Below are 144,179 nucleotides of genomic sequence, written 5' to 3'. Positions count from 1 at the left end.
AAATCAATTGCATTGGAAATGTTTGTAGCTGCAGTTGTTACGCACGATGTTAACCTCGGCTCATCAATTGGTACAGATTTAACGTACCTTAGCGCCTTATTGAGACTGTCGATTTTTATCTGAGCTTTGCCGTGCGACGATTTTAGTATCTCTTGTTTTTTTAAATACTCTTCGAAAAAGTCTTCATGCTTCTTTTCAGTTGAAATAGCGTCCTGTTTTGCGTTTCGTTTTGGTTTTTTGACAGTTTGACCGTCAGAATTAGCAATAGCTTTTCGTTTATTCGATGTCGTTGTACTAGTTGAACCTGTTGAGTCGTTGGAACATTGCTGTGATGGCTGAGCCATGAAATTAGCTGCTGCATCGTTTTCTCGCGAACGATATTCTGTTTTAATTTCTTCGTCAGTCATTGTGAGAAGTGAGTACAAAATTGGATGCTTTCGTATCATCTCACTGGGTGTTGAATGCAATGGATGAGTTTCATCATCTACACGAACACCAGCATTGGTAAGCTGTTTGGAGAGCGCCATGTCGCTTTGAAATCTCAAGGAAGAATGATTGTGTTGTGTCAAAAACTAGCTATTTATACCCGTGACCTTAATTTTCCTTTTTTAAGGCCAATATGAGCCTGAAGTCGTGTAAGCATAAAACATTCATTTCAAGCATGTAAAACAAAACACAGATTAGATGTTTAATATGATTTATTCATACTATGTATCAACCAATAATGCCATAGCGTGAGCCAACTTGATATGTGGCGTTTTCATCGTACTGATGTTTGCATTTCAAACAAATAAGTCGCCCAGAATTTTTGTTGTAGACGTATTCCAAATACTTCACTATGCACTTCATACAGCAAAACCCGTGTCCGCACGTCTTGCTTATAACTGTTGGTGGATTGTCTTCATTTTTGCATATTCGGCACGAGTCAACATCGCCACTGTTTTGTAGTTCACTTGAGATGCTTTCTATAGCAAGCGCAATGTTTGAAGATGCCTTTGACAGAAAAGAGCAAACCGTTGGCTCATCGCTTTCTTTGGATTGTACATATTGTAACGATTTTTCAATAAACGCGATCCTAGTACGAGCATCAGCGTGCAACGATTTTATTTCTTTTTGTTTCTTGAGATACTGCTCTACAAAGTCAGTCTGCTTATTGCCAGTTGAAATTGGGTCTTGTTTTGAAGTTCGCGAACCTTTAGGTTTTTTGACAGTCTGACAGTTATTATTGGCAATAGCTTTGCGTTTATTCGAATTCTTTTTACTAGTCGAACCTGACGAGTCGTTAGAATTGTTCTGTACAAGCTGCGTTAAAAAATCAACAGCTTCTTCGTCTTCTCGGGATTGAAACTGATTGCCAGCTTCTTCGTCTGTCATTTTGAGAAGAGAGTGCACATTTTGACAAGTTTGGTCGAGCTCACTTGGGGTGAGATATAATTGATGATCTACATCATCCAAACATAAACCAACATCGGCACGCTGTTTGGAGACCATTTTGCTTTGCTTACTCAAATGAGAATGATTGCGTTTGTCAAAAGACTGGATTTTTATAGTACAAGTTTGTGTTATATTATTTTTTTTTATTTCGCTGTACATTTCGAAACATGTTGATACTACTAGATGTTATATTACACAATGACTCATATTTAGCATTCGATCCATCGCAATTCGATACGACATTGTTCGTAAGCTCAACGTTATTCTACTAAACAATCAAACTATATCTAACCTGCTCGACTAACAACATACACATCATATGCATTTAAACATTTTATTTTACAACAAACATCAAACATATGAAAACAGTCAAAGCATTTAATCAGTGAAAAGCATTCGCACCCAGCCAGTAACGTCAGCTCGACACATAGCGCATTCTCCATCAAACATCATCAGGCAGCAGTTTTCACAAAAAGTGTGCCCACACCTTGTCAAGGTACTGTTTTTTTCCTCATCGTAGCATATGGTACACGTTTTCAATCCTCGAATAGCCTCATCTTTTTCTTCTTGAAGTTTTGTTCTAAGCGAATCCAAAGCCTGCTCTTTTTCAAATAGGAGCTGCGCTATTATCCTATCGGTTTCGAGTTCATGTTGCTCTTTTAGCGTGCGTTCGCGTTTAGACCACTCATCCTCGAAGAAACGCTCTTGATCATCAACCAAATGTTCGCTCGCTTCTCGCTGATAAGATGAAGCCTTTTGAATACACGATACCATTTTCTTGCAGACATCGCGACCTTCTTTAGACATAGCGAAGTCGCTGCTGTTAACGAACGCTGTAACCTGACTTCCAAGTCTGTTTAAATGATAGCCGAACGACTTTAGATCAATTGACGCCGATTGTTCTGGTCGAGTGTATGGCTTTGTAGCATGTCGCTTGCCCTTGCCAGTCGTTTCGCTACTACCACTAGCAGCGTCTGTGTCCTCGAACTTTGGCAGTCGGTTTGCGTATTTCGGCATGATTTCGAGTCAATGTTCTCTCTTGGAGTCTCAAATCAAGAATGATGACCATACCTGTCCGTGTCGCTTTATATACCCAACGGGCTGGTGCGTTTTCAGTATAAAGACAAAGCATAGCGCTTACATACCAAAGTCCTTGATAAAGATGAATAGCAAATTTCTTACGCGTGGCAGATGTAGACACTCGTACTTAAGAAAAACGCTGAACAAAGTTGCATGTCTGAGGGATTTTGATAAAACGTACGTTAGCGAGTTGGGTCAGTACCTCAGAAAGACATTTCCCACATTACGCGACGACTGTAAATTGTACATAAAGCACGAAGTAACAATTCAGAACAGGCGACCCGATTTCGTTATTCATATACCAAATGTTGCCCTAATACTACTCGAATACAAAACATCGAATGTTACAACAAAAGTACGCAGAGAATATTTAACTCAAGTACTCGATACGTTTCACAAGTTTCGACAAAGCTTATGCACTTGTGAAAATTCAAGCCTTATACGCTTAATGAGTATTTTGCTCATTCGCAATTCTTCATCTCGACAAAACAAAATTGTGTGTGTGAAAAATGAGTCAATACCTAACAGCTGTTATTTGATATGAACTTGTATGAATATTTTTGCGAAATGTACTATGATCAATTTTTAAACGCAACAGTGCAGTGGAGTATTTTTCAAATCACAATATCTCGCTAGTACAACTTTTTGCTGTAATAATTTCACAACGCTAAAATTTCCAATCCAATACTTCATCAAATATCTACCAGCATCGCACGAGAAATTACACCCAGTACAGCGAGGTCATCAAGTGCAAATAATATCGAACGTCATTTCACAGTAAAGTACACAGATAGATGAGTATTTGCGAGAAAGTTTAACTGTACATTTCTCAACAACCAATGCAGATATTGGGATCAAATTTTGACTATGATATTCAACTTAGAAAGCTCCACAATGATTGTTCCAGACGTTGTATTCTTTTGTTTATGCTTCTTGGACAAAATGCGAGTTTTTGATCGAAAATAAAGCCTTTAAAAGAAATCTTTTTTGCCTTTTCGTTTTGCGATACATTGTTCAAAATGTGTACCGTCAAATATGAAGTTTTTGTGAGGATTTAATAATCACACATTGAAACGCCGATTTATCAGCAGAAAACTGAACTCAACTCTGATATTGTTTTTCTACAACGCACTTAAACTCATGACGTGCAGTAGATCTACGTAATTTCGCTTCATGTAAACAACCTTGGTGCAATATCGTACAACGAGGTTTAAGTGCATTTTCTTTGAAACCACTCAAAATATCAATATGAAATTTTCAGTGCATGACACAGATGGCTATATGCTACAATTACGTACTGATTAGTTTGCCCTGAAATATATGTTTCTATGTTAAATATCTGTCCGAAATCTTGTGTATGAAGAAAACTTTTTTGCCTTTTCGTTTTCATAAACAAAATATGTACCGCTGAATAGGGAATTGTTTTCTGAAGAATTTGGTGTATATCACTTTGTATGTATGTGAAACATTTCGATTTAACACGTAGAAAGTTAAACGCAGCACTGATATTTTTCTTTACATCGGCTTCGAGTTAAAATTCATGACGTGCAGTAGATCTACGTAATTTCGCTTCATGTAAACAACCGAGGAAAGACTAAACATAATATCGGTTTAAGTTAAATATCTCCGGAACTGTTCAAGTCATCACTATCAAATTTAAAGTACAATGCCCAGCTTATTGATAGCTACAACTTTTCTATTGATATTTTTGTTCCAACATACATGCTTATGTGATAAAAATCACGTTGAAAACGTTCGCAACAAGAAAACTTTTTCATCCTATCGCTTTTTGAAACAAAACTGATATCATCTTATAGAAAATTTCATTCCGAATATTTTGATATGACATGCGTGTATGTTTATTGTATCGCTTGATCAAGACTAGCCGAAAACCATTTTGCCTATAATCACGAATTCACTTTTTAAAGCACGAAACATGTACTGTAGATCGAACGTCATTTCTATCCATGTAAACAACCTTGGCTTGGGTGCAATATCTTACAATGAGGTTTAAGTCAATTTTCTTTGAAACCACTCATAATATCCAGATGAAATGTTCACCACAATATTCTATCATATGATAGCTACAATTTTTGTCTCGCCTATATTGTTCTCACACGACTCATTGTGTCAGATATTCAATTTTGCAAAATTCGCTAAGAAGAAAACTTTTTCGTGTTAAGAGCATTTATCTTCATTTTGGTATGATTTTGTAGGAAATTCAATTCCACGCATTTTGATGTATTACACTTAAACGTCTGTCTAAACACACAAACAATACAGTGCAATAACGATTTCGTACTAAACGCATTTCTGTCTTTAACTTTAGATTTTTACAACGTCGTCTTTTATCCATGTAAACAAACGAAACAAGATGTTAAGTTACATCGGTTTAACTCAATTTGCTCGATAGCGTCTCTTGATATTTAGATGATTTTTTCACCACAGTATTGCATCATATGATAGCTACAATTTTTGTTTCGCCTATATTGTTCTCACACGACTCATTGTGTCAGATATTTTACTTTGCAAAACTCGCTAACAAGAAAACTTTTTTGCGTTAAGAGCATTCATCTTTAGTTTGGTATGATTCTGTTGGAAATTCAATTCCACGCATTTTGATGTATAACACTTAGCTATATATCATAACACAACAATAAAACAGTCCGATAACGATTTTGTCATAAACGCATTTCTGTCTTTAACTTTAGATTTTTTTTCAACGTCATTGCATTTCTATGCATGTAAACAAGCGGGGAAAGAGTTTAAGTTGCATCGGTTTAACTCAATTTGCTCGAAAACGTCTCTTGATATTTAGATGATTTTTTCACCACAGTATTGCATCATATGATAGCTACAATTTTTGTTTCGCCTATATTGTTCTCACACGACTTATTGTATCAGATATTCAACTTTGCAAAATTCGCTAACAAGAAAACTTTTTTGTGTAATGAGCATTTATCGTTATTTTGGTACTAGCTTGTAGGAAATTCGATTCCACGCATTTTTATATATAACACTTTACCGTATGTTTAGACACAACAAAAATACAGTGCGATAACGATTTCGTACAAAACGCATTTCTGTCTTTAACTTTAGATTTTTTACAACGTCATTGCATTTCTATGCATGTAAACAAGCGAGGGAAAAGTTTCTGTTACATCGGTTTAACTCAATTCTTTCGCAAACGTCTCATGATATTTAGATGATTTTTTAACCACAGTATTGTATCATATGATAGCTACAATTTTTGTCTCGCCTATATTGTTCTCACACGACTTATTGTATCAGATATTCAACTTTGCAAAATTCGCTAACAAGAAAACTTTTTTGTGTAATGAGCATTTATCGTTATTTTGGTACTAGCTTGTAGGAAATTCGATTCCACGCATTTTTATATATAACACTTTACCGTATGTTTAGACACAACAAAAATACAGTGCGATAACGATTTCGTACAAAACGCATTTCTGTCTTTAACTTTAGATTTTTTACAACGTCATTGCATTTCTATGCATGTAAACAAGCGAGGGAAAAGTTTCTGTTACATCGGTTTAACTCAATTCTTTCGCAAACGTCTCATGATATTTAGATGATTTTTTCACCACAGTATTGTATCATATGATAGCTACAATTTTTGTCTCGCCTATATTGTTCTCACACGACACATTGTGTCAGATATTCTACTTTGCAAAACTCGCTAACAAGAAAACTTTTTTGCGTTAAGAGCATTCATCTTTAGTTTGGTATGATTCTGTTGGAAATTCAATTCCACGCATTTTGATGTATAACACTTAGCTATATATCATAACACAACAATAAAACAGTCCGATAACGATTTTGTCATAAACGCATTTCTGTCTTTAACTTTAGATTTTTTTTCAACGTCATTGCATTTCTATGCATGTAAACAAGCGGGGAAAGAGTTTAAGTTGCATCGGTTTAACTCAATTTGCTCGAAAACGTCTCTTGATATTTAGATGATTTTTTCACCACAGTATTGCATCATATGATAGCTACAATTTTTGTTTCGCCTATATTGTTCTCACACGACTTATTGTATCAGATATTCAACTTTGCAAAATTCGCTAACAAGAAAACTTTTTTGTGTAATGAGCATTTATCGTTATTTTGGTACTAGCTTGTAGGAAATTCGATTCCACGCATTTTTATATATAACACTTTACCGTATGTTTAGACACAACAAAAATACAGTGCGATAACGATTTCGTACAAAACGCATTTCTGTCTTTAACTTTAGATTTTTTACAACGTCATTGCATTTCTATGCATGTAAACAAGCGAGGGAAAAGTTTCTGTTACATCGGTTTAACTCAATTCTTTCGCAAACGTCTCATGATATTTAGATGATTTTTTCACCACAGTATTGTATCATATGATAGCTACAATTTTTGTCTCGCCTATATTGTTCTCACACGACACATTGTGTCAGATATTCTACTTTGCAAAACTCGCTAACAAGAAAACTTTTTTGCGTTAAGAGCATTCATCTTAAGTTTGGTATGATTCTGTTGGAAATTCAATTCCACGCATTTTGATGTATAACACTTAACTACATATCATAACACAACAATAAAACAGTCCGATAACGATTTCGTACAAAACGCATTTCTGTCTTTAACTTTAGATTTTTTACAACGTCATTGCATTTCTATGCATGTAAACAAGCGAGGGAAAAGTTTCAGTTACATCGGTTTAACTCAATTCTTTCGCAAACGTCTCATGATATTTAGATGATTTTTTCACCACAGTATTGTATCATATGATAGCTACAATTTTTGTCTCGCCTATATTGTTCTCACACGACTCATTGTGTCAGATATTCAACTTGGCAAAATTCACTAACAAGAAAACTTTTTCGTGTTAAGAGCATTTATCGTTATTTTGGTATTAGCTTGTAGGACATTCGATTCCACGCATTTTTATATATTACACTTTACCGTATGTTTAGACACAACAATAAAACAGTCCGATAACGATTTTGTCATAAACGCATTTCTGTCTTTAACTTTAGATTTTTACAACGTCGTCTTTTATCCATGTAAACAAACGAAACAAGATGTTAAGTTACATCGGTTTAACTCAATTTGCTCGAAAACGTCTCATGATATCCTGATGAAATTTTCACCATAATATGTAATCCTATGATAGCTACAATTTTTGTCTCGCCTATATTGTTCTCACACGACTCATTGCATAAGATATTCAACATTAAAAAATTCGCTAACAAGAAAACTTTTTCGTGTTAAGAGAATTTATCTTCATTTTGGTATTAGCTTGTAGGACATTCGATTCCACGCATTTTGATGTATTCCACTTAATCGTATGTCTAAACAAACAAAAAATACAGTGCGATAACGATTTCGTACTAAACGCATTTCTGTCTTTAACTTTACATTTTGACTCAACGTCGAAAACTCTGCGAATAGAACAGTGATTTCGTACAAAGTTTAAAGCGGGGGATCTTCCACACCACTTGAGATAACAACATGGGATTTTTATCATTTTGTTCAGTGAAATATTGGCTATAAATTATACGCTGATAAATTTTCTCTAGCATTTATGCGTGTGTGTTAAAATCGCAGATGTTTGATTTGAAAACGAGTCGCTGAATAGAAAACTTTTTTGTACTCATTGATATTGGGGTGATTTGAACATCTGCTTGTACAGAATTTAATTCTGCACATTTTGATACCACATACTTGATAGTGTGTTGAAAATTGGCTTCAATATTGACCGAAAACCATTTTGCTTGAAACACGCCTTTGATAAATTCTTCATAACATACAACGTCATCTCATTGAATCTGTTAAAGTGTAGATCTACAGCGAAATGCACTATACGAAAAAGTTGAGGTCGTGTTTTCTCTTCAAATAGTTGACCGATCTACCAAAAATTTTCGCATTAATATAAAACGTGTTAATAGCAACAAGTTTTGTGGGGATCATTTTTTGCTAACATATTCGCATTAAGTAGAAATTCTTAGTTTTTCGCATGAAAATCACTTCACTGACAAGGAAAAAAATTCCCATTCAATACAAGTACATAACAATTGCTATCATTCTATAGGGAATTCTGTTCTGCACATTTTGATGTATGATACTCCACAATAGGTCTAATTACAAGAATACTGCTGAGAGAAAACGCATTCGTGCTTATAGAAATTTTGAACTTTAAAGTATCGAGTTAAACCGAACGTCGTTAGATAGCGAATAGTTGATAAAACTGTGTTTGTATCGAAGCGGTTTATTTTAACTGTCACAATAACGCGTGAACGCATTTCGATGAAATTTTCACTGCCATAACCAGCAATCAGAGAGGAACAATAAGAGTTTAAATATTTTGCAAGTAGATAAGTGGATATATGTCAAAATTTCTGTTTATTGGTAAAACTTGGGTTGATATGAAGAAAAGATTTTCATTTCGCAATATGATACAGTAATATTTGCATCATGCGATGGGGAATTTATTTCTGTGCATTTTGGTGTAACATACTTGATGTTTTTGTAAAACGCTGCAGTTATACGGGCAGAAAACCATATCACAACAAACACACATTTCATGAATCGTAATTTTGACCCTTCGATGTCAGTGCAAATCGACGACGTCATTTCAATAAATCTCATCCACAGTACAAGGGGAGTTTACATATTATCGACGATAGCAAACTGAGTTTCTTTGCAACTGATTTAACACGAATATCTGTGAAACCCGATGTCCAAATTCAATAAAATTTTCACCAGATTAACTGAAATTTCGATGCGCTCATACTGATACTATTTGTTCATACAAAATCGAATGCGCGAGTTATGATATTTTGATCTTAACGCAGATTTTATTGATATTTCAAATTTACGAGAACAATTGTACACATAACCATACTATTTGTATATGATTGTGTAGGCGCCAGTGTGCTGAACATTTTGATATATGTGGTTGGATATTTGTTTACTATATCTTCGTTGTATTGGCACTAAACTCACAAAACAGAGTTGAAAAAATCACAACGCGATAGTCGCTCCTCAATAGAAATCATATCGAGCTGCTTTCGTCAGTCGAACGTCATGAAAACATTTGAGTTCTCGGAATTGAAAATAAATATTGAATTGTTCAGGCTATGTAGAAAACTAAATGGGTATACGGGAATATTTTGTGCTGATGTTAAATGTTCAGTAATAAATATTTTGATGGATTACTCACATATTTGATATGATCTAGGATTATTTCAGAATGATAGGTTAGTAAATCTATGTTTGACTAGATTTTTTTATATACACGCCTTTTGTCGTTTTAACATTGACTATAAAAATCTGCGTTGAGTACGCCTCATAACAAGATTTGAGACCTAAAGACCATGGATTTGCTTTAACTCGAAGGAAATACTGGATGGATTGTACGGACTCATGCTTATCAATTTTTATGCCCATTCAAGCTGTGAGTGTGAATATTTCGGCTTGTATGGTCATGAAAAAATATCATCACAAAGTCAATATTTGTAGGATTTTTGCATGTTAAGTATGATTTTTTGATTTCTCATCAAATACACATTCAATCGTAACTCAAATCATGAAGAATAAACATTTTCAATGTGCTTTTCTGTCATTCTTCGTTTGGTCGTTGAAGGGTTCGGACGTGTTTTTCGAAGCTCTCGACGTCGTGACCTCATTATAATTTGAACTGCGCGCGTAAAGAACCCTCAGTTGCGACTTGGGCATTGACCAATACGGACGTGTTTTTAAAGCGCTCTGAAAAAAGTTTTGACTTTTTAATTTTTTTTACTATGACAGAATCTTAGTTGACTGATGGTCTTTGACAAAGACAGACTTGTTTTTGTGAGCTCTGAACAAAATTTGACTTTGAAATATTTTTACGATTAAAAAGTTTCAGTTGACTTTTGAACGTTGACGAAGACGGACGTACTTTCGTGAGCTCTGACTATTGATGAAAAGTTTTCGCGTTATAGAATAGCGACTTGGTACTCAGGTTGTTGAATGACTGGATGACTGTAGTGTTAGGTTATTGTTATGAGATAACAACTTGACTTTGACTTGAGTTGTGAAATGAAATCATACTCTTATGCGATGATAACTTTTGAACGTTTAGTACTGACTGACAACGAATTTTTGTGAGCGTTATAATATGAAATGTTTGACTTACATTAATTTTTTTGAACGACTTGACTTCACTTTAAGTTTTGACATCGGACTGATCGGACGTGTTTTTTTAAGCCCTGACTGTTGTGAATAATTAAATTTATGTTGTGGTGTCAAGCGATTGACTGTCAGTTGAGGTTCAGATGTCGAGCTGTGCGGACGTGTTCATCGAGCTGCTGTCTACAAAAAACGTGAGTACAAATTTTTTTCGTTTTACTGTTTACAAGTTGCGTGATGATGTATGATGGTTGTAATGTGTTGGGTAGAAATTACTCAGTGCTGTTGTAATGTGTTGGGTAGAAATTACTCAGTGCTGATACAGTGTCGATATGTTGTGATGAGCGATAATAGTGGATGATGGTGGAACAGAATATTCATTGAGCTATTTTGAGGAAGCGAACATATGATGGAAAAATGTTGCAAAAATATTAAATGACAATGTATTGAATCGCTTTTGTTGATATGTATGATATTGATTAAATTGTATTTGCATGCTGTAACATTTCTATTCCATTTCAGGGGGCTGTGGTGAGTATTGTAGTATAAATTTGTTTCAATAAATCATGATGAATGAAAACTGATTTCGATTCGTTTTGTACAGGTTTACTTGTATAGAAGTGTAATGCGTTGGGTAGAAATTAGAATCTACTCAGTACTGATATAGTGTCGATATGTTGTGATTAGCGATGATGGTGTATGATGGTGGAACAGAACATGAGCTACTTTGGGGAAACGAACATATGATTGAAAAATGATTGCAAACATAGTAGATGAATGATATGATATTGCTTAAATTGTATTTGCATGCTGTAACATTTCTATTCCATTTCAGTGCACTGTGGTGAGTATTGACTATTGTAGTATAAATTTGTTTCAATAAACGATGATGAATGAAAACTGATTTCGATTCGTTTTGTGTAATTTTAGGGATTTTCACTCTATAACAACTCTGTCGGTTGGTGTTCATGAGTGCGAGCTTAATACAGCAATGTTTGAGTAGTACAAAATTGTTTTCGCTTTTGTGGTCGCCAGCTGTCCGTGATCTGTAAAGTGAAAATACACAGAGCTATGAAGCATAAAAATGTTTCGAAATTTTATCAATGATTGTATACTATGCATGTTTTGATTTAGTTCGTTTCAGATTTGACATGAGATGAAAACCTGACATGATTTGAACAGAGCTGGGAAACGAAAAGGTAAGTTTGTTTCATTCCACTATGAACACTTGTATTTTGACAAAAGAAGAGATAAAGTGAGTTACTTTATCATCATGGTTTCATTTGGTGTATAACACATGAACAGAGGTAAACCTAGCTAGCTTTTCGTGTACTCTATTTTGGATGATGAGTATGTCAGTAACTTTAATTGTACGGCTAGTAAAGTATGAACATGAATGCTTTGTTCAGATTTTCAGATGTGTGCTGGCAGTTCAAGTCTGGCAGCTGGAGTGAACAGTCGTGTTTTCTGGAGCTCCAACAATATGCTAGAAGGTAAGTAACTATGTTTGTTTTGCATTGCATGTTTTATATGTTTCAGACTTTCAAGCAGAGATGTCATGCTGACTGGAGTTGAGCACAGGGCAGTGACAAAGTGAAAGGTAAGTACTTTTGACTGAATGTTTGTTCTATGCATGTTTTGTTTTAATACATTTCAGGAGTGCTTATCCAGTGATGATATGACAGTTGGAGTGAACAGTGGAGCCAAGCAGTCTTGTTTTTGGAGCTACTCAACAAGCCTTGAAGGTAAGTTTAGAATTTCTCAATGTTAGTGAATTGAAGTACTGTCACTTGCTTTTGGACAGTCGAACAGAACAGACGTGGTTGCGAGAGCTCTCATATCTGTTGTGTTAAACTGTTTTTATGATATGTTATGTTTGTTTGTTTGTTTGTGATGTACTATTTTTCAGATGCTGATGGCAGTGATGGGTTTTCAAGCTGACCTGAACAGAAAAGCACTCATATGGTAAGTACAAAATAGTTGTTATATGGGATGTTTTGTGCATGCTTTTATGTTTCAGGTGTACTTGCTGACAGCGACGAAGACGAATCAAGAAGAGGAACATTGTTGAGAAAGTGATTGGGACTTGCAAACAGGGTAAGTGTAACACTTGTGTTTGTTTAATTTGTAACATGCGTGCTTTGCTCTGTTTCAGATTTCACATGCAGAAATTAAACAGGATTTCAACTGCTGAGACACAATTCATCAAAAGTAAGGTAAGTTTTAATTCATTGATTTGAGTTGTACAATGTGTTCTTTACTTTATTTCAGATTCGAGTCACTGGTTTACACATGGAAGAAGATTTCCGCGTCTGTTACTCAACTCTACAGAAGCAAGGTAAGTCGATCAAATTTTTGTTTTCATTTGTACTGCTGTAATGTGATGGTAAACTTATGCTATTTTTCATGTGTGTCATGTACAGATGGATAATTCAAGTTTGATCTGTGTTGGTTTATGTTCAAAAACGTTTTACATGTATGTGTGTTTGAAGATGTTTTGTTTCAGTGGATGTCCAGATGGCAAGCAGTACAGACGTGTTTCTTGGAGCTGCCAAACAGTGAGTACAAACGTTTTATATTTTTCAGTTGTTTACTCATAGAAGTCTGTGAAAGATGATAACAAGGGTTGAATCTATCAGTACTTGTGTCTAAAAATGCTGATGTGTGACGGTTTACTGAAAAGGGTAAATGCTAGCCAGTACTAACACTTGAGCAACCGTGGGATGTCGAACTAACTGATGATGTACTATGATGGTGAACACTTACTATGTGTATCGAAATGCTTTTGTTGATATTTATTATAGATGATTTGATATTGGTTAACATTTGTTTGCATGCTGTTAACATTTCTATTTCATTTCAGGGAGCTGTGGTGAGTATTGTAGTATACATTTGTTTCAATAATGTTTGAGTAGTACAAAAATGTCTTTACTTTTGTGATCGCCAGTTGTCTGTGATATGTAACGTAAACAAAAAACACAGCTATGAAGCATACAATTGTTTCGAAATTTTATCAATGATTGTATACTATGCATGTTTTGATTTAGTTCGTTTCAGATATGACATGACATGAAGAGTTGACAGTCGAACAGAGCTGAGCAACGCAAAAAGGTAAGTGTGTTTCATTTTAGTATGAACACTTGTATTTTGTTTTTATATGGTATGTTTTGTACATGCTATGTTTCAGGTGTACTTGTAGTCAGCGACGAAGACGATTCAAGAAGAGGAACATTGCTGAGAAAGTGAATGGGACTTGCAAACAGGGTAAGTGTTACAATTGTTTGTTTGATTTTTACCATGCATACTTTGCTTTGCTCTGTTTCAGATTTCACATGCAGAAATGGTCTCATAGCAGTGCCAACAGTGAATAAGGATTTCAGCTGCTGTGAAACAACTCAACAGAAAGTAGGTAAGCATTGAATGAATGCACTTGAGTTGTACAATTTGATGTGATGCTTTTCTCTGTTTCAGATTCAAGTTCCTGGTGTAGACAGAGAAATGTGTTTGAAGAAGGAATTCTACTACTGTGATTCAACTCTACAGAAGCAAGGTAAGTAGAAACAAAATTTTGGTTTAATTTAACTCATGTGTTTTGCACTGCATGCTATTTTTCAGGTCTCTCATGCAGTGATGGAAAAAAAGAAGATTTCAAGAAAGAATCACTGCTGCAACTCAGGCCTATAACAAGGTAAGTGTTTACTATATTGTATACAAAATGTTTCTCTGTTTTACTCTGTTTCAGGTTTCAATTGCAGAGATGTTGCAGAGATGTTTTGACAGCTTGTGGCAGAAAAGAAATTCAGCATCTGTTTCTCGACTCTAGCCACGAGGTAAGTCAAAACAAATATACTGGTTTGTATGTAATGTTGTTATGCCCTTCTATGTTTCAGACTTACATTGCTGTGACTGTTCCACAGTGGGTCAAAAAAGAGACGAATACAGGTTTCAAGAAGAAAATTGGCTGTTAAAAACCTGCACAAAATATGAGGTAAGTAAACTACTCTTTTGGTTTGTTTTGTGCTTTGTTATGCTTAACTATTTTTCAGATTGGAATGGTGGGTCGTTACAGAGCAGACTTTCGGACTACTGAGAAGTTGAGAAACAGAGAATGATTCAAGATCAGCTAGGTAAGTCTTGATTATTATGCATTGCTAAATGTTTTTTTCATTCCAGTATGGCTGTGGTAAGTACACAAACTTTCTATAATTTAATATTGAACTGTTTTTATGACCTGTATTCTGCATTGTAAAATGTCTGTTTTTCATTTCAGTATCCTGTGGTAAGTACACTAACTTTGTATAATTTCATATTGAAATGTTTTGATGACTTGTATCCTGCTATGCAATGCTTAATATATTTTTCATTTCAGTGTGGCTGTGGTACGTACACTAACTTTCTTTTCTTTTTCATATTGAACTGTTTTGGTGACTTGTATTCTGCTATACAAAATGTGTTTTTTTCATTTCAGTTGCCTGTGGTAAGTACAATTGCCTTCTTTAATTTTCATATTGAACTGTTTTGATGACTTGTATACTGCATTGTAAAATGTGTTTCTTTTTCATTTCAGTATGGCTGTGGTAAGTACAATTGCCTTCTTTAATTTTCATATTGAACTGTTTTGATGACTTTTATTCTGCCATACAAAATGTGTTTTTTTTCATTTCAGTTGCCTGTTGGTAAGTACAATTTGCTTTCTTTAATTGCATATTGAAATATGTTTTATGACTTTTATTCTGCTATGCTTTTTTCATTTCAGTTTGGCAGATGTAAGTACACTTCATTTATGTAAAAACTGAATATGATTGTTGTGCTATACAAAATGTGCTTTTCTCAATTTCGGGTCAGCAATGGTAAGTAGATTGTGTTTCTTTATGTATAATTTTGTATACATATTGTTTTTTTCATCATAGCATGTTTTTCATATTTATGCTTTGTGTAAGTAAAATGTTCATAAATCATTCTTATCTTAAAACTAAAAATGTATTGTGCTATGCAAAATGTCTGTATGATTTCAGTTGCCAGAGGTGAGTACCATTACAGTTGAAAAGTTAGTTTTGTTTAGTTCAAGTTTTGGTTCACAGTTCTGTTTGTTATTTGGCAAAATTTACATGTATGCATTGAGTCTTGATTTCAGCTCGATTGTGGACTGAAGAAGATTGTCCGCAGAGGGATTGGATACAAAATACAAAGTAAGTACTGAGTTTCTTACTAAAAGTTTTGAGTTGTATTCATTGTGTGTTAATATGCTATGATTGCTATGAACATGACTTTTGTATTTCAGCGAAGACAACATAGGTAAGTAAAATTGTTATCTGTTTCATGTTTACTGTTACAGTTCAATATTGTGTTTATAAATTGTAAGTTGTACAAACACATTCAAAAGTTTCTGATCATGCTTTCGATTTCATTTCAGCTTTACTGCTGGACGAGTGTTCTCTACTACTAGACGTGTCAGGTTTACTACCAGGCGAGCAGTGACAACAAGGCGCCTTTGTGGAAACAGCAAAACAAACAAGTGAGTATTAGTTGAACAATTGTTTGAGATTGTTTTAATGTTATGTTATACTTAAATGCAAAATTGTGCACATAAATTGTAAGTTGTACAAACACAGTGAAAGTTTCTGATCATGCTTTTCATTTCATTTCAGCTCTACTGCAAGACGAGCAGTAACAGCAAGGCGCCTGAACATGCAACACAATACAAAAAAGTAAGTATCAGTCAAACAGTTGGTAGAGTTGTGTGTTTTTCTTTAGCAGTTTGTGTTTACTATTTTATTTGATCCATGGTATATTACACATGCATGTTTTTATCATTTCAGGCTGTTTACTTTCATCGTTTACTGTTTAACACAATTTGCTTTTCTATTTTCAGTGCCAATTTGCAAACCTTGATGTGGACACCGAGTAGTCAATACATACGTGTGGCGTATAGCTGCGACAAAACCGTGGGTCCATCGCACCGATAACTTGAACATTGGCCCGTGTATGGACATCAGTGCAACTTTGTGAATCCATGTAACTTTGTGAATCCATGTAACATTGCGAATGTGTGTCGATCGAAAAATGTGTACATTCTGCACTGAAACGAACTCGGTGTTGCAAGTGGCAAGTGTTGACAGTGTGTATGTTTATGTTTATGTTTTTACATGAAAAATAAAGGAGATTGTTGTTTTATTGTGCTGGCCAGCAATATTGATGTATTGATGTATGTGTTTGTGTTTAAACTATGCAATACCAAAATCAAACAAAAAATAAACATTAACAGTCATTAACTGTGTTTGGGCGGCCGAGGGGTTTAAGACTCCACAAGTGTGAAGCGCACTGATAGCACTTGGGGGTAAACACCTCGGTATTTCGGTGCTAAAATGTTTTCACGGTGCTTATTTTGACGCACTGTTAGAACTACCAACCAGTAAATGATTGCTTGATTTATAAAACAAATATTCAGTCTCTACTTTGGCACAAGAGACTCTAAGTATCAAATACCAACAATTTAGACGCAGACAATCACATGGTGGTACACCAGTCCGAATATACTCATTGCTCTAGCCAGGATTGCAAATTACTTGTGTTGACTAGCAAGGCTCCCTAGTAACGGAGCAGTGTTACTGGCGTTTTTTGGGTCGATAGTGCTTAGGTGAGGTTTTGCTCGAATCGGGAGCGGGTCACTCGCTTGGGCGAGTTAGTTTTCGCTCGTAGTTTCCAATCTGGCTAGATCAATGTAAGGTTGTCGTTGACTGCTATTTGGCAAGCAGAAAGACAACAGCGGTTAATTAACTGAGTATGGGCGACCGAGGTATGTAGGTGTCAATAGACCGACTCCACAAGTTGCGAAGCGAACCGATAGCACTTGAGGGGAAACGCCTCGGTTTTCGGTTCTAACATGTGTTATCCATGCTGTCGTTATACTCTGGCAAGGCTCCTCAATCTATCGCGAGGGACACTCATTATTGCCCGCAAGCTTTAGAACCTGACGTGGGTCGATGCGTATGCGAGTCCGAGGACGCGATGGCATTTGATAAGGCTACCAACCAGTTAATGATTGCATGATCTATAAAACCAAATTTTAAGTCTACTTGGGCACAAGAGATTCCAAGTACCAAAATACCAACAATTAACAAGCAGACGCTTTTCAAAACTATGACCGCTGAGATTGATAGTCAGATGGAGTCCTGCCCATTTAGCTGTGTAGCGGTCTAGGGCGGGGTTGCAAGTCAATACGAAATGAGGCGCTATAAAGCAACTCGTCCCCGTTATGACCGTCAATACTTTCGACACTATCTGGGAATCCTTTCAACACCACATTGTTGCGCTGTTGGAAGGGTGGTAGGCACGCATGGTGACATGCCTGTGCTTTGCTATGCGACACCATGGTATTTTCGTACGGTGACACGAAATATCTTAATCTGGCTCTCTCAGAAACGCAGGCACGCGTTGACCGAACCTGACCGATGACCGAGCAATAACATTTCTATTAAGTGCTTTAATGCACAAAGTCTGCTAGGGCTGGGGTGGGAAGGCGACTTCTCTTGTACTCAGACAAGAGGAACGGTCACAAGTCCGTGAAAACGCCGAGTGACACCACTAGCTTTCAATCGTACAAAGCAAAAAACTTTCAAACTTTAGTTTGAGGTGAAATGATAAAAAAACTATATAAACAACTAACCGTTATAAGATATTCGCCATATGGACACAAACTATGCTACTCAATGTTGCGTTGAACATTAATTGCGCCTTACGAACTACTCGTGTTGAAACTAATATTGAGTGACTCGTAAACTTAAAGCAGTTACTCGCTTTTGACTGCATACACATTTTGTACAACGGCTCGTTATTGGTATAACTTGTCTTTCAATGAGACACATTAACACAAACGTTCAACAGTATTTAGGCTTTATATTGCGCTTGTAGAATATACGAACAAAACACACTATATAAATGACGTTTAGGGATTATTTTGACTTTCCATTTGAGATGATATGATGAAAAAGTATATACATCAGTTTAAGCGACTTTCATGACATTCACCACATGGCCATAAACTTGCGTTATTCAATGAAATGTTAAAATTTCGCTAGCAAAATAAATAAAAACTATATACGCAGTTTCATAACTTTCGATGTATGATCATGAAGTTTGAAATTGTGCAAAGCAATTTTGCGTTAAAAGTTGCATGCAGTTTAAAACCTGAAACATTTCGCTACACTTCAACCGTATTCAACACTCAAGAACTCAATTGTTTGTACAGAACAATACGAATGTTCCCATTTTGAAACGACAGTCAAGTAACACAACCGCTTGAATGTTTTGAAAAGCAGTATCGCTTCATCGCTATGATTTGGTTGTGAGATGTAATATATAGTATAGTAGCATCAATGTTACAGACCCGTAAGCACATTCATACACCTGCTTTAATATTTCGGAAAGCAGTATTACTTCAATGATATGGTTTGGTTATAAGATACAATATATGATGTATTGATGTAACAGATCTGTATGCACATGTTAAACAACTACTTGGTTAGTTTGCAAAGCAGTGTCGCTTCAATGCTGCGTCAAAACATTTCTGCAAGATGTAAAAAATATCTATTTGAATGGGATTTCTGAGGTTTAGCCATCGCCGAAAGGCCAATGTTTCTTCGTTAATGCATGGCAAAAGTAAAGGCTATATTGTTTGCTAGTATGCTAGTCCGTATTGCATATCGCAAGGTGGTAAAGCGGCTCTTTTCATTTTGCTGTGAAAAGAACGGTCACAAGCCCGTACAAACGCTGAGTGACACCTCTTGATCATGTAGCTTGTATGAAACGTGTTTATACAACCACAGTAGTTCAAAGCAGAACGCTTTTCCTTCTTTGAGGGAGAAGAAATCTGGGTGCAAGTCCCGGCTTTGGTTATAACACGAATACTACTCGCTGCTCAATAGCAATATTCATACTCTTACACAGTCAATATAATCTCGGGACCAAATGCCACTAGGCTCGATTTCTAGTTGCTGCACTCTTGATTAAAATGAACCAACAAATTGCAATTGAGTACATGATTGAAATGTACCAGTAATTATTCGCTTATCGGTATGTAGCAAAACTATTTGACCAATCTACTTTATAACCAACACAGTTCAAATTGAACGCTTGAACATTCGCTGATAAAAGACACGCAAAAGCTATTAAATTCTGAAATGATTCACACTCCTACACAGGCAATTTTATCGCGGGACCAAATACCCATAGGCTCGATTTCGAGTTGCTTGTAAGTCAACCGGCCGCACTCGAAGTATCCGTACATATTTTAAATATTTATACACATGTACGCGCGTTCTTCGAACAAACCTGTTTTAGTGATGTGTCGCGCTTATGCTTAACAAATTGGTCAAAATGGTGAAATAATGCTTGTTTAATTAATCAAAAAAATATTTATCATGGTATTGTTAAAAACACATTAAGAATCTATGACTGACCTACTGTAGTTATATAGCCGAATATCTTCATTTAACATATTTCTGGTCTAAATACAATTCCAGTTCACATAGATAACGCGAACGCGCCTATATTATATAAAGATCCGTGTACTGGCCGCATACTGACCATGATACCTTGCGGCTTGGAATGCAATGCATTATTTTAAAGTGAGATCACGATTCCACTGCTGAAACGACGGCTTGTTTAAAACTTTTTAATTTTACATGTATAATGTTCAATTTCGAAAATAATTTAAAATGGTTAGGCCAAAACAAATATCAGGATATGGAAAAAACGATACTTTTATGAACTAACATATACAAGTACACAGGCATCAATATGGTAGTAATTACTCAATATTAGACCATTGAATCAGCCAATGGAATAAATGAAGTGTATTCATTCGTATCTAGCCGCGGGAAATTTTATTTGAATTTTATTGGATACTTACAAAGGTCATGTAAGGTGAAAAGCTGGCTTAGACAGCTATGCCGAAAAAAGAAACAACTAAAATGTAGATACGTGCATTTTAACTTTGGTAAATATCCAATATAAAATCCCAATAACCGTCTACCTCAGTCGATAGAGCCCTGGATATCGGCTCACGGGATTGGATAGCGGGATCGATCTCCGGCCCTGCCTGCGACACTACATATGAGGGGATAGGTAATGTAATCCTTTCTACGGCCATTCCTCCTCTTCCACTGATAATGGTAGGGCTGTGGTAAGTTTCTGGCAAATTAAGGAAGTACTGATAAACCAGCTGACCAAACGAAAGAGTCGAAGCAAAAATGCGCTTTGGCGGTATTGTTCTTGTCCATAAATGTGGTGTTGTTTTTTTACCAAAGTGGTGAAAAACTACTCCTGCCAATGTCAATACAATTTCTTAACTTTTAGTATTCTTCTTCAGTGGCTTGATGTTCATCTCATTTAAGTTATATCAATTTGTGTGTATCGGACTTATATTAACATACATATATTGAATACAACTCTATATACAAGTTATCAATACAATTAATTGTTGACAGTTCTTGACATCCTGATACAGAACCGATGTAGTTCTAGATATCCGAACGGAGTAAAGGAAAAACGAAACAAATCGACAGTGAGTCACAATAGCGCATGATTTGGCAATATAGCATGCGTTACTGCCTTTGTCGAAACGTTAATTGTCCGCGTGTCAACAAACGTATTGTTGACATCAACTCAAAATTCGTTGGAAATAATTTTTTAAGCACTCGTTAAGTAATGACAGAATTTCTCATATGTTTGGGAAAAGTGCGATCATGTTATCTTCAGTAAATAACACTTTATAAAGTAGTCAATGTTTGTAAAACAAAATTAAAATATTACATACATTTTCAAAAGACGTATTCAGTTACCAACGCCATCATTTATTGGAAAGTTCTTTGGATTTTAGTAACTTATTCTGTTTAACGGAAAATACCGGGACTGGGTGTGGAATGTAAGGGTCGCAATATCTTGATTCCTTCTTTCATCGTAGCAAGTTTCTTGTTTGTATTTTCAAGTAAGCACATGCACAAAGATCATACCAAAAGCTGTCGTATGAGATGATGAATCTGGTATTTTCAACAAATACTGAATCAGTTTATATAAATCGAAACCAACCGCCATACAGACATTTCATCGCGGCCACAATACTTATCATCAGTGACTCACCTCAAATGAAGTCTCCAACATCTACTTACATACTGTCAGTTGAGCTGTGTGATATTTTAAATTCCTCTAAGAAGTACCTCATGCAACAAGTTGGTGATCCCGAAGCACGGAACCTTTCGAGCACAACCGATTGCATACGAATGCAAACTGTCCGATATTATGCATGATTGTGTATTGAGTATAGATGATAATATCAGCTGTATCAGTAAACAAGTTATAAGTGGGTAAGATTCATTAATTAAAATTATCACCACAGAGTAAGAATGATACCAATAGGTGAGCGCTATGTTTAACTGTATGTCTTTAAATTAAATACATTCAAAATATATAGACAAACATAAATGTGTACTTTGTTAAATCTAAATAATTATATAATGTTCAATTGATGACATATCTACATGAATGTCATGTTTACTTACCGTTCTAGGGCTGTGCTCTCAAGTGGAATCGTTTTTTATATGTAGAATTGAGCTAGCATATTTGGTATACGCAACTTGTCAATTATCTTAAATATGAGCCGCGTCATGCGAAAACGGATCTTATGCGATCTGCGACCATCTTTGAAGCATGACAACCTGTGGAATGCTGTCAGCTATAAAGTCACTTGTGGTTTCGTGGTCTCGTTAGCGGACAGGTTAGTTTCTAAACAGACTGCTGCATAATACACATGTTCGCATGAAGCGGCTCATAAAGAAGCAGATGGTTACCTGAGGATTGTAGGTTTCATTATTTGAATATTTGACTTTTTTCGTTTTCATAAACAATAAGATGCAATTTTTTTCATGCTTATTAGTAAGGGGAAATCATAGATCAATGTAACGATTATATAAATACTGCACTAATTGTACTTTTAAATTGAAAACAACATATATAAGCGTGCATTTATATATTATTTTTAAATGTTGCGATTTACATTCCTTTCAATTCAAAATCGATTAATTTGCATTTTCTATATTATCTATTTTTAGGAAGCTATGTACGGTTTGATTTTACACTTCAAATGAGTTCACATCGTAATTATATGTAGATAATTTGCACTGATCCGCATATTTTGTTTACAAGTATATGCTAATGCAATTGTATTTTGTATGAAAGTTTATTGCTCAAGAATGACTAATGCTCTTGTTAATATAAAAAGTGACCTATGGTGGTTAAAAGAGGCCAATATATCATATTTATATTCACTTCTAATCGTGATTGCAATGATGGAAAGACAAATTATCATTTGATAAGAGACATTGTTCAAGAGATAAGGCTTATTAAACTTGCAATGAAGTGTATTTGATTTAAGGATAACAATAATTATTTTGACTTATCTAAAAACTGTTTCAATTATTAATATTATCTATCATCTGATACCATTTGGTCTGCAAACAAAATGAAATTGAATATACTCAATGCAGATGTATGTTAGCATTAATGAATAATTAAATCGATGGTATATATAGAAAGTAAGTAGAACGTCCCTGTCCAGAAATACCAATACGAGTCCTCAGAACAAATTACTTCTATTACCGAACGGCCATTCCGGATCAAATAATGACCCTGTTTTTTTTTACTTAAGCCCTGCGCGTGTGATCAGAATTTTGAACGATTAATTTACATAAACATTCATCACTACTCCACCGTTTTGCGTACCAAGCGAAATACCCTTTTATCCGTGTAGTTAAATTATTACTCCTTAACAAACCAGTTGTATAGTTGGTTTATTTCTATCTCCGTATATCTTTTGTTCTCTTGTCCCTAGACTTTTGTGTTAACTTATTTGACTGGTAAGTGGCAAATAAAGGACTATTGGCGATTTGTCAATCTTGTAACATATCTTTTGAAATAAACATAATTAAATATGTTTTGTATCACACTGGACATAGACCTATCTGACATTTCAGTGGAAGCCACGAGGACGTTGTCGTGTGTGCGTTTAGCCACCGAGTTGGTACGGGTACTCACTACCATAAGCATTGTGGCCGGTATCCTATCATTTTCCTTACAAGCTGAATATATCTTCAGCATCGGCCTCTTGATTTCTGGATCCGCGGTGAGTTGGTGATTCCTATTATATATCGGAAATGTCTTAGTTCGAATAAAATATGCATGTTTATTTAAACGTCATTTACTTTCATGAATTCGACATTAAAGGTTAACTTATACGAATGCAGCTGGAAATTGTGCTTTAATAGTTTAAACCATTTCATGTTGAAAATCTATAAGTTTTGACAGTGAGCATCTTACAGCAAAAGTACTCGCTGTATCACTTTCTCGATCATTCCTATGGAAATAAACTCCATTAAAAAAATCGGGTATACGTTCAATGATGTGAACAATTTTTAAATCTAAATAAAGTCGTTTAAGTTTAACGCATAAGCAAGATGGTAAATATTTATGTACCTACAAACACAAATCTCACATTTCAGTGTTAAACAATAAAAGATTACAAAATGAGTACAACTTAATATTCGTTTGCAAATATCGATTGTGTGTTTTAAATGCAATTCTATGTTTAACGCATATTGTACAATACTATCTACATGTATTTACCAGGGGACCGTTTCTTAAAACCACGTACGTTCAAAAATCATGCGTAAGTGCAAAACGTTCAGTTTGTAGCGTTTCTATAAACTTCGTAAAGTTACGTTTACCGTATTTTTGCACGTAAAGTTACGTGTGCTCAAAGGCTCACGTAACTCAGTAATTAAGCGTAAATATGGCGGCGTATGCACCGATATTTCGGAGAACCGAACGTAGACTACGAAATCTACGAGCGCAACATCATTTTAGTTAATTTAAACCTTTACATATATAAAGAGCTTGGTAGGGCATGGAAAGATACTGTAACGGAAATCCTGCGTTGATTGTGCAGGATCTATTGTGTACGATTGTGGATTGGAGGTTTGTTTAAAGAGGAAATTTTACATGTTCAAATCGATTGTTGTTATGATTTGTTCGATTTTCCTTTTGACAATTCATTCAACTCTCGTTTTGAACAGGGCTTTATGGTAATAGTATACTAAATAACCGTTTCATGAAATTTGTACGATCTGGTGAGCCAGGATGTTCTCATCATTTAATGTCTGGATTAAGTGTTTTCTTGCACTGTATAAAAAAGTAATTTTTTTGATAGTCTTCGCTATAAATTTGGATAAAAAATCAAAAGGAAACATAGCAAATTACAATTAAAATAAAGTTTTTGTAATTGCTTTGTGTCCCTTTGAAAAACTTCATCCAAAAAAGAATACAGCGCATGGATCTGGAAAATCGGAGAAAGGCGTCGTGCTGAAATAAGGAATCTTGAACACATGGTGATAATTGCTAATTCAAAGGTAAGTGATCATTTTCTTTTTATTTGAGATGTGTACAGTGGCACTAAGGTGACATTAGCGCTCCAAAAAAATTAAGTCGGGGAAACACAAAATAAGTCTGTTTTCACGAGTAAGTCTGTTTTCACGAGTTATTTTTTTTTAGCTTTGATGTCACCTGGCTTAGTGCCACCATACATATGCAAATGAGTTAAATGTTAATTAATTCTATCTGTATGGGGTGATTCTGGGCTCTGTTATCCCAGCATCAGCCTTCATCTCTGCCATGATGCCGTACAGCTTGTTTATACCAATTGCTGACCTCCTGAACCAGCCAAGCTGTGTGAGGTTGCATGGTGTAAGGAAGAACAGACTGTCATCTCTCATTTCCACTGGCCGTTTGTCTGCATACAGCTTATACAGATGAACTGGGTCTCTGTTGGGCCCTTCGGGGACTGCATAAGCCCTTGGTGTGACTGACCTAACAAAATAAAATTTTATTTGTGTATAAAATATAGTAATACTGAATTCAAAAGTTTCCACTTAGTTGCTTTAAAACATATATTATAAAAACATGATGTCAATGGCTTTTGTTTGGCAATTAATCATTAAGTTCATTTATTAATCATTAATTTATTGATCTTCTGTTACTTATGAGTCGGCCATAATTTTGTAAATACATAAAAATTATTATATCATTAATAAATTAACCATTTTGTTGATTTAAAATAATTTATAAATATAAGCATGTTACATTTACATTAATTTTGTCATGTCAATTTTATAAGCCACTTATAATTATGACTATTAAATTAAATACTTGAATCAAAAGGCAATACATGATTTGATGAATTTAGTTCAATGTTTCAGACATAGAAATTTACCTGGTATTTCTTGGATTTTCCCCTGTTCTGGTCTTGGTCTGGCGCTCGGTATCGAGTGTGATGTACCCCTCGCATGACTCAAAATCAACACCAAGTGTAACGTCCCCCCAGCAGAGTTTATGTATTTCATTTCCCGTCCTCATGCCGAAATGGGTTGTGCAGATCATCCACAACGAATGAATCAAGGCTCTGGGACTAGAATCTCCTAGTGTCTGGGCTGAATACATTGCCTCGATGTGCTCTTTTGTTAGTGCCACAGCCTCTCTGGGTTTATTCCCATAGCCTTGTTTTTTCAATGCCTTTTGTTTACTTTTCATGACTTCCCAGACTTTGGCAAATTCTTTGTCATTCATGAGTGATATGTTACTGTTATTGTGTTTTAAATAGCGGTCAATTGAGCCGATGATGCCTCGCAGTGTTGTGGGCTCGTACTCACTTCCATCGTTGTTGGTGACACCAAACAAGAATTCACAAATCAGATTGTTCAACTCATGAGCAGGAATATTTTCAACATTTCTTGAGTCTTGTTTGTAAAGAAGACATTGGTTGAAGATTTTCATGTCACTTACTGTTTTCTTTTTGGTGTTTATATTTTCATTTTCATTCAGGAAATTGTCAATATTGACATCTCGAAACTGCCGTCATTGCTGTTGCTGTGGCCGTTATTGCTGCAGTGGCTGTTGATGACTGTATCCCAGCAGAAATTGTTTCTGAAGCCCTTCCATATGTTTGGTTTGTTTCTGTTATGGATAACAGTGTTGCTGATACTCTGTTGCTGCTGATACTGTTGCTGTTGTTTCTTCTGCTAAAATTGATGTCTCATTAAGATTTTCTGTATTTTCATTAAAATAATCTTCAAAATCAAAAATATCCGAGAACATTAAATTAGTTTCATCGTTTTCCATTTCATTCATTGTTAAGTTTCAGAGTAAAGGCTTAAAAAGCAGACGACAGTGTGTACATGTATGTTCAAGGGAAGTTACTCCGTAAGTTGATATAAATATTCATTGAAGAGTTCTCGCTCTTGGTGGAAGAATGCGTGGGGGTCACAATGGGGTAAAAAAATAGTTCCGGTAAAACAGTGAAAATTATCCATAATTTTCACTGATAATTTTCACTGTTTGAACAGTTTTAATTCACTGATATTTCTCTATAAACCACCGGAAAGCATAAAATAAAAGAAAGTAAAGTCTACATAATTATGAAGAAGCATTCGTTTCAATGAGATTTTGAGCATTTCTATCATTAAATGTACTATAAAACTGGAAAGAAACTTGAACATATTTAAAAAAGGTTCTCGATTAAAGCCGACGCTATCCTAATGTTTTGCAGATGTTAGTAGAAACAAACGACATATTTAGGCCTAATTAAGATTCGTTGACTTTTATAATTTAGTGAATTCAGCGATTTGAATAGGGGACACAACAAATCATTTAAAGCAGACGTAACATCTTTTAATTATTTCGTGATTAAGCTACTGTGTAAACACACTTGTAGAAACATAATATGAGACTGTTGAGAATTCAGTTATTTGATAAGTTCAATAATATATTTTTTTGGTTTTCATCGCACAATATGTTTTTAGGTGTTTTTTTAGAATGTGTATATATTCTGTATAGATTTCGGTTTAAGTAATTCCGTTGAAAAATAAAAAGAAATATTATAAAGGAACATTATCTATAAAATGTAAGTCATATATCGTGCATTAGCAAAACCTCATGTCCTTAGCGCCACCTTCTTGGCATTGGCTCCATCTCTTTTGGAAAAATGTAAAATTTTCTATTGGATTTGCAAGAGGCCAGTGTGTTTTTGCATCCAGCAACTTTATATGTTGAACGCAATTGTTTTATGTCGTTCGCAAATTAATCGGGTGGAAATGTACTCGTCACACAGGCAAAATTCATCGTTATACTTTCTACAACTCCACCATGAGACAACTTATAAAGGTCCTCATGTTCCCAAATGGGTTGTGATTGTATGTTTATGTAAATTTATGGATGAATTAATCTCCGCTGAATCGCAACACATTTCCCGATTTTTCAAACAATGCGAAATGTTGGACTACGATATAAAACTTATTCCCCCCCCCCCGAAAAATTATCCGTGAAATTTGAAACCATCCTGTCCTTAGCGCTTCCTCGGAAGTAGCATTAATTCATTTATTTATGCATCGCAAGACAGAGGTGGCGTCAGTGATTACATGCCGTGTGTTTGTATGCATATTTCATGTTTATAGTTACTTTCAAAGCTGCATGCTCCTTGCTTATTATTATCATTAACGTTATATTGATGCTGTTGATGATGATGATGATGATGATGATGATGATGATGATGATGATGATGATGATGATGATGATGATGCTGCTGATGCTGATGCTGATGCTGATGATGACGATGACGATGACGACGACGACGAGGATGACGATTACGATGACGATGATGATGATGAAACTTTGACTGAATTATTCGTATAAACTGAACGGTGTTCTGCCCCAATAGCATTATATTAAATCTAGGTGTCAATCTGTCCTTATATGCTGTAGATACGTCTTAACTTGACGTGGTTACTTCTTTATATTTTTGGGATACTTCATTATGTTATGTGGTCACTTATTAATATGGCACATACATATAAACATGTTTCTCTACATATATAGCTACTCCAACAGCATAACTATCTACTCAAAATAAGGTAACAATCTATGGCAGATACTAAATCCATGATGTATCGCACATACCTGTTCCTTATACAATGTCGTTTTTATATTTCATTATTATGGAAATATTGTCTCAATGCCACTTCTGAATCCTCAGGGACGCCGGAAGAGCGCGGTATCACCTCCTGGAAGGTGAGCGACGCCGCCGAAGACGCGGAAGTGGACATGTCTCTCTTCATTGGGGCTATGACGTGTACAGGCCGTTGATGCCCCAGTGCTTCCGGTTCTCTCGGCTGTTGAAGTATAGTCCTTTCTTGCCGTACCGCCGAGGCACAGTCGAGAAAGAGATGGGCAGGAATCCTCAGTGACCTTGATCAACTTTGGGATAAAACTTTTTTTTTTCCGAATAAGGAGAGACGAGATGTGTTATTTAAGCTGATTTGGTTTTTTTTTTATTTATTTAGTTTTAATTTTTGGATATGCATAAATTGAGTTTTGAATGTCTTTTATAACGCCATAATATGTGTTCCTACTCAATATGTGGTTTTACGACAATCCTCAAATGACATAAAGAACGTGCTCTTCCAGTTGAAGTTTGCATCTTGAATATTATTTACGGCTCGCGAGTTTTTAACAAATCGATTTTAAACATGTAAAATACATACATCGCATATGCTAAAATATGCATTTATATTTTGATGTTTTGTGGCATTTAAAGTGTATATTGAAACTTTTTTAACGTGTTTTCTGCTGTTCTTGCTATTTCAGGATGACCGACTGTGTAAATACAATTTACTTGACATTTCTTGACACTTTTGGACTGAAGTTTATGCATTTTTATTATTATATATTTTATTTCTATTTCATTCTAGTCCATGCTTTAATTACATGAACACAATATCATCTGTACACTATAAACACGACCATCGTTGTCTCTTTTTAAAATTGGACGTTCGCGAACAACTTTCATTAGTGAACGAAATTTGTGTAATACTGCGCATGCGTTCTGGTAGACTACCGATCTCTTAATTTAGGTATTAATGCACAAATTATTAGTCCTCAAATATTAAAAAAACTGTCGAAAACTTAACGCCATCTTTTTCGTCGATCGTGTTATTCGTCGCTGCATTGTATTTATATTAAATTGAAAATGTTCATGAGTTAAAAAAGAGATTTGCGAACTCAGAAAATCTATCAATATATAATTTATGCATATACATATATATGTGTATGTGCGAGCTGACGTCATATTCAGCATTGCGTTACCTATGTGGCGGCAAATTGAAAACAGAAACGAATACAGTATTGGGATTTATTATATAGTGTCATTAAGTACCAGTATCGAACAAGATGACCGGATTTATTTAATAATAATATTTCATAGAGTGTTTGAAAACAAAGTTTCCAAACAATATTCAGACAATATTCAAACAATTATTTTTTTAGAAAAAGTGTTAACATGGTAATACATTAATACAGAAATATAAAAAAAAACATGTTATTCTTGAAGAAATATTATTTTGATGTTATTATCTCTATCTTAAAAAAATGTTTTTTTGATTAAGGATTACCAATACAGAACATTTCACAGCGTACTTTTAATCGTTTTTAATGAAATGAAATTTACTGATGATGAATTATGTTCATTTTGCAACAAATGATTAAAACGTTTCTGGGAATGTCATATGTCTAAAGCAATAATTGACGAGATGTTGCCAGGACAATATGTTTTTGTTTTTCATCTGTTATTCCAAGTTATACTTACTTTTATTGAATATACATACTGGAAGATGTTTTCTCTTTTCTTTTTTTGTATTTCTCAAATTGTTTTTCAACACGTTATTGCATGCAACTGTATTGTACGTATAGTGGTTACCTGATTCAATGATGTAATAACTTTTTGTAGTCTAAAATCATTAAGCATTATTCTCACTGTATACTAAACATGTAAACCTTAATGTAATATGAATATGAAGATTTTTTTTACGTGTACTGCTATAATATGTTTTCACCAACAGAGATATATTATATCTTAAGTATAAAAATAATATTGTTGTTGATATAAATGAGTTACAAGCAGTATGTATTTTATATAGCCTTATAGCCTTTCTGACCTCTGTATAGTAAAGTTAGAGTCACTGTCTACGGCTCTGACCTCAATACCTTGTATGCTATTTAATTCAACTATATAGATAATTGTGTTTCACACGAGAATTAAAATTTATGTTGTTATTTTATATCTTTTGATTAGTTTTGATCGATTGTATATTTGTCTTTTCCTAATGTTTACATATTTCCGAACGTAGCATGGCGTTAATATACTGAACCGACATCTGCCACAGTAGGAAGGCGGTCGATAGCATTACGAAGACTGAACTGGTGCAAACTGGTGCAGTGCCGACATCTGCCACTTTGGGAAGGCGGTCGATAGCATTAAGAAGACTGAACTGGAGCAAACTGGTGCAGTGCCGACATCTGCCACATTGGGAAGGCGGTCTATAGCATTAAGAAGACTGAACTGGTGCAAACTGGTGCAGTGCCGACATCTGCCACATTGGGAAGGCGGTCGATAGCATTAAGAAGTCTGAACTGGTGCCAACTGGTGCAGTGCCGACATCTGCCACATTGGGAAGGCGGTCGATAGCATTAAGAAGACTGAACTGGTGCAAACTGGTGCAGTGCCGACATCTGCCACATTGTGAAGGCGGTCTATAGCATTAAGAAGACCGAACTGGTGCACACTGGTGCAGTGCCGACATCTGCCACATTGGGAAGGCGGTTTAAAGCATTAAGAAGACTGAACTGGTGCAAACTGGTGCAGTGCCGACATTTGCCACATCGGGAAGGCGGTCGATAACATTAAGACGACTGAACTGGTGCAAACTGGTGCAGTGCCGACATCTGCCACATTGGGAAGGCGGTCGATAGCATTAAGAAGACTGAACTGGTGCAAACTGGTGCAGTGCCGACATCTGCCACATTGGGAAGGTGGTATATAGCCTTTAGAAGACTGAACTGGTGCAAACTGGTGCAGTGCCGACATCTGCCACATTGTGAAGGCGGTCTATATCATTAAGACGACTGAACTGGTGAAAACTGGTGCAGTGCCGACATCTGCCACATTGGAAAGGCGGTCGATAGCATTTAGAAGACTGAACGGGTGCGAACTGGTGCAGTGCCGACGTCTGCCACTTTGGGATGGTGGTATATAGCCTTAAGAAGACTGAACTGGTGCAAACTGGTGCAGTGCTGACATCTGCCACATTGGGAAGGTGGTATATAGCATTAAGAAGACTGAACTGGTGCAAACTGGTGCAGTGCCGACATCTGCCACATTGTGAAGGCGATCTAAAGCATTAAGAAGACTGAACTGGTGCCAACTGGTGCAGTGCCGACATCTGCCACAGTGTGAATGCGGTCTATAGCATCAAGAAGACTAAACTGGTGCAAACTGGTGCAGTGCCGACATGTGCCACATTGTGGAGAAGGTCTATATAATCAAGAAGACGGAACTGGTGCAAACTGGTGTGCAATGCCGACATCTGCCACATTGTGAAGGCGGTCTATAGCATTAAGAAGACTGGACTGGTGAAAACTGGTGAAGTGCCGACATCTGCAACATTGGGAAGGCGGTATAGAGCATTACGAAGACTGAACTAGTGCTTACTGATGCAGTGCCGACATCTGCAACATTTGGAAGGCGGAATAGAGCATTAATAAGATTGAACTGGTGCAAATTGGTGCAAACTGGTGCAGTGCTGACATCTGCCACATTGGGGAGGTAATTGAACAGGAATCTTAAATTTATATTCACAGGAATCTTAAATCTATATTCACAAGCCGGAGATAGTAGGAATAACTGAAGTATTCCTCAAAACGGGCGCCAGGGTGGATCTTTCGAGTTACTTACTCATTTTACCTGAGGAATTCCAGCAATTTGTCAATCCTACATAAAGTGTTATTGGAGATTGAGGTGCACTTTTATTCATTAGAAATCGCATGGCTGAAGGTAGTATAAAAATCTGAACAACATTTACTATTTTTAAAAAAGCTGCCGGTGTGAAGTGTGAAATGGCAATGAAAAACGTATGATTGGTCTAGTGAACAGATAACCGAGTTCTGACCAATTTTTTTATATTAAATGAATTAATGAATGCAATCGACCAAGAAAAGCCTCTTTAGAAGATAATAATGGGTGATTTTAATTAAAGGGATATTAAGTGGGATCATTGAACGTCTTCGCTCTAGAGACCTGCAGTTGTCATGAAATTTTGAGGCAGCCAGGGACAGTTTTTTTGTACCATCGCGTGAACTTCTACATCAGATAATGAAACTCTCAATGACCTTGTGTTCTTGATTTGGTGTTCTCAACTGACGAGCCATTTATTAAGAACTTACAACACTATTTCCTGTAGGTAAAGTTACCATATGATTCATTATTTATTGTTAATACAGAGTAAAGTCATTTCAAAAGAAAACTTTTAATTTGATAAAGCAGATTCTGCAATCATCACAGAGTGGTCGAGTGTCAAATGTCAAATGAGTAGATTTTTTTGGTGTGCAAAATCTTAAAATGACAAATGAATTAATTTAAGGGACAAACTTAAATAAACATGAATTCCCCCATCCTAAGAAAGAGTTAAAATTGGAACATCTAAAAAGAATAACAAAGAATGCACATAAAGCTATCAAAAAGAAACATCGTTCTTGGCAAAAGTAAATAAAAAGAAAAGAACATACCCCATACTCACTAAGTCCATTTTTAAAATTAAAATGACAACTACAGGCTTTTATATTTTCATAAATAAAAAAAATGCCCGTTTTAATTAAGACTATCTAAATATCTAAATTAATATATTTTAAAACTTAAAAAAATATTAAAAAATGATTTTTGAAAAGTTGGAAAAATTGACTTATGCAGTTTTTGCAGAAACAATTAGTGCACCAATGAGTGTTCAGGATTTTCTCACGTGTTCATAACTAAGCCTTCCAATTGGATATGAAATCCAGTATTTTCGCAGAAAATGACCCGTGAACCCACCATTCTTATAAAAACAAATAACATTTTGCGCCAAATTTGACTTACGCGGTTTTCAAAGAACTGCGACGAAATATTCTTTCACAAAAAATATTCCAAACGCTTTTTTCATTATTGATGTTCGAATAGCAAATAAAAAAGAACTGACAATACATTAGCAGGACATGACTGTGGAAGTCTGAGATGTTAAACGCTTTTTGTAAGAGTGGGGTATGGAGGAAAGTGTTGTAAATTACTAATAACCGCAGTAATTGACACTCGATACATAAACATATAAAATCCTGTGAAATCATCAGTTCCGGATCAAGTTCATCCAACTGTACTTAGAGAGACTCAAACTAATTTAGTCATGCCTTTAGCAAGTAACAATCATATTTAGATAGTGAAGTTGTCGATGACTGGAAAAATGCCCGTGTGAAAGCTTAATTTAAGAAAAAAATGTCTCAAGAGAAGAGGCTTCTATTTACCGTCCTATTAGCTTTCCTTGTCTTTCGTGCAAAATGGTGAGAAACTTATCAGAGACCACATTATGAGCCATATGATCAATGATTTGTTTACGGACATTCAGTATACATTTCGATGTAGTAATGTTGTTTGCAATTGATTCATGTTATGGAGACTTTGCATAAATGTTTAGATGATGAATAAAACTTTAAATGCATTTATTTTGACTTTAGTAAATCATTTATACCGCACCTCATTACTAGACTGATCAAGAAGCTAATAGACAATCACTTAAACTTAAGAAACAGTCATTTAAGAAAGATTTCAGGAAACACTTCTTTAAACTGAGGCTAAGCACAACAAGGCATCGCTTACCATAGCAACAGTGACGTCATTTAATGTATTTAAGAACGGATTGGGCATTTTCATGGTAGGTATGTTATACCCAGTAATACAGGATAGAACCTAGATTCTTGACCATGAGGGGCAATAAGAGGCTGAAATAGCCTGCTGCCCTAACCGGATATGTATATGTATGCCCTGCTTCAGTAGATAATTGTTTTTGACGTTGAAATTTATTTTTAATGACTCTGTAAAAGAAGTATTAGTTGTCTAATATGAATATTCAGTTTGGAAAACACAATAACACTGATATCGTTTAACATTAAATATATATTATTTAACCTTTAGTTTACGCTCTGATAATAACCAATGTAATCTCGCTCACAAGGCAAATAAAAAAATCCCTTTTATATCAAATAAACAGCCAATGAGTTCTAAATTTTTACCTTGTGGCATTTTTAGTAAACATATAAAAGGGACCTTTTCACAGTTTGTCATTAAATGCTTAATATTCCATTTAATTGTATATAATGAGAATGCAATACTGCTCCAGCAGCTGGAGTTTCGCTTCTTTATATTAATATAGATAAATGTAAACATTAGATCTTAAACGCTCCATAAAAAAAAAACAAGAATAACATTAATGAAACAAAAAAGGTTACCCCAACTGAGCTTGAACCACTGACCCCTGGAATAAAAGTCTATCGTTTAGACCGATCGGTCATCCTTGCTCATACAATGAGAGATGTATTTTATACTTTATATGTATAAGCGATCATCGTAGTGTGAAAAATATAACGAAAACAACAGAACTATTAAATTGTTTTTTTTTCAATTTACCAAAACGTGAAAATGTCCCTTTAATTTCTTCAGACTTGCAAATTGAATGAATTCAATACACTTTCATATCTTACATCATGTATAACTTACAGGTTTACTGTTTGCCTGTTAGCCTGGGGCCGTTAGATTTAAGCCCAGGAAACTCAATTTCAAACGTTGGTTACAGTTGGGCGAAAAAGCAGGGCAACTAGATTTTTTCAAAGCTTGAACAACTCAATCCAATTAAACATAGAATACAAATTGGCGACTGTAGATCAATTAGGCCTAGAACATGATTCAATTCCGGCTCACAACAAGACATGATGCATTAAAAGTCTGCCATGTGGGCACAATTGTTGCTCAATAATGTAAAGAAAATAGATTAAGTATTAGATACACCTAACACAACATGTACATGATTCTAGGCTTGTTTTTCTTTAGCAAGGCAACCAAAATTCTTAAGATGGTTGCCAGTGCAGCAACCAATTGTGAAAAAAGAGACATAATGTTGTTATTTTGTCTTAAGTATCTCTATAACATAAATATAGGGATAAACAGTGCACACACATCTCGACTTGTGCTTTAAGACACACTCTTTATAAATTTGAATGGGTTGTGTGCATTTCAAACTTGCGATATAAAAAGCTATATCATAATTTTGAAAACTGAGATGCGTCGAAGATTATGCAATAGCGAACAACTTTAGTGCCTTCGGCGCTTTGATATAAAACATTTATGGTGTATGCATTGCACGCGCAATACATGTGTTATGCCTTATGTCATATGAAATGAACATATTTATGTGACCCGAGCTTACAATTATTCACGAAAACGACGAAAACAAGAACATGTCGCAGTCAGATAAAATCAGGACACAATGTACTTTCTAACAGTGCAAACTTGTGAACCGTATGAATTTTCTTCACATGAGTTGTTGTGAATTAATATTTGGTAAGTAAAGTTTACTTTTTGAGGATTCATCCAACATAATTTAATGTTAATTACGTATTTGAAAGGAATTTACTGCGTTTGTCAACAGCAATTTATCCTCAACAATTTACACGAAACCGTCTCGATTTAAACTTTAAACTTTTCGCAGTGCAACAATGGCACACGTAAATGGCGTGTTTGTAAATAACGAGGTAGAACATGATCGGAAAGAAGACTTGACGGATGTTTTTTGTACGGATACCGCTCGTAATGGCAATGCCATTGAACTTAAACCAAATGCGGAAGACACCGATCAGACAAGAGCGGAAAATACAGATGAGAAATTAGACGGACTGAATGATGTCAAGGTCTCGTCGGAAAACCTAACGGGAAAGCACCTGATTTACGGGGTCAACGACACGCCACCGCTGCACGTGACTTTCATTTGCGGATTGCAGGTGGGCACATTATATGCATACATTAAATTTGTATTCGTAAGCAGAAAAACAAGTGGGCAAGCGATCACGAAATTCGAATGTCACTTTTTAAGTATTGATTTGATACACAAATATCGACTGTTCTTCGTTAAACGTATTGCAAAGTTTATTTCATTTATACAAAAAACGTGAGATGAAAGTGCTTATATAATGTCTTGCCTGATACGCGTTAGTATTACGTTTTGTATGGGAGTAACGTATCTATTAAACGTGCTTAAAATTAAATGTTGAAGCATGTAGATACTTGATTTTAAAGGGGGGGGGAGGCAATACGATACGCAAGGGGATGAGAGATGTGATGAGAACAGGACAGAAACGGTGCTGGGTAGAGTTGAGAAAGGCATAGGTGTCAGAGACATTAATCGTCTTTTAAACGGTCAGATACTGAATATCGTCGCTGTTCTTCGAAAACCGCGTAAGTCAAATTTGGCGCAAATTGTTATTTGTTTTTATAAGAACGGCGGGTTCACGGGTCATCTTCTCCGAAAATTCTGGATTTCATATCCAATTGGAAGGCATAGTTATGAGCACGTGAGAAAATCCTGAACACTCATTGGTGCACTAATTGTTTTTGCAAAAACTGCGTAAGTCATTTTTTTTAACTTTTCAAAAAACATTTTTTAAATATTTTTGAAGTTTTAAAATATATTAATTTAGATAGTCTTAGTCAAAATGGGCATACTTATTATTTATGAAAATATAAAAACCTGTAGTTGTCATTTTAATTCTAAAAATGGACTTACGCAGTTTTCTCTTTAATATTTGGTTCTTTTCTTAGACTATCTAAATTATTATATTTTAAAAATGTTTTTTTTGCCTATGGAAAAGTTGTAAAAATTTACTTACGCGGTTTTCGAAGAACAGCGACGATATACCACACGCAGTACTGGTTAATTAATTACTACGATAACAATTCATAAATTGTTATTGACACTGAAAACCTGGATCCATCCATGTAAATCACATGTCACAATTGTACAAACAGATCATCTCTACACGTTTTCCTTGTACGTGAGCTAGCATGTTGTTAAACGTTACGTTTAAACTTTAAAACTTATGTGAAATCATGTTGCGCGGTACGGTACGTTAACTAACATGCGCGTAAATTGTCAACCCGTTGGCGACCCGTTGACATGGTGGTGTGATTATAAATAAGCATGTGGCCCAGAAAGCTTTTGTCCGTGCCATCTACTTTCGTGCTGTGGGAGCGTCGTCCCCGAAAACAGGTTGTTGACACGTCTCGCAACCGCATCAGCCTCAACGTAATGGACAATGTCATTTTCTTGACCAAATGAACACTTTTGTTGTGTAAATGTTCTGCATGAATGTTCGCTTATTTGTTTGAACTAAAGTTAATTTTAGTTGAAACAATAAAACCGAATGAAAAAAGAAATACAACATTTTTGTGAACAATACGACGCGTACGTAATATAAGCTGCAAAACCAAAAATATGTTATAGGCCTAACTGACATGTGAAAATGAACGTTGCGCGGTTCGTATAACTTTTAACTTGTCTGCTTTAACGCAGGAAAATATAATACAAAATAAAGCTATAATTTGCAACATTATTCAAATAAAATGTTACAATACGTATTTATAAAGAAACTGATATGTTTTTGGTTTAACGGTTTATGTTTTTTGTAACCTTCTGTATCCCTAGTTTAAAGGCTGAAATAACCGTGCATATTACTGTAATGTAAGGAAGTGATAGTAGAATACAAATAAAAGCTAAAATACTAATAAAAGCGTTAACTTTTTTTTATTATGATCTAAAATTTATTTCCGCTTATAACAAATTCTTCTTTCACGTTAAATAAAGATTATGCAAAATTGTTTCGTTTAAAGATGTTATCGTAGTTCAAGCTTGTATGTTATCGTTACCTCAGTATATGGTTGTTCGAGTGTGCTCGCATCAATTATTATGTAGTAGATACCATTAAGATTTCTTTGTAATATCTCAAGCGTGAAAGATAAAAGCGAATTCTCTGGCTACATGTTCGTTGGAAAAACAGTGTAATAAACGTCAAGTGGCGCCACATCAGTAAAGAGCTTTTATGATGCATAAAAAGGTTTATGAAATTAACATCTTTGCATTGCGTTTTAAGGTCAATACTCGTTCACACTCGTATGTAAATAAACTCTTCCAGAAAATGTGTATGATAAATCCAACAAAAACACATATTTTTTTCTTTCCTTTTTTATCAACGTTTCGGCTTACGCCTTCATCAGGATAATACAAATAATAACAGAAAGCGGATGTTACGTCATTGACTTAACGTACATTAAAATGCGGGGAAATGTACGTCAATAAAATGAACGTTAACTAAATTAAGCTTAACTTTCGGATTCAAGAATACACAATTTCCTATAAAATTATATATAAAAATACTAATAGGAAAAAACAAAAGTAAGCTTAATTAAATTGAAGGGCTAGTCTTTTATGTTAAAAAGAACTTTGTTATTCATACCATTAGGGTGTAATGTTTTTAGTCTATGTATATAGTAAGTTTCTTTACATAGACGATCTATGTTGTTGCTAACAACATCAATTGGCATAAAGGAAAAGTCATTTGCGCTGTGGTGATCTTCATTAAAATGTGATGCGACCAAAGTTGAAAATTCAGGGATAGAAAAGTTTCTTATGTCAAATCGATGACTGTTCATTCTTTTTGACACCGGTTGCATGGTTTGTCCAACGTACTGTTTCTTACACTGTTTACATGTAATGAGGTATATTACATCTTTAGATGCACAATTCATGTTCTTCTGTAAATTAAATTGCTCGCCTGTTACTGTACTTTTAAATTTGTCTCCAACGTGTATGGATTTACAATGGGAGCAACGTGTTCTTCCACAGGCACTGGACGCACGTGAACTGTTCAAACTGTTCGTTAACTGAGCACATGTAATGAAGTTTCCTATATTATTAGGCCTTTTAAACGCCAGTATGGGCTTATAAGTTTTATACACACTTCTCACTTCTTCTTTCTGTGACAGGTTAAGTAAGTCCCAATACTTGTTTATTGCGGCTCCTATGTTTGGCAATGACGGATTATATTCCACTGTAAATGGGATAACTTTTGTTTTTGCTTTATTGCAGGACTGTAATGCGTTTTCTTGAGATAGAGCAGAAACTTTTTCAAATGCACAATCGATATTTTTTCCGGATAATCTCGCTCTTTGAAATGATGCTTGAGGTCTTGAAGTGGCGATTTAAAACTGTTGTCATCCGATATAATACGTCTATATCGCTTCGCCTACTGTATGGTATTCCGTCCTTACACTGTTTAGGGTGGCATGACGTATAGTCAAGATATTGGTGGTTATTGGTCTCCTTTATGTGTATATCTGTTTGAAGTGTTAAGTCGTCATTAATAGAAACAGCCACATCGAGAAAAGACACGATTTTCTTAGAAGCTGAATACGTAAACTTCATGTTGGGGTGAAAACGGTTTAATGCTTCAATAAACAATTCAAGCTTCTCTAAAGAGTGGTCCCAAATCATAAATATATCGTCTAAAAAGCGAAACCACAGTGTCGGTTTATGTTGACATATTTCAATGAAGTCTTTTTCAAGTTTTCCCATAAATAGTGAGGCATATGCTGGCGCTATTGGACTACCCACAGCCGTACCCATTTTTTGTAAATAGAAATCATCATCAAATTAAAAATAGTTATTTTCAAGTACAAGTCGTAACAACTTAGAAACTATGTTGCTATTAATGTTGCCATTATGAAAAAATTCTGCACAAGCCTTGATTCCATCGTCGTGTGGGATGTTCGTGTAAAGCGATGATACGTCTTGAGTGACGAGATAGGTTTCTTTACTATTAACTGTCTTAGCTTTGAGCTTTTTTATGAAGTCCGTTGTATCTTTGATGAAAGACGGCAATTCAAACATGTATGGTTTGAGAATAGAGTCTATATATTTCGAAATATTCTCCGTAGGTGAATTACATGCTGACACCATTGGACGACCGGGGTATTTAAGCGGAAGATTTTCATTTGTTTCTTTGTGAATCTTTGGTAAAATGTAGAACAATGGAGACCTTATATCCAGTGGTAACGCATCAAATTCGTTTTCAATGCTGGCATGTGATTTTTGTATATCTGCAATGCAATTGATGATACATTTTTTTACATTTTCTGATGGGTCGCTGGGTAGTTTTTCATAATGAATTTCATTGTTTAGTTGACGTGAAACTTCATTTTTGTAATCTATTTTGTTCATAATCACAATAGTGTTAGATTTGTCGGCTTTCTTGATAACAATGCTATCATCTTGGGACAGTTTTCGAAGTGAAGCTAGTTCCTCCTTAGTAATATTACTATACTGTCGTTTTTTACTAGCGGACTGTAATATTTCTTCTGTGATAGCTGTGATATAAAAGTCAAGGTACATGTCTCTACCGGCGAATGGAGTAAACGTAGATTCGCGTTTATTGAAGAATGGCCGTTGAAAGTCTTCATCATTATTAATAATATTAGACTGGGTATCAGGGTTATTTAAGTCATTGAAAAATTCTTTAAGTCTTAAACGCCTACTGTATTTAAATGTTTCTTCGGCCAACTTAATTTTATCATGAGCACGTATCTTGGGACAAAATTTCAAACCTTTGCCGAGCAGAATATAATCATCATCAGTGAGACGCTTGGATGAAAGGTTTAAAACTGTTTTCTTTCCTTTCTGAATTTTGCGAAGCCGTTTTTTGTCTTCCTCCATGTTTTCCGGTCTGAAACACGGACAAAACGTCTCTGTCGTTTCCCCTTTGAACCGCTACTGCTACTAGTTGCGCAACGGTTTTTGTTAGGCTGTCCAACGATGTTTGAAGATTTTTTTAGAAAATGTGTAAGAAGCTGTCAACACAATCGTGTAACTAAACTACAGAGGCATATGATATGAAATAAAAATTGTTTCAAATATTTTTTATGATTCTTTTTTGCTTAAACCTATTTAACAAATGGAATGCCTGTCACTTTCAAACCAAGGTGATGAGTCCCGAAAAATCTAGTTTACGTTTTCTCTGAATACTCAAATTTTATTAGAGCCGTGTCGTGCTCAAATGAATCTTTTCGATCGACGCGAGTCATTTGTTAAAAAAATGAAAAACTAAATTCCCCCTTTTTTCATGATTTTTCAGTTCCCAGAAGTTGCGTCCTCTGTCGATACCTTAATGGGCGATTTAGATTTTTCCCAAACTTAAGCAGAAATACATCACATTATAAACATAAAAACATATTTTTCTAACTAAAATAAAGACTGCACGCTAAAGAAAATTCACAAAAAAGTTGTTTGGCAAAGTGCCTGTCTTATACTTAAAGGGACCTTTTCACAGATTTTGGCATATTTTGAAGTTTGTCATTAAATGCTTTATATTGATAAATGTAAACATGGGATCTTAAAAGCTCCAGTAAAAAATCAAGAATAAAATTCAAAAAAGGCAAAACAGTAGCCGGTACCAGGGCTCGAACCAGTGACCCCCGTAGTCCTGGAGTTAGTCTGAAGTAAAAACGCATTTGCCCTCTCGGCTATTCCGCCAAGAATACACAGTTTAAGTATTTTATACCTTATATAAGCAATCTTAGTAGTTTCTTAAATTTAAACGACAACAACAGAACTCTCCAAATTATTCAATCGTTTCGCGTTGCAACGCTTCATAAATTTTAGGTTTTCAAATCGTCAAAAGATACATATAATGGCTATATTAGACTATGGTAAATGTTCAGTAATTCTCTTTCCTCACAAATATCATAACTAAAACGAAAATTTGCGAATCTGAAACAACTTTTTTCAATTTTGTCAATTTACCAAACCGTGAAAAGATCCCTTTAAGCTATCTTACTTTCTTACCTCACACGACCTGCAATCGTTTTTATTTACCGCTTCATCATATAAATGGCTAATTAAACTGTCTGTGTTTGTATTTTGTTATTAAGTTTGTGGCTGCATAATAAAGTGTGTCTCTCTACTCATACCGTATTAACCTCAAGGCCTCACACAAGTTAAAATTTGCATAACGACTGACATTGAACTAATGTCGGTGTGAAGAGAAGCGCGTGTACTAAAGACGCTATCTGGACAGCCGAGTGTATTACTGTTATTAAAACGGGGCGTTCAACTCGACTGATAGTTTACCTCATAGCGATCTCTCGTTTGTGTTTGGGTTTAAAGCCATGTTCGATGAATAGACTCATTATATCTTTATACTTGTTATTTTCAGCAAGCTCTCCTGTCGCTGTCCGCTAATCTGATCGTGTCTCTGCTCGTGGCGGAGGCGGTGTGTGCCTCCCACAATGACGTGTTCAAGGCTAAGCTCCTCAGCTCCACTCTCTTCATGAGCGGTGTGACCACCGTCTGCCAGAACCTGTTGGGGATTCGGTAAGATATATAATAAAACATCGTCTCCATATCTTATATTACGTTCTATGAATTCACTGATATCAAAATGGTAAGTAATCAAACCGATTGAACATTTTTTCACTTCGAAGGAAGTTCTCAGATCGAAAACGCTTTACCGAGAAATGTTCAATGAGTACAAGTCATTCAGAGGCACGTAGATGTGCATTAAAACAGATTGAACCTTCAAATACAACACTATTATAAACGACGCCGATCTGAAACACCAGTATTATATTTGCTAATGCAATATGCTTATTTTATAATCGCGTTATCCACATACTTCAGACTCCCCCTGTTCCAAGGAGCCTCGCCAGTGTACGTGGTGCCGCTGCTTTTGGTGGCAAGTGCTGATGGCAATTTCTGTAGCAGTAGTAGCGAAGCATCAGGTCAGTAGGGGCGCAAAGACGCTCGCCAACACAAATATCAATCATTCTTAAATTACTATTGAATCGACTTAATGGCGCTCTTTCATTAAAAGTGGCTACAGGTAATCACTCGGTTTTGTTTTGATATGTAACAATTTCGATGTCATAGGCTATGTATCAGTCTCGGTTTACACAAACGTAAATCAATTATACCTTAACCATACAATTATCTAATTGAAACTTATTAACGTTGGGACATATATGACATTGGCATGGTTTATTGATGTCACTCAATTTTATGTTCAAACGAAATAACTTGACACTTTCTTGAATAGCTCCATACCAAAACCATCCATATATACTTTTCTCTATATAGAGAATAATATATAAGAGTGGGTGGGGTATGAGACTACTGATGCAAGCACCGTGGTCATAGCAACGACATAATTAGCCAATCACAATACGCGTTCTTTACAAATGTGTAAAAATGGCGAAAATGAGAAATGGGGTTTTGTTAATAGTTGTAAACTACAGCTATTATAATTACACAACGAGACATGTTAGCAACAATATTTGAGTTGCGTTTTATGTTTGTTTAACATTTTTTAAATGTCTTTTTTCTTTCAGAAACCAATATGACCAGTAACATTGCAGGATCAAACGCCAGCTTGTCAAATATCAATGACACTCTGGGCGCAGAAATAGGCATGGAAAGGATACTTAACAACGTCAGAATGGTAAGGTTTTAAGGCGAGTGTTCAAAATTAACTAGCGATACGTTTTTCTACTCACACTTCTTTAATAATGCTGTGACGTATGAAATGTTTAAATTGCAAACTGTATACAGCAATTAGTACATTATTGATAAACATAAATTTTTCAATTATAAATTGTGAAGCGTTCTGAGAAAACTGGGCATAATGCATGTGCGTAGTGTCCTCCCAGATTAGCCTGTGCAGTCCGCACAGGCTAGTCAGGGACTACACTTTCCGCTTTTATGGTAATTTTTCGTTTAAAGGAAGTCCCTTCTTACCAAAAGTTTTGTTTAGGCGGAAAGTGTCTTCCCTGATTAGCCCGTGCCGACTGCACAGGTTAATCTGGGACGACACTTTACGCACATGCATTAAGCCCAGTTTTCTCAGAACACTGCCCAATTTATCTATTTTCAGATTCAAGGGAGCTTAATCGTGGCCGGGTTTGTGCACGCGATGTTCGGGTTCACGGGCTGCTGCTGCGCTTCGTGGGACCTCTCACCATCGTGCCCACGATGATCCTCATATTCATCGCCCTCGTGGGACCAGTGCTAAAGTTCGCGGATGCAAACTGGGGCATTGCTATGTCGTATGTAGCGTTAGTTGTATTGATTAACGTTTCACGTAATGCTGATATGAGACGCGTTATGAGAAAACAGGGCTTAATGCATGTGCGTAAATGGTCATTCCAGATTAGCCTGTGCAAAGTTAAAATTCGTGGAAGCTAACTGGGGAATTGTCCTGTCGTATGTAGAATAAGTTGAATTGATTAACGTTTCATGCAATTCTGATATTTATAATGTGTATGTTGCGCTACGTTGTGGCGTATATAATCTAGTTCTCTGATTTATCGGACAATCGTCTAACGTCAAATTCGTGAGTAAAACATTAGCCGCGTTTTTGAAAACATGGATTTATGCATATGCGTAAAGTGTCGTCCGATATTAGCCAGTTCATGCCGCAAAGAATAATCAGAGACGACGCTTTCCGCATTTATGGTATGTTTCGTTCAAATAAATGCAATAACACTCTTAAGCGTTAATTACATACACTTATATATCTATATGTATGATACTTTACAGGTGTATAAATAGTTTTTCTATTATCTTTATGCATTTTCATTTTCATTCTCATACATATAACTCTGCCCACTTCACGGGATAACATGACAAGCATGTATTGTTTTGTAAAAATCCACCCCCGCGTGTATGCAGGACGATAGCGGTAGCGGTGGTGATGTTCCTTTACCTAGCCAAGTACAACATGCCTATCCCCGTATGGACCCCGTCGCTCGGGTTCTGTATTATACGATACCCCCTGCACCAAGTGTTTGCGGTGAGAGAAATCGTGAAAATTTGTTACCTGTTTGTGATGTTAAGTTTCTTTGGTGCTTAATACTGTCTATTATCAATTCATAATATACTACTAGTATGTAACAAAAGGTTTAACATTGAACTATGAAGCATTCTGCTCTGCCCGTTCCATCGCGTCTAAGTCGTATTTCCCATTTACCTAGATACTTAATGTATGTAATTTATATAAAATGTTTCCCCCGAGCATGTTGCCCATTACCTTCAACTACATGTGATGTTTATGTCTTCAATTTACATTGACATTTTATCATGGTTTGCAGCTCCTTTAAACCGGTTTAAACCCACAAACGTAGTATTGAGCGTTTCAAGGCGATGACCCCCATTTGATTCATTTCTGAGTTAAAGTTTGTGCTTTTGTGTGTTGTCTTGTACATTTGCGTTGTATATCACTATTTGACAATTGGTTTCATGCAATATATATAGAACCTAATGGTAAAATTATCATGCTAATGCAGCTGAATTTTCATTGTGTGAATAAATATACACTTATTTTATATTTTCTCCCTCACTCCTTTACCACACATGACTCATGTGTAATTATGTATCTCCAAGCTCATGGTATTTATTATTCCGAACTGTTTGTCACTTATATATACAATTTTTATTCCAATAATCCTTAATTTCATTATCCTCGACGACCAACAATATTAAAGGGACCTTTTCACGTTTTGGTAAATTGACAAAATTAAATAATATTGTTTTAGATTCGTAAAATTTTCGTTTAAGTAGTGATATTTGTAAGGAAACAGTAATACTGAACATTGACAATGCTCTAAAATATCCTTTATATGCATCTTTTGACGATTTACAAACATGAAACTTATAAAGCGTTGCAACTCGAAACGATTGAATAATTTGGAGAGGTCTGTTTTTTTTCGTTATATTTTGTGATACTATGAGGATTGCTTATATAAAGTTTCAAATACATCTTATGAGCACTTATGGCCGAGTTGTCTAAGAGAATTTTACTCCAGGTGTCAGTGGTTCGAGTCCGAGTTTCGGGAGCTTTTTAGATCCAATGTTTCTTTCCCAGATCCTTATAACCATTATCCTCAACTGGCTGCTATGCGGCGCGCTTACGTATGCAGGAGTGCTTACGGATGATAAAACTTCCGTTGGTTACAACACGCGCACGGACTCTAGAATTCAGGTCATCTATGACAACCCATGGTTTACATTTCCGTATCCAGGTATGACACTGTCTACATGTTCTATATTATTGATCGTCAAACGTTATTTTATGGCGGATGCATCTATAAGTACTAAAAGCTGGGACTTTTATGTTTGAAGGGGCGGACTTGTCTTGATAAAGAATTCATGCACTGGCAGAATGGGAGAATTTAAAAATGAGGAGGCTTGGTTATTTTAAAGAAAAACTAACTTAATTAAACAAAACAATCTACGAAGCTTTCAGTTTGACAAATGCTCGGTAGTGTAATACGTAGTATATTTCATTAAATAACCGTATTTATTTGTAATATTACCGCATTCTAGGTCATAAAAATACCAGTTATAAAGCAATCATTTGTTGTTGTTTTCCCAAAATCTCTAGGTCAATTCGGAGCATTTGGTTTCAACGCCGCAGCGTTTCTTTCCTGCATGATAGCAACTCTGATATCCGTCCTGGATTCTATCGGCGACTACTACGCATGCGCGAATGTGTGTCGCGTTCCGGCCCCGCCCAAACACGCGGTAAATCGCGGCATCATGATCGAGGGCCTGTGCAGCTTGATATCCGGTACCGTGGGATGCGGCCATGCCACGTCAACAGCCGGGGGCAACATTGGCGCTATTGGAGTAACGAAGGTACATGTACGCTGTTAATGGGATAAAATTTGGGTTTGACAGTATAAACTCGTTTTAATGCTTTAGTTAGAGAGAGAGAGAGGGGGGGGGGGTTAACACGAATATGATTTATCTGCCAATGTTTTTGGTATCATACTAGTATATAGTTTTTATTACATAAAGATACTGAAGAAGTGCTCAATGAGCCGCGTTACGTATGAACTGGACTTAATACAATGTGTTTTCAAAGATTATATTGTGTAGACCGTACAGGCTAATATGGGAAGCTTTGTTCCATGGAAATCATAAACGACACGTTACGCTCATGCATTAAGCCCCGTTTTTCCAGAGCGAGGCTCAATAATGACATATTTCAGAGGAAACCAATAGTGGAGCTTGCTTCTATTTTATGTTGATAAATTTATACCATGTACATAACAACGTGCTGTAATAATTGAAACTCTAATTAACTGAATGTTGATCATACTTGTCGTTGTTATTTTCCATAATTATCATGACACTATAGTCAAATTGTAATATGGACAAAACGATACGGAAATTTAGAGTTTGGCCGCGAGCATCGATGTACTTATTCAGGTGGCGAGCCGTCAAGTGTTTGTATGCACCGGAATCCTCTACATACTGTTCGGCATATTTGCCAAGTTCTCAGCGCTTTTCATCAGTATACCATATCCTGTCCTGGGCGGGGCCATTGTCGTCATGTACGGAATTTTCTTCGGCGTCATTATATCGAATTTAGAGGTATGAAGTGGTTCAATTTAGCGATTGAATGTCTCCTTTTCTGTCGTTTATCTGTATAGTATTTTAAAAATAAGTGTCATACTTTAATTCAAAACGTTAATTCTCCTTTGACCTCACCTTTTAAATACTATATTGCAAAGACAGATTGACTTGCGTTTTATTGACTTATATGATCGATTATAATTTGCACCTGCAATACCTGCACTACACATTTAGCGCATGAATATAATGCAACGTAATCAACTACTTCTAAATTAACCCATTTATGCCTAGTGGACTCGCTCATCCTTCTAAATTGGATCAATTTATTTCCAAAAATATTGATGTCTAGTATATTTATTTCTATATTTAAAATATTTCTTACAGAAATTCCTTTAAGCAAACAGCGTAGACCCAGATGAGACGCCGCATCGTGCGGCAACTCATCTGGATCTACGCTATTTGCCAAGTCCTTTTTGTAAACGCTGGGCATAAATGGGTTAATTCTAAAGACCAAGAAGTGCTACGATCCAGTAAACTCGAGATCGATTTTGACTTAGCGTATATTTAATAACTTTGTGTACGCTGTCGACTGGTCTAACAGATGGTAAACCAAATATAGTAAAATAATAAAACTATATCCTTCTATTGACCAACACAGAAGTATAATCATGTAAACGTCTGTATTCGTTTTAGGTGACTAACATGTCGTCTCCACGCAACATCGCTATACTGGGACTGTCCGTGTTCATCGGTCTTTGCGTGCCCGCGTGGGCAAAAAAGGTGAAAAATCCCGTGCAAACAGGTAATTCATGCGTTGGGAAGTCGCATAAATAGTAGTTTATCCTGCCTCTGTTGCAAACATTGACCTAATAAAGCAGGGTCGAATAAATTTTCCTATCTCCGGTCAACAGGAAGCAGTGTATCCCTACGCACACAGTGACGATTAACATGTTCTAATATTTGACTTTTGAAATTAATTGGGACACATCATAAATGTTATCGCTATATTATAGATTTATATCATCCTTTTGTTCTTCTTTAGAATATATTACCGAACCAGCTTTCCGTATTTATCATTTTCATTTACTTGATTACGAAATTTATGAAGTATCTAGTGGGACGTCATTTCTCGGACGAAACATACTATCTAGTATCTCTCAGAATTTTAGGGACAACGATTTTGACATGGTGGTTTTAACAGTATTTTGTTTAAATATTTTTAAAATCGAACGAATCATAAACGTATTTCGGATTGTGTGTTTGTCATTCAGTATTGTTAACTTCGATAGGAATAAATAGAGAGTACATGTTTGGTGCCAAGATGGAGAACGTTTATCCGGTGAGGCTTAGAACAAGAAAATAGGGCGAACTTTAGCGAGCCCTATTTTTCTTTTTTGGGCCGAACCGGATCATGCCGAACATCTCGGCACCAACCATGAATTCTCTATTTGTTTGTGTGTATGCATATTTAATGTATATAATTACTTTCACAGCCTCATGCTCCTTGCTTATTATTTTCATGATCGTAATATTGATGATGATGATGATGATGATGATGATGATGATGATGATGATGATGATGATGATGATGATGATGATGATGATGATGATAGTCATCATATAGTCGTTCTAAAGAGTGCCGGCATTTCAGGTCACTTGGTGTTTGACAAGATCATGTCCATGCTACTTGAAAATCCAAATTTGGTCGGAACGGTTATCGCATTCGTGCTGGACAACACCGTACCAGGTGAGAGACTTCTTCAATAGTTTGTGAAATTCAAAAAGATTGATGCGACTAGGGCACTGATCAATATTAGTGTTAAAATTACGCGTCTGGCTCACGTTGTTGCACATATCGTGTCGGTCTAAGTGTCTCTGGCTCATTTCGAAATTTGATCATGAAATCGATCACGATTTTCTTGCAAAATGCTGGTTAAGGCGTAACCATACGCGTATACGACTTTTGCGGCTGTGCTCATTTCGAAATTTGACCATGAAATCGACCAGTATTGTATTGGAAACTGCTGGTTAAGGCTTGACCATACGGCGTAGAAGGGGGTTGTATTGGGTGCGCGGCTGGCTCATTTTGAAATGTGACCATGAAATCGACCATGATTGTATTAGAAAATGCTGGTTAAGGCTTGACCATACGTGTACATACGACTGGGGCGCTGGCACCACCACGGGATGAGGCCAGCCGCGCATGCACACGCATATCTGACTAGCTTTCCAGGTAGACAGGACCCCTCTATGACAAGTCGATAAGACTTTGAGTGTCCACCCATGAATTAAACGGGTCGGGATAACCGAGCCACTTGACTAACGACTTGTCTCCGCGTTTACGAATAACTTTTTCGATTCTAAACACTTCTTGACTCGTCGTTTGTAGCTCTTGTTCATAAAACGTACCCTGTATTTTCTCGCCATGAAGATCAGTGATTTATACGTCGGTGGATCTGTATATTTAACTTGCGACACGGTAAACACCTCCTCAGTCCATCTAGGCGTATATCCTTTTTCAAATATTCCCTTTTTCTAAGTGATTCTCAACTTATCGCCGACTTAAAATAGTGGCTTACCGTACTGTTGAGGGCGTTTGGAGTACAGATTGAACCAGACAACGCTTTCGTTCTTTTTATCACTAGCATCAACGGGCGTCATTTTGATGGATGAATGCTTTGTGTTGTTATAAACATTGACCATTATCTAAGACGTTGACATATTTTCTGGTTGAGTTGGCTGAAAATTATTTGAACATTCTTTCCTCTATTGTTCTGTTCCACCGCTTTACCACGGAACTTTTCTCTTCGTTTTCTGTGGAATACAACTCGACTTCCAACGCCATCACGTTTTTATTGTAGAAATATTTTCCTTTATCGACCCACAACTTTTGGGGTCGCCTTTCCTTAAATGTGTTGTGAAATGCTTCAGCAACCTTAACTCCGGTTTTACTCTTTAATGGAACAATCCAGCCATATTTTGAAAATACACCAATAACTGTAAGCAAGTATTTTACACCGCTATTAAACTTGAAAAAAGCTTGCATGTCCACTAAATCAGCAGTCCATATTGTATCAATGCCATGGGCAACGACTATTCTTTTTCTAAAACGTTTTACAACGGGTTTATGCAGTTCGTCCGCGAGCTGATCAGTCCATTTAAGTTCTGTAGCCGCGACTTTTTTTCGCCTTATAACCTTACCCGAACTTCGCCTTCGTAGATAGGATTGGCTTTATGATATCGCGTTCAATTTTCCACGAATCGTTAGGTCTTAAATGGCGGCCATTTGTTCAAGCATTATTTTATCCGCCACGTTTCTATTCGCTGTATCTGGAAAGTGTTGGTAAGCTAAATCATGATGGTAAGCAGCATTGTCAACTCGATGGACTGGTTCGCTCCAGTCTTTGTAAGCGCCACTTGAAGTTAAAAGCTCGTTTAAATTTGTTCCAAGTCCTGCAAAGTTCATTCCTGGAATATGCATTTCACCGGGAAATTTAGCCAACGGAAGCTTGACTTTACTTGTCAACGAATTCAACGACGAAACCAAGTCTCCACCAGTTTTACTATGCATTTTTACAAACTGCGTTTTAACACAACCGCAAACGGCGCACTTTCCGCGAAGCATTGGTTTATTGTTTTTACTGACAACATTTTGCACACCCACTGTTTCAGTTTTGCTTCTACATTTGACGCAATACATTTTTTTAATATAAAGAAATATTTTCTTTAAATAAAATATGGAAGTTAAAGATCTTTCGTGGAATGATGTGAGTACAAAAAGATTCAACAGTAGGCTTTTACCGAGATCAAATACGAGGCCTTATTATTGATAAAAGCGGATGTGGAAAAACTATACTATTGTTAAACCTTTTACTACGACCAGGCTGGTTAGACTACAACAACCTGCAAGTGTTTGGGAAGTCGCTTTTTCAGCCTGAGTACAGAATTATCAAGAAAGCGTTTGAAGAAAAGCTTCCAAAAGAAGAGATTATAAAATTGTTTGACCAACAAGACTTCATAATGAAGAATGACGTTTCACCAGTTCTTCTAGTGGGAGAAATGGCTAAAAGTTTAACTAAACCGGCTGACATCGAATGTACATTTTTTGAAACGGCTGATGATGTACCAGATCCTAGAGACTTGAGCAGCTCTAAAAAAATCTTATGATTGTTAACGACCTTCAGTTGGGAAAACAAAACAAGTGTGAAACGTATTACATAAGAGGACGCCACAGCAATATTGACTGTTTTTATCTTGCACAAAACTACTTCAAACTTCCAAGGCAAACTATACGTGAAAATGCATACTATATTTGTTTGTTCCAGCAAGATACTAAAAATATGAATCACATCTACAACGACCACGTTTCAACGGATATGTCAAAAGACGAATTTAAGAAATTGTGTTAAGTAGCCTGGAACCGTCCTTATGGATTTGTCGTTAAAGATCTTACTAGCAATAAAACCAATGGTAACTATAGATCAGGACTTTACTACTTTTATATGACTTAAAGAAAATAAATACCAATATAAAAATGTAAACAAGAGTGTTAGAACAAATGTTAGAGGAATTAAAACAAATAAAAATTTATACGGGTCCGAAACATTCTTTTCACATTATATTGAAGGATAATAGCTCTAAAATAAGTACTTCTGTAAAACCACCAATTTAACTCGATAAGAGCAAAACATACGAAATGGCCTTAGTTAATTTGGAGACCTACTATTTATTTCCAAACATAGATTCTTCTAACAATAACTTTTGCTACAGTCCTGACGACGGAAAGACTTGGGTTGATATTGACCTTCCAGACGGTTCAAACGAAATTGATGATATGAACGATTACGTGCAAAGAATAATGAGGGAAAATGGGCATTACAACTCTGTCTCGAACAAGTACGCTATAACGCTAGAGCCAAACAACAACACATTCAAAACGGTACTCAATGTAGCACCGAATTATAAAATAGACTTTAGACTGGCAAACTCTATCAGAACGGTATTGGGGTTTAATGCACAAGTATACTCATCAGGATATAATGAGTCAGAAAGCATTGTAAATATATTAAGTATTAGCAGCTTAAGAGTTACTAGTGATATCATTGAGGCATCCTATGTGAATTATTCAACTAAAACGTTATCTATAGTTTTTTCCCATCGGTAGGATCTGGTTATAAAATCATTGAAGTACTTGTTAATTTGGTTTATTTACCTATTACTGTAAACCAAATTTGGTCCATGGAAACATGTCTTACCGACCAAAACGGGAAACTTGTTAATTTGCGCTGTGAAGATCTTTCGATAAGAATGCATATAAGAGAAAAGTAACACTATCATAAATCCTATATAAAATGACTTTACTCGTTTGTCTTACGAGGATTTATCTGGAGAACATGTGCTAGTCCTCACTCAAGCACAGATAAATAAAATAGAAAAGGCGTACCGAAGCGGTAAAGGAGTGACGATTAAAATGTCAAAAGCACAAAAGCACAACGCAAAAGTGGAAGGTGGATTTTTTGGAGCTATTTTACCGTTTTTGGCAACATCGGATAAGTTTCTCGCGTCGAGCATTTTACCTGCGCTCGCAACCGGCGCGATAACTGGCATAGGAGCTGCAGCCGGCAGTAAAATTGTGGATAAAATAAGTGGATCAGGTGTCATGTATTTAAAGAAAAACGGAATGGGGTGTAAAGTCACTAAAGTGGGTAAAGGATTGCACTTGTCTCCGTGGAAAGATGGTAGTTCGCTAAGAGAGGGGCTTTATCTCAAATCTGGGAAAGGAATGTACATGAAAAGAGGTAAAGGATTGCTACTCGGACCGAATTCACCATTTAGTAGTATTTCAATACTAGGAATGCTTTTGTAGATAACACTCATAAGTAAAATATGAACATTATAAAAACAAATGCAAAGACCAATTCACAAGTTTATTCACAAGTATAAACGACAACCGCAAGCGTCAGTGCAGTGGTTGCCTCACGAGAATCTTGCACATCATGCAGAACCACTGTATGGTAAGTTGACCATTTTTGCACAACAATCGCTCACTATTCAACCGAAAGCAGCACTTCCTATTACATTACGAATAGTTGTACGACTAAGAGACGGCGTTTGTTCTGTATTGCTCAGGCAAAGTTTGAAGGAAACGAGATGTAGTTTACAGGATGGGATTATTGCTGAATCTGTGGACGACATCATTGTTACGATTCAAAACCACTCTGACGTTGTAGGAATTGTTCAAGGTAATTCGCTTTGTTTTTTGTCTGCGTTCGTGCCGTAAGTAAGGTTGACGACTAGGATTGACTTGAGTGAACATGTTTGCGACAGCGATAGCGGATGGTGTCAAAGTGCAACGATACGTAATATGACTAGGATTGACTTGAGTGAGCATGTTAGCGACAGCGATAGCGGAGGGCGGCAAAGGTGCAACGACGCGTAACCTTAACATAAAATGACATATGTTCAACAGTCTATTTAAGAAAAAAACACTAGATATGTAAAATGGAGTTCAAAGAATCTAAACTATATCCATCTCTTCCCGCCGTCGTCCCGTCGGCTCCCGAACTGACTAGCGTTAAAAGGAAGAGCTCAGTCATACAGACTTCAAAAGATTAACGAAATTCAAACAGAAATGGCTGCAGAAAAAGACAAGCGCGTAAACTTGTCGAAAAAGTATCACAGAGCAGCGAGAGTTATAGCAGGAGTGGACAACGCTCTTGTTGTTTCTTCCATGGTGTTAGGTGATGCGGGAATAGGAGTATTGAGTATAATCACTGCGACACCAGCTGCAATAGCAATGAAAGTTGCTGCCCTAGGTATAGGACTATTGTCTATCGTTGGAGGTCAAACCAATAAAAAGCTATCAATGAAAGCTGAGAAACACGAAAAAATTAAAACACTTGCAGATGCAAAGTTGAATACAATGAGTGATATCGAAGCGGCAGACGATCAAATTTCTGATGAAGAATACTCACTGATTCTAAGTGAACTAAACAAATTCAATGAAATGAAAGAAGAGATAAGATCTTAAATAAGAGTAGGTATAGATGAGGAAACAAAACGGTCCCTTATTGCGATAGGACGTGAAGATGCAATGTTAACGTTTCAAAACATGTTAAGTAAATCGAAAGACGTTCATTAAAAAAGACGAACACCTCTCAATGAATGTGAGACGTGAGATGTCTCAAATTACGTCTCAAATCAAGTCTCAAATCACGTCTCAAATCACGTCTCAAATTACGTCTCAAATTACGTCTCAAATCACGTCTCAAATCACGTTTCAAATCACGTCTCAAATCACGTCTCAAATCACGACTTAAAAACATTATTTCTATTTAAAAAATGTGGTTTTTGAAGCATAGCAGTTAGCGTTAGCGTCTCTCATAAATATGGGTTCCAATAAAGCAACAAACATTAACAAGTTGATTGCGGGTTCCGGCGTCGGGGTTAAGAGAGAAACCACAAGGGCAAACGCAATATTAATTCAAGATCTTGTAAAGAGGTTGAACACAGGATCCGCTCTGCGTCTGGCTTAAGAAATAATATCTTTATTAATAAAAATAGCAACAGTTTCGAAAGAAATATTAAATTTTACGGCAGCTACAACCATTGACGAATCCATTGAAAAATATGAGTTTAAGGCGTTCGAGCCTGTAAATGGTACGAATTTAAGTTCATCGGGCACTATAACTATCGATATCGGGTTGTATGATGTCTTTGCTCATCCTTCGGAACCGTACCTACTCATTGAAGGTAAACTAACTGCAGACGACGACGTCTTGACTGCATACGCACCTGATGCTGCAGTAACGTAAGCGAACAATGGGCTTATGCATTTGTTTTCCAATATTACGTATAAGCTATCCGATCAACAAGAAGGTTACAGGCTACGACCATGATTGGAATGCTCAAGTATCCGGATGGTTTTTCAAAAGCGTAAAAGACTCAAACAGCTTTGGACTAAAGATCCGTCGACAACAGCTCATATGGTAGATAACGCAGGCTTTGCTATCAGGCAGGCATACCTTATTCAGAAGCCTGACCCTAGGGGAACATTCTCGTTCGTTGTTCCGCTGAAACACATTTTCAGCTTTTGCGATGACAATGACAAGATTGTGTATGGATTTAAACATACACTCGCACTTGTTAGAAAAACTGACAATGATGCAATATTTGGAGCAAATGCACCAGCTGCGGGTAAAGTAAGCCTTGATAGATTATCATGGTTTATGCCTCATATTTTACCTGCAGATATGGATAAAGTTCAGCTGTACAAATCCATTCAGGCAAAGGTAACAGTTCCCGTTGCTTTCAGGTCTAGACATTGCGAAAGTATTACAGTTCCACAGTCTACGTCGTTCAACTGGAGACTTAGTGTTAGAACACCAACCGAAAAACCGCGATACATTTTGGCAGGATTTCAAACTAATCGCAAAAATAATAAAGAAAGAAATCCATCGATATTCGATCATTGCGATCTTCATAACATGTATGTGACTGTTAACAATCAACGATACCCTGAGGCTGATTACAACTTATCTTTTCCAAACCAAAAGTTCTCACGAGATTACTAGGAAGCGGCCAGATTTAGCGAAAAGTTTTATGGCATGTATCCGCTGGTGACACAGAGTAACATTACACCGGCGGATTTCAAAGACCTGTTCCCTATTATGGAGTTTGATGTCAGCAAACCAAGTGAGCGGTTTAAAATATGCATCGGTAGAAATTCAAATCCAAGCGACATTCCACCAGAATGTACCGGCGGGAACAGAAGCGTACGCAGTTGTTATTTCCGACCAAATAATAAAATTTACCTCTGACGGATCTAAAATGTATATAGTGCAATAACGAACATCCGTCGGTAAAAAAAATATACACACCTCGCAAAAACAGTAATGTTGTACTGATCCGCAGTGGTTTGATTTTAAAAAGGAATAAGCATCATTTCCAAACCCCCCTTACCTGAGGGGGTATGGAAATGATTTTGAGTGCCAATGTTATCCAGTGGTTAGAACGTACAATTGCATTACTTGAACACCGAGAGCTTCGCTTCGCTGTTATATTGAGTCTATAATACTGGTATGCTGTCGTTGTCGAAATATCGAAAAACGAAGGAGCAATAGCAGAGCCAAGCAACATGACTTGAGATGTCAACAGGGTAAAAATGTTTTTGCATCATTGCTTCCAGAAAATTCCCATGCAGTTATATTATTACCATCATTAGCTCGAGCTTTAAGCGCCACTCTCCAAATGGTAACGGCTTCAGGACATTTAATTTGCAGTCATCCTTTTTTTGCAGGTGTGGCCCAGCTTCCATTAGACTTATCGGCATTAAGACTTTTTAAGCCGTATGCTAGAAATTTATCATCAGTTACTGCACTTGCAGTGGCCACAAATCCCGTTCTACTTATATTCTCATCCAAAATTGGAATATAACCAGAATAACATTTTTTTGTTAAGTGGTCAGCATAATGTTTAGCGACAGCATCTTGATCATCGACATACTTTTTATGAGAAGAAGTTGCCTCATTCACTAAACTATTGACTTGAGTCCAACTGGGTGCTTCATGTCCACTGTACAATGTCGGATAATGAACAGGTAATTCGTGTACCAACCTGCCACCCATGTTTAAATCCCCAGTCATGGTATCTCCGGACTTTGAAACTGCTCGATGATCTACATATTTTTTGTTGCAGCGTCTTGAGCATGAGCAGGATCCGATACATTTATTGGAGTGTGATTGTCCATATTAATGTTTTCAGCTGGTGCAATTTTGCCATCCTGTCTAAAGAACGTATTGACGGCTTGTGATAATGTGACGCCTCCAGAAATCACTCGTTGCGATGATTCGGTGTTGGTTTTACCAAATATGTTAATCGACATGTTTTATCTACACACGTGTTGTTTATTTTAATCAATATAATGAGTTTATGACATGTGAAAGCTTACGCTCTCACATTGTTTAAGAACGTAAAGACACACGTGTCCCCAAAACACAACGCTTTTCTTTCTGTATTCGTTCGCTATTATAATACACAGGATCCTTTAGGTACTTAATGAGTTCAACTGGAGGCGCTAACCCATAACTGTCAAAGTATAGCTTTTCATGACCGTTTTTAATTCAGGCAGTCCAATGGGTACCATCGCTTTTTGAATCACCCAGATTCAGAATACCACACTCGTTTTCTTTAGTTTTTTTTGGAAGTTCATCGCGAACGTAGGCACCCCTAAAGTGTTTAATGTTCAATTGTTTAGCGGCATCTATCAGCTGAAAGTTGGATAGAGCAACGTTCGGCAACAAAACCCCTTCGACATTGATATACTTGTCCGTATTGAAACTTATTATTTATAGTTTCGTTTTGCTTTAATTCATTCGATCGTTAAGATACAATACAAGTTCAATCGGAGGCTCTAAACTTTAAGTATCAAAGGTGACACGTTCATCACCCGACTGTATCCATGCAGTCCAATCGGTACCCGGCATGTTGGGTTGACACGGATAGTTTTTACGGACATACCTTACTCTAACGTTTGAGCTTTTGAGTTGCTTTGCAACGTCAATAAGTTGTAAGGTGCTTGAGAACGTGCTGTAAATGGGAATGCTGGGTACGACACGTCCTCCCACGCTTTTAAACTTAACTTCTTCAATTTGGAATCAACCGTGAAATTATTGCCCATCTTGGTTTTTTCTTAGGCGGTAAAGTCCATAAGCCAGTGTGCTTATTCCGTCTTCTTGTATAACGCGTTTATCATCGTTGGCGCTAAGAGCTATTTTGTTCACATTTTCTGTATATAGGTCATGCTTGTAGGATCGGATGCCTTTCATGGTTCTTCACAAATATCCATGACTCAATAGCGTATTTCTATAGTCGTTGTGAGAGATGGTCTTCTCAACAACGTTCTTTTTCACCCCCTTACACTTTTTGGTTTCCTTACCCTCAAACATTTTGTACGAAAACATCTTCGCTCTCAGACCGACAAATTGTTCAATCTGCTTTCCGGCAGCTTCATCCTTGAACATACCAATGATCTTCTTGTTGACTCCGGTTTTAATCCCCGATGGGTGATCTTGCGGATAGTCACTCGTATCAAACAGTCGTTCAACATCACCCGCGATATCGGCATAAAAATCTTCAGTTTTAATTTCATACGCCAAACTGTCCGTATCTGTGAACAATAGCTTTGCATCATTTCCATATTAAGCCTTGATGTATTTGTAGTGAAAATCGTACATGAGTGTCTTGCTCAAGTCTAGAATGGCCATCCCAAGATAAATGGGTTTGTCGTACTTAAACTTGGTTTTTCTCATGAGAATTGCAATCAAGTTTTCATCGAATATGGTGCACCTATCGTAGTTGACCTTTGACGATAGTTTTAAGGCCTCTGGTTTACTCGTCACCAAGCGGACATCGACTCGATTTTCAAGGTTTGCCATCGTTTTACCAAAGACGCTGTTGTTCATGAGCTTGAAAAGGTCATTTTCAAATTCATTTGCATTTTTAGTGCGTAGCTTGGTATTCAAGTTGATGTATTGCTTTAACCATGCTTCTTCTCTGAACATGATTCCTCTGTGTACTTTAGTTATTACAAGACCTAACTTCTCATACTGCTACATGTTTTCATAGTGAACGACATACTTTGATTTGTTGTTTAAGTTGGGAAGTTTAAGTTAAGCTTTCCATTTTTTGACCCCTCGGGGACAATACGTTCAGGTGCGAGTGGATAACCATTGTGATTATCGTGCATCTCATCCGGATACTCCAAGTCCACTTCCAAAATGCTTTCCTTTCCCTTCTTGACTCGAAATGCTTTTCCAATCATGGAGTTCCAACCAAGGTCGCCGTGGTGTAATGGATATGGTGTCCGCCTAGCGACCGGGAGGTCACGGGTTCGATCCCCGCTGTGGGAGCGTTCTTTCGATCTCCCATATAGACACCAAGTACTGGTTCTAGGCCCAGGAAACGGACTCGAGAGCATTTCAAATAAGTAGGAATTACTTTCTATGCAATCGAGCTAAAATAAATAGGTTTAAACTAATCATGGAGTTCATTTTCACTCATCCAGCGGAAGCTTCCGGTCAGAAGTGGTTTACTCATGGCCTTTCCTTACAGATTGTTTGCGTCCAGATATATGATGTACGAAGAAGGTTGACTCGGGTCACACGCTTCCGACATGTACGTGTTGTTGGCATGAGCAAATCGGGTTGAAATTGTACTCACACCGCCTCGGATATCCTGCTGTATCATAGTCGCTTATAAGCTCAAGTTCAACTTTCGTCAACTTAAGAGCCGCATCCATAGCTAAACCCGGTGCTCTGTAATACCATGCGGGATCGAGTTTGTAATTGTTTACGCCAGCGTCACAAAGTTTTTAAACACATCAGTCAACAGCATGATATCAGAGGTGATGTACACGTCTTGATAGTCTCCCAATGTCTGACAACCGAATACATGCCATACCTTCTGCGCGCGTGCATAATCTTCCTCAGAAATGTTCGCACCCGTTAGCTTCAAATAGAAGGCTTCCTTTTGAGGTAGTGTTGTTTCGGAAAGTTTCTCAACCGAATCCACGTAATCATAACACATGACACCCTTTTGTCGCATAAGATGAAACTTCTCACCCTCTGGAAAGTGGTTTCTCAAATGACGACACTAATCATCTATCAGATTTTTCAATAAGGCATCTAAGCTCGAAGACATAAACTTATAGCTGTCAAAAAACAGTATTTCTCGAGTCACATCAATTGCCTTTTCATTTTCGTTCGTGAACTTATCGACAACAACCATCTTACTTAAGGAAATGTACTTTTCCTCGTTTTTTGGAATACATGTAATCTTTTCACCATAAACGCGTCTCAGCTTTTCAATAAATAAGTGACTGTCATAACAAGAAAGATTATGCAAAAGTACAGGGACAAATTTAGGAATTTTGTATTCAAAATAACACTTTTTATGCGCGGCTCCTCTAAACTTTCCAGTCAAGTGACAATGGTCACGAACCTTCTTAAAGCTATCGTCGGTGCGCCCTACTCGAAACCCTCCTCTGCCGCCTTTACATAATTGAAATTTGGTCGCAGCATCGTATACAGTCTTATCGTTTCTTGTAAAAATCATATCCTTTGGAATTTTAAACTGGTCATAGATGTCCTTAATGTTCTTCTCAAGAGCCTCATCAAATATTTGTGCCACATCGTCCGTTTCATTCTTAGCCCTAAACACTACGGGGTCTTGACTATACAATGAGCCATCAGAACATACTACGTGGTAGCAAAACGCGCTCGTTGTATGCTTCTGGTACCTGTGCGTATACGACTCTGCAGGATTTGGGTTACAAGAACTAATAGGCTTGATAAACGATTCGAAGTCTGCATATATCACAAATGGAACTCTCATAGACAAAAGTAATGTTTGAAACGGTACGGGTCGGAACCCTTTTCAGGAAGAACCCCCTTTTTAACATCGTTCGAAGAACAATATTATTGATGTCTTTTCAGCGCATCTTCTTTTCGATACCCTGTCAAGCATCTTTTACAATAGTGCACCTTTTGACTGTTGTTTTTACTTATAATGAGTGGGTAAACATTTTCTTCAGAATCATATCCGAATATATTGATGTTAACTTTGTTTTTTCTTTCAAATTTACGTATCACATTTTCATTGACTTCCACTGGAAATTCAATGCCATCCCACTGAAGCGACTTTGCTTGTTTTATTATGTCTTCCGTTATTCGTTCGGCATTTTTAACAACATGATTTAATCCTCTCGTGACACACCACTTGAAACATTCGTCATCTTCATTCTTCATGTTAACAATTGCCTTTTTAGCAGCCAACTTATCCGGCAATGGTATGTAGGAATTACCTTTTAATGGCTTTTACTCCACAGCGTTAATTTCCAGTCTAATGACGAACTTTAGTCTCCAATTGATACCCTGTATTTGAAACATGGCCATGGACTCCAAAATCAGGTCTGATGCTGTATTGTACAATTCGTCGACATCAGTTTCCTCCAATACTATTTTAGTTCTTGAAACAAACGGTATTTCTTCGGTTACAGCAGTCTCAAGTAACATGGAATGCTTCTCCATTTCACAAACGAGCACTAGATTCATTTTTTTTTGGCGATGGTTGTTCAGTAACTTTACAACCTCAGCCCTAACAAGATTTAAAAATGTTATAGCATCAGTTCCTTAAACTCCATCAATAACGTGTTGTCTCACAAAACGTTTAACTGCTGTTTTACTTTCTCTTATTTGCGGCTTGTTATTGTAATCTTTTTTTTTAATAGATTCGATTTCCGATTTAAGCGCGTCCACCTTTTTGTTAAGAGCCTCAACCTTTTTGCTTATCGCTTTCTTTACAGGCTCTGGCGTGTGATTAACAATCCAATCATAGCTTTTCTGTATCGCTCTCCTTACGGGCTCAGGCGTGTGCTTTTTTGCAACATTAAATAATCTCTATGTCACGGCTCAGGCATGTGCTTTTTTGCAACATTAAATAATCTCTCTATCACACTAGGCTTTTTAGCCTCCGCAGGCTTTAAGACTGGTACTGCAATATCCGGAACAGGCTCGTCGAGAAGTGAAACCCTCGTGGTGTTCCTTGCGGTTGCCCTTGCAACGCCGATTGCATCGCCGCTGGTGTTCAGCAACGCTATCAGCTCATGCTTTCTAAGCCTCGAATATCTGCGCAGACCTAGTTCTTTTGCAGCTTTTTTCAACTCTTTTACGGTTTTGCTTCCCATTGTTTATTTTATATGAGAAAAAAATACTTAAGTCAAGATATTTTTTTTTGTATCGGGTAAATAACCGGTGGTTTACGGTCTAAGGTAGATTCAATTTTTTGTTTGTTGTATCGGTTATAACTTACTGTCGTGTACGGTCAAAGTGTCTCTGCTGACGTTGGGGCAACGTCGTCGTGTTCGGTCTTTCCTTCCTGTTTTACTCTTTAATGGAACAATCCAGCCATATTTTGAAGTCGATTGTACGCGTCCGGACTGTCCTGTTTCGCGAAAAACTTGAGCGTGCCCGAACTGTACCCGTCCCTCGTGTTGCGAAAGCCGTTCCACATGGCGATGCATAGCGCCTCGTTAAATTTTGGCGACTTCTTGGAAAACTCGATCCACATGCTGAAGCCGTCCTCGTCTCACTGCGAGATGTTTTTCAAGCACATGCCGACGACGATCCAGTCTTTGTAGATGTCTGACCTCTCTCGAACGACAACATGTCGAGCATCAGCTTCGCCTCCGCGAGCTCCTCGTCCACCGACAGTTGAACGTACCCCTTTCGCGTTGTTTTCACTATACTGTACCGGTCGACCATGGGCGTCGTCGGCATGTGCACAGTTTGGTAGTAGTACAGGGTTTGAGTGTCATTCGTTAGGCAGGTCGAGAAAATCATCGGAAACATCTGTTCGACGTATGCCGCGCCGCACGCCTTTAGCGTAGGCAGCGTGCCCTTCGCGCCGTACGACAGCAACAAGCGGCCGACCAGCGCGTCGACGAGGTCGAGCATCATCTTCGCCTCCGCGAGCTCCTCGTCCACCGACAGTTGAACGTACCCCTTTCGCGTTGTTTTCACTATACTGTACCGGTCGACCATGGGCGTCGTCGGCATGTGCACAGTTTGGTAGTAGTACAGGGTTTGAGTGTCAATCGTTAGGCAGGTCGAGAAAATCATCGGAAACATCTGTTCGACGTATGCCGCGCCGCACGCCTTTAGCGTAGGCAGCGTGCCCTTCGCGCCGTACGACAGCAACAAGCGGCCGACCAGCGCGTCGACGAGGTCGACCTCCATGCAACCGGCCGCGAACGCTCTCGTTGCCAGGTACGGCTTATAACCAGGCTTTGCTGATCCGTACATGAGCCAGGGCACGTTTACCGAGTTGGCGTCGATCGGTTTTGTGCAGCCGATGTTGGCAAACAGGTTTTGCAGCCTTTACTTCACGATCGGAATGATGCACGCCTCTTGCGCCTTTCGTTCGATGAACAGTTGCAGAAAGTGAAAATGCAAGCCGTTTTTGATGTGCACCTCGTCATCGACCACTTTTTCGTAGAACAGCTTTTCCATAACGACGCACAATAACGACTCTTCGCGGAGGTTTTCGACCACACTTTGGAGCGTCTCCTGGTACGCCCGTACGATTTCGCAAACTTGAGCGTTGGTATATATTTTTGGCGCCTGCTGGTACGCCCGTATTATTTTGCAAACACGAGCGTCCGTGTACATTTTTCGCGTCGCCACAAACTCGTCCGTGTTCGCCACGAGAGACTTTTTCAACATCAGGTCCACGTCCATCAGCACCGGACTTTGATCGTTCTGCTTTTCGATGAAACACAGGGTGTCGCCTTGTTCCGCGCAGCTCGTGTACAGCTTCCAAAACGTTGCGTGATCTTTGTACAGCGTGTACTTGCAGTACGGCGGTCCCACGAGCACGTGCGTGTAATCCTGGCTTTCTTTGGTTCTGTTTCCCATAAGGAAATAATGTAGCTTGTCGTAGTCACTCATGGTTTTGGTTTTTATTTTGAGAAGTCAATTCAATTTTGTTTTGTATCGGGTATAACTTACTGACTTGTTCGATCTAGGGTAGATTAAATTTTGATGTATCGTGTATAACTTACTGTCGTATACGATCAAAGGTAGATTCATTTTTTTTTTCAATTTTGCAAATTGTAGGTGTAGTGCAACCCGTGGCGTGTCGCCAATACATGTAAAACAAAAAATGACATCATTATTGTAACGAAATGACGTCATTATACCAAAGCCTTGAAATTTTGAATTTTCGTGAATGAAATATGATTCTATTTGAAATGGTTGATTATACACCATTGAATTCATTTTTTTTTTTGCTTATGAACATGATATCTCGCACATCATTCCATTTAGCACCTGTCCGTTGCTTTTATTTGTTATATTACAACCAAGCGCTTTTATTGCATGGTATTTTGAATTATAGGTTGTTAACTGTCCTGTTTCAACATTCGTTAACTTATAAATTACTTTTGGCGAAAACCGTCAACGTCTACCGCGAGGTCTTTTTTCAGCGGCATTAGATTTCGGAACAACAATATCCTCTCGTTTCACTTTAAAGCCGTTCTCCAGTGCAAGTAACATTAACTTCATTATACTTTGCGCTTTTTTGGTAGCAATGTTGTTGTCGTTTAGCAATTTTATCAACACTTTATTTGTATATCGCATTTTTATTATGAGAAAACAAAATTACTTATGTTATTTTCATTTTTGTTAGATGCGTGGGTAAATTTTACTAACACAGGTGATGCGCGTAACACTAACACACGCGGTAGTATAAAAAAAATGCGCGGCTGGGACAAGCAACGTCGAGGATCGTAACGGTCGACGTTGTCCCCTACTACAACGGCTGCTGGGACAGCAACTTGAAATTTAATTCAAAACAAGATAGTTTCCCTTGGAGTTCGGCCAATCTTTCTACTTTTCGCCACAAGTCTGCAAATTATTGTTACGAAATGACGTCATTATACCAAAGCCTTGAAATTTTGAATTTTCGTGAATGAAATATGATTCTATTTGAAATGGTTGATTATACACCATTGAATTCATTTTTTTTTGCTTATGAACATGATATCTCGCACATCATTCCATTTAGCACCTGTCCGTTGCTTTTATTTGTTATATTACAACCAAGCGCTTTTATTGCATGGTATTTTGAATTATAGGTTGTTAACTGTCCTGTTTCAACATTCGTTAACTTATAAATTACTTTTGGCGAAAACCGTCAACGTCTACCGCGAGGTCTTTTTTCAGCGGCATTAGATTTCGGAACAACAATATCCTCTCGTTTCACTTTAAGCCGTTCTCCAGTGCAAGTAACATTAACTACATTATACTTTGCGCTTTTTTGGTAGCAATGTTGTTGTCGTTTAGCAATTTTATCAACACTTTATTTGTATATCGCATTTTTATTATGAGAAAACAAAATTACTTATGTTATTTTCATTTTTGTTAGATGCGTGGGTAAATTTTACTAACACAGGTGATGCGCGTAACACTTACACACGCGGTAGTATAAAAAAAATGCGCGGCTGGGACAAGCAACGTCGAGGATCGTAACGGTCGACGTTGTCCCCTACTACAACGGCTGCTGGGACAGCAACTTGAAATTTAATTCAAAACAAGATAGTTTCCCTTGGAGTTCGGCCAATCTTTCTACTTTTCGCCACAAGTCTGCAAATCCCATCTTCTACGCCGTATGGTCAAGCCTTAACCAGCAGTTTCCAATACAATCGTGGTCGATTTCATGGTCAAATTTCGAAATGAGCCCAGCCGCAAAAGTCGTATACGCGTATGGTCACGCCTTAATCAGCATTTTGCAAGAAAATCGTGGTCAATTTCATGGTCACATTTTGAAATGAGCCAGAGACACTTATACCGACACAAAATGTGCAACAACGTGAGCCAGACGCGTAATTGTTACACTACTATCAATAGTTTGTGGAATTTAGATAGATTGTTGCGACTAGAGCGCTGATCGAAGTTCGCCATTTTTAGAAGACTGGTAAAAACAATTAATTACAATTGTCGGGGAAGTTTTGACTGTATTATTCGTACGAAATGAACGTTGTTCTGTCCCAATAGCATTATATTTAGCCTATTAAGTCAATATGTTCTAGTAGGCTGTAGATACGTCTTTACTTGACGATGTTACTTCTTTATATTTTTGGAATACTTCATTATGTTATGTGGTCACTTATTAATATGAAATAGAAACGTCTTCACATGGTATGATCACTACTCTATTGTGTGGTTACATGTTTATTTGATTTGGTTAGTTCTCAATATGGGGTGATCCATACGTCTTTCTATGGTTTGGTTATTTCTGTATATAATGTTGATCATTCTTTATATGAACTTCATCGTTGAACTAAATCTCTAATATAAAAACGATTAGTGGACCATGTAGGATACAAAGTATATCAATAAAACTTACAAACAGAAATATTATAAATGATAATACACCATTATGTCACATAGAAAGTAATGAATATAGGGCACAAAGTCATTTATGCGGTGTATCAGTTGCTTTTATATCATTGGATAATTTAAACTCTTAAGAAAAAGCCTTCCCTTTCAATGAACCATTGAAGGATACGCAATGCTTTAGTCGAATGCAATATCGGCAATGTGATGGTGGACAGTAATACATAATCCGTTTATTTCACCGGTTTATCAAAATGTTATGACAAAGGCAATTGTATATACATAAAGATGTTTCCCTTTATATAAAGCTTCCGCAATAGCACAACTATTAAGATTTACTCAAAATAAGGTAACACTTTTTTTGCCGATACTATATCCATGAGGCATATACCTGTACCTTATATCATGTTGTTTTTACAATACATTGTAATGGTCAAATCGTCTCAATGTCACTTTTGAATCTCCAGGGACGCCGGAAGAGCGCGGTATAACCGCCTGGAAGGTGAGCGACGCCGACGAAGACGCGGAAGTGGACAGGTCGCTCTTCAACGAGGGCTATGACGTGTACCGGCCGCTGATGCCCCAGCGCTTCCGGTTCTCTCGGCTGTTGAAGTACGTCCCCTTCTTGCCGTACCATCGAGGCGCAGTCGAGAAAGAGGTGGGCAAGAATCCTCAATGACCTTGATAACAATTGGGATAACACATGTTTTGCGTGTTAGACGAGATTTTGTATATTATATATATATATATATATATATATATATATATATATAAGCTTATTTATTTTGTATTTGTTTTATTCGGTTTTAAGTTTTGGATATGCATTTATTGATTTTGGAATGGCTTTTATAACGTCACAAAATGTGTTCCTACTCGATATTAGGTTTTATGACAATCCTGAAATGACAAAAAGGACCTTCCAGTTGAAGATTGGTATCTTGAATATTTTTTACGACTCGCGAGTTTTTAACAAATTCGATTTTCAACGTTTAAAATACACACAACGCATATGTTTATATATGAATTAATATTTTGATGTGTTGTGGCATGTTAACAGTATATTGACATATTCTTTACCGTGTTTTCTATTGTTGTTTTTTTTTTTTTTAATTACTGACTGTTAATACAATTAACTTGATATTTCTTGACACTTACGAAATTTTGAGCTGAAGTTGATGCATTATTATTATTATATATTATATTTTTAGTTCATTCTAATCCATGCTTGAATGACATGAAAATATCATGTGTACACTATAAACACGACCATCGTTGTCTCTTTTTAAAATTGGACGCTAGCGCACAACTTTCATAAGGGAACGAAATTTTTGCCTTCTTGTCGACTACCGTTCCTTTGATTTAGGTATTCATGCCCAAATGAATAGTTTTCAAATATAAAACAAAATGTCGAACACTTAACGCCGTTTGTTTCGTCGAACGTGTTATTCGTTCCTGCATTGTATTAATTTTAGATTCAAAATGTTAGTGATTAAATAAAGAGATTTGCGAACTCAGAAAATCTATCAATATATAATTTTAATTAATTTATACATATGCATATATATGCGTGTGCGCGATGACTTCATATTCAGCATCGTGTTAGCTATGTGGCGGCAATTGAAACAGAAACGAATAAAATATTTGGACTTATTATATAGTTTCATTAAGTTCCAGTTTCGGAAACGATGTCCGGATTATGTAAATAATTTATTTCATAGAGTGTTTGAAAACAAAGTTTGCAAACAATATTCCGACAATTATTTTTTTAGAAAAAGTGTTAACATGGTAATACATTAATAAAGAAATATAAAAAAACAGGTTATTATTGAAGAAATATTATTTTGGTATATGATCTCTATATTTAAAAAATATGATGTTTTGATAAAGGATTACCAATACAGAACTTTCACAGGGTACTTTTAACAAATAGTTTTAAATAAAATGAAATTTACTGATGATGAATTATGTTTCTTTTTGCAACAAATGAGTAAAACATTTCAGGGAATGTCATATGTCTACAGCAATAATTCACGAGATGTTAACAGGACAATCTTTTCCTTTCATGAATAAGAAAAAAAAATCTGCTTGGATATTCAATAAAGTCTGCTTTAGCCATACATAATGCTATTTTGTAGTTTAAGTTAGACAAGTGTAAATGAATAAATGCAATCCAATTATAACAGGTGGCAAGAAATACACAATGTATGAATATGAACTGTGATCGGTAATCGTTTAATGCTATTGTCTCACAAACTTAACTCATTAATGCCTAGCGTCTGGAAAAAAGACCTTGGCAAACAGCGTAGACCCAGATGAGACGCCGCATGATGCGGCGTCTCATCAGGGTCTGCGCTGTTTGTTTTAATTGCTTTAAAGACTTTCTGTAAGAAATATTACAAATATAGAATTAAATATACTAGACATCCCTAATTTTGAAAATAAATTGATCAAATTTAGAAGGATGGGAGAGTCCACTAGGTATAAATGGGTTAATGTTTTAAATTTAATCATTGCTGTAGTTTGTATAACATTGTGCCGAGTTTGCAATCTCTAATTTAGATCTGTGTGTCATAAAGAACAATTATATGTACCCATTTTTTCCATGCCTTATTCATTGGTTGTTTTTCATCTGTTATTCCAATTTATACTTACTTTTATTGAATATGCATACTGGAACATGTTTTCACTTTTCTTTTTATATTTATTTAATGTTTTTCAAAAAAGATAATTGCATGCAAGTGTATTGTACTTATAGTGATTACCTGATTCAATGATAATAACTTCCTGTAGTTTAATACCATTAAGCCTTATCCTGACGTTATACTAAGTATGTTTTCACCAACAGAGATATATTATACTCTTCAGTATAAAAATAATATTGTTGTTAATATAAATAAGTTACAAGCAATATATACCTTATATAGCCTCATAGCCTTTCTGGCATCTGTATAGTAAAGTTAGAGACACTGTCTACTGTTCTGACCTCAATACCTTGTATGCCATTGACTTCAACTATGTAGATAATTTTTAGTGTGTAACACACGCATCTTCTCGTCTCTGACCCTGATTGCATTAAATTGTATATGTATGTGTTTGCAGTTTTGAAAAAAATGTGTTGGAAAAAAAGCTATATTGATCAAGACTGCCAGAACAATACTCGCCGTTGTGAATGTTTACTTGGATTCGGTCAGTGTCGGAGGACTAAGAAACCGCACCATCAATCAATGGTTTTTGCGTTGATGACCAATTTTTGGTACCGGTAATTATCTCTAAACGTCTTGTTGAAATATTTAGTGAGGAAAACTCTTTTTTTCCCCATAAAATATGTATTATGTCACCTTTAGTTTACCAATATATACTTCAACAAACATGGATTTATACTTGTAAAACCAAACAAAACCACAGGGTGGTGTTATTCAATCGATGTAAAATATTTTTGTTTCAAGTTGTTTTTTTTTTAACCATTGCGTCGTTATAAAACATTAATGATAGAAGCATGGTACGTAAAATAAACGTGCTATGCCTTATGATAAATGCACATTTACATAATAATCGGCTTAAAATTATTCACGACCACAACGGAGACAAAAAATTGCCACATTCACAAATAAATCAGGACACGAAGTTTATCCTTATAGAATAATCATTCAACAAGACAGTTAGCGGCTTTATGTATAGTTTCGAAGTATGTTTTTGCTATGCACGTGAGTTGTTAGGATTTAAAGGTGATTTAATTACACGAGGAGTAGATTGCTATAGTAATTTTATAATTACAAGATTCGTCAAGCATAATTTAATACTTTTTGACTTATTTGATTCGAAAAAGTCATTTTCTCGCCATTTTATCATAAGAAATACAGTGTGGCGATTTAAATAAAAGTTACCTTTTCGCATTCGAACAATGGCAAACGTAAATGGCATGTTAGTAAATAACGAGCTTAACAGTGACCGCGATGTGGACCTGACGGACGTCTATTGTGAGGATGACTCTTCCAAAGGCGATGCAATTGAACTTAAACCAAACGCAGACGACACCGATCAGACGAGAGCGGCAAATGCAGGCGGGAAACCAGACGGACTAAATGATGTCAATGTATCGGTGGACAGCCAAACTGGAAAGTACCTGATTTACGGCGTTAACGACTCGCCACCACTGCACGTGACTGTGGTGTGCGCTTTACAGGTGGGAACATTATATAAACATTATATATTATACATGTAGGCAGAGTATTAAGTGGGCGTACGTACATTTAAACTTTATTAAACACTATTTAAATATTAATTTGTTTTGTTAATATAGACGGTTTATGTTTAAAAGATTTGCAAAGTTTATTTATTTATAAAATAAATGAGGGGCCAATATGGCAAATGGCAGTGCTGATATAATGCATAGCTTGAGTGGTGTATTAGTGATTTTATTAATGACACATTAATCGATTTTGTATTGTTGTCAACAGTCCAAATGCTGCTTCGTACACTGCAAAACAATATTAACTATTATAACTAACCATATTTTATACGTCGATCTAACGAAGAATTGGTACGACGTTTTGTATGTATGTAATTACGTTACTGTTAAACGTGTGATCCGTCCCAATAGATACAGTACACTTTTCCTTTGAAAACTTTTATGTGAGCCTCTCGATCTGTGAAAATGTACACAATGTTTGTGCGTTAAGTGTCTTCCAAGATTAGCGTGTGTAGTCCAAAAAAGCTTATCCGGGATGCAACTTTCCACGTAGACAGGAGTTTTATTTTAAAAGGATATATTGAAGCGAAACATTCCTGAAAGCGGTAAGCGTCGCCTCTGATAAGCATGTGCGAACTGCACAGACTGTTCTTGGGCGAAACTGTACACACATGCGTAAAGCTCCGTTTTCACACCGCCAGATTCATATTATCCCAAGACAAATCCGACTAGTGTAGCTCCAGCCGCGTAGTGCGCAAGTGGATCTAAAGACAAATCCGACTAGTGTAGCTCCAACTGCGTCGTGCGCAAGTGGATCTAAAGACAAATCCGACCAGTGTAGCTCAAGCCGCGTAGTGCGCAAGTGGATCTAAAGACAAATCCGACTAGTGTAGCTCCAACTGCGTCGTGCGCAAGTGGATTTAACGACAAATCCGACTAGTGTAGCTCCAGCCGCGTCGTGCGCAAGTGGATCTAACGACAAATCCGACTAGTGTAGCTCCAACTGCGTCGTGCGCAAGTGGCTCTAACGACAAATCCGACTAGTGTAGCTCCAGCCGCGTAGTGCGCAAGTGGATCTAAAGATAAATCCGACCAGTGTAGCTCCAGCCGCGTCATGCGCAAGTGGATCTCAAGACAAATCCGACTAGTATAGCTCCAGCCGCGTCATGCGCAAGTGGATCTCAAGACAAATCCGACTAGTGTAGCTCCAGCCGCGTCATGCGCCAGTGGATCTCAAGACAAATCCGACTAGTGTAGCTCCAGCTGCGTCGTGCGCAAGTGGATCTAAAGACAAATCCGACTAGTGTAGCTACAGCTGCGTCTTGCGCAAGTGGATCTACAGACAAATCCGACCAGTGTAGCTCAAGCCGCGTCGTGCGCAAGTGAATCTAAAGACAAATCCGACCAGTGTAGCTCCGGCCGCGTCAAGCAAAATGGTTCTTAAGACAAATCCGACCAGCGTAGCTCCATCCGCGACGTGCGCAAGTGGATCTAAACACAAACCCGACCAGTGTAGCTCCAGCTGCGTCATGCGCAAGTGGATCTAAAGACAAATCCGACCAGTGTAACTCCGGCCGCGTCGTGCGCAAGTGGATCTAAAGACAAATCCGACTAGTGTAGCTCCAGTCGAGTCGTAGGCAAATGGATCTAAAGACAAATCCGACCAGTGTAGCTCAAGCCGCGTCGTGCGCAAGTGGATCTAAAGACAAATCCGACCAGTGTAGCTCCGGCCGCGACGTGCGCAAGTGGATCTAAAGACAAATCCGACTAGAGTAGCTCCAGTCGCGTCGTGCGCAAGTGGATCTAAAGACAAATCCGACCAGTGTAGCTCCGGCCGCGTATTGCGCAAGTGGATCTAACGACAAATCCGACCAGTGTAGCTCTAGCCGCGTCGTGTACAAGTGGATCTAAAGACAAATCTGACTTGTGTAGCTCAAGCCGCATCGTGCGCAAGTGGATCTAAAGACAAATCCGACAGTGAAGCTCCAGCCGCGTCGTGCGCAAGTGGATCTCAAGACAAATTCGACTAGTATAGCTCCAGCCGCGTCGTGCGCAAGTGGATATAAAGACAAAGCCGACCAGTGTAGCTTCATCCGCTTCGTGCGCAAGTGGATCTAAAGACAAATCCGACTAGTGTAGATCCGGCCGCGTCGTGCGCAAGTGGATCTAAAGACAAATCCGACCAGTGTAGCTCCGGCCGCGTCGTGCGCAAGTGGATCTAAAGACAAATCCGACTAGTGTAGCTCCGGCCGCGTCGTTCGCAAGTGTATCTAAAGACAAATCCGACCAGTGTAGCTCCAGTTGTGCATGTGCAACCGTATACTCTGATGAGTAGTCATCATGTCAGCTAATAAGACCACATAATATTGCGTGAATTTATAGCGGACAGGGTAGCTCCTTAACAGAATGCCCGAATGCAGAGGCTGGGTTCGAGTTACGCCGGTCAAATAATACCAATTTTGTCAAACATAAACATATTTCTTATCCTCATTATAGACACCGAGCTTTAACTCCCACAAAGTGCGACCTCTGTCGATACCTGGATTTGACGAATTTAATTTTCTCCATACCTAAGCAGACACACATAACGCAACAAACTTAATTGCATAATTTTCTTACAAAAACAAAGACCGGACGCGAAAAACATCACTCAACAACGTTGTGAGGAAGAGTGCCTGTCCTTAAATACAAATGTCACATGAGGCTGCATAATGAAGTGTGTCTAAATATTAATAACCTTTCAACTTCAAAGCTTCACGAGGATTTTAACTTAATATAAATAACGACTGCAATTGATCCTAGGTCAATGTGCCCAAGACGCTATCGGAACAACCGAATGTATTCCTCTGTATTGCAACACGGCATATAACTCGATTGATAGGTCACCCCATCGCTATGACATTAAGACTTTACAGCAATTAATTCAGTTAATATTCATTATTACTTTATTAGCCGCGTTTTTAAAATACTTGACTAAATTCATGTGCGTAGAGTGTCGTCCGAGATTAGCCTGTGCACTCCGCACTGGCCAATCAGGGGCAAAACTTTCCGTCTTGACTTAATTTTCGGTACGTAGAGACTTAATCTGAACGACAAATATCCCAAACGCGTGAAGTCTTGTCCCTGATAAGCCTGTGCGAACTGCGTGCAGGCTGTACTTAACGTACATCCATTAAGTCCAGTTTGCACAGAATGATGCTTATATCATCCCGTCTTCAGCAAGCTCTCCTGTCGCTGTCCAATCAGTTAATCGTGTCTCTGCTCGTGTCGGAGGCGGTGTGTGCCTCCCACAATGACGTGTTCAAGGCTAAGCTCCTCAGCTCCACTCTCTTCATGAGCGGTGTGACCACAGTCTGCCAGAACCTGTTTGGGATTCGGTAAGATATATTATAAACAAGTGCGTGAAGTTGGCTCGCCGTTCGACGTTCGACATTAGAACAACATTCAAATTACCGAATGTCGAGCTGGCGCGGCATTCCAGCTCGACCATGAAATATCATCTCTACCATAAATTCTCCGTTCGATGCATTCACTGGTATCAAAAATGGACGTTATCGCCCATAATAAACTCGTTAAAATTCGTTTAAATGACGTTTCCAAGTACTTACTATTTACATGGTGCATGATCACGTGACTTTTTGGGGTTTACAGTTGACCTTTAATGGATTTAGCAAACCGGTAAGTGGTGTGTGTTTTTTTCAAATAACTTATTAAATCATTTTTTCTGAAAAAATTAGTGCATAAAATACAGTTTTTTTTATGCTGCTTGTGGTAATGTGGAATACAGCAGAATTACTTTATTTAATGAGGTCGTGTTCTTGGCCAAAAATACGATTTAATACGGCATTCATCTACACTGTTACGCTTCACGAAACGTGAAATGTTGGCACTGATTTCAGACGCATTAAATGATTTATTCTTAAATCTTAAGATATCGGCACAGACTGCAAGAAAATGTGTTTTTATGTATTAAATATTTGTGCAAACGTGTTTCAGTAGCTTGAGATATTTGCAAAATTAAAGTTCTTAATGTAAGTGTAAATTCCTGAAAACCCAGTTGATCCTGCATCCTTATTCAGAAAAAAATGCTTCAATTATAGACGCTTAATGCTTTGAAGTAATTTTGGGGGAAGAAAACTGTGCAAAGACTGAATCAAAAGATATATTGAACAAAAAAAGTCACTTATTATAAGGACGAGACTGAAAACACCAGTTGTATATTACCCAGTGTATTATTTTATATAGCTCAAAAGACACACAATACGGACATCAGACCATTAGCTAATTGTCAATTGAAGAACTAGTTTATTTTTCAGTGGCAGTGCAATGACTATTAATAAATATATAAAATCATTGTTTTGTATAAAAGAAAACGACAAGAAAATGTAAAAACAAAATCGAATCCTTTGTCAAACAGTAGTAGACATCAGAGAGTTGTCGCCAAGCGATGGCCAGTGTGCAGTTGGTAGGCATAATTACAGTGCCATCTATAATGTATACCTATCATTTCACATGTGTCATATCCCTTATGCAAATTTCCTACATGTTATGTCCAGTCAGTTTTCTGAGACTAATCCTATAATCTCGTTATCCACATGCTCCAGACTTCCCCTGTTCCAAGGAGCCGCTTCCGAGTACGTGGTGCCGCTGCTTTTGATGGCCAGTACGGATGATTCCTTCTGTAACAGCAAGAACGAACCATCAGGTTCGTAGTGGAACAAAGACGTGCGCATGCACACAATATTTTAAATTAAGCCTAAATTGATTGCATAACGTTTATATAATTAACAAAGCAGCTACGTGTAAGCACGATGTTTCGTTTTAATATGTAATAGCTTCAATGTAATAGGCGACGTCTTAGTAACTTAATTATTAGAAGAATCTGTTTGACATGTATTTACGTTGGAACAGATAAGACATGACCATGTTTAATTAATGTCACTTAGTATCTTGTTCAAACGAAATAACTAGCTGAAATAACTGCCGGTTGCGCATATGTAACAGGTTGATTTTATTTCTTTCGTTACCATGAGGAACGATAAGTATCAGGATTACTTACTCGCCGTGACTAATGCGTAAAATATGTGTTAACTACGATTTAGTTCTTATTGACATCGTTGCAACGAGATACTTTGACTCTTGCTTCTATAGCCACATACCCCACCCACCCGTATATACATTTCTCTATAATACACATATATATATATATATATGTTACATATCAGTGAAGCGAAATAATTAGCCAATCACAAGACACGTTCTTTGGCATCGATTCAAAATGGCGTATACAAGAGATGGATTTTCGTTACTAACTTTAAACAGCTTTTAACAGCTTTTATCTCACTCAAAGAGAAATGCCATCAATTATATTCGAGTTGCGTATCGTGTTTGTTAAACATTATATATATTTTGTATACATGATCTTTTTCAGGAATCACTACTAATCAATCAAAAGGCCTTGTGGGAGCAAACGCCAGCATGTTAGGATCCGTTGGCGATCTTGACGTAGAAATAGGCATGGATCGGATACTTAACAATGTCAGAATGGTAAGGCACAAATGACTTTTTATCGAAAATGTGTGTTTGAAGCCATTCAACAGCGGTCAGTTTACCAACTCACACATGCCATTTAATGATTTAACGAATGCAATAATTGTTCTACTAAATTTAGCCAGCAAATATAACACTATTTATATACATATATATTCGCAAATTAATATTGTATCTGTTTCCAGATTCAAGGGAGCTTAATAATGGCCGGGTTTGTGCACGCGATGCTCGGGTTCACGGGCCTGATGGGACTGCTTCTACGTTTCGTGGGACCTCTCACCATCGTGCCCACCCTGATCCTCATATTCATCTTCCTCGTGGGACCCGTGTTAAAGTTCGTGGAAGCTAACTGGGGAATTGCTCTGTCGTATGTAGCATTAGTTGTATTGATTAACGTTTTACGTAATGCTGATATGAGACGCGTTCTGAGAAAACGGGACGTAATGCATGTGCGTAAAGTGTCATTCCAGTTAAGCCTGTGCAGTCCGCACAGGCTAATCAGGGACGACACTTTCCGCTTTTATGGTATATTTCGTTTATGGGAAGTCTCTTCTACACAAAAATCCAGTTAAGGCGGAAAGTATCGTCCCTGATTAGCCTGTGCGGACTGCACAGGCTAATCTGGAACGACACTAAACACACATGCATTAAGCCCAGTTTTCTCAGAATGAGACTGATGCGTACTTCTTTTACGGTGTGCTTCATTTAGGCGTATATCATCTCGTTTCGTTTCGTGTAAGGTTTGTGAGCAATATATGGGCGCGTTCCTGGAAAACAAGGTTTAATACATGTTCTCAAAGTATCGTTATATATTTGCATGTGCAGTCAATACACGCTTATGAAGGAAGAAATATTCCTCTTGCATGGTATTTTTCGTTTAAAAGAATTCAATAAAATGCTTTCTCTTTAATGACATACAAGTATCTATGTATATGTATGATACTTCCCATGTATACACGTGATTACATGACAAGGGTGTATTGTATTATCTAAATCTCACCACGTGTGTATGCAGGACGATAGCGGTAGCGGTGGTGATGTTCCTTTACCTGGCAAAGTACAACATGCCTGTCCCCGTATGGACCCCGTCGCTTGGGTTCCGTATTATACGATATCCTCTGCACCAAGTGTTTGCAGTGAGTGAATGAATGACTTTTTGTAAACGGTTTGTGAGTATACGTTTCTTACCTGCTAAAACGTTATCCTATTAATTCATAATATGAAAATGGTTCTAAGGAAACTGGGCTCACCTGGGTAATGGGTGTGCGTAAAGTGTCATTCCAGATAACCTTTTGCACTCCGCACACGCTAATCAGAGACGACACTTTCACCCTTAACTAGATTTTCGTTAAGAAGTGACTTTTTTTAAACGAAAAAAAACGTCCCTTATATGCATGTGCGGACTGCAAGTCTACTCTGGGACGCTGGTACGACACTTAAAGCACAACATGCATTACCGGTAAGTCCCGTTTACCTTGGGCGGCTCATATATGACCGTAACAATGCATGCTGGTATACCCGTTGCTTCGCGTCCGATTCGCGTTTCCAACAAACATCGATACTTAAATCTATTTTACCTAACATGTATATAAAATGCTTTCCCAGGTCATGTTGTCCATTATTTTTTCAACTACATAGTCCTTATCTTCAATTTCCTATAATATTTTACGTAAGGTTTTCAGCTCTTTTAACCGGTTTAAACCCACAATGCTTTGGGATGACCGTTTCAGGGCGGCGACCAAAGTTCTTAAAACCAGTTAAAACCCACAACAATTTTTAGCATTGACCGTTTCAAGGTGGCGACCCCAGTTTTATCATTGTTGAGGGTTTGTAATGTACTTGGTTGTATTGTACAAAACAATTATTTATCTAACTGATTGGCGAGTATTTTTCCCTTAAATACAGAACCTCATGATATTATAATATTTTTCTCCTGCATGTCCAGCTTCATTGTCAGTGGTTGAATATTAATACTAGTATTTCTCTCCCTCTTACTCCTTAACTTCAAATGGCATTAATATAAGGTTTTCTCTCCAAGATTATGGCATCCATTATGCCAAACGCTCTGTAACACTTACGTGACGTCTTCTTTTAAAAATGCTGATATTCATTCTCCGCGACTATCATCAACTGCCAACAATATTTATATAAACTTTTCTTTCCCAGATCCTCATATCCATTATCCTAAATTGGATGCTATGCGGCGCGCTTACGTATGCAGGGGTGCTTACGGATGATAAAACTTCCGTTGGTTACAACACGCGCACCGACTCTAGAATTCAGGTCATCTATGACAACCCATGGTTTACCTTTCCGTACCCAGGCACGTCACTATATTATTGATCGTTATACGGTATTTGATTGCCTATGCATTTAGAAATACAAAAAGCTAAGGCTCATTTGTTTGAAAGGGAGAATCTATCTCGTAAAAGTGTGCGTACACAGGAAAAGGTAATAAGAAAATGTACACATGAAAAGGCGTTTTTCGTAAAAAGTAAACTTAATAAAGCAAAAAGATGCATGTATCATTAAATTTCAACGTTATTCTATAGCAGCTAAACGTTATCATTTCTAAAGCTATCTTTTCCTCTCAACGTCTAGGTCAATTCGGAGCATTCAGTTTCAACGGCGCAGCGTTCCTTTCCTGCATGATAGCAACACTTATCTCCGTCCTGGACTCTATCGGCGACTATTACGCATGCGCAAGGGTGTGTCGAGTTCCGGCCCCGCCTAAACATGCGGTAAATCGCGGAATCATGATCGAGGGCCTTTGCAGCATGATATCCGGTACTGTGGGGTGCGGCCACGCCACCTCAACATACGGAGGCAACATTGGCGCAATTGGCGTTACGAAGGTACGCTGTAAACATTATCGAATTTTGGGTAAGAAAATATATACATTTTTTTGTGTTTTTTTTAAAAAAACGGATATGTTTCACTTGTCAATATATTTTGCCTCATAGAAGTTTATTGTTTTTCTTACATCATAAACTGAAAGAGAAATATTTTATTAGGACATTTCTACACTATCTAGTAGAAAACTACTGCGGTAAAAAAACAACATATCATCAGCCACAGCTTAAATTCTAACGATTCAAATATAATAATATTAGTGAAGTACAGTTGTTTTGTTTTTTAATATAAAATAAATTATTACAAGTGCCTCGCTTTGGAAAAATCGAGCATAAGGCATGTGCTTATAGTGTCGTCCCAGATTAGACTTTGTAGTCCGCACAGTCTTATCATGGATGACTTTGTAGTCCGCACGGTCTTATCATGGATGACACATTCCATTTTATTGTATTTTTCGTTAAAAAGAAGTACCTTCTTAACGAAAAACAAGTTTAAATAGAAAGTGTTGTGCGAACCGCAAGTGCTAATCTGGGACGACACTTGTCGCACGTACATTTTATCCCGTTTTCTCAGCCCGAGGCTCTGAAATTATTGCAGAAACAACTGAGAGTCAAACTGGTTTCGAATGCATATTGCGTATAGGCATGTCATGTGCTCAGCAAAGCTGTGATAACTAAAACGCGAATTAACTGAACATTGTGCTTTTTTGTTGTTGTTGTTTCCCAGTTATAATCACGACACTTTTGATCGAGTGTAAAATGGATAAAAAGACACTGAAATTTAGAATAGGGCTGCGAGCATTGAGTTTCTTATTCAGGTGGCGAGCCGTCATGTGTTTGTATGCACCGGAATCATCTACATTTTTTTCGGCATATTCGGCAAGTTCTCAGCGCTCTTCATCAGTATACCATACCCGGTACTTGGCGGGGCCATTATCGTCATGTTTGGAATTTTCTTCGGAGTCGTTATATCGAATTTAGAGGTATGAATAATTTGATATTACAATCATAATAGAATATATAATTTATATATAATAATTATTTTTTTCGTGTCAAAAAAATTAGATACGAAAAATATTTAAAAATTACAGGTGTCCGAAAATTCGGAGACATAAATTAAGATGTTCGAAAATTATATTTATTCAAAAAAAATGCAATAAATGAAAGTGCAATATTTTTTTGTGATTGACTCTTCTTTTTCTGCTTTAAGAAATAAATAAAACTTCACAGTTTTGCAAACTCTTGCCTGAATATATAAAGAACAAAAAGTATAAACAGAAAACCGTCTGCTTCCTCAATAGTACGACACTGCTTTAAATGCTGTTGGGTAAATCCATTATTTTTTAACAATATACATGATTATTTACCTTATTAGGCTAATGTAAGGGTAGATTTGTAGATACATTGCCCTCAGGCAACTTGCCAGGTTTAATGACCTTAAACCGTCTGCTTCCTCAATAGTACGACACTGCTTCAAATGCTGTTGGGTAAATCCATTATTTTTTAAGAATATCAATGATTATTTACCCTATTACGCTAATGTAAGGGTACATTTGTAGATACATTGCCATCAGGCAACTTGCCATGTTTTATGACCTTAATCCGGTTGTAAAAATCCATGATCGAAGTGTCACAGTGTCACGAGATAAGCGAAAACAGTGCCGGCGTCTGTAGAATAGCGCAGTAAATTATACTGTCCGAAAATTAAGAGACAATAATTATAGACGAAAACCCATTAGTCCTAAAATTAAGAGTTACGAATAATAATTATTTTTGCTAAAAAGAGGGTGTCCGAAAACTTAGAGTAATTACGGTTTACAAACACATAAAAACCTGTAGTTTTATGTAACAAGATATTTTATAGGATGTTCTTTATGTATACAGTGACGCATTGCAACAAACGATTGGTAATCTCAAAAACCTGCCGTCAATGTTTTTGTTTAGTGTTTGTAAGCAGAATCAGTGAGTTGTTGAAACTATGTATTTCGCATTCTTTGAAGGAAAGTTTAAAGGTCGTCTGTATGGGACTTCTTAAAAATGCGTGTTATCCGTGTTGTTATTCTTTGAAGCAACGTATAAAGATATGTAAATGCGCTTTAGGTCTACTGGTCAAACCGATGGTAAACCAAATATAGTAAAAAATAAAACTATATCCTTCTATTTAATTGACCAACACAGTAGTATGATCATGTATTTGTTTCAGGTGACTAACATGTCGTCTCCCCGCAACATCGCTATACTGGGACTGTCCGTTTTCATTGGTCTGTGCGTGCCCACGTGGGCACAAAAGGGGAAAAATCCCGTTCAAACAGGTAATTCGTGCGCGAAAAAGTCGCATAAATACAAGTTTATTTGTTTCTAGTCATGAATTGTTACTTTTAAAGCTGCATGATTTCTGCTGATCTGCTGATGATTATCATGATCGTCATGATGATGATGATGATGATGGTGATGATGATGATGATGATGATGATGATGATGATGATGATGATGATGATGATGATGATGATGATGATGATGATGATGATGATGGTGATTATGATGATGATGATAATGATGATGATAATGATGATGATGATGAAGAAGAAGAAAAGGAAGAAGAAGAAGAAGATTATGATGATGCTGATGATGATGATAATGATGATGATGGTGATGATGATGATGATGATGATGATGATGATGATGATGATGATGATGATGATGATGATTTCCTGCTGTAGTCGTTCTCAAGAGTGCCGGCATTTCAGGTCACTTGGTGTTCGACAAGATCATGTCCATGCTTCTTGGAAATCCAAATTTGATCGGGACGGTTATCGCGTTCGTGCTGGACAACACCGTACCAGGTGAGATACTTCTTCAATAGTTTGTGGAAAGATGGTTGCGAATAGAGCGCTGATCAAATTTAAGGGCTATATAAATCCTTGAGTGTTTTATGAGAACAAAATGAACGTCGTTCTTCAAAATAGCAGTATAATCAAAACATGCATCTACATACAAATAGTCAAACTACAATGGTACCGTTCGACAACTGGAAACATGTGTGAAATTCAAATATGAATACATTTTAAGAATAGGGAAACAATATAAATAGGCCTTATGTAAAGCAGTGTAACAATTCGATGCATTTTCTAGATTGCGTAAGCCTGGTGTCAAATTAAAGATGAATATGTAAACATGTTTCCGACAGTTACATTTCGATAAATGCCCAGTGAATTATTAAACGCACCCAAAACTTTATATTTTAACCTAGTCTTCAATATTAATACAAATAACACATATTGAATAAATAGTTCAAAATGTACAAATTGTTCTTTTTACATTAAAAATACACCAACCTTTTACTGAGATATGCATAATAAAGAAAATAATAATAAACTTCTTGCGGTTGATTGATTGTTTGTATAACATCAGATCATAAAAATCTTAATTAATAGACACTTTCTTCGAAAAACCGTTTCAGAATACACCAAGGTTAAGATGAATGCTGGCTCGGCAATGCAGAGAGCGATATACAGCCCCGTTTATATTACCTGATCAATATTATGACTAAAGCACACATACACTCGTTTGACATCACATTATACGTACAAGATAAGTATTGATGCAAAGCATCAAAGGGCGTCGGGAATTTCAGTGTAAAAGGCACGCAATGCAGTTACATGGAACGATTTTTTTCTACTGTAAATATGAATATATTGGCCGATTATTTAAAACAAAATAAAAAAAAAAGATACTGGTAAAACAATTATCTATGATTTTGTGTTATAACCCACAAATAACCATTATTTATGATGATGTGTTATAACCCCGAAATAACCATTTTCTATGATTTTGTGTTGTAACCCCCAAATATTTCATAGTTCATTTTATTTACATTGGTTTCCTTTCTTTTACTGGTATCCGTGTGCAGTTTTCATTAATGGAACAGATCTGAGTAGGTTTAAAAAAAATCTGCTTCATCTTGTAAGCGTAATTTCATATTTTTTTCAACTTCAAGGGGAGATGATTCTGAATTTATTCTTACGTTGCTCATTTAAGATAGGGGTTGAGTACTCATTGATATGAAAACACTGTAAAAGTTGTTTTTTTTAAAGGAATGAAAACTGTAAATTGTATAAAGAAGCTGCATTTCACAATACTTTGAAATTCAGTAAAAGATCATAATAGATTTATTGCTCCGATATTCATCATTTTCAATAAGGTTCGAGTAATACTGATATAAAAACACTTGACAAGTTTGGAAAGATTCAGACGAAAGTTGTGAAATCTTTCAAACAAGTGGAAATTGTTTATTTTGTCAAATTTAATAGAAAAAAATTCTGCACTTATTGTCCCGATGTTTCTCATTTTAAATGAGGTAAAAATGCTCATTGATATGAAAACACTGTAAGTTTGGAAAGAATCTGATGAAAAATGTTGACATAATCACCTAACCAAGCAGTTTTTTACTTTTATTTTTAAATTCAAAGAGACATAATTCTGGAGTTATGGTCCGATATTGCTCATATAGAGTTTGGGTTGGGTCCTCATTGATAAAAAACCTGTGAAAGTTTGGGAACAATCGGATGAACATTTTGCACTTCGGACAAGGATTTCAAAATATCTCAACTTCTAAGGAAGATAACTATGGACGTAATGGTCGAATAATTTTTTTTTAATTCAATATAATACATACAATGTATACATGTATATGATCATACAACAAATTGATTGTACAAAGCAATAAAATTCAGACATGTTATACAAGATATGCTAATATATATATATTTTTTAGAGAGAAAAGAAAACAACAACAGAGGAATAGTTATGAAAAATGATGAGTTGTATAAAGTCGGAAGAAAGCATACTGGACTTGTGTGTTTTGTTGTATATTCACAATGATCTTGTAAGATTGAAAAATGAAAATAAAAAAATAAACAAAAATATTTTAGAAAGATGAACTAACATTAGAGTGAAATGTATAAAAGTGGACAAAACATTATGATAATTTAATCCGATTCCATTTTTGTTCAAAGATTTGTAATGTGTCATTACTGAGGGCTATTTCTTTCTCAATATGGATTTTTAGTTTAAGACTATGGACAAAACAATTAAAATTTGGCACTTGTTTTTTGTACTTCATGTTAAAGATAAAATATTTCATCAAAATAAGAATAAAATTTACAATATTATTACAGTCTATTGATTTCAATGAGTTAATTCCGAAACTAACATTTTAGAAAGATAATTTAACGTTTAGTTGCTGTTGTTCAAGAAAGGATATTAATTGATTCCAAATAGGCTGGATGTGTTTACACTCCCAAAAAAGATGATCTATAGTTTCAATGTTTTCACCGCAGAAGTCACACAGATTTGAGTTAGATAATTTGCATTTAAAGAGAAATTTATTTGTAGCTATAATTCTATGGATGTATTTATATTGAAAATTTCCCAGTGTGCTTTCAATAGTTGCTTTATATGGCATGGTAAATATGTGTTTCCAATTAAGTTCATGTTCTCCGAAAAGGACTTGCCATTTATTTTGGATTTTGGAGTTTTCTGTAGGGTTTTTAATTTGTAGTTTGTAAAATATTTAATTTGTTTTGTTTTTTCTTTCAAGTATGTTTTCTACGAATGTTGTTTGAGTACATGCTGTATTATTTGTACTGATTTTAGATTTAATATGTAAGGGTATGCTTTTGATAAGTGTGTAGTACTTCAGAAAACTATTTGAAGGTATTCCGTATATGTAGTATATATCATCAAAAGAGTAGAAATCCTTAATTCTGTAGTCATATAATTGGTCGACATATTTAATGCTTCGTTCAAACCAATCTTTATTAAAAAAACGTCTTATTGTTTGAAGTTATGTCTATATTGTTCCATAAAATTGTTTTACTGTTGGTTTTGGTTTCTAGATTATGAGTGACATCACTCCATGCTGATAGAACTTCAGATAGAAATATGTTTTCGTTTGCAATTTCATGTAAGATAGTATTGCTGATGTTACATTCAAGGAGTAAGGAGTCACCATATTTTTTTAGAATTTTCTGGTAGAATAATTTCCTTTTACTCGTATTGGTATTATCTAGGTATCTTTTAACCCAGCTGCATTTGATTGCATTAAAAAATGAGCCAATCTTCGTTAATTTGATACCTCCATTTTCTACAGATTGAATTAACTGAGTTCGTTTTATTTTATCAGGCTTACCGTCCCATATGAAATTAAATATTGCTGATTATATATCGTTTATAATATCATTTGGTGGATTTGGGAGAACTGTAAATACATACATTAATTAAGAAGTGTAAACGTTTTCAATACTGTGTTTTTTTTCGATTAGTGTAAGTTTACGATGATGCCATGATTTTAAGCAGTTTTTAAAAATCTGTAATTTAGGTAGTATGTTTTTAAAAACTGTATCCTTTTCATTATTTGTGAAAGTAATTTCTAACGTTGTGGCTTCATCGGATGTCCAATTAAATTTCATTTCTTTTTTATATAGGACATTACTTTGTTTTAATTTACCTACTCGTAGCACAGTACATTTACTTTTGTTTAAGACCCGATGTCATTTCGTAAAGGGTTAGTGACTCTATTAGGTTATGGAAAGAATCGTAATTGTCGTTTAAGAAGTAAGTTGCATCGTCAGCAAATAGGGACTGTTTGATATTTTCATCAGGTTCTAGTGATATGCCTTTTATGTGTTTATTTGATTGGATGTAATGTGATAGATACTCGATGCAAATAATACATAGCGATGATGAGAGTGGACATCCTTGTCGAACCCCTCGTTCGATGTTAAAACTGTTTGAAAAGAAGCCATTGTTAATGATTATACTGTTAATATCGGTATAAAATATTTTGACCCATTGAATGAGATTTCTACCAAAGTTCATATTTTCTAAGCAAGAGAACATAAATGAATGATCAAGCGAATCGAATGCCTTTTCAAAGTCTGCAAAGAATATAAGACCAGGATTGTTTGAATTGTTGAAATAGTTTATGCATTCTTGGATAAGACGAACGTTTTCACCAATGTAACGTCCTTTTATGAAACCAGATTGAGATTTTGAAATGATCGATGGTAATATTTTTTTTTATTCTGTTTGCTATACTTTTAGTTGCAATTTTATAATCATTGTTTAGTAAGCTAATTGGGCGCCAGTTTGATAAGGATTCTAAGTTTTTTCCAGGTTTTGGAATGAGTGATATTATACCTTGTTTTGAAGAGTAGTAAGGTTTTTATTATTATATGAATGGTTTAGTGAATTAATTAAATGCGTTTTGATATCATTCCAAAATATTTTATAAAACTCAATGGTGATGCCATCAGATCCTGGACTTTTGTTATTTTGCATTTCTTTTAGTGCTAATCCACATTCATATTCATTTAGTAATCCGACACACAATAGTTTATCTTCTTGATTTAAAGTGTGATGTGTATTTTTAAAAAGGGTGTTATTTTCAACATGTTTTCCTTTATAGAGGGTTTCGAAAAATAAACGTTAGTATTTGAGTGCTGTTTGTTATATCTTCGCCATTGACTACAAATTTGTGTACAGCGTTTTGTTCACTTCTACGTTTTTCGATGTTTGCGAAGTATTTTGTATTTTTTTCATTGTGTTCAACATGCTGTGCACGCGCTCTTAGTATTATTCCATTGAGATGTGTATGATAGATTCCATCTTATATTTGTTTTTTAAATGTTATTTCATTTTCAATGTCGTTGGTATCATTTGTGTTTGTTTGATGCAATTGTTTTTCAAGTGTTTCAATGGTTTTGATGGTTTCAGTTTCAAGTTTGTGTGTTTCTTTTTGTTAAAATGATGTGTATCTAATTGTTGTGTTACGTATATTTCCTTTAATAACTTCCCATAAGGTGTTTGGGTTTGCATCTTTGTTATTTTAATTTTTTCTGTTTTATTTGTGTTTGATATTGTGTATCTAATACGATGCTGTTGTTAATTTTAAAGTATCCTGGGCCTCTGTCAGGTTGTATATTGTGCAGTTTAAGTTCAACTAGAGAGTGGTCAGTCATAAATCCTGGTTTTATGTTACATGTGTCAATAATGTTGCAAAGAGACTCAGATATTAAAAAATAGTCTAATCTACAAAATATTGTTGGTTTTGTGTTTGAGTGTCAGGTGAATTGCTTTCGTTTGGATATATTGTACGCCAGATGTCTATCATATTGTAGTTTTCAATTATGTTATTTAAAATGTTTCTAGTTTTAGGATGAGTATAAAGGTTTCCCTTCTTTTTTATCTAATAATGGGTTAAGAACAGTATTGAAATCACCACCGACTATAATGTTTTTATCTTGGTTATTATTTATAAAGGATTGTAATGTTTCGTTAAAAGTGGAATCATCTATGTTAGGGCCGTACACGTTGATTAATGTTAATTGTGTTTCGTGTATTTTAATATCTATACTTGCTTGTCTGCCAATTATTATTTCGTTTTAGTTATCGACTGTGATCCCTATATTATTTTTTATTAGAAAGGCAATGCCTTGTTTATTAGTATGTTGTCCACTGAGATAGATGTCTCCGTCCCATTCATTTTTAAGGTTTGTGCTAAAGTATGTGTCAAGTGACTTTCTTGTAATAGGCATATACTTTTTTTTTTCGTCTAACCATTTGAAGATTTTTATGCGTTTATCTTTATTGTTTAGCCCTTTTACATTCAAAGTACATAATTTAATCATTAAAAGTGGTGAAGGGTGTTGTAAATGATAATTTGTGTGTGCTTGTCCAGTTAGTTTCAATTTTAAAACATGTCCAGTTGCTTTCTATGAGACATAAAATGTCCATCCATGCAAACAAAAATAGAAAACAAAAATTAGGGATACAAGAGGATAAATATTCCATAGAAATGAAGAAGTTAAAAGAAGTAATCACAAAGGTGAAAAGAAACCACAAAAAACGACTGGTCCCCAATGGAGACATAGAAAAAAAAGCATTAGCATCATCTACGTATAGTGGATGGATGCTAAAAACACAAGAAAAACATATAAGTAATAAAGACAATATGTGTAACGGCAGCTTGGCTGAACATTACAAAATAAACAGACATATACAATCATTAAATAGTTAATTTCAGAATTATTTTTCGAAAAGTTATGTTTAAATAAAGTATCTCTCGTAGTATTTTTAAGAGCAGATATCGATCACTATAATGTTATTAAAAATTATTAAGTTGATTTAATTTTTAATAAACAATATGTATAATATTTTTTCTTGTCTCCCCTTTTTTAAATTCAGATATAAGCTTATACAATGTTATTAAGAAATGAATAACTTTTTTTATTTATATAAGAAAACACTTAATGTACTTCGTTTAGAATTCTTATGGAAGATTATTGTTATTTTCATGTGGTCATAAGTGCATAACAATAACGTATGCTTGACATATAGTATTTACAAATTTATACATGTAATAGTAGAATTAACTAAAAGATCTATTACGCGCGGGTTATGAGATTCGTTGGTTAAAACTTTGCACAATGAAGTTTGCAACAACGGATGTCATTCTGAGGCGGTAACAAATAGGATTATTTTTTCAAAGATTTTCAGATTTACATGGAGAAAAAAACAATTACGTTTCATACACATGGATCAAAGATTTGGCAAATTAATAAAAATATTTTTTTCCAAATGTTTTAAGATAAACAAATACGTTTCGTACCCATCGATAAAATCATTATCACATTAATGAAAACATATGTTTAGAATTATTATATGTAATTGAAGTACACATAAGTTTCAAACACGTGGATCAATCCCTTAACAAAAATAATTGCAACTTCTATTTAGGATTAATATATGTAATTTAAGTACACACGCTTTAAAAGGTGATTTCTAAAACAGTTTTGCTTATGTTACATAAACTTATAACATAAACTTATAACATAAACATAGCTAAGGTACAAGTTAGATATGCCAGTTTGTATGATAAACAGCATAATTAATCGTTACATCTATAAAATCAATAACTCTAATGTGTAAGTGATAATTTCGATTTACTTGCATGATCACATCAAACATTATGCTGGAAACATTTTAATTCGGAGCAATAATATAGATAATAATTGGTTTGTCTTAATTTGATTATGTTAACACTTAAGTTAATTTTTATTTGTAGAATGAATATAGCTACATAATCAATTTTAATACAAGTGAGAACTTAGGTTTGACAAGTACGTTAATTTTGTAACTACACTTTAGTTTGAGTCACTTTTTATTTCTTTTTAATTTGTATTATCAGTATAATTTATTCAGCATGTAGAAAAGGTATATAATTTGACAAGCATGTTACTTCTCCTAATAATTGTGTAACTGATCTTTTAAGAACAGAGAGTACTCTTGAAGACAGAGATATTGAATAAGACAGTGTAACTACATTTTACATCCAAATTTCACTCAATATAAAGAAGTGAAACTCCAGCTGCTGGAGCAGTATTGAATTTTCATTAAAAACAATTATTTGGTCCTTTATTTAAGGCAAGTGACCGATTGCCCAAACAGTACAAAACAGCACAATACAGCACAATACAAACCAACATAAACAAAATATGAATAAAGCTGGGGTCACCGCCTTGAAACGGTCAATGCAAAGCATTGGGGGTTTAAACCTGGTTATAGAGCGCTCAACCTCACACTTGGCCCAGCAATATTCATAATACATTTAAGTGTAAATAAAATTTAACGTCATAGCATTGTAACTCAAATTAAACAATAATAAAAGGGAATTAAAACGCATTCAATTTAATAACTATTTAATTACTCAATTGCATTGAAGATACAAGAGTAACAGAATTACAACTTTTTGACGAACGATCAAATAAAACTATTAACAAATGTCAACTACATTCCTTCTTTATAGAAAAGATTTGAGAATATAGAATCATAGAGTTAATATCTCAGATAATCATCGCGCAAATACAGGAAGAAGCAGCAATAATGGGTGTAAAAATTCCATATTACATAGCTTGGTTGTTTATGTGACTGCTAAACAAATTAAAAATAATTAAATCAAACAAGAAACGCCTATCAGAGAGAAAATATAAATAAAATGGAACGTTATAAACCCAATGACCTATGCATGTAGATTACAACTGGGAAAGTCGGTCGTATGACGTCACAAAAATCCATAATGACATGACGTGAACAAATTCCAAGGGCAGTACTAAATAAAAATATTAATGGGGCTGTGCTACTAATAAAAAAAGTTTAGGTGATTTAATATTAAGAAGCAAATGAATAAAAATGATAATTCCATTAAAGCGACATTATTGGAATCAAACAGTATATAGGTGTTTTGACAACTGAAGACAGAAATGATTTGATGTAGGATTTGAGTCCAAATGTAGTTTACATGCAGATTTGTTCATACGACACAATGACACAATTTTATTCAACAGTGAAAAATGCCTATAATGTAGTATTCATGCAGATTTGTTCATACGACACAATGACACAATTTTATTCAACAGTGAAAAATGCCTATAATATCACTAATGATTCCAAATTTTAAGGGAAGAAAGATATAGTGAATCGAAAACCATCAAACACGTGTTTTTAAGTACATAAGCATCGTATCCTTTTGATAAAAACAAGTTAATTAAATTGAAAAAATTAATATGAACATTTGGTTTAACATATTTTAATTTGCGGACACGCTTCAAAACATCTCCGTAAAATGATGGATGGGAGATTCCATTATTTAAATGCCATTTTAAAGAAACATTATATTTTGAAATTAAATCACCATACTTAAAGTAAAATCTAGCAAATTTATTTCTTAGGTTATGATACAAAAAGCCTTGTTTTAGCAATTTTTTAGTTAATATTAGATTACGATCATTAAAATCTTTAATACACGAACATGCTCTGGCATAACGTACCAACTGCGAAATGTAAATACCATAGGAAGGTCCTTTAGGGATGTTGCCATCTAGAAACGGAAAATTCACAATTTCAAAGATAAAATCGTCCCATTTGTCATATAAACTAGTTTTGATCAAATTATTATTAATACTTAAATGTAAGTCTAAATACGCAGCGTCTGTATTGGATATACACGATCTATTTAAGACTAGTTCTTTTGGGTAGATTTTGTGAATATATTGTTCAAATAATGGATTATCTAAATTAAGTATGTCATCAATGTACCTACTAGTAAGGTTAAAACAATTAATCAAATCTACTTGCTTAGTTTTAGATAATTCTAACATAAATTCGCTTTCATAACAATATAAAAAAGGTCAGCTATAAGTGGCGCACAATTAGTACCCATAGGAACGCCAATAATTTGTTTAAATATTTTACCATTAAATTCAACGAACAAGTTATCCAAAAGAAAAGTAAGTGCTGCACAAAAGTCAAGACCAGTCCAAATGATGTAATTATCTAATATCTGATTAGTAAAAAAAGCTGTTTTAGTGTTTAAAGCTAGATACAAACATTTCTCTCTAGCAAAAGTTTTTTCAATCAAAGAAACAAGTTTGGATTTTATTAAAGCGTGAGGAAGCGTTGTATATAGTGTCGAAAAATCATAAGTACTTACCTGTGACACCTTATATTTTTTATTTTCAATTTTATCAATAACTTCTAAGGTGTTTTTAATTGACCAAAATAGGTTAATATTACTATTTTCATAAACTTTATTACAAAATTTAGCTATATGATATCTAATAGCACTCAATGAAGATGTAAGATACACTGATAATTGTTTGGTGGTACAAGACACTGAATTAGCGATAACACGACTTTTATATGGCGTCTTATGTAATTTAGGTATCCAGTAAAGTGATGGCAATTTCTTGTCAGTAATATTGACTATTACATTTAACTTTATGCATTGGTCAATATGGTCGGTAATAATTTCATTAGGTTGCTTATTGTACTCACAATATGATGTAGTTTGTGAAAGTTCTTGTGAAATAGTTTGAACATAAAACACTCGTCATATTATGATAACATTATTAGTAGCCTTATCAGCAGGAACTAAGACGAATTTAGATTTTAAGTCTTCAAGCAATTTACAGAGATTTTGTTTATTAAATTTAGGTGAATGTGGTTAGGCCAAAGGATGTGTATCATAAAAACATATTTTATTCATGGCCATACTAAATATTTTTGTTTTCCAATCATTGAGTGCAGTAATTTCAGCATTTTCCTTCCTGCACCATTTAGTGCAATAATCATGTAAGGATGTTACGATATTCTTAATGCAGTTATCAAAATCAACAGGAATAGGCAGTCTGTACTTAGGGCCTCTGCGTAGCAAATTTCTAAGGTTTTTATTTTGAATGAAATTAAGGTCCCCAGTAATAACATGTCCAACTGGACCATACATATATTTAGAACTAGTACAGTCACATAATGTAGGACAATTTCTTATTACATTTATATCTGTGGAAATAGAATTATAATTAAAAACGATACTTCTTACAGGTTTACTATATTTGTAGCAAATAAGTGGTGATTCAGTATTGCGGAAATAAGGGGGAATCAACCGACGTACATTTTTATCATTGAATATTTTAGGAAGGTCAATTAAATCAAGACCTTTGTTACAAAACTCAATTTTGATACGATTTCTAGTTTTGTTAAGTACATTTTCAATAAAAGGTTTAAGATAGTAGTCAGTGAAAGATTCAATAATACAAGCACATTCATATAGAGGGTCAGATTGAAGTAAAATAAGTTTACATTCCTTATCAATATGCGCCAACGAAGAAACAGAAAGAGAGCAAAGTGCACTTAGTAATTTATGTTTACCCCCATTTTGTAATACTGTGTAGCAATCATTTAAAGAAAGCAGACGTTTAAATTTACGCCTTAAGTTACCATTTTTCCTAATGCCATGTGAACGTTTATTTCTTAGACGTTTACTAAACAGAGAAAATGAATTAATCGATTTATTTTTAGAAATTGTTCCAACATTTAGAATGTTATCATTTTATCCAAGTGGGTAAGCTGATTGCAAACGTTTAATCCATTCAAATTCTGACATGCACCATGCTTTTAATTGGCACTGACTTGAAGTACTATTATTAAAAATAAGTTGCTCCACAGGTTGAATTGAAATATTTGTTACGCTATGACCTGTTTTATTAAAGTGCTGGTAAATGAAATTATAAAATTTATTGTTATTTTTAATTTTGAAAAAATGTTCCCTAAAACGTGTGTTAAGTGATCTACCCGTCTGCCCAACGTATTGCGCACCACAACAGGGTACATTTCAAGTAATAACATAAACCACATGCATAGAATTTCATGAGACATCGGATTTAATATTAACTGAAAATTTTCGGTTATTAACCGATGAAAGAATAAAAGAGGACATATTTAAAAACTTGCAACATAAACACTTCCTGGAGTTGCACTTATTTATTGTAGGATACCGATTACACGGAGCTAAATTACGCTGCGAACTAGAACCCAGCCGCATTGTACCTCCAATGAAAGATGTTCGAAGTAAACTTAATTTGACTGTAGGTTTAGAAAAAAGTAATTGTCTATAATTTAAAGGCAAAAGAATACTACGTGTAATCGGAATTCTCAATGGTGAGAGAACAACTTTCGGGTTTTTTGTAATCAATCTGTCCATAGGTTATTTATTTGGCGAAACCACCAATCTTATAATCACATTAATACACATTGCCAAGTCAACATACATAAAAGAGTAAGAGGCAGCTTGTCAGATAATGGTCTGTAAAAATTCAGTATAACCTGCAGAACTCTCAATTGATGAACATACACGTTTACTTTATAAGTACAGAGAATGTATAAGAATCTAAGTATAAGAAAGGTCTTAAACAAGGTTTCTTAAAAAATAATAAAAACACAATACCGCCACCAGCCTCTGAAGGCTGAAAATATAACAACATCGAAGATATGTACGGGGATACACGCTACTGCATCCACGCAGCACACATCAAACTGTTGTGCAATGCAATATAAAGAAGTGAAACTCCAGCTGCTGGAGCAGTATTGAATTTTCATTAAAAACAATTAGTTGGTCCTTTATTTAAGGCAAGTGACCGATTGCCCAAACAGTACAAAACAGCACAATACAGCACAATGCAAACCAACATGAACAACACTTAAACAAACTTCATATGAAAGCGAAAATGAAGTAAGATTTTTGTTAATACATTAATAAGGACTGCTATTATAAAGTGTTAAATGAAAAAATAAAAGGATGATTTAAGTCTTCCACTTTTAATACATTGAACAACTATACATTTCAAATTAACCTATTAAATGAAAATTATTGAATCGAAGGTATTAAAGTGCATAAGTTATCTTGTAATTGGTAACACTGAATGACTGGGTATTGAGTTAAAATTTGACAATAACAGATGTATTTATATTTTGAAGCGTGTCCTGAACCCATAAAAAAAAGAATCATGCTTAGTTACATAATCATATGAATGTTATTATTATTAAATATGTTTAAATCTAAATTAAATAGTTTCACTGGATTCTTGTTACATGCATAATATTGTGTATCAAAATACAATTCTAACACTATCATACATGAGGAATATATACATGTTGGATTATATGCACACAGAAAGGAAAGAAAAACCTGTATATATAACACACTAATACAGATTTTTTTTCTAAAATCAATAAAAAAACAAGGGTCATGCTAGCAGGGATAGCAATATTTATATGCATAGTATATGGTATCAGCGTAAGTACTGATATAAAGCAAAAAAAATGTATGGATTCCATCTAATAAGATGATAAGTAGAGCATATTAATGATCACAAAAACAAGTGCTCTAGCTTAAGAAATAAGAAAACGGTTTCCAGATAATATGTATCTGGGAAAAGATTGGTTGCAGTAATGTTGTATTACAAGCAATATATAAAATATGAACCGGATCAAGTTGACAAGATAAATAGATCATTAAACATATGTATATAATAATTCACATTAAGACGTCACACTCAAAAACAACTGCTTAGGTATACATAAACTGTTTGAAATCACAAATATATCAAAAGCATAGGGGAAAGTGTATTGCTCTCAAAAACAGAAAGCATGAATATATGAAAAAAGGGGCTTTTAAAGAAAGAAAACAATAACATATTTACAGTCTTGGAATAAATAAAAGACAATATATAGCTATTATTGTGTTAAGATAGAACAACTTTTCATATTATACTCTCCTTATACAGGTAGAGCTTTCTTTAATTATGTGTAATAAGTGCATCAATTTAACATACTCATTTGAAGCGCGATATTTTTATAACAAGGGGCGTAACTGCGTTATAATAACAGCACAATTCATGTGCGTAGCTAGATTTTGTATGCTACTTGATTAAAAGAGGTATTGTTTAATTATCTTTTTCACATACTGTAACTTCAATGGTGTTGTGCAATATATTTTGATATTATTATTTTGGACGTTTAAAAGACAACAGTAAATAATAATAGCTGGAAGGCCGCATGGGACCCCATTACATATAGGGACCTTTTACAGACATTATTAGCGCAGGTAAACCATGTGAATAAAATGTAAATACAAGTTTTTTAATGCACAGTTTCTATAGGCTATTTATTATTAATTTGATGCCACTCTGGTTAAAGCACGAGCGGGATTTTCTACACTCTCCGCATAGGATTCTTTCGGCCACGGCTTTTCCAACCATTTTTTGAAATCCGGGTATTTTATCTGTGTTGCATGTTGGTTGCCTTTAAACAACGCAAATATTTTGCCCTCAAAGGACCAAGCTTTTTCGACGTCGCTGGGCTGTTTCAGACGGACGGAAGTCATCACTTCTGCATCGACTTTGTAAATAAAATTAACTTTACATTGTTTGACACTTATGCGATGTTGAACTGAGGTTAATGCACTATTTGCCCTTTACTATATTCTTCTTGGTAACAAATTACCACTATTAACTTGCAATAAAACCATGCAATATTGACATATAAACATGCGTAGCTTACTAAATAGTTAGTTATTGTTGACTGGTATGCCTTGATTAACGATTCTACTCCGTTAGTTTACATCTCTACAGGGCCATACCCAGGAAATGTTGACTGGGGGGGCCCAAACGGGGAGGGTGCAGGAGGGGTTGCCCCTCCCCAATAGATTTTTTTATTAGGCACTGTTCAAGGTGAATTTTAATGCATATAGAAACATATGTTGTGTTATAAATTTATGGATATATAACAAGTAAATCAGCACCTTTCTGAAGTCTAAAGCTTTAACCATTACGGGCCGTCCATAAAGTATGTCACGCTCCAGGTGGGGGGAGGGGGAGTAAGAAAGTGACAGTTTGTGACATGGGGGAGGGGGATCAGGCCATGTGTGATGTCACACATTTATTTTAAATTTTATTTTATAATTTATTTATTATTTCTTTAGTAGAATTTAAAAATAATTTTCAAAAAATTGTGAAACATTTGAATTAGTTTAATGTCAAAATAAAACGAATTGCGTATCTCCTGATTCTGTTGTTCAAATGTTTAATAGGCAACTTGGCTGGGCCGGCTTATTCAATCGGCACAACCTCCAAACAGATTTCAATGACGAAATAATTGGACTGTTCCATTTTGAGTAAGTAAAGGGTTGAACGAAAATCTAAATTATAATTTCATTTTTATTAGAGGTTAACACGTGGATAAATATTCATAATGCTCATCGTAACAACCCTACAGTTATAAAAGCCTGGAATGAGAAAGTTCTTTTACTGGTAAGTGAAATTTTAATACGGTTTAATAGTGAATTGAGTTTTAGATTAAATTTAAATTAAGTATTAATTTTAAAAAAATGTTCGAAAGTGTGAGTTTGTGACGTACTTTAGGGGAGGGGGGTCCAAGATTTTGTAACAGTTTGTGACATGCCGGGGTAAAAATGGTTAAAAAAAGCGTGACATGCTTTATCAACAACCCCTTGGTGTGAAATTCACACACATGTTTAAAGCTTTAGATTTCAGAAATGTTTTACACTTTGTAAAGAAGTAAAAGCAACCTTTTTTAATGCACAGTTTCTATAGGCTATTTATTATTAATTTGATGCCACTCTGGTTAAAGCACGAGCGGGATTTTCTACACTCTCCGCATAGGATTCTTTCGGCCACGGCTTTTCCAACCATTTTTTGAAATCCGGGTATTTTATCTGTGTTGCATGTTGGTTGCCTTTAAACAACGCAAATATTTTGCCCTCAAAGGACCAAGCTTTTTCGACGTCGCTGGGCTGTTTCAGACGGACGGAAGTCATCACTTCTGCATTCAGTTTTGTTAGATCCCCGTTGGTGAAGATGCTAGACCCTTTGAATGCTTTTGCTTTCCGCAGAATGTCTATTTTGGTTTGTCGTCAGTCTGACGAACTTAACAATCACAGGTCTATTTTTATTGGGTTGAAATTTGCCTAGCCTGTGGGCTATGTCTATGTCAGTTGGCTCAATATGGATGCCCAGATGAGTATTTACAAGTGCAACGATTTTGTTTTTAACCGATACCGAGGACTGACGATCATGCTCTTCCGGTACACCAGCTATTCTTAGATTGTTTCGACGACTGTATTGTTCGCTGTTGTTCGCGAATTCATCGTAGTTTATTGAATTACTGACTTTTTTATGTTCTAGATTTGCATTTTGTTGTTGGAGTTCTTCTATTTGTTTTGTTTTTGTTAAGTTTTCATTTTTAAGCATTTCAATCTCGCGTTTTTGTTCGAAAGAATCGCTCTCTAAACTTTCTATTCGGCGTAGGACGTTTCCAAGGAGTTTTTCTTTTAGTTGTTCAACAGTTTCCCTTATCATTTCTTTTATAAAGGTCGAATCGTCTTTTGTGAGCACGCGCGATAATTTGCCGCTGATTTCATCCAGTCTTTTTCAATTGTGATATCACTATCGCGGGGATCTTGTTGCGTATTTTTGACAAATGTTGTCATAGTTTTTTTGTTTTTTAGAGTCTGGTTTAGATTTTGTTTTGTTTTTCGCTTGACTACTATTTTTGGCTGTAATGTCACTTTTTTCGAACACCGACGTCTCAAGCAGGCTAGTGTTTGTGGAAGTTTCACTTGCTGTAGATGAAAGTGTCCGCTTACCGGCATTCATTTTCACCGACTTGAGCACAGACTTGAGCGTCTTTTAATTGAGGCTTATAATTATAGCTAACAGCAAATGTCGCGCCTTATACAAATTTGATTGCCGTTTAGTATGCAATTATTGCCTCTTCAAGCGTGACGATTTTCTGTCACGTACAACGTGACGGGTTAACTGTACTTTCTATCCCGCTCAAACCGGTTTAAAAATAGTATACTTGAAAAAAATATACCCCACCCGGCATATTTTGCTTTTAAATAATTGAGACCTGTCGAAATATTTATTTTGTTTCACACATTTTTATACATACATTTTTATGTGTGTAAAGTCCTTTATATTGACACAAGTTTCACACTTTTCGCACTGAAAATTGCACTGATTGCATACGTTTTTATAAAAAAATCTACATTGTGTTTTTCACTGTTTACACCGGATACACCGACGTCACCTCTGGTCGGATAATGCTAAAGGGCCCATACCACCTGGATAGTAATACGTGTCGCGCTTCGCGCTCTATATGTGGTTCTTCAAAAAAAAACTCCGAGGAGTGCTTGACTCTAGGAAAACAGGTTGCTGGGACACAGCTCCTCCTTGATAAGCGGCTGCTTTCTTTATCGCAACTCATTGTTACAATCAATAATACGTGTCGCGCTTCGCGCTCTATATGTGGTAGGGATAGGCCTATGATAGACAACCATTAAAATACATGGATAATAGATGTGTTGTTTGCATTTATTTGTTAATATAAAACACGTGTATTTTTATAAGATATTTAAGTGATGTAAGAAATTTTAATTTACGTTGTCACCACGTTGCATCCATTAATTTTAATAAAAATGTCCAAATGTAGTAAAATGGATTTTAAAATGTCTACATAAAATAAAGCTTTATTATATTTATTAACCTGACTGAAAAAATTGTCAGCCGCCGAACTGTTCCGTTCGTGCCGGAACCCGGGATTGAACCGGGGACCTTTAGATGACTGTTGCGAAAGCAACTTCAGTCTAACGCTCTCCCAACTGAGCTATTCCGGCTGACATTCACTTATGTACTGCTATTTGGTGAAGTTGTGTATAGCGATCGTTATTATATGTCTATTAATAAACTAATACATTGTACGTTTTCGTACCACTACGCCTTCCAATCAACTTGCTTGCGCGATAGGTCGTCAAATATCGTACTACATTGATTCTCCACTAAATAAGCAAATTAGAAAAACCACAAAATAAATATATTTTGATTATGTTTTAATACAAAACCAGAAAGTTTCGCGTTTTTGCCCAGTCCCTGTGATATTTCCCCTGTGATCAGTTGTGGATCAGTTATTAACTAAAACAATTAGCTTTGCATTATTTGCAATACATGTTATAATAAATGTAATAGGCACAAATGCAGTACTTATTTACAATAATTTACACAAAAAATCACCACAATACAAGATATTCTTAAAACAAAAATATATACATTGATCCGTAAATTAACATTATCCATGCGGTCTCGCAGATAACTTACTTTTAATTTGTTTTATATGATATCAGTATGGTAACATCGTCTCAATGTCACTTCTGGTCCCCCAGGGACGCCGGAAGAGCGCGGTATAGCCGCTTGGACGGTTAGCGACGCAGATGAAGACGCGGAAGTGGACCGGACGCTCTTCAACGAGGGCTATGACGTGTACCGGCCGTTGATGCCCCAGTGCATCCGGTTCTCTAGGCTGTTGAAGTACGTACCCTTCTTGCCGTACCATCGAGGCGCAGTCGAGAAAGAGATGGGCAAGAATCCTGAATGACCTTGATAAACTTTGGGATAAAACATGTGTTTCGTGTGTGTTTATATGCAGTGAAAAAATGTACACATTTGCTAAACGTGATCACTTACTAATTGTATATAAATATACTCTTTTGAAAAGAGTGTATAATACCTTTATAGAGTTCATACAGGTTTTCACAGGCGTACACTTACTTTCTGGATAAATTAATGTTTGAATTTTAGTCGCATGTATTTAAGTTTTTAACTAGTGAACACTTGTTTCAGGAATTTCGTCATTTGAATGAAGTCATTTTGTGAAATTCCTGAAGAAATCAGGCATTTCGTCCCTAATTGAAACAGTTATTTCACGAAAATCCCAAATAATTTAGAAATTTCGTGAAATTCGCATTTTAACAGATGTACTGTAATTTGTTTTGGTTGATGCAGTTATATTTCTGGGGATACTTTCACTGGGTTCTGCATGACTGTGATGACGTATAAAATGTGTCCCTACGAAGCTAGCAGTTTGACAACCATTCACAAAGCGACATAGAGTACTGAATCTCCCCGTGGAATCATACATGTTCTTAATGTCACGCGATTGTCAATAAACTCAAATTCAACATTGAACATATTCAAACATTTGAAACACACTCATAATTTTAAATAATTTAAAATTCTCGATTCTAAAACATTATGTAGAAATGTTCACTTATTAAAACATATCGCAATTTTTGTGCTGACAAATTCTGCAAAAAATAAATTCCGATTAATGTGGTTGTTTCTTTGGTGGATGCGGGGGGGTGTGTGTGATATATTCTTTAGATTGTCAATGTCTGTAAACATGCAAAGCACCTTATTAGATATGAATTTATATCTAGTTGTTTTTTGTTGCACATTTCTTTTTCCAATATCTTGAAAAATTATTTAGCGTGCTATACGCTTTTATTGATCATCGACTTTGTAAATAAAATTAACTTTACATTGTTTGACACTTATGCGATGTTGAACTGAGGTTAATGCACTATTTGCCCTTTACTATATTCTTCTTGGTAACAAATAACCACTATTAACTTGCAATAAAACCATGCAATATTGACATATAAACATGCGTAGCTTACTAAATAGTTAGTAATTGTTGACTGGTATGCCTTGATTAACGATTCTACTCCGTTAGTTTACATCTCTACAGGGCCGTACCCAGGAAATGTTGACTGGGGGGGCCCAAACGGGGAGGGTGCAGGAGGGGTTGCCCCTCCCCAATAGATTTTTTTTATTAGGCACTGTTCAAGGTGAATTTTAATGCATATAGAAACATATGTTGTGTTATAAATTTATGGATATATAACAAGTAAATCAGCACCTTTCTGAAGTCTAAAGCTTTAACCATTACGGGCCGTCCATAAAGTATGTCACGCTCCAGGTGGGGGGAGGGGGAGTAAGAAAGTGACAGTTTGTGACATGGGGGAGGGGGGTCAGGCCATGTGTGATGTCACACATTTATTTTAAATTTTATTTTATAATTTATTTATTATTTCTTTAGTAGAATTTAAAAATAATTTTCAAAAAATTGTGAAACATTTGAATTAGTTTAATGTCAAAATAAGACGAATTGCGTATCTCCTGATTCTGTTGTTCAAATGTTTAATAGGCAACTTGGCTGGGCCGGCTTATTCAATAGGCACAACCTCCAAACAGATTTCAATGACGAAATAATTGGACTGTTCCATTTTGAGTAAGTAAAGGGTTGAACAAAAATCTAAATTATAATTTCATTTTTATTAGAGGTTAACACGTGGATAAATATTCATAATGCTCATCGTAACAACCCTACAGTTATAAAAGCCTGGAATGAGAAAGTTCTTTTACTGGTAAGTGAAATTTTAATACGGTTTAATAGTGAATTGAGTTTAAGATTAAATTTAAATTAAGTATTAATTTTAAAAAAATGTTCGAAAGTGTGAGTTTGTGACGTACTTTAGGGGAGGGGGGTCCAAGATTTTGTAACAGTTTGTGACATGCCGGGGTAAAAATGGTTAAAAAAAGCGTGACATGCTTTATCAACAACCCCTTGGTGTGAAATTCACACACATGTTTAAAGCTTTAGATTTCAGAAATGTTTTACACTTTGTAAAGAAGTAAAAGCAACCTTTGAAACTAAAAAACCTTTATTATGAAATGTAACATAAAGTATGACTGTAGAGGTTTGATTTCAAAGAGAAAATATTACTATGGTTATATGTCAGTAACTGACATATAAGTTATATATATATATGATATAACCTACTAGTATTTTCTCTTTGAAATCAAACCTCCTCTATATAAAATTTCAAAGTAAATTCATTATAAAATCTTTATCATCTACAACACAGTTTTCACAGAAATGTTTAATAAGCTATGACTCTAGAGGAGGTTTGAATTCAAAAGAGAAAACACTATTATCGTTCAGACCTACAACCTTCTGTATCAGTTCCATCCATTTGCTGTTTCTCTTTCCTTGTCTAATCAAAAGACGTGTTACACCCACCATCAAAAGATGAAGCATTGAGCACAATGGGTAATTGACAGATAGGGGATGTGTGTTCAAGGTGATAAGAAAACAATGCCTAAGGGCTTATCTCCACTGGCGAGTAAATTAGCGCTAATCCCCTTGTGTATCAGGGGCAATAAAACACATCTGCACATTTGTATTGCAGCGAAGTGTACTGTGGGCCCTTTCATGTGAGAAAATTTGCAGTAGGCCCATTATAAAAAAATCATAACTCGACAGCCAGCTGGGGGGGGGGGGCCGGGCCCCTGGGCCCAGTGCCTGGGTACGGGCCTGTCTCTATTTCATTTAGTAATGTTTTAATGACCTGAAAATTCATGTAGACACTGTTAACATTACCAACGGCATTTCTTTATAAAGTAGCTTGAGAACAAATTCGGATAAAGACCAAAGAGCTTAAGATCAGTTTAAGATGTCTAAACGGAATTGTTGTAGTACTGCAAATGATTTGCTGGTCGACTCTCTTGCCATTTCTTCTCAATATTTATACATAGAAAACGTAGTTCATAAATATGGAGAGGCTAATAACCTTCGTAAAGCCAACGACATATTTATTCTATGAACGTAATTTTGGTTGCTAAATTAATTTTAAATACACATGCCGTGTTCATAAATTAACAGCAAATTCGTTGAATTGATATTCATCGCCAAATAAAGTTTGTATATGGATAGGTGAAAATTACTTTAAATATGGTATTAACCTAAATAATATTTAAATGTAGGGTACATGTTTTAGCCTTCTTGATATCTATACACCCATGCAGTTTCATATTGAAATCCTGTAGCGTTTCTGAGATACAACCCTGAAAAGTAACGCGATACACAAAAATACAGGTCAATAATTCTCTAAAAAAAATGTAGGTTTATGGTTATTTTGCATGGCACTTCTCCTCATTGATATCAATGCACCCATGAAGTTCTTGATGAAGTCTTGTATAGTATCTGAAATATAGCCATGAATAGTTAGTTACATCATTCAAAAAACTAAAAAATCCAAGTGGTTGTTTAAGTTTTAAAATAATATAAACAGAATGTTTAATACGGCAAAATACTACTCCGTACGGAGGCAAATGCTATTGTTTACTTTGGTCCCGGGTTCGAATCATGCAATTATATTGTTTGATTCAATTTTTTGACTAGTTTAATTAGTTCATAAGATCATACAAAACCGTATATATTTGTAAGTAAACTTATTTAATGACATTTAATAAAAACTAAGATATATTAACATTTCCCTTTGATCGCTATTATAATCGCATAGAAAAAAACCAACCTATTTTTAGCTATACACATCATGCGCCTCGCCTGTTTTACTTGATGTTTTGATAGCTTTTGCCTCGTGTTTTGTCATACGCATGGAAAGCTTGTTAAGAGGTGGGAAAATATGATTAAGTGCCGAGTCGATTAAAAGCAAACCCCATTCTTTGATCGAATTGATTAAGGTATTATAACATTCATTTATCGACTAACATGTAATGACAAATTGACAAAGCGAAACTCCGGCTGATATAGCATTAAAGGGTTTTTGGTATTTTTGAGTGACAGCTGAAATGGTCAAATATTTCCTTCGCGCGTTTTTCGCATCATTCTTTGTATTTATTACATTTAGTGAACACTACTGTTCTCTAAAATAATGTCTGTGAATTGGATTGTAAGTTAAAAACTCTCGGCAAAGATACTAAATATTTAAACGACGAAACCAATATAAATATCAGTTGTAACTAAAACAATTCGAAGTTTTCGGTTGAAAAGTTTGACATCACATCACAGTAAAATACTTTGTTACGAAAGTGACTGTTGCGGTCAGGACATTGCGATCATGAAAAGAGTATTAATACAAAGAGCACTGCTGCTTATTGTTTGTGTTCTGCTCCCGTCTGCGACCGGAAACGGGCGGCTGCTGGTGCCCCCTCAGCGTTCGAGTCTGTTGCGCGAGCCCCAGTTCTACAACAACTATGCCGTGTACCGGAACTACGATGACCACACCCTTGACTGCGGGGGATACTGGGTGAGACTTTCGGGCCGGTATTAACCAACCCATTCTTTAAATTCTTAGACTTAAGAAAAGAGAATAAACTTAGGACCAAGAAAAATACGCCCAGCGTTTAAAAAGAAATAAATTTCTACTGTAATTATGCCATAAACAACAAGTTCTTCACGAAGAATAATCTGATTAATGGTTAATGCTAAGTTGGAATTAAAATCAAAGCAATAATAAAATGTTCACACTGGAAGAATATTCTTTATTCTAACGCGTATTATCAGAATTGTTTGGAGAATAGCGGGCACGTTAGACTTTTCAATGTCGGTATTTTGACTGTTGTTAGTGATTGATAGCAGTCATTGGCTTCCTTTGACATTCTCGTATGTTTGTTAATGGTTTAAATAACATTTTATTTAATTTACTTTTATGATATGAACTACACATAATTTGATTTGTATTTATTGTATAACGTACATATTTCTATTTATTATATATAGTTCAATATGTATTTACGACCCGATTATAGTAATCGCATCGAATCGAGACCCAATCGTGGAATCAACGCTAACATTGGACCGTGTAAATTAGTATATTCACTGCAGAAAAGACCGTCAGATCATGGCACCTGCAATCGGTATTTCGTGAACAGATCGTAATCGACCACAAAGCTGCGTGTCATCAGTTATACACATTATATCGTACTCAAGCCAGAACTCCTAGAGAAATAGCTCGATCAGTTACGTGTCACCATTTGTGGGAACTAAGCAAAAGTTAAACAAAATTGCTGACCTCACATGCGAATCATTAAGCAGAATGACTTTATTTTTTGGGAAAAAAGTCGGCTTCAAAAATGACAAATTTCAAAACTCTAGTACAACAATGGTAAAGATTTCGGAAAGAAGCTCCTTAATATAAAGTTTTATAAATTTTTAATGCAGCATATACAGTTTACCGGTACCAAAGGATTTATTTTATGCAAATACCAGTTTCATTATATCGGTATATTGATTATTGTCCTTTACTTTAGACGAAATAATTAGGGCATTGTTGATATATAAAGGGAAAATGTCGTTGATTTTAAAAAGTTCATGACTTCATTCATCTTACGATTCTTAACATTTTATTAATCAAATATCATTTTATTCTAACATATTTTCAATGTATGGGCGATATTAATCTGATATATTATCTTTTAAGCTTGCGGTAAGTGGACTTTTTCTATGTTCAGAAACTGTACGAAAATCAGGGGCCTGCGGAGTTTGTGGCGACCCTTGGGATGACCCTGAACCGCGCGCAAACGAAGCCGGCGGACTGTATGGTCGCGGAATCATCGGCCGGAAGTACTCCACAGAGGACCGCATGATTTTCACTGTGATCCTGGTGACGTCGTCATTTGGAGGCTACTTTCAGTTCTTCTTATGTTCAAATAATGACGTCACTAAGATAGTTACACGCGAATGTCTCGAAGAAAATCCGCTCACGATCTATAGCCGGGACGGAAAGATACGCAACGACCACAGGTACTTACATTTATATGATTTCACAAACAATTAAACTCACACATGTCAAAATACGATCATCTTGTTCACATGTTAAAAATATTATGTACAGTTATACACAAACCAAATTCTTCTTTCAGTTCGTGGAAAATTTATTTTCGTATTCAGTTGTTGCAAACATACATATCTCGTGACCGCAAATCGCATTACAAGCCTATCGCTTGGTACATGTATATACTTCGAGGGGCATATCAACGGAATTTTGCCAAGATATCAACACGTATTAAAGCCACAGGTGGTTAGCGTGTGGCTATGATATCAATTAGTGATAAAAGGCGATCAATTAGTGAAAACATCCTTTTGAATGATAAATAATCATATTATAACTAAAAATTAACTTTTATGGAAAAACAAATTTCACTATCAAATATATATATATATAACAAGGTATCCAACTCAAAATCATCCGAAAACGGGGTGCATCGTTTTGAACAGCCATTACTTCATCAATTTTGCAGCGATGTTCACGATCTCGGTCTTATTCAACGCAGAAATGAATTTCCTTTCTGGAAATGTATATGTCTTGCAATATTTTTACAAATGCTGGGTCAACTTTTAAGAAATAACATGATACACAACTCGCATGACCCAGTTGACAATATCATAGCCACACGCTAACCACCTGTGAATTTTCCCTTTTTCCACGCATATATTTGTCTACTCAATATGATTGATTTATTTAATAGTGCAGGAAAAGAAACACACTACTTTATAATATCGTTTCGATACTCGTCTCTCAAAAGATATGTACTGGCGCCTACCAAATCACAAACTTTTGACTTTAGTCAACAACTTGTACGATTTTACTTCTATATTTTCTATTTTGTATTTCATATTTCGCTCGCTCCTTATTTTGCCCTTATTAAGAGAAAACATAGATATATAGACAGATAAAACAAAATACTTCATTATCCGTCTTCATGTCCTTTGCAATTATGACATACGAATTACTATTTTGACAGTTATGTTTAATAAAAGATTTATATAAATACTTTGATAAAACGAGGTTCCATGCTTGTGCGTAAAGTGTAGTCGCAGATAAGCCTGTATAGTCCGCAAAGGCATATCAGGAACGACATATTCCTAAAGTCGTCTTTTCACACTGCGAGGCATATTTATGAGAGTAACTCCCCACAGGTACACTTTGGACATCGAGGAAGGAGAGGCGGGAGCCGTTCAGCTCAATCTTGAGGTGCCACTGGGGATGGAGTGTAACCAGTTTGTGCTGCAGTGGCAATGGAAAGGCGGCTGCAGCGACCATCACCCACTACAACCAGAACCGAAGGAACAACCACTACAAACGGAACTCTGCCAACAATAACATCGACCACAAGGCACATAATTAAAAACACAACAAGGTCAACAACATCATCAACAGAAAAATCTACAACTACATCCCCTGCAAAGTCAATCACTACATCCACTGTGAGACCAACAACAACATCAACTGTGAGACCAACAAGAAAATCCACTACAAAGTGTACAACTACAACATCATCGTGGCCTACATATCCATCAACAAGCTTGGGTTGGGAAACATCCACTTCAAGACTAATAACAACAACAACTGCAAGACCAACAACAGCATCCACTGAAAGTCCAAAATCAACATCCGCTGAAAGACGAACAACTATATTCAAGACAAGACCAACATCAACTGCAGGACCAACAGCAATATCAACTACAAAGTACACAACTTCAACTTCAGCAAGGCCAACAAATCCTGCAACAAATTTGGGTTGGTTGACATCTACAGCAATACCAACAAAATCACCCACTGGAATACCAACAACACCATCCACTAAAATACTAACAACGACATTAACTGCAACCCCAACAACAACATCCACAAGAACAACAACTAAAACCACAGCAAAACAAACAACTACATCTTCTGAAATAACAACAACTATGTCTACTGAAATATCAACAACTACATCTACTTAAAGACTAACAACTACAACGACAGCAAGACCAACAGCTGCTTCAACTGAAAGAATAAAAGCTGCATCTACTGAAAGACCAACAACTGCATCAACTGAAATACCAACAACTACATTTTCTGAAATACCAACAACTACATTAACAGAAACACCAACAACTACATCTTCTAAAAAAGAAACAACTACATTAACTGAAAAACATACAACTACATCTTCTGAAATTCCAATAACTACATTTACAGAAACATCAACAACTACATCTTCTAAAATACCAGCAACTACATCTTCTGAAATACCAACAACTTCATTTACAGAAACATCAAAAACTACATCTACTGAAATAGCAACAACTATATCAACGGAAACGTCAGCAACTACATCCGCTACAAAGCCCACAACTGCAGCCTCGCCATGGCCTACATATCCATCATCAGGTTTAGATTGGCACATATCCACTTCATACAATGACGCTACCCAACAATTGTCTCCCACCACATCTTCTTTGTCCAATCATTAAGTCAGTGCAAATAATACAAACGCCTCTCTATTTGTAAAAGAGACGGCCAACACGTCAACAAATATGAACATTACAACGAGCTCAAACAAGCTAATCATCAACGATGTTAATGCAACAACAACCGATGCTCATGTTACAAACATAAGACATTCCGACGGGGTTTCGCCAACAAGTACGGCACAAATTTCATCTACCGGTCTCCTGGACACATACCCATCAACAACTGACGCACAAGGACCTTCTACAAGTATACCGGACAAGAATGCGCTAACAACCAATTCGCAAATTAAATCTAATAGCCCCATGAAGATTTATGTTCAAACCACTGATACGCAAGTTCAATCAATAAATGCCAAGAACACTAATGTACAAGCAACTGATGGCCAGGTTAAATATACCAATGGCACGGAAACTTACGTACCTGCAACTGATACCCGATACCAGTCCACCATGGATAAGAATACTCTACTTAACCTACTAAACGAATCCCAGGCATTAGGCACCAGTAAACAAATATTGTAATGCTAGTAACGGATGCTCAAGCTGAATCCAGCGGTATTATCGATGCATATTTGCAATCTATTGATGCGAAGGTTTCATTAAACATCACAACCGAGCAAACATCGGCGCCAGACTCAGGCGCGACAACTGCACGACCGCACTTAACAATGCTACCTACCACCGAGGCATATTACGCATTCAGTTCTCCAAGCCCACACTCTCTATGGCAAATTGATGCAGCTCAAAGCGGACATTCTATCAAGACGACCATAACATCAATGTCAATCGAAGGCATTGACGTTGTTAAACCATGAACTACTTCAACTGACTCAAACAAAAACACACAAAAGACTATACAGAGTCCGGTAACAGAAAGTGAGTTGACCAAGGTGTCAATGGCATCGGGAATGTCTAACCTTGACGACATGATCAATGTTCTCAAAGACATTATCAATAAAACAAAAGTCAAGAATAACGAAACGACTGGAGCGACGGTTACTCCTGATAAAAAGCTTGATACAAAAGCTGATAACAATAACATTGGGAATAATACGTTTACCAGTCCAACAGTTTCAACTCAATTTGTACGAGATTTAAATGAAGCTACAAGCGAGAGTGATCCATGGAATGCAAGTGTATATTATAACATTTTTAACAGTTCGCTTGACCAATCCAATCATACAATAAATACGCAGTCCCAAAAATATAGTCTATTGTTAACGTCCGGTACCATTTCCGGGAGGCAGAATCCGCAGAATAATACACAGACAATATTGTTTACGAATGAAAATACATCACAAGTCATTCATACGACTGCAGCGGTTTCGATGTCAACAACACACGCATACGTTCAGGATAACCTTGATGCCGTTGAGGCTTTCTACAACATCATCAGCCGTCCGTGGCAACGATCAAATTAGTACGAGTACAGTTGGACCAATTGTGACTTCGCATCTTGTTGCATTCCCGGAACAACAAACTAATACTAACCCTAAGACAACAACTGAAACGTATGATCGTCTATCAACAACAACTACCAGTGATTTTGCAAAATTTGTTACTCAGATGACTAAATAAAATGGTACATATTCACTCACTACAGGAAATCAAACAAATATGCAAATTAGTGGCGTTGTATTGGCCGGTTAATCTGCTAAAGAAGGCATAACAAGAGGAATATTTGACATGAAACATAATCTTCAAATACCCGACTTCATTATGAAGAAAATTGGAACTAATGCAAACTTGCAGGAATTCACCACTCTTGAATTGCTGGTAGAAGCTTTAACAGAGCTTGAATTATTAAAAACAAGACTACAATCATTTGAATCTTCAGAATTGACCAATAGTACGCTTCGAAACTCCGAGAAAATGACGGGCGATTCAATCATGATGGAAGGGGTTTTAAGCGATTGGAATTCGGCTCTGGATGAAGCTTCCTCATCGACTGTAACATTACCGAACATTCGTGAGGCATTACCAGTCATGCAGCCTCCTCTTCAATCTTCCTCGGAACCAAACACGGTTATTTATGACAGTCAAACATCAGCGACACCTAGTTGCAGCAAACCATATGACGTTGATATTCCAATAAAAAGTCAGGTGACAGTGTCACAGAAACAAAGTATAACTGACATCCCAGAAGTCGTTGCAACAAAACAAGATAGCCAACTGTCCATTCCCGGTCTTCTTGGACCTGGGTCGATAGAGGTCGCAACAAAACAAGATAGCCAACTGTCCATTACCGGTCTTCTTCGTCCTGGGTAACAAGATAGCCAACTGCCCATTCCCGATCTTCTTGGACCTGGGTCGATAGAGGCCGCAACGTTATTTCCTTTTGACATTCCCTTCAGTTAAAATGGCGCAAAGGTCAATATGGTTAGAAACGGACATACTAACAACGGTGTTGATATTAAATAACAGTTGTTTAGTCAAAAAGCGTGTTTATATGGTTGTTTTTATGTGACAAATCACTATTCAAGTTACCTACATCCACCCTATAGATTGTTGACTGGTTCTAAGATATACAAGATATGGATTGACTATTAAAGTGAACTAATACATGTGTGTACATTTTACTTCTGAGTATAAATGCAGGGACTATAATCCTTTCTTTGGTGTACGGGGACATCTTTCAAAACGTCAGCATACGCCCGTATTTAGTGGAAAAAATGTTTTATTGCGTTGTGTAACATATTAATAACTGTTGAATTAAACAGCGCAATAAAAATGCGATTTCCAGGTGAGATTAATTAATTTGCTAGTAGGTCAGCGAAATATGTTCGCTGTAAAGTTCACCTTTAGTACGAATGAGCCAATAGTCTAATTCTATCTTAATTAATCATCTAAGCTGTTTTTGGTTATGCTGTTTTTATGTTTTTGCAAATTGCCTTTGAAAACAAAAACGCGCCAACGGCGAATTATCAACAATTAAGTAATGTTCAGTTCATTTATTATACACAGTTAAGGTTTACATCGATTCGAAATATAGGAATAACGGCGGGAAGAATACATGTGTGATTCGTGACAGATAAAAGTCAAGGACATTAAAAGTTGCTATGGTAAGGTTTTATTCTCATGCCTATGGTTCGTATCCACCTCATCCGCTATTGCATTTAAAGGATTGCCATTAAACTTGGCTCAAATGTTGTATTGCTAGTTCATTAAGACCAACTATAGGTAACGGTCCAACTTCAAGGTTGAATCTTCGCATACAGTTTCATGCCTGAACCCTTGTTTATCATATTGTCGCAACGATGCAGTCAAGCCCCAATGTCCAGTTCACACTAGAATGTCACAGTGAACACTATGGGATATCGGTTTCCTTAGGATTGCCTTGTTAATGTTGCTTACTTACATTTATATAATGTGGTACTAGTAAATAAAAAACACACATAACATGTATTTGCTTTGGTAAAATGTTACATAAATTAAAAGAAGAATACAAGCTTATTTATATTTAACGATAGTTAACTACATTAATAACAAAACGAACAAAACAAAAAACAACGATAACAATATACATAACAATTAGGGCATAACAAAACCTTACATATGACAAAATTAGCCAAACAAATCTCAGCAATAGGACACGCATTTTGCGAAAGAAATGTTTTACAACATAAGAAATTACAGTAGATACACCTTGAAACGGATGCTCAATTTCTTTAAAAGGACGAACCAATATTAACCTAATATTTGGTTGATGTAGATGTTCTTTTTCGCGTTTTAAAGCGCTTTAGTAAAACATTACAGTTTCTATGATTTATAAAACAAATTGCTACTTTTCCCGATGTGTTTTAATCTCACATGCGCAAAGAATATTTTTACAAAAAAATATATACTCTTCTTTTTGATTTTGAACGTGTATGTTATGAAAAAATTGTGCATAACTATATTATTGGTCTTATTGTCGGTTATAAACATGTCGTTCAACTTTCAGGACAACTTTCAGTGATCTCTCCAAGCACTTTCTTTATAAACACAAGTATTGTGAATGAGAAAGAAAACAGTTTAGATTATTCAATAAAACACGACAATTCCAACACTCACAGTAAGATATCAATTTAAAAAACCGAAACGAAATTTTGATATGAGATATATAATAACGCAAACCATGATAGTCTTAAACATTCTTTGGTCTTAACATTTGAAGCTGCATCCAATAATTCCACCATTTATATGTACTGGGAAAATATGGAAGCCAGCAGACCGGTCAGCATTATCATCCCTGTGAGACAGCTTTGACCTGAAAATATAGTATATTTGAACCCTTGCATAAATTTCATAGGTATTTTGTAACAAAAATATACTGCCGATGAAGGCTAAGAAAAAGCATGTTTATAATTAAATAATTAAAATAACAAAACGTTCCTGTGTATGCGATGGGAAGTAATCAAGTGTTACACGTATGCTGTAACATTTACACACATGCGTTCAAAGACATTGTATATATAACGTTACATCGGGGAATCTCAACTAGCCAGCAATCAATTACTCTTCGTAGTGATACTAATTGAGTCGCGTTCAGAGAAAACTGGGGATAAATCCGCAATCCGCACAGGCTAATTAGGGACGACACTTTCCGCTTTTATGACATTGTTCGTTTAAATGAAGTCTCTTCTTAGTAAAAATCCAATTATGACGGAAAGTGTCGTCCCTGATTTGCCTGTGCGCACTGCTCAGGCTAATCTGGGACGACACTTCACGCACATACATTATGCTCAGTTTTCTCTGAACGCGACTCAATACTATTAACTAGAATTTGCGATTTCTTTGAGTTGGCTTTCAATAAACATGCTACAGTTACCAAGGGAAAAATACACAAAAAACAAACTGTTTCGCGAACAGATTTTGAGCAGTGATGTTGCAGTACGATATAGCAGTTACTAGGAGAACTTTACTTATAAATGATTGTAGTATTTATAAAAGTTGACACCGGAATAATATTTTCCATAACTGAAATGGTTCTTGCTGTACTATTAAAGATCCTGTGTGTATGTATAATCTGAAACAAACATACCTTCAGCCCCGTTCTTGGCACAGAGTATCTCACATCCGGCCCATTTCGGTTGCTCGTCACTCGAGTCGTCACAGAGTCACAGAGGAAGTTCTTGTCAATGCATGTGATTTTTCCGCTAGCGCACGTTAAGTAGTTCGTGGGGCATTTCTAAACAATAATATTAGGTAGTCAATCGTTTTTATCTATTTTCTAGACTGTGATTCGCATTTTGTGAGTGCTTAGAATTAGACTGAAACATAATACTTTAATATATAATAGTAATATGAATATACAGGCCTGTTAATCTTTTGAAATTAATTAATATTGAAATAGCTTAAGTAATATAAAATTATCGTGAGTGTGTAAATTGAAGTTTATGAGGTCCTTCCGCGCCTCAGGCTCCACAATGTTATTACCTGGAGTGTGTCCCAGCATTCCTACCATATCAACCTACTATGCTAAATGTGTACCAGCATTCCTACCTTATCAACCTACTACACTCACAATAGATGTGATAATTTTTTATATAACTGCAATCCCCAGCTATTTATTCAATTAAATGAAGGCATTTAATGTTGGAGTGGTCTTGAGCGGTAGGGGAAACTGGCACCCTCGGAGGAAACCCCTCCTGTCCGGTATGGTTACCACCAAACAAACTCATCTGATCATATGATTACGGAACAGTGAATGAACCCGGGTCGCCTAATTGAGAAGCCCGACAATAAAAAAACAAAAGATCACCTCCGTTCTTATAGCTGTCACTTACGCTCTGATAGCTGTCACTAACGTTCTTACAGCTGTCAATTATGCACTTATAGTTGTCACTAACGATATTATAGCTTTCACTTACGTTCTTATAGTGGTCATGTTCTAATAGCTGTCACTTACCGTCTTATAGCTGTCATTTACGATCTAATAGCTGTCACTTACGCTCATATAGATGTTTCTTACGTTCTTATAGCTGTCACTTACGTTCTTATAGCTGTCACTTACGTTCTTATAGCTGTAACTGACGCTCTTACAGATGTCACAGATGTCACGTACGTACTTGTAGCGGTGACGAACGATATGTAGCTGTCACTTACGTTCTTTTAGTTGTCACAGACATTCTTATAGCTGTCACTGACGCTCTTATAGCTTCCACTAACATTGTAATAGCTGTCACTTAAATTCTTTTAGCTGTCACTTACATTCTTATAGCTGTCACTTACGTTATTATAGCTGTCACTTACGTTCTTATATCTGTCACTTACGTTCTTTTAGCTGTCATTTACGTTCTTATAGCTGTCACTTACGTTATTATAGCTGTCACTTACGATATAATAGTGGTCATGTTCTTTAAGTTGTCACTTACGTTCTTGTAGCTGTCATGTACATTTTAATAGCTCTCTCTTACGTTCTTATAGCTGTAACTTACGTTATCATATCTTTCACTTACGTTCGTGTAACTGTCACTTACTTTCTTAAAGCTGTCTCTTACATTCTCATAGCCGTCACTGACGCTTTTATAGCTGTCACTTACGGTCTTCTAGCTGTCACGTACGGTCGTATAGCTGTCACTTACGCTCTTATAGCTGTCATGTACGTCCTTATAGTGGTCATGTTCGTATAGTCGTCACTTAAGTTCATTAAGCTGTCACTTACATTCCTATAGCTTACCTAACGTTCTGACAGTGGTCATGTTCTTATTGCTGTCACTTACGCTCATATTGCTGTCAATAAAGTTCTTATAGCTGTCACTTACGTTCGTATAGCTGTCACTTACGTTCTTATAGCTGTCACCTACGCTTGCATAGCTGTCATTTTCGCTCTTATAGCTGTCACTTACGTTCTTATAGCAGCCATTTACGTTCTTATGGCTGTCACTTACGTTCTCATTGCTGTCAGTAACATTCGTATAGTGGTCATGTTCCTACAGCTGTCAGTTACGTTCTTGTAGCTGTCAGTTACGTTCTTAAGCTGTCAGTTACGTTCCTAAGCTGTCAGTCACGTTCTCAAAGCTGTAAGTTACGTTCTGAAGCTGTCACTTATGTTCTTATAGCTGTCACTTACGTTCTTATAGCTGACACTTACGTTCTTATAGTCGGCACTGTAGGAGTTGCTCTCGGCCTTGCACGGATTCTGCTTACAGGCGGTTGCCTCAGTGGCCTTGCCCTCGCATGGTTTACCGCCGTTCATGGGTGCGGGACTGTCACACAACCTGTAGACATACAAAGTGCATTTAGTCGCAGTTTCTCTATTTAGTGTGGGAATCTTTTATCCTTTTAAAACGGTGTTTTTTCGTAAACATAGAACATGATGTTGTTGTTTTACAATAAATGACGCATTTTTTTGCATTAAATCAGGACATATTATTTTACACATATCTAGTATTTTTCCTGAAATGTGTACGGTACATTTGTATAGAATAATTAACATCAAACGAAAAATAGTTAAGAGTTAACATTCACATTATTCAAAAACTTAAACGAATATTTGTCTTTCTTTAAACCTTTATTCAAGATATATATACTAGTATTTTCTTACCTGGTTTTCATGACAGCGCCTTTTCCGCATGAGACACTACATCTACCGGCTGCAGACCACGCACCCCATTGTCCATCAACAGCAACTTAAAGAAAAGGTTGTATTTCAGAGTTTATTTAGAGGTCCTCATGGGTATTCACGACTGCGTGTAAGTGCAGAACTGCCCCTATGATTTTTCTTCTCAAGAATTGTGTTTACTCAAAATTGATGTTTACTCCCGGCTCCCCTGTTATTCTTCAAGGAAATATTTATGGGAAAAAGACCGCTGCACGATGGCAAATCAAACCTTAAAGTGCTCTGGTACTAAAACAAAAAGTGATATTACTTGTTTACAATGAAAACCCGGCCACTAGGCATAGTTAGTTACACGGCCTATAACTGAACACGTATAGTGTTAAATTGGGTCAGTGAATTGATATTGCACGAGAGCCAGTTGCCAAGTGTACGTATAAACTGTCGTAAAACACGTATCACTTATTCAAGTACATTAAAGGGGCCTTTTCACAGATTTTGGCATGTAATTAAGTTTGTTATTAAATGCTTTATATTGATAAATTTAAACAGTGGACCTAAAAATCTCCAGTAAGAGACAAGAATACAATTAAACAAGAAATATCTTTAAAAAAGATATACGGCGTTGATAGTTCAATGAATGAAATCAAGGATAGCGAATGTCTTTTTTTTCTGTGCAGTTCTTAGCTGCATCACACGCAGTACGGGATGTTACGCGGAGTTTTCGCGGCTTATTTTACATTATTACATATTGCTGGTCATAAACCTATAGATACAAAACAGAAAACCAAAAGAAGAATGGAAGTGAAATTAAAACATACGAGTCAACCGGATACACGAGAAGTATCCGTATTTATAGGCGCGTTCTTCGAACAAACCTGTTTGAGTGGTTTGTCGGGCATTGCTAGTTGATTCGATTATTAACAGTATCGAGAATCATCGCGCTCATGCTTAATACATTGGTCAATATGGTGGAATAATTATTGTTAAATTAATCAAAAATAATATTTATCAATGTATTGTTGAAAACACATTAAGAATCTACATATTTCTGGTCGAAAGAAAATTCCAGGTCACCTAGTTCACGGATAGCGTATTTATTATATAACTATTATTTTACTGGCCGCGAACTCCGGTGATGACCTGTATATAAACTCTGACATTCATACACTGGCCCGATACCTCGCGGGTTGAAATGCAATGTATTAAAGTGAGGCCTCGCTTCCACTGCTCTTTATACTTTTACATGTTAACATGTTGACAAGAATATGGAAGTAAGTACTAAATATGAGAACATAGCCTTTAAGTATAAACGCGTTGCGCTGGTAATTCTCTGAAAATAAAAGGTGCACGCACAAACTTTTTTGATGTCGAGAATTGAGTGTAAAACTGTTCTATCTATTAAGCCTTTTCATTAGAAATAAAATTGTTTCATGCAGTAAAACAGTGTTACAAAGACGCGGATATGTTTCCAATGTTCTGGTGGTATACTCAAATCAGCCAATGGAATAAATGAAGTGTATTCATTCGTACCTAGCCGCGGGAAATTTTATTTGAATTTTATTGGACACTTACAAAGGTCAGGTAAGGTGAAAAGCTGGCTTAATACAGCTTACGCCGAAAAAAGAAAAAAATGTAACTCTCAACTGGGCTCGAACCACTGACCCCTTGAGTCCTAAAGTAAAAAGTCTTCCGCTCAGACCACTTGGCCATCCGTGCTTATACTATTAGGGGATGTATTTTTTACGTAATATAAGCAATCCTATTAGTTTCACAAAATATAACGACAACGACAGAACTTTCCAAATTATTTAATTGTTTCGCGCTGCGACGATTGATAATTTTCAGGTTTTCTTATCATCAAAAGATGCATATAGTGGATATTTTAGAGCATGGTAATTGTTCAGTATTACTATAACCTCACACATGTCATAACTAAAACAAAATCTGCGAATCTGTAAGAACTTTTTTTAATTTTGTCAATTTACCAGTCCCTGTCTAGCCTTAAATATTTGTAAAAAAAGTTGGTAGTGTGTTGAGCCTACAATTAAACCAGTTCCTTAGATAAATGAAAGAAAACTTTCTTCAAACTAAATTTTATTTTAACATTCTATTAAACCATACTGGAACAAAGTATTTGTTAATTATAGTTATACTACTGACTTAACTGAACATGTTAAACTAATATACTTATTTGTTACTCAGTCCAACATTTTTATTCTAATGGTGTAAACCGTATCAATATATACAATGACTAACAACAAATGTTAAACAACTTCTTTAAGCAGCCTATATAAGTCTACTGATACAGAATCTAAAAATTAACATATTTAAACAAACTGGCAAACAGACTGATTTTTCCTTATAAAATGACAAATAAAAATGATTATAACCAAAAATATATTGAAATGTAAAACATACACAATAACAGCTATTAAGGTAAGATAGGCTAAACAAATAATAATAAAACACTGCTTCCATTATTTTGCATATTCAACGAAAAGTTGTGTAAAATCAGTAATTACACGTTCAAAGAGACATTTACATAATAAATGATTCCAGTAGAAGACGTAATTCACAGTTTAAACAAACGAGTAAAAATAAATTGCGACGCCTCATCACGTTTCTTGTCCGCCCTTGCTTTTCTGCCGCCGTTATGATCAGAGGCTGTTTGATACCATTATCTGCACTCAATTTCAACTTCTGCAGCTGTTCATTCAAAGCAACGCATGCTAGCTTCTGAAAATGGTTATGCAACGTATATTCATATTATTAGGATATTCATTCAAAGTTCAAACAGGGTTGCAAGAATTAACGATACTGGACAGTTTAACCAATAGCATTTCTTTACACGTTTTATATCACAATTAAGACTATCTAAAAAAAGGAAATAAGCCGGATGTATTTTTGTATATATAAATATTTTGAACTGTGACCTAGTCTTTTCACACATACTATGACAACTTACTCTGCACGGCAACAGACAATCGAAGTTTTCAAAAAGCTGCTTTTCGTTTCTTTCCATGCCAGTTATAATACTGTGCGACCTCATTTGACATGCTATGAAAGTAAACAAACATTAGACAGTCGCGAAAACATGTGATATTTAATAACAGATAATAATTTAAGAAAAACAGCATTAACAAAAATTGTCAAATCTTGTCGATAAACAGTTAAAATTGATTCCTCACCAAAATAGCTAAAAATACAGGGCAGAGTGTTTTTACCTTGATAATTTCGAAATAATACAATGCAGTTTTTTCCCGCATATTTTATGAACATACAGGACTAAATATATTTTAAAGTAAAATATTTCAAACGCATATTTACAGAAATAAAAATATAAAAATATATTAATAAAATGAACGGTATTTTATAATATTAGGTTATATAAATTTAGATGATTTACATATTACTTTATTTTGGGTACTTTTAACGTAGATTGGTTACCTCCCCTTATCTATCGCATACTCTATATAGGGATCGGTACAAGCTAATTTTACCGGTACAAAATTGGACCGGTTATTTTTAGAAACATATCCTGAGATTATTCGAGGTTCAGGGGAAGAAATCCGTGTACCATTTCCGGTATATTTTCCCGAACTTTTTGACAGCTGACAGGTAAGAATAAAAGCTCGTTCTAGTCAAATAAGATTCATAATACATATGCAACTGGAATACTAAACAGGTTAAAGGTGTGGTTTATAGTCTGCTTCAATAACGTATGCATCTTCAGCCGACTTCAACATTAACCCCCCGATCACTGGGAATCAAGTCGTCCGTTTACATTTGGCGCCGAAGGCAGCGATGGCACATTGGCTTATTTCCCTCACAGGTACCCATTTATACACCTGGGTGGAGAGGAGCAAGCGTGGGATTATTTTTTTGCTCAGAAAAATCCATTGCCCCGAGCGGAATTCGAAACAGGGACCTTCCGATCCCTAGACCAGCATCCTAACACTAGACCACTGTCCCCACCAATACTACATGATACATAATATCATCGCGTAACTTTAAAGTGGCAATTCTTGATTGGTGAGCATGTGAATCTGTGTATTTGCTCTAGTTATCAACGGAATGATAGAGAGATTACACAAAAACAATCTAAGAAAGGACGCGCGCGAAACATAACATTGTAACGTCACGTAACGAACAACGCTACCGATTGGTCTTCGCGTTATCCAATTAAAACACATTTTTAAAAGTAAAATTCATTTTAATAAATAAATACTTACATGCTATCTCTTAGTTTACTCCTTTCCAAGGGGGTTAGCTCGTGCGGAAAATAACAAAGCTGGGAACCGGCCGACTCTATACTGAAATATAGACTATGTTAAACATAGTGCAATGCAACCCATGCAAAATCCAGTAACCAACCCTCAATCTTCTTTCAATATATATACATACACAAATATTAATCAAAGAGCGGGTTGGGAGGTGGGATGTACCGATAGTAGGTAAGTATTTATTAATTAAAATGAATTTTACTTTTAAAAATTTGTCATAAATAAGTTACCTGCTATCTCTTAGCTGATTTTGCAGATGTGGCGGGAAGGTTAGTATATATTTTCCCATCACAGTAGAACCCATATACAGGTTTACTAGCTAATGATAGCAAAGCCCAAAACAAGGGTTATCAGCTAATATTCGTTAGAACGGTATAATCGTAACTTCTCGGACAGAGTTAGTATGTCTATGTCGTAAAAGACACTACCGTTAGTGAAATCACAACGAGACCAAACATATACATATTGTATTGTTGGCACTTCAGAGAACGAAGATAAAAAGATGGAAAAGGTGGTCGGATTCCTCCAGAAAAAACCTTGAAGCACGTCAGAAAGTGGGGTGTGATTAATATACGCCCACGAAACAGACAGAGCTCATAATTTATGCGGTCCGATCCTAAAAAGGAATGAATCCTTAAAATAGAAATAAGAGTAACCCTTCTTAGTCGAGGTTAACCACGAGAAATAGTAGCCACAGACACATCTCCCCTTTTTAGTGAAATGAAGAGTCTCTTGCGAGAACCTCGAATGGACTAACACGGCTGAGATAGAACTTCAAAGTCCCGATTGGCCAGAGAAGTCTATCATGATCTATATGAATACCAGTTATAGAAAAACTTGGGAACTTGAAGATTTTAGGAAGCCATATAGGGGAGTTGATATAAAACAAAGAATCCTGACTGACACAACAGTTAAGACGCCATCTAATCAACTGAAAATGGTCGTATTCAACAGAAAAAACATGAATTTTACATCTCCGTATGGCCGAAGCCATAAAAAGAAGGGAAACCCGTCTTATAATTATAAAATTATTTTGGAACCGTTTCTATTCCTGATGAAGAGCTATCTGTACCCTTTGATGGAGATAAGAAAAAATGTCTTATCATTAAAAAAAATGATGCGAAAAACCTCCATGCATTTAGCAGAGTGATTGAGGTAATCAATATGCCCTCGAATACCCAGTCAGAAAAGAATTTCCAGAGAACCTCATAGACAGTTCCGGTGAAATATCCTTGCAAAAGTAACAAAGGTTGAAGCCCTAACAGAAAACCGTTCTTCTGTAGAGATTACCAAATAATGGCCAGACATGTAGAGGCACATGTTTGGACCCATATCAAATAGGTCTCTCTGATTTAGAATATTTGACCTGTGAATAAGTTTCTTAGAAACAATGTACATGAGCTTAAAAAGGTCTTTGAACCATAAAGCCATGGGTCACCCAATAGTTACCAAGAGGATATGGCAAAACCTCACCCTGATATCTCAATAAGAATAGAATGGATGAGATATAAACGTACGCATCCAGTTGGTCTCAAGCGGACAAATGTGTAACAATCGCAAACGCTGCTGTATCGTAAACTGGACTCACGTACAGAGTAACTCTGTGGTTGTCTCTGGTCGCAAACAAATCGACCAATAGAAAACCAAACGTAAGAAAATTCTGTTTGACCACCTCCTGATGAAGTGTCTAATGCGACAGAAAGAACTGCAAGGCAAAACGCCCAACAAGGCGTTGAGACGACCTGGTATGTTAAGAACGATAGAGAAAAATTAAGTGTTCTTGCAGAGAACGAGTAAGAGCCTGTTTTTAGATACAAGGAGTGATAATCTGTTCACCTCAGAGCTGTGTCTAGATGTAAACCACGAGTGAGGTGTTGTTAAATGACATCTACAAGGCTGTGGCAGCCATGCGGTCAAGCTGGTTTGCAATCCTATGTATCAGCCCTCTCTCAGTTGACACTTCACCAACATGGAGTAAATAACTGAGATAATAGTAAAAACAACTGGCATATGTAGCGAAAGTTTGATAATGTCAGATATCTGACCCGGCAGTTTGGAAAAATCCAAATTGTTAGTCGGGTCAGGTACAGAGGTCTTGTAGCTTTTACAGCTATAAAGCGGTTCAGGCTAAGTCATGTCCTAAGGTACTATCAATGAAGATGGAGCAGGTTTATTGTTGATTCCAGTAACTTGAAAACATGCATTGTCGTAGAAGCAATAGAACATCAGGAGTCGACACGAAACGTCGTCTTGCTAATCCTGCTAGGCTTACGTTTTGGCATAACTGTTCCGTGACAGTGACTTCAAAGCCTGTAGCCGAAAGGTAAATGCCGATTAAAAATTTATCCCTTAAGGTCTCAAACATAAATTATAGACCTGATTAATAGAGGTCAAATAGTAATGTTCGGCCTCAATGTTAGACGCCGAGCCCGCTTCAGCCGAACCATCTGCAAGATCAGTGGTCTGCATGTAGCCGGCTGGGATAAAGGTAGGAATACCAGATTGAGGTATTTCATAATCTTCTAGTATTAGTGGTTCATTGTCAGCACCAGAATGGATAAGCCTAGTCAGCGGAGATGACTTGGAAACCAACGATCGCCAGTAGAACACCAGTATTAAAAAGCACAAAGTGTCCTGGAGACTGTTGAATCCATAAAGTAGTGGATTCGACGGAGTCATAGCTAGGGGTATACAACTAGGTAACGTAAAAGATAGTAATGGGGCTACATAAAATGACCGATCAAAAACACCGTGTAATACCCGGTGATTGGTAACTGGTGACCGAACCGGACCGGTCAATGACCGGCGACGTTACCGGTTAAATATCGACATATGGTGGAATCCATATGGTCTGACATCAATGCCGAGAACTGCTCGGAAACGAAGAGCGTGCAAAATGTTCAATATGATGGTGATGAGACATCGTTAAAGCAGACGACGATCATCATTCTTCGATGACGAAGAAGAGGAGGAAAAATAGTCCGATGATGATGAACGTTTTTTTCCTCTGAGCGGTGACCGGTGATAACACAGTGACTGGTGCTATGACCGATCAATGACCGGTGACCGGTGCCCGTTGACCGGTGCCCGGACTGGTCATAATATAACTGCGTCCGAATGGAAATATCTGGTGAAGATGAGTAACCATCCGCAAAGTCATCAAACTGATAATGTAAAGCGGAAATCAACGGTAGATTATCAGTATTGATAGGCACAAAGTGTCCAGAATAATTCTGAATCCATAATGTTTTAGGATTCGATAGTATAGTAGCAGAGGGTACACGACTAGTCAACATAAAAGATATCCGTGGTGCTGACGATGCAGTCGTAGTGGCGAGATGAACACCTAATCCCAAAGCCTGAAAGTTAAACCAACTAGTGTTCGTAGACAAATAAGACTCGGTGACTGCAATATGTGTAGAGGATATTCCGTAAAGAAATAAAATGGGAACCATCGATATGACCAGTAGGTACGTGAACGCCTACGTGAGGTCCGATGTCTATCCTGTGGTATCTATGGTGGCAGTTCGCTGACGATGATGATTCTTTCGACGACGAAGAAGAACAGTCCGATGATGATGAACGACTTCTTTTTCTGAACGGTGACCGGTGTGACCGGTGACCGGATCGGTCAATTACAGGTGACCGGTGACTGGACCAGTCAGTGACCGGTGACCGGTGACCAGACCAGTCAATGACCAGTGACCGATTCGGTCAATGACCGGTGCCATGGACCGGTGACCGGAATGCATTGTTCAATAAAAGCAAGCATGACTTACCTTTAAAAATAAAACAAAAGTCCATTATTTCCACATGAAATAATCCGAATGAATAGAAGAAAGATAAATAACACAATTTATCTATTCAAAACCCCAATTAACTAAGTAAAATATAAAAAAAAACAAATTCAATTCAGAGCCATGAAAAAAAAGGCATGTCTACACCTGGTCGATCCGGAAAGAAGATTGAGAGTTGGTCACCGGTTTTGCCTGGGTTGAATTGCACTCTGTTTAACCTAGTATATATTTCAGTATGGAAGTGGCCGGTTCCCAGCTTTGTTATTTTCCGGATGAGTTAACCCCCTAGGAAAGGAGTAAGCTAAGAGATAGCAGGTAACGTATTTATGACAAACATCGCCGATACATTAGCCTGTACCTGTTGTATATTATAGTCAAAGGAGTCAATGGTTATATTCAACGGGGGACCAGTTAACTTTCAACGGCGGGACAGATTCACTGCACAATGTCAAGGGAAACAACCAGGGTAATTCCTTTTGACAACTGTTACTCTTCTTGGACAAACCATTATATTTTTATTTTATACCAAGTATTATTCACGGTTTATAAAAGATACATAGACAATTAAATTTAATACAACAAGTAATTAAAAAGAAAATAATCAAATATACCGTTTCTCTTGAGTGTTAATTATGATATCGGGCATATGTTGGGCCGATATCATACTTTAAACTGTCAAGTTATAAGTATTTTTTATAACATCGGGCCGACATCGGACCGACATTGTCCTTTACATATCCCTTTAATAATATGCTGCCTATTCAAACGTTATTAAACCAGATGGATTCACTAAGATAGATCATTGCAACAAGGGTCTTATTTCTTAACAAAATAATTTTTGTTTTACATAAATGTCGGTCCGATGTCGGCAAACCTCTGCCGATATGCCATCATTTAGCCAACATCGGGCCGATGTGGGCATGTTTGTTGGGAAGGAAAATAATATTGTTAGAATAAGACGGGTCTTAAACAATGTAGGGCAAAAAGTAAGACATATTTTTAAAATGTTTTGATGTACGTTATTCTTTGAGGGATGCTGAATCCCCAGAATTCTAAAATTAGCCGATCATATAGAAAACGGGGTCTGGAATTTATCGAACATTTGTTTGGGTAACGATAAAGGTTAACACATGAGTAAGACGGCAACGCCGAAAAATAATCACAAGTCTAACTAATACCTGGGCAAGACCCGCTTCCGGTACACTCTGCCTGTTCAAAGGCCACTCCTGCACATGGTTTTCCGCCATAATCCGGTGTCGGGTCATCGCACGCGCGATATCGTCTGCGAACGCCTTTCCCGCACGTGACCGAGCATCCCTGCCATGCCTGCCACGCGCTCCATTTACCGTCCATTGGCTGATTGACCGTTAAGAAAGAAAATATGATTATTTTAGTATAAACGCAGCATTTAAACACGAATTTATAATACGGTCGCGGCTGATGGCACTGTCAATATGGAAGGTCAAAGGTAACAATAACGGGTAATTGTGATTCATGTATGCACAGTTTTACACTTTTGCGTGTCACCAATAAATGATATGAATATATATCGTTGTGTTTTAATCATCGCAAATTTCTTGAACATGAAATGACACTGGTAATTCAATTTATTATTTATTTCATTTGGATTTATATGAAGACGAAAATGATCAATGGTTTGTTTTTATTTGAAAAAAAATGCGTAAAAAAGTTTTTGATAAGCACAACGTTCAGATATCCAAGATTGACTTTACAGTGTGACAAGTTTGTTTTAAATACTTTATCTTATTTATATGTTACAAAATCGCCTCTTAACCAATCTATATTACTCAATGGGATCATGCTTTGTGTGTTTACAGCTGTGATATATAGTTCAATACCTGTTTATTATTTAAAAAGCCTATTTTTGATTAAAAATAATCACACGTATAAAGTGATATAAGTTGAAATATAAATTGACATCGCCTACATTCCAACATGTTACCCCTTTGGTAATTAAATCGCACGCGCTCACTACTTGTCCATACAGGCTCCTACATGTTCTCAATCATTAAATTCATTTTTCTAGTTTGCTTTAATACAATTCTTATGACATTTGAATGATTTGATCATTCATTTGAAGACCAAAAATAAATCACACACATGTACGTACTCTTTCCGCAGTCCTTTGCCTCCCATTCCGAAGTGCACATGTGGTTGAAGTCGTTCAGGAGATCCGAGCACGTGCCGCCGTTCTTACACGGGACTGTCTGACATTCGTCAACCTCTGAAAGGGTCATGTTACAGTATGACGAAATAACAGAAAAAAATCACGGTACAAATTTGTAAAACATAATATTTTCCTGCATTTTAAAGGGACCGTCAACCAGATTGAAGAAAACGAGAAAAGTTCTAAAATACCGTATTTTTTACAATTATTAGTTTATATTGATTAAAATATCACGACTGGTATATTACATTACTTGAAAAAGTTGTTCAGTTTTCATATTTTCAGTACATTCGGTAATAAAATTGTACTGGGTATGTGTACTAGGTAACTACCAGTGAACTATAAATAACGCAAGTAGATTGATCATCATCGTCACGTGGTAAACCCAGGAATGCAATTTGTGCATGCGTTGTGAACTGTTTCTATTTTATATATAAAATGATCAATATACTTGCGTTATTTATAGTGTGTATATCGTTATGTCACCTTTTTTCGCGATGTACTTTCGATCTCACATCGCAAAATTTTATTACCGAATTTTCTGAAAATATGAACTTTTTTCAAGTAATGTAATTTACCAGTCGTGATATTTTAATCAATATAAACTAATAATTGTAAAAAAATACGGTATTTTAGAACTTTTCAGTTTTTCGTCAATCTGGTTGACGGTCCCTTAAAAATGTGAAAAACATCTTACATTGGTCAAAATGCAACGAATTTTGCGGGAGCTTGTATGTTTACTAAGCTGAACATATATTGTATAATGCATGTACTAGCTGTCCATAAAATGAAGGCAAACGGAATCAATCATACTTTTGACAACAATATTTTGAAAATATTACTTTCCAGAGCTTTTCATCTGAGTGTTATATTTGCACTCGCTATATGGGCATACAGCGAGGCGATGGCCTGACGTTCATTTGGGAATATATTAAATGACACTTAAACTCGTAAAACTCGTACCTGAACTTTCCCGTTTCGCAGTCATTCCCGCTGTAACCCGGCACACATTTGCACGCGTAAATGCCGACGAGATTGTTGCTAGTGGCTCCGTTCTGACAGGGATTACCGGCGCATTCGTCGATGTCTACAGTGACAATATAATTAAACTTAATGCACTATTGACATCATTATGTCGAGAATGGATTGGTAAACTTTGGTATTCTCTCATATTTAGGAACTGACCCGAGTTCATATTTCAGGCTCTATTTATCAAACGAAATCAGGGAAAAAGCATTGGACAATTAATAAGTAGCCAGCACACATTTAGGTATGTACCCTGGTCACAGTTGGTTCCCTGCCAACCAGAGGCACAGTCGCAAGTGAACTTGTTGCGGAGATTGTTGAATTTGGCTCCGTTCTGGCAAGGGTTACTGACACATTCGTCGATATCTAAAAATTATACGAGATTGTGATAGCAAAGTTGTTTTGTAGAGGCACCATACGAAATACAAAAAGTACTAGGCACAGGCGTTAAACGCAAAATCTAACTGGTATGGTTATTTCTACGAAGCTTTACTAAAATAATAATTGACGATATCGGCAATGTATTCTCTTTTTACGCGATTGTGACTCAAAGTTTATTATGTGCTTTAAACAATGTAACCACTTCTCTATTTGAATTAGTTTTTAAGATATTACGTTCTTGTAAACTCTTTAACAAACTCGATGCTCTCTATTGCGAAATAGTGTGTCATCGCAAAATGACACCTCTTTCCGCGTACAAAAAACGGTGCGATTGCATATTTTTTTTAACATAGGTCACCCTAGATTATAACGAAGCGTATCAAGATTACCTTTCAAGTCTGTTTTAGTCGACCGAAAGTAGGTTGAAAAATAATCTAGCATTAGGCGGCGCCAACAAATGACTAACTCAAGCATCATCATCTACAATTGTTCGAAAATCCATCATTGTTATACAAATGGAGCAGGTAAATAACAAGCATAAAATAAATGTAGTCCCGCTGCATTACCAGTCTGGCACTCGTTTCCGCTGTAGCCCAGCACACATTGGCAAGTGTATTTGTTCTGTCCGTTTAAGCACGTGGCTCCGTTCTGACAAGGTTTCGGAGCGCATTCGTCGATGTCTAAAAAGTATTGCAAACACAAAATAAACAAAAATATTCAATACAAATGTAAAATTCCTGTCCGTTTATCATAACTCTGTACAGAACACGAGCAGCATAAACATGACCATTCTTACAATTATTTCATATGTTTCTCTATTACTAAAGCTATTTAAAGGGACATATTCACAGTTTGTCAAAATGAGCATTTTCCATTTTTGTCACATAATGAAAAAGTAAATCAACTATATACGTCCGAAAGGGAAACAATACTAATAACGGAGACCCCTGTTGACCATCCATTGTGTTGACGAATATTCATCGATTGAAATTGATAAAATTATAGAGCGTTACAAACGCGGAAAGATTGAATAAATTGGAGTGTTCTATTGTCATCGTTATATTGTGTGACAATACGTGGATTGCATATATAAAGAATAAAATACACCATGTGCCATACCATCATAGATGGCCGAGTGTTCTCGGCACTAGTCTTTTACTCCAAGGGTTAGTTGTTCGAGTCCAGGAAGAGGTTACTTTTCTCTTTCTTTAATTTTGTATTATTGTTTTATACTTTATATTTTTAGCTCCGACCTTTTTGATTTAGCAATTTAAAGCATTTTATGACAAACTTCAAAACATGCCAAAATCTGTGAACAATGTCCCTTTAAATTCGTCATGGCATTTATAATTGAAGTTTGAAAACATTAACCGGTAATAATTAAGTAAATGAAAGGATGGACGTATATTGATAACATAATAAAAGCCTATGCTGTGAATGCAAATGTTCAATGTCCGAGATTCACGATTTACAAATCAAGTTTAAAGCGGGTATATACGATTTTGTCAAATATTTATGAATTTGTATAAACTGTGTAAAAAACGTATTATATATATATTTCCATATAAATTAAAATAAAAGTTAAGAAGAACAGGTGTCGAAAAATGCGAAATAAGCCAGATATTTAATTCTGAAATTGAAAACGGCTGTACAGCCGAATTCGCCAGCATGTATACCATACATGTACGATTTGAATCTAAACTTAGTTTAACGGTTTATTTGAATTCCTGCAACGATATCTATTCCTACGACACACGAACACTATCTCCGATCCTAATACAAAGACGAATGCTTCGGTTATTGTAGGAAAATATGTACGTCACTATCGGCTCGGGGCGCAAATTTGTCTTTGCTGCATTTTATGAAATTCGGCTTTAATGTATAATTTTTCTTGCCTATTTTGTGTTATTGTAACATATTTTATCAATATATTACAATTAAACACATATAGAAAATCGTATATACCCGCTTTAAGGTAAAATTTTAATCAATCGAATATCGAACTGTCAGAAAAATGTCAAACCCGTTTGTCGATATCGATTGAAATTATTACAAGCTGCACCATGCACATGCTTGACCTTTAGCCTTTAGTAGGGTATTTGCGTTTGTCTAAGGGGTGAAAAACCTTCTTCGCATAGTTATTTATGTGGAGATTGCATTAAGAAGGATGAAGTTACGGTTCGGAAAAGGTTTTTGGCCAAATGTCCAGCTTTCTTCGAGAGAGCTTGACAAAGATAGAAAAAGAACAGTTAAAAAACACGTGCCGAAAATTAGATATGTTAATTAAATAATCAATATAGATTATTTTTTTTATTGACATCGTTTGCTCCTTGTACATCAATTAATATAAGGTGGTGACAATTTTGTGTAGCGAAGAGACGATATAAATTGTGTTTGTAGCAAACATTTTTGAACCAAAACGTTATTAGAAGATTTTCTTATTTCATAGTTGCCAGTTATATTAACGTCACTTAGTTCATTTGGGCGTATGTCAATTAACAATCCATTCAATAAAAGAATAATGGTACCAAGCAAGTAATTATAAGCAAATGTTATTCCAAAGAAAACCCAATAATCATCTGATGTTTAAGCTATAGTTTTTTAAGCAAATTGTTTATAACTATATATCGTAGCATTGTCGCAAAACGGCTATTATGTCTCGTGTAGGTGACCAATTTTCGGGATCACCTCCCTACAAGATCGTGAAGGGTCACCGGACCTCATTAAACGACCGATGCATTCAGGTGACGAAAAATTAATTTAGATCAAATTGTATGATAAAAGCATAATGTTATGGTAAGCGGTATGGACAGGTTTCACTGCACGAAAAAAACAAAATCGAAATTTGGTTAATGTTTGTATCGATGTTTAAGACAGAATACACAACTGGTATTTTCATTTATCAGTATAAATCGTGAATTTGAAAACGACAAAAACATCTTTTTATAACGAGGTTTCACGCAATTACTAGTGTTTACGAATTTAACGGCTATTAACTTCGTTCTTTTAATTATACAGTTGATTTTGCTGTATTAGAACACATGATAATTTGATAAGCGCTGGACAAACATTTACTTAACCCATTAATGCCTAGAGGACTCTCTTATCCTTCTAAATTGGATCAATTTATTTCCAACATTAGGGATGTCAAGTATATATATTTCTTTATTTATAATATTTCTTACAGAAATTCCTTTAAGCAAACAGCGCAGACTCTGATGAGACGCCGCATCATGACAAATTTTTAACTTTTTTAAGTATAAAAAGGGCACATAATTCTGTCAAAATGCCAGCCAGAGCTATCTAGCTTTGCCTGCCCAGTCCCCTCATGATAAATGCAATAGCTTTGATACTTTATGAGAAAAGTGGACCTAAACACAAAACTTAACCGGACACCGACGCCGACGCAGACGACCAGGTGATGACAATAGCTCTTTTTTTTTCTTCAAACAAAAGATGAGCTAAAAATGACATTAAAAGTGTTTAAGAAAAGGTTTACCCAGAGTTTCTTTAATCTATTTTATTTAAAAATAATTAACATCAGCTATTATAATGGTAACGCTAACATAGCATGAACATCGATTATATAAACATGATAACCAATTACCTTAGACTGAAGCTTAGATGACTTGAGCACATTTGTGTTCTCATATCCTGGGAAATATTGATTTTACCCTGTGCTGTGAGAAATTTCTCAATATTGAAACATGTTAAAAGACTGATAAGAATGTGTTATCAGAATAAATCAATAAGAAAATTAACTTAAATTGAAGCAAATTGTGTATGCTTTGACTATGAAATATTTTCTAATCCAAAAACACTACAATTCATACAGTCAGTTAAACTTGCTTATGAGCAGATGTATTGCACTTTTCAGAGAAAATGTCAACCAAATAGTAAACAAGAGATGTGTTTGTCAGAAATACAATGCCCCCTATTGCGCCGCATTGAAATAATATTTCAATATCTCATTTGGCAGGTATAGAAAATAACTCCCTTTTAAAGCTTATTACTTCCCTTGGATTGTATTTTGATCTTGAAGGATGTCCTTGACCTTGACATTACACCACTAAATGTGCAGCTTCATGAGATACACATGCATGCCAAATATCAAGTTGCTATCTTCAATATTGCAAAAGTTATCGCAAAACTTTAACCGAAGGTTAAAGTTTTGGGACAGAATGACAGACAGACAGGCCAAAAACAATATGCCGCCGATCATTCGATCCGGGGGCATAAACACCAAGAACTGTCTTTTTATAACTGTAGTCTAGGTATGATTTTATATACATCAATTTTGTCACCTGATTATAATAATTCCATCACTAGGGTATATCTATCAATCTGTGTGAACCTAAGTTTCACTGCATATGAACCATTCTGGTTATGCTGAGACAATGAATTAACTAAACACCTGTCCGTTTGTTTACAACGACAACAAATAGAAAAGAGGGGGACTATTGGCATACATGAACATACAGACGTTCTTTAGTGATAAATTTCAAGTTCCTGTGAATACCATAAATCGGAAGTTGTATTGCATTAAACTATTATCAGGCATCGAGTATTGCAGGCTTGACACTAACTGCTGAGTCACTTTGCGTTTCTTCCGGATCTAGGTGTAAATAAATAACAAACGCCGTGTGTGGGTCGTCTAGCCAAGCCATCCCATATTACACTCTGAATAAGAGCTTAAATCATTAAATTGATAAATTCAAAGATCCTAATGGACCCAATTTATTTCGAACCGTAGACAATGCCTTACTTGTAAAGTATTTATATATTGTGTAAGCATAAAAGAAATTGCATTCATTTACCTGGAAGGCTTTTCCACAGCAGTGATATATCCCAAGGCCTGCATGGGTGCGCAAATGCCGCTTTAAACTACTTCGATGTGTAAACGCCTTTCCGCACGTCTGGCACAGCATATCTGAAGACAATCACATTAACCACAGGTTAAAGCTCCAGTTCGAAGGGGAAAAGACATGAGATACATTAAATCATCCTACTTGAACATATCGACACCTAGATCCAAAGCAGAGAAACAAATACAGTATAACGTATATTCAGATACATGTGTGATCATTTTGCCCAACTCTATTTGTCATATGTATTTTCACAAGTGTTCGCAAAGATTACGTCATACATCTTCGGAAATCAAGTGAATTTCTTTCTATTTCACTTTCAACTTGTGTTTGTGTTTACACACTATTCTGTAACCTCGATTTGAGTTGCTTTTCTGTAAAGATATCGTATTGCTATTTTGTGGCGCCTGCTCAATTTAGTTATACAAATGTGAGAATTTAAACAGATTTCTTGTCTAATAGTGTATCGCCAATGTTCTTGTTTTGTATATTGTCGTTGTTCAGCAAGACATCGTATGTTCTTCATTTCAACGAATGAGAAACGATCTTTTAACTAAACAGCGACGAAGTGGCAAAAGTTAAATAGAAAATACGACCTCGATAGTTTTGCTTGAAAAATGGTAAATGGTCATATGTCAATTGAATTGCTATTTCGAACAGTTTTGCTTTGTTCTATGGAAAAATGTATATTGCAAATGGTTTTCTAGTTGATGTTTACTGAAACGCTATCTTGGAAGAGTTTCTTTGTTCCAAGACCAAAAGTTTATTCGAAAGTGCTATATAGAATATGACGTGGTTTCCTATTTTGTTTTACACGTTGCTGTCTTATGACGGCATTATCTTTACTAGTTGGACAAGTACAGTTTACAAGATAGAACCACGATAAGCATGCTTTAAGAATGAAGGCTATGTTACTGGGGAGCTATTTGCCTCTTCCAGCACAGTCTGGACAGTCTTAGAAGATAAAAGGAATGATAATCAAGTTAGTGCGACCAAAGAGGTATCCATAAGTTATTTTAAACGCGTCATGACATCGCTAATATATGTTGGTAAAAATGTGACCCCATCTTAGCAAGTTAGTCCGCGTGACCCATTACTTATCATTTTCGGATCGGAGCGATAAAACACTTCATTCATTATGAATTTCTTATGGAGAATGCGGCCTCAGGCCAATACGGCTGTCTTCAGCTCAATAACAAAGCCAACATGAATTAAACTAAGTAATAACATTATATTATTCGTATTTTCATAAATGAATTGTGTTTATACATGCAAACATAAAACTTAAATCTTATAGATGAAAATACGACATTAACTACTTATTATGCAGCCCATTATTATCTCGATGATCTGTATTTTGCATATGACTGTATATTTTCCCTTTACCGTAATATTACCGATTATGTAAAAACAATTGTTATTTGCTAAGGTCACACCAAATTTAAGTCTTTTTCGTCGGATATTTTCGAATTTCAAAAAAAGTATTTTGTTACAATTGGTTTTCGCTTTCACGGATGAAAACGTATGGAATTATTTGTAGGTGAGGGGACTTAAGACATGCTACAAGCGAGCTTTCTACGTATTCTTTGGAAGTTGGATTTGTAGTGATATTCATTTTTAATTGATTGAGGCTCCGATCATTTGAAAAATAAATAAATCGCTCGTACCGGGTGTTGCTGTTAGACAGCGTCTTGCGAATACGCGTCACGTCTTACATATATTGCATGTAATCTTAAATAACAATTTTGTATACAGTCCTTTAATTTCCAAACAGGCCAATTCCTTTGCTAGCCCCGACTACCAGTCAAATTATCATGCAATGTCGGTAGTGCTGATGGAGTATTATGTGGGTAAAGCCAACATTTGTTTCTGTCTTCTGAAGTATTCCCTCCGCCATGTCATATTCGTTTGGAGAAACCCAAAAAAGGAAATTTGCAAGTTAACAAATCTCATGTCGGACTATTTCATTTTTCTGTACTTTTATTTATCAGACAAGATGAAGAATGCTAAGTCAATTTGCAATTGAATGTGATTTGAATTGCACATTTTTTGTAAGTTAACTCGGTAGTACTTCACGTTAGAACTCTAGTAATTAAGAAGATGCAATAATAAAACAGTGGTAGTTCCTTGGTTTTCCTTGCAACACATGCACATATGTTTTATTTGCAATCCATGAAAATGTTTACATTCATGACACGTTTTCGATACACACATTTAGCGTGTTTCTCTTTGTGTCAAAGCAAACTTTGCAAAAGAAATAACGTATATTAATAGTTGTATGGTCTTTTTATAGGTATCCTCATATGTGTCTAGCTCTGTAGACCCTTATCCCAAAGGCCTATATATATATAAATGTCAGTTTTGGGATTTTATATTTTTGGCTTTTGAGAAATAGTTATATGCCCGGGCCAACACAGCCTACATGTAATTATGTTATCATTTGTTATAACCATTAAAAAATGGCAATTCATTAGAAGATGATCACGAGTAATCTTGTGCACAAATAAACTTACTTGAAAAGAATAGTATTACTTGTTTAGCAACAAAAGAGTCCCGCCAAAATCAATCTTACTTGTGTAGCAATATAAAAACCTATACATATTTTGAATAACATGGTTTTCTGATTTGAATATCAAGTTTTTGTTCAATGTTATTAAAAACGAACATTGGAAAGGTGACTCATAGACCAGGTTAACCAGGTGTTAAATATATGCATTTGTAATAACTGAATTATGTAATGTCGCACAGAGGTCTCTTTAAATATAAAACAACTCTTACGCTTTCGTCTTTTGTTTAATAGGGACTTACACAGCCAATATTAATGTCATGTGTATACTCAAATCAACCGTCACCAAATGACCAACAAACATCGGTAACATTTTGTTTTATTGTTTATTTCTAATTTATAGAGTTTGAGTAAAGATTTCAATTTTTGTATTGCGAAATATATTATTCACAATTGATTGTATCCAAAGATTTTTTACAGTTAATTGTGTATGATTCTTGTGCTATTGTATTACTTTACCATTCTGTATGTGCGATATTACTATTTTGCAGGTTTGTATGAAGTATATCCTGTACGTCTAGCTCTTTATTCTGAACTTAGCTGTGGTACCATGTGTTTTACTTTCACTGCAATACATATTTAGTGATGAAAGCATGTATACTTCCCAACTTTCTATCTTTCTGGCCAACGTTGTCTTCGTCACATGTTTCATTCTCACGGTGATTAACATATATACGTTATGTATCCTGCATACGAGCGGCCTCTGCTTTATGTAAAGCCTCAACAAGGATGTTGAACACACGAATGTGTCGGTGAGATTTATCTATGCACATATAAGACCAAGCTTAATGTTATTTACAATTATAGGAATATTTAAAACCTTGCATTTATATATCTACTGCTTATTGTTAACAATTAAAACAGAGAAACTACAGTTCCGATTATTGACATTTTTATACAATATTATTCCGATTCGAGGTACAGTTGCTTGCATTGGGATAAGTCCCGAATCACAATGGTCTCCATTCCGTCTGCCTATCCGTCTGTCCAAAGACACACACTTATGCGTTTAAACTTCAACATTCCAAATTGGATGCATTATTTCTTAATTTTTATGATTTGAAGTTGCGCATTTGTGATTGTTTTATCTTACATAAACATTTGCTTATTTTACTAACTGTTCACATCACAGAACTTTTTGTGTATGATTTTTAATTACAATTTGCTACAGTTATTATTACAAACAAATTATATATGAAACATCTCTCGAAGATTAAATACACTTTCTATGTTATTATTGAACGTTTTCAATGACCGTGTTACCCAATGGTATTTATGCTCTCTGACGCTAGGTTCACATCAGTTTTGGGTCCGCACAGATAATTGCTAGTGTTCCACCTGACGACACCTCAATTTTTTTTGCCACCTCCGTATTAAGTTGCAGTCAGAAACCCTGTAGACGGGTCCGATTTCCATGTTGGGAATGATCGCGAGGGACTTTTTTAAAAAACGAGATTTTTTTGTAGGTCACGTTACTGTGGACAAAACATTAATGATGTTTGTCAATTTTCTTGAACAAAGTGTTTGTGGTGTTTGAACTTTTAGTTGACATCGCTCTTACTGTTTTGAAGCACAAATATTTCACAGACATGTCATAAAGTGTAACATATGAGGACATTATGCATTTATTACACGTTACCCAACAAACCTTACGGTCATAACCAAAACATTTAATTTTGTTCTGAACAAGTTTATTAGATGCATGTATAGTTTTAATAGCATCCATTTTAATAAAGTTAAAATACGCAAAAAGACAATAACTGAATAAAAATCCATATTAACATAGGTATAAACAAACAACATAGGTTTAAGTATTACATTTATATTATATTTTATGTTGTGAAAATAAAGATTTGAATGTGGCTCCACCATACGAATTTGTTTTTAAAATGGCTTTGTATATTTGTAGCTTATAAACAATCGGTAAATTGTGATTCACTTTCTATATTTGTAGCTTATAAACAATCGGTAAATTGTTATTCGTGTAATATGAAAGAGATTATGACTCATTGTTTTTGTTTGCTTTGCTTTGTTTTCCAATGCAACAACAAGTATAACTTTATTTTTTAACGTTAATATAATGTTAAATTCTGCGTTCTGCTAAATGTGTGATGTGTTTCAAAGAGATCATCACAATGACGATGAAGCTGGTTGCGAAACTGGGTTAAAATCAAAATGCTCTAATATTTGGAAGTTGTTTGCTATATGACATTCAAAGTCGTAATTTGAGCGGAAAGAAAAGATATAACCGAGCAAATCAAATGAAAGAAATTTCAACGAAAATATGCCGCTTCTAGGTTTCAAACCTTCGACTTCTGAAGACTGACATCCGAATTTCATGTAATTATGTATCTGCATTTTACACCTCATATGTTGTGATCAAAAAGATAAACACTTATGAAATAATTTTCAACATTTCCGTGAATTTTTTCACGTACAAAATGTGTTGGTAATAAATTATTATTTCTATTATATAATGTAATAATATTAGAATTGTTAAAATTTGGTTATTTGGGAAAAAATATTTGGTTAATGCCCATTTATCTATAAAATAGATGAGATTTAAAGAATTGAAACAGTGTTTCTAAACAGGTTTAAGTTGCATGAAAATTACAACAATAAATGATACAATTAACTTTAAATTCACAATTGCATAAATTTAATAATTAATAAACAAATGAACAGATAAATGCATACGTAAATTAATGAATTAATTAATTAATCAATTAATGAAGTGAATGTATGAATGCATTAATTAATTGTATCATGAACGAATAAAATAAGTTGAAAACATGAGAGAAAGTGGACATAATGATTATATTATTGAGCAAGATTTATTTGGCTACCATTGACCCATCCAAGTCTTAATACTAAGTGTATATCTACTTTAACTGATAATTATTCATTGATGAAACTATAATATTTTTTTGTTTTGGTCAGTTTTTTTTGGAAAAAGGCATTCTGCCCATATGTGTACAGGCCCACATGAATAAAGTCTGCGCTATTATTTTATGACGAGATAGCATCATATCCCAAATCTTTATATGATTTAATTTAAATAACATGTAAAACAATTGTGCAGCACGCGATGTACGCTTTGTTTCTCGATGCTCTATATGAAACTTATTTTTGTTTAGATAAATGTATAACGATGTTTATTGGTGCTATTAATGGTTAATATACTTCATTGAATTTATATTTAGACCTGATGTATGATCGCCTACAAGTTTTAAAGTTTGAGTTGTATTGCTACCAACATAGTTTCTTAATAGCTTAACAATTGTTGGTTTATACTAATTCGACCGACCCTAATGTTTTTGGTGGCTCCCTAAATCGTTTTAGCCTTGATTGGTTGATATATTGATCATGTTTGCTACATCAGATTTTAATACATAGAGAATGCCTAAAGAATATCTTACAACGCCTTTTTTGAAAATTGTATTATACTAGTTAAATCATTATTGTTCGTGTTTTTAGTTCAAAACTGTTAAATAAATATATTGGTTGATTGACCAACCTGATCTTTTTTTACTTGTTATTATAAACAAACGGCCTTTGTGGCTTTATACGTGCAAATCATGAGTATCGTTTTTTTATCCAGCCATAACTTCACGGTATAGTAGCCCATTGTAAGATTAGTGATATTATGGGCATTTTTCACTGTTGAATTGAGCTGAAAAGAATATGCAGGTCAAAAGCATTAGTTAAAATGTGGTTACTGACCAATTATCTGCAACTCATTTTGCTACCAGTCGTTTATAAAAATATATTTTATATTCAATATTCTTACGTGACTCACCCAGTCCTCTAAGCCGAAATGATCCGTAAAACAAAATTGTGTCTTTGTGTCGTATGAACGAATCTGCACTAAAACTAAATTTAGGTTCACATCGTACATGCATGATCAGTTGTCAAACGAAAGTACGGTTGATATTCAAATGCATTACTTTTCTCTTTCCGGGATATTGTTATAGTATGTTGATGCTGCATTAACAATTATAAGTGTATATGAAGTGAAAACACCAAAAGTAAACAACGGTTGCGATAGACCCCTATAAACTGTTAGATGCCCATAATATCACTTTAATCTATCGTGCATTCTGTTGAAACGTCTAGACATAGTTCTATCGGGTTTTGTTAAAAATCATATTCTCATTATATGACTTGTTCTCAATGAACATTATATTATTGAATCGACTGGGGAAAATAATAAACAACATTCTTCCAGATACAACTCGTTGAATAGCAAAACAAAAAGCCACACACATTAGACGTCATATTCATATACTCATTCTAAAGGGTATCCGCCTGTGCAAATAAAACATACCCAATTTAGGGATTAAAAAGAGTTCTGAAGAAGCGTATTCAACTTTAGATGCAACATTGCAATGTTTTCTATTCGTTTTTATGTTTATATAAAATGATCATTTTATTGGTTTAATATGTAGTAACATTTCAATATTTCAGCAAATACTCGTGTTATTACCCAAATTCACATCCAGGTCCAATGCAAATGGAAGCAGCAATTATTTATTGAATATCTGAGCATATGGCCATCTTTGTATTTATTACATACTAACTTTCCTTCAATATTAATATCCCCTGACTGTTAAACTTTTCAAATATAATACATATATTGTTGCGAACTCTTGTCCGTTCCGTACTACACCGTCTTGACTTACTATGTCGTAATGATGACGTTGCATTAACAAGTAAAACTGCCATATCTTTAAATGTTTATTCTGTGTAACGTTGATTGCCAGGATAACAACAACGGAAGATATATACAACTCTGGAATATAATATATGTTTATCTGTGTCATCGAGCTGAACAGTTATTTTGTTCGAAAAATCAAACGTTAACCGACTTCAAAAAATAAAGATGAAGAATCTATGTCGCAGGTGATTCAAACAGGATGTCAACAAACAAGCATCAAAAACGAGACAATTCATGAAGATGCACTCATTTAACTTTCAAGTAAAAACATATAAGGTAGAGAGTTGAAAATCTTACCTAAAGCAAGCTGGATCGACGTCTCAACTGTTCTGCAGCTCATCCACCGACTGGCACCTTATATGATCGAATTGTTATCACCACGTTACTGTATTGTATTTTACTAAGTACAACTTGCAAGCTTAAGCTGTCAAAACTCGACCTTTCTTCGTGGAGGCTCGAATTGGAATGACTCTGGAACTACGCTGATCATCATTGGTCTATCCAGCACTCGGTCGACCTGAGCTACGACCGAACGGCCAACTTAGGCAAATCGACCTGGGTCGACAAAAGACAAGTTCTAAGAATCCAAGATGGCCGCCGTTACGAATGTATACAAAGCTCAGATGAGGACCAACCATTAGCGCTTGTTAGTAAAACTTATGAGATATGACAATGACATTGAGGAAATAACTATTAAAAATTTAGGGTGAGTTATAAGGGTTAACATAATACAAGAAAATGGAGATTTAGCCTTACAAGACACCATTATACAAAGAATTGCTTCGCTCCTTACAAGTGTTAAGCAACAATAAAAAAAATTATAATTTATGGAAAACACAGGGTGGTTTTAATTGCAAAATGCATTCTGTATAGATAAAATAAATATGCAGTCCTATATTTATATGAAATTCCCTCACTGGTGAACATAACAATTCTTGGAATGTTAATATTAAAAGGAAAGTGTTCATTTACCACTTAAGTAGTGTTATGTATTACTATAAAAAAAAATCATATAGCAAAAGGTGGGGCGCAACATTACCCCCTCCTACAGGAAGACTAAGCTCCTGCAGCATTAACAAACTATGAGATACAAACAATTATATTAATATTAAACTGTTATCAGGACCAAACAATATATAATAATTGAGATCAATCACAATATCACTGTTCACTTTAAAAATGTCACCTTCCACAGCGAACTAACACACACAAAATTGTCTCTTGAGGTAAATTATTTAGAGGACAATACACGGCTGAGGCGGGCTGGGCAGTGATAATCGGCCCGCAGGGAGAATAACGGCCCGAGGGCCGTTTGCGACCTGGGGCCGATTATCACTGCCCGGCCCGGATCAGCCGTGTATTAACGTCTATAATATATATCTTACTTTGTTTTGTTTATCGTTGTTTTGTTCTTTCTCTACAAGTTATTACAGAACCAGCTTTCCGTACTATTATTTTCATTCAATTGATTACGCAATTTATGACGTATTTCTGTGACGTAATTTCTGTGACGAAAAACACCAGTTTAAGCTATTCGGACGTGAAATGTTTATATCAAATATTTTGGAACATCGAACGAAAACAAAAGCGTATTTCTGATTGTGCATTTGTCGTGCATAATTGGAAGCTTTGGTAAAATTCTTGTTATCGCTCCGACAAGTCATTCGATTTTGTAAATCGTGTTTTTAGTGACAGTGGTAAGCATTCGCTACAATCGTGTAAAAAAGTGAAATTCAAAATATATATGGATAAACGACTAGAATAACGGAACACGGATTGCAAATTGTTGTTATTTTATTATTATAAGCATCGGATTAAAGTTGTCATTGAGGTAAGTCAAGTGTGTCTTTTACTTTTTACATTTTGCTGTTTGGCGAATGCTGTTAAAGCTAAAATAAAGGCATCAATATAATGTAAAGCAGAGTTTCAGTTTCAATCGATATTTGTATTATCCAAATTGCGTGTTACCTGTCATTTAATTATCTTATTATAATTGATAATTTCGTTGATTTCTGGCTAAGACTTAAGGTGGACGACATTTCTTCCAGTTGAACGTCACGCGCACACATTCTGAAAGCCGATTATAAATAATCGGCCCAAGAGCAGAATATTTATAATGAACCCGCAACGGTGATAATGGCATGAAATACTGTACAAATTTTTACTTTATATAGTAAGGTATGTATTATAATATTATTAAATAAACTTAAACACTCTTATGCATCACATAAATCTTAACACATTCATTTTAATTGTCCTTTTATTTTGTTATATTTTGTAAATTAAAAGTCCATTTTGTGTAAATTAAATGTCCATATACATTGGCACAGGTAAAGATCTTCAAGAAGAGTCCACAGATGGAGGGTAAAATACCCGTTTCATGCCCCAATATCGACCAATGCACAGTACGGACTGACCACCCACGCCGTGATCAGCGAATACCCAGATAGCACCTGACTGGTACTACGTGGGCCCGCTTCCCAGTGGCCTCGACGAATACCCACCAAGTACCCGCGTGGATAACCAACACTTAGTAGGCCCCTGCAAGTCAAGCAGAAGGCGACTAATTTTCAAGTAAGACAGTTACATTTTAGCCATTGTCCCGCCATCGACTGTCAAAAGCTCTCTCGATGGAAGTCACTCGGCGTTCCAAACGACGAATCTCGTCCATAATTCTCTCGGTAATCCGTGTGGTGGCTTGACAGGCTTGAGCAGATGCCTGAACTGTTCTCTGGAAAGCCTCCAGTACTGCGTTGGACTGACCTCCCACTGTTTGAGACGCCTTTACTGAAGTTGATATAACCTCATTAAAAAGCGGATCCGCCTAATCATGTTATGTAGGCAGAATGTCCACTGGTTCGTCATGGAGAGTTGTGGCTGCAGAGGCCTTAGGCGACGGCTGTGGTGTCTTCATGTCATGAACCAGTGCCATCAATGGATCCTCCTCCAAGCTAGGGGTCGTGTAAGGTGTTGGGTTTAATAGAGCAGTTGACAGGTTAGGGAACGTTTACTGAGATTTTCCAATTGATCTGGGTAACACGTACCTCTGATCTGTATCCAAGGGACTTAATGGTAGTGACATGGTTGATGGTAGAGGAGAAAAGTCCTCCTTTCTCTTCAACGGCCTGACATCCTGGAGCTATGGTGGAAGTGCTGGTTCCCCTGGGTCCATGAAGATGTCGTCTTCTTGTTCTTTTCTTATCGGCGTCATATCATTGGCTGACACAAACCAAGGAACGTTGGTCTTTATCAGTATCTGGTTAAGGTCAATGTTTTGACCGCTGCCGACTGCCCTCACATGGCGCGCGCATTTGATGAAATGTTTCAATAGATCCTCCCTTGTTTCACACCGGAACTCGCATAGCGTGCAAAAACAGGGAACTTACTTTTGCGGTACATGGTCTCTCAAAATGTGAGCTACAAGTCTCTCCGCTGTATCCACTTTGCCACAATAGCTGCAACGATATACCAGTCCCCCGCTGGCGAACCTGTTCATCTGCAAATATAGTATTTAATGTTGACCTGTGGTGACTCCAGTTGTATACCTGTCGGTTCTGTTGTGTTTACTTTGAATGATTTCATTACGTACTGAATTTGGCACGACATTTACAGGTCTTTTTTAATGTATTTTACGGCTTGGTTCTAATTCGTTTTAGGTTTCTGTTTAAGATTATTGGACAGGATTTTCGCCCATTTCGGCGCGTTCTGGCCCCGGTAGGGTTCATCTTGTTGTGATGTGTGTTGCACCTTGGACCATTCT

At 36.0% G+C, this 144,179-nt stretch overlaps 3 protein-coding genes, 1 long non-coding RNA gene, 1 other non-coding gene and 1 pseudogene across 12 annotated transcripts; 3 read left to right on the top strand and 3 right to left on the bottom strand.

Annotated features, from left to right (window-relative positions):
* The first annotated feature begins 10,268 nt into the window (after positions 1 to 10,268).
* Positions 10,269 to 16,859, top strand: LOC127879572 (uncharacterized). 7 transcript variants are annotated; one of them, XR_008049158.1, is made up of 6 exons: positions 10,270 to 11,884; positions 12,095 to 12,178; positions 12,343 to 12,430; positions 12,595 to 16,200; positions 16,334 to 16,393; positions 16,558 to 16,859. It is a non-coding gene; the product is annotated as an uncharacterized LOC127879572 (long non-coding RNA). The 7 variants fall into 7 exon arrangements; XR_008049155.1 differs by having other exon boundaries at positions 10,269 to 11,884; positions 12,343 to 16,200; XR_008049153.1 differs by having other exon boundaries at positions 10,269 to 11,884; positions 12,095 to 16,200.
* A 26,097-nt stretch (positions 16,860 to 42,956) lies between these two features.
* Positions 42,957 to 70,329, top strand: LOC127879405 (solute carrier family 23 member 2-like; annotated as a pseudogene).
* LOC127879404 (solute carrier family 23 member 1-like) lies at positions 67,914 to 101,370 on the top strand. Of its 2 annotated transcripts, XM_052426187.1 has the most exons (13): positions 67,914 to 70,363; positions 71,050 to 71,287; positions 74,513 to 74,670; positions 75,898 to 75,998; positions 76,725 to 76,840; positions 77,029 to 77,210; positions 77,859 to 77,979; positions 79,010 to 79,166; positions 79,445 to 79,698; positions 80,514 to 80,678; positions 81,899 to 82,007; positions 82,443 to 82,538; positions 100,331 to 101,370. In XM_052426187.1, exons 1-13 carry the CDS (start codon positions 70,188 to 70,190, stop codon positions 100,540 to 100,542), a joined length of 2,085 nt encoding a protein of 694 aa, XP_052282147.1. In that variant the 5' UTR covers positions 67,914 to 70,187; the 3' UTR covers positions 100,543 to 101,370. The 2 variants fall into 2 exon arrangements, with proteins under 2 accessions (XP_052282147.1, XP_052282148.1); XM_052426188.1 differs by lacking the exon at positions 67,914 to 70,363 and having other exon boundaries at positions 70,613 to 71,287.
* Trnaf-gaa (transfer RNA phenylalanine (anticodon GAA)) lies at positions 99,698 to 99,787 on the bottom strand. The gene is given in 2 exon segments: positions 99,698 to 99,733; positions 99,751 to 99,787. It is a non-coding gene; the product is annotated as a tRNA-Phe (tRNA).
* Positions 101,371 to 107,774: 6,404 nt separating the features above from the next.
* LOC127878260 (uncharacterized) lies at positions 107,775 to 109,505 on the bottom strand. The gene is made up of 3 exons (XM_052424779.1): positions 109,475 to 109,505; positions 108,809 to 108,952; positions 107,775 to 108,454 (listed from the first exon to the last, which is right to left on the bottom strand). The coding sequence occupies exons 1-3, from the start codon at positions 109,503 to 109,505 to the stop codon at positions 107,775 to 107,777; spliced, it is 855 nt and encodes a 284-aa protein (XP_052280739.1).
* A 2,492-nt stretch (positions 109,506 to 111,997) lies between these two features.
* On the bottom strand, positions 111,998 to 120,949 carry LOC127879702 (semaphorin-5B-like). The gene is made up of 5 exons (XM_052426696.1): positions 120,829 to 120,949; positions 116,582 to 116,666; positions 116,129 to 116,255; positions 114,077 to 114,223; positions 111,998 to 113,302 (listed from the first exon to the last, which is right to left on the bottom strand). Exons 2-5 carry the CDS (start codon positions 116,590 to 116,592, stop codon positions 113,279 to 113,281), a joined length of 309 nt encoding a protein of 102 aa, XP_052282656.1. The 5' UTR covers positions 116,593 to 116,666; positions 120,829 to 120,949; the 3' UTR covers positions 111,998 to 113,278.
* Between the last annotated feature and the right edge of the window lie 23,230 nt (positions 120,950 to 144,179).

This window comes from Dreissena polymorpha, chromosome 4 (genome assembly GCF_020536995.1).
Source record: "Dreissena polymorpha isolate Duluth1 chromosome 4, UMN_Dpol_1.0, whole genome shotgun sequence".
Taxonomy (NCBI): Eukaryota; Metazoa; Mollusca; class Bivalvia; order Myida; family Dreissenidae; genus Dreissena; species Dreissena polymorpha.
The sequence above is the reverse complement of the archived record's forward strand: the minus strand, read 5'-3'. Positions and strand labels throughout refer to the sequence as shown.

Excerpts from the sequence above, each read along its gene's own strand:
- LOC127879404 (XM_052426187.1), top strand. The coding sequence starts at position 70,188 with ATGTATGTGTTTGCAGTTTTGAAAAAAATGTGTTGGAAAAAAAGCTAT. Across the intron at positions 71,288-74,512 it reads CTGTGGTGTGCGCTTTACAG|CAAGCTCTCCTGTCGCTGTC; the intron begins GTGGGAACATTA and ends TCCCGTCTTCAG. Across the intron at positions 79,699-80,513 it reads GCGCAATTGGCGTTACGAAG|GTGGCGAGCCGTCATGTGTT; the intron begins GTACGCTGTAAA and ends TTTCTTATTCAG.
- LOC127879702 (XM_052426696.1), bottom strand. Across the intron at positions 114,224-116,128 it reads ACAGTGCCGACTATAAGAAC|AAATGCCCCACGAACTACTT; the intron begins GTAAGTGTCAGC and ends ATTATTGTTTAG. Across the intron at positions 113,303-114,076 it reads TGCCAAGAACGGGGCTGAAG|GTCAAAGCTGTCTCACAGGG; the intron begins GTATGTTTGTTT and ends CTATATTTTCAG.
- LOC127878260 (XM_052424779.1), bottom strand. The coding sequence starts at position 109,505 with ATGGTGGACTGGTATCGGGTATCAGTTGCAG. Across the intron at positions 108,953-109,474 it reads GTATCGGGTATCAGTTGCAG|GCCATGGCGAGGCTGCAGTT; the intron begins GTACGTAAGTTT and ends ATGGATATGTAG. Across the intron at positions 108,455-108,808 it reads TTCAGAAGATGTAGTTGCTG|TTGTTGTTCTTGTGGATGTT; the intron begins GTATTTTAGAAG and ends CTGTGGTTTTAG.